The 144,179-nt window shown below is 37.2% G+C and overlaps 3 long non-coding RNA genes across 4 annotated transcripts; 2 read left to right on the plus strand and 1 right to left on the minus strand.

The window, feature by feature from the left end:
• The first annotated feature begins 10,685 nt into the window (after nt 1-10,685).
• On the plus strand, nt 10,686-13,844 carry LOC110365657 (uncharacterized). Its single transcript, XR_002425349.2, has 3 exons — nt 10,686-10,859; nt 11,306-11,505; nt 12,311-13,844. It is a non-coding gene; the product is annotated as an uncharacterized LOC110365657 (long non-coding RNA).
• A 6,594-nt stretch (nt 13,845-20,438) lies between these two features.
• Nucleotides 20,439-37,435, minus strand: LOC110365659 (uncharacterized). Its single transcript, XR_010468465.1, has 3 exons — nt 36,894-37,435; nt 27,864-27,997; nt 20,439-22,506 (listed from the first exon to the last, which is right to left on the minus strand). It is a non-coding gene; the product is annotated as an uncharacterized LOC110365659 (long non-coding RNA).
• LOC110365658 (uncharacterized) lies at nt 33,015-111,768 on the plus strand. 2 transcript variants are annotated; one of them, XR_002425350.2, is made up of 9 exons: nt 33,015-33,867; nt 34,793-34,922; nt 58,360-58,496; nt 86,015-86,218; nt 88,510-88,696; nt 104,346-104,443; nt 104,912-104,991; nt 107,783-107,942; nt 108,035-111,768. It is a non-coding gene; the product is annotated as an uncharacterized LOC110365658 (long non-coding RNA). The 2 variants fall into 2 exon arrangements; XR_010468464.1 differs by lacking the exons at nt 33,015-33,867; nt 34,793-34,922 and adding an exon at nt 39,367-39,795.
• Nucleotides 111,769-144,179: the final 32,411 nt, after the last annotated feature.

Here is a 144,179-nt window from a genome sequence, read left to right on the forward strand (position 1 = left end):
TCCCTTCCAACTCAGGACTTGCTATGATTCTATGACTTAGTAAAAAGGAGAGAAAGTGGGTAAAATATGTGGGTCACAAGAAGACGACTTATTCTTCAGAGACTCATGTCGAAAATGGCAATACTATAAGCTACACTGAGAAATTAAGAAGTCCTAGAAGTGTCTACTTGTCTCTTATCCAGAATTAGAAGGATCTTACTGCCCATTTCCTTCTGCCATAGTGAAGTCTGTGTGTGATTTGATATGTAATGTTGAAAAGCAAGGAAGTAGAGCCTCCTGCTACAAGAACCAGAAACAAATATGAACAAATATGAGGAAAACTGGTGGGACTGGTGTATTTAATTAGCTTTTAATGTGTCTAAAAGGGTAGTTCAGAGACAAGCTGGCCCATCTACTTCTGTGTGTGTTGGTAGCTGCACTGAGGGTCCATAATGCTCTTAGTGCAAGTACATTCATTGCCTGTAAATATATTTCACTCAGTCTACTCCTCACTCAGCACTGAGTTTCCTCTCCTTTTTGCTGAACGGGATATGTAGAAGGATTTTGCTTAGATGCTTCTGGAGTGGGGAGATGTTTGGTCTGAACTGCTCTCCTGGCCATCTCCATCCTCAGATGCTCCGTTTGCTGGTAGCATCAGCCCAGACTTCTCTATTTCTGTGCCCTCACACCATTTTGAATCCATCACAGCATTGCTGAGTTGTGTGAGAGAACAAAAAATATGCTGAGGGATAAGAGCTCTCTCTTGCACACCTGTGCAATCATGTTTTTGGAGTGCTGCTGTGGTTTAGGCAGCGGAAGGACTTCTGCGCCACTGCCATGGGCTCTGTGTAAAACTGACTGAAGCTAATGGAAAGATGTGTCTTCAAGCTGGGCCCAGAATACACAGAAGATTAAATAGCTGCTTTAGGAATGCTAAAAATAGCTAAGATATTTGTATTGTCTCTTTCCATGTCACCATAATAAGTTTTGTCTCTCTTCTTAAATGCTTTGAATTTCTACATGATGTTCAAAAGGAAAAATCCTGTTAGCCCAGATACTTGAATAGGACTTGGAAAAAATCTCCCTTGGCATTCTGATAATTCCGTTATGTAACCAGTGTCGGCCTGGGAGAGCAAGGATTATCTTGGGCAATTCAAGTGTGTTAAGACGAGCTGAATCTTATTATCAGAAAGAAAGAAAAAAAAAAGAAAAAAGAGAATAAAATACAAGGGGATCAGTAAACGGTGGTGATTTGAAAATCCAGTACAGTGTCAGTGGACTTGTTGTAAAAGCAAAAGCTTAGCTGAGAATTTCAGATGGATGAGAGGTGATAACTCTGTGAAGCAAACATTGCTGCTTAACAGAACTCGTGTATGAGTGTTGTGGTGCCAGGACCACCATTTGGTTTTGGGTACTGCCATTACTCTACAATTCTCAACCAAAATATTTGCCTTTCAATAAGTGTTATTTTAATTTTTAAAATTATATGCTTATATGTTAATAGCCAGTCAGGTGTATTGTGAAATATATTCTACTGCATATGTAAGTAAAACTTCATTAAAAAAATCATGTTTGTAAAGTCACTGATATGAAGATTTAATTCTGGAGGGACAAGCTTTAGAAACACCTATAAAATGCTAAAACCTTTGTTTTTAATCAGTCACTCTATTGAAATTATTTTACAGAATATCAAATTAGATGCTGTTTGTTTAACTACTTGAACTGTAGGCGTTACGTGCCAGATAAAGAAAAGTGTTTTGAATATAAAATAATTCAAAATTAAGTCATTTTAAAATGAGAATGAATACTGTGAGAGAAGCTCAGTCCCCTTCAGCTCTGATCAGTGACTGTGTGATACTTAAAGGGATAGACTTGAATATTAATATGGTGGATGTGTCCTATCTTAAATCTGTTATATAAAAATTAGAACTAGATGCACAACATAAATGACATCTGATTCTGTTATTTCATGGCATGTTCTGTTCTGGTGTTTTGTGGGTTTTTTTGTTTTGTTTTGGGTTTTGTTTGTTTTTGAGGGAGAGTCTGGTTTTTGTTTGCAACATTAACAGTGTTGTGATTTAAATTATGTTTCATATTCAGAATTAAATTAGAGGACCTTATCTGGATGTTGATTGCAGTTTTCCTGATTTTTGTTTAAAACCATGTAGTCCGCAGACACTATATCTTCTTTTTTTTTTCTTGTCAACAAGCAGAAGAAAAACCACTGAATTCTCACATGTGATAAAAGACTGGGAGGAAGAGAGCAGAAAGTAAAATGGCAGGTAGGGGAAGAGAGCAGTGAAATACAGCTGAATTTCTGTGCATTTATGCAGCACAAACTGGGACTTAGGCAGCAACGTGACAGAAATGTCAATTATGACCATATCACTGCTATGTAACTGAAAAGAAAGGCCTGATCAGCTCCCATGTTTCTTGATATATAGCAATATAATGTATGCACAGTGTCTTGGTTTAAGTTATTGAAACTCAATTTAGGTAATGTTATAATTGCAAATACATTGCAAAGAAAGAAAAAATAAAAAGTTTATATATGATTTCATCCATGTCCCACTTGACAGTTGAAAACAGCTAGAACATACCATGCTGTTTTTAGAGTTTTTTAAATGCTGAATTCTTAGGGGGGTTTTGGTGTATATTCATATCAGTAAATATTACAGTATACACAAAATGTATCTTAGCGATCTTATTTAAAAAGACTGGTTTAGATATGGTCTTCCCCCCCCCTCCCCTAATATTAATATTGATTACGGTGTCTGAGAATTTTTCTCTATACTGTTTTAATTTCTTCTGCACCCAGCCATTATATAAAATCAGTAAGAACCTCACTTTCTGACATCTTCATGTCTAAAAGCTTCATATAACAGGACATGATGACAAAATTCAGAGCATCATCTCCTTTATTGCTTTTTGTGTGATAAATCCTTGACAGAATTTAGAGGAAGACAGTATATTTGAAAAAGGAAAAAAGCATATTAGACTTCCTTTTTTTTTAGAAAATTGTTATAACGTTGACTTCTTGAAATACACTAAATAGGGGAAAACATGTTTAAGGTCTAAGAATTGCATGATGTCAATGTGATCCACATTAGATTGGAGTGGGGTGGTAACAATAGATTGTAGTTAATATTTCTCAGTTAGTTACTTGCACCGTATTAATGTATCATATTCAATTCCGATAAATTCAACTTTCCTTGTTTCCTAAATGGACTCCCACTTTGGAAATGAATAAAAATAAATTAGACAGTTACAGTTAAGATAAAATCTGACACTAGGCACATTCAGAAAAGTATATTCTTGAGAAAACAAATTATAGTCTTGCAAAAGCTTTATTTACATGAATAGGTTAAACATCATGTTGAACACATAGCTTCTCAGAGAGAACTTTCAAGTTAGAAATTTAGGGGAATGTTTTGTATTAGGTTTTCTAAACCAGTCTTTCTTTAAATTTTCCCTGCACATTTCTTTCTACAAATTGAATCATATCAAATTATAGTTGATCAAGATATCGCTGCGTTATTTGTAAATTTCTCTGAGGAGGCAAGACATGTTTTTTATAGGGGAAGGATAATTCACGTGCTAGAAGTTGCGTAAGAGGTCAGCCCAACTGAGATGATGTAATGTAGTGTTTTGTATTTTCATTTTGTTTTTATTATTAAAAGTTAAAATGTGAAGAAACAGAAATCAATCTTGAGCACACAGTGGCCTGTTAAAACATATTTAAAAAACAACCCTCAGCCCCCAAACCCTCATGGTATAATCTGATAAGTCATCAAAGAAAATCATGACTCTGCAAATTGGCTCATTTCTCCTTGGAAAGTCAAGGGCCTTCACTTGTAAGTAACATATTTCATAACCCATCAGGCCACTGTTTTGTCTTTAGTGTCCTGTTTTGGCTGTGCTATCTTATGAACAGGAAAATAAAAAAAATATTTTATTGGATTAAAATAATCTGTCTGTTGAGACAATTCTTCCTACCCAGTTAATGGATACCTATGTGTCTCCTCTCTGGAAGGATACTTTTCATGATCTGGGGAAAAAAAGAGATCCACCGAAGTTCATGGCTTCTATGATGTCTTGTGACATTCAGCTCTTGAAAGCTAAATTTGTACAATAAAAGCAAGTATTTATTTTCAACAGGCTAAAAAATGCATTACTATGTTAAAAAATTAAATTTTTTGTCTGGTGAGAAGAATTAGCCACTCATGTTTACTTTTCACTGTATCTTTTCCTTTTTTCCCTTTTCCTTTTTTCCCTTTTCCTTTTTTCCCTTTTCCTTTTTTCCCTTTTCCTTTTTTCCCTTTTCCTTTCTTTTTTTATGTATTTACCTCAGGAGACAGTAACTTAAGAGACTCCTGACCACCTGTGAAGTCTCAAGCAGAGAGAGGGAAAGCTGTCATGTCCTGTATTCTCCACCATTTGCTTTTTGCCATCAGTCAAGGCAGATCAGCTGTCTAATCACAGGGTGAAAAGTCGTGGATACTGCATAAGACATACAGAATGGGAATAAAGAAGAAATCAAAGGAGAATTAAAAAGAGGCTGAAATTATCTCATCTCAAAAAGATGATCTTGATAGTTCTTATTAGCCTTTTTTTCATAACAAAAGAATATTCAGTAGAACAGTAAGGTGATAAATTCTAAATGTTTGAAAGAGTTCTTCCAGAGGGCTGCTGTGTGAAAATAAATCAAATGAATAAAATGTGCTGTAGTGGGCAATAGTTAACACAGCTTTTCAGCTTTCGAATGGAGATACATACTTCTAATTTACTTTGAACTTTAGAATATTTTTTATCACATTCTTTATCAAATGATCTTAAGAGAAAATCTGAGAAAGTGTGCCTAGGTGACGTTCTATGTGAGGCCAGGCTGAACAGGCTGGAACTTTTAAGTATAGAAGGGGTACCTGTGTGGGAAGTGCTATCATAGAGGTGAATACAAAGATGATTGCTGCAGAGGGGATAAGTAGGGACTAGCTGTTCATCATCTTTCAAAAGAAACAGGGGATTCCAGTGTAATTATGAGCTGGTAGGGTTAGACTGGGAAAAAACAAAAACAAAACAAAACCAGCATGTTTTTCCCCCCAGGCTACAGAATTTAGACTGTGGAATCCATCTCACTACTATTTTTAGAAGGTCAAAAGTACAAAGTCATTTAAAGAGAGACTGGAAAATCAACAGAGAACTGGCTAATGGGTAGCTCTTAAAGACAATGGTGTGGATGCACCCTATGACTTGGGAGAAACTATGCTTATTTATTTAATGAACAGGTGTTCTCCTCAATGCTGGCACCTGTGGACAAGGACTACATACTAGATGGACTAATGTTCTGACCTGCAGTTGCATTTTCTAGATTCCTAATTTGTGTATGGCTATATGCCCAAAATCCCTGCTTTAATCTTTTTTCCAGAGCCTAAGGTCCAAAATCACTTGCTGTAGTGTATCTCTATAAGATACCTGTGTACAATCTAGGCTGCAGTGTGGTTAATTGATACCTGTTTTCTAGTCGTTAAAGGTGCATTGCAACATCAAGACCAAAGGTGATAGTGCTTTGCCTCTAAACTGGGTGTGTACAATAATATTAACAGTGGTTCTTGCTCTGAAAAATACTTTAGGATGTGATGAAGAGGAATATTGTGAAAAGCCAGCTTTCTGTATCTTAAGGGGCACTTAGATTAAAGTTTCTAGGGGCAATTACACTCCTGTTCCATTTTGCCTAGCTACTGTTGATTGCATTACTGAGTGATGATTGAACCTCTGGAAGTGTTATAATGTATATACTGTTGGTGCATGACATGTGGTAGAAAGCAATTTCCTTCTATATCCCAGTTCAGGATTGAGGAAATAAATGCACTGTGCAGTTTTGAGTAATTACTTGCACTCTGTTCATGAATCTGTGTCTCTGCAGTTCATTTATACATAAACAACTCTGGTTGCCTCTAACACTTTGGCTTTTCTCTTCAAAATTCTTTGGCAGAAGAATGCTTTCTCCTCTCTTGCAAGTGTTTCATTGCTCATCAACACATCTAACCTGTCATTTTCTGAGAGCCCCGTTGGGCAGCAGTCAGAACAGAAGCCTGTTGTTTGGGGACCTCCTGCACATTGGGCTACAAATGAAATAAAGATCCAGTTTATTTCCATTGTGTTGTATTTTTAACTAATGATTTTTGCCATATTTGAATAAAATGATTATTCAGTTATTTTAGGATTAATTTATTGAAAAGCAAAATGGGAAAATGTTAATCAGGCAATTTATATATACATTGAAGTACAACAGTCTTTGAAAAAGCATGTATTATAAAGCATAAGTATAATCTAGTGTAGAAACAGTAAATAAAATATAATTCCTAGCATATAGGTCTGACCCTTCAGAAAAATACACCCAATTGTGAAATGTTGGAGAATTTATACTTTTGAAGAATCTAAAAGCTTAAGGAGTCACCCGCTGGATATGCCTAATCAATTACGGTTTTCTGCTACATATGACTTCAGTTGAGCAGCAGGGCCAGAGATTATGGTTTTGTCTGCTTGCACCAGCAGAACGCTTAGGCTTATACTCAGTTTTCAGCACATTCTTATATTTCATTGGCTTTTGAAGTGAAAATGAAGCATATGCTTCAGTGACTTGCTGAATAGTGGTGGATCCGGGGACACTTGAATGCTTTTGTGCTTTTACGCCTAATAAAGAATTGTATCTGGAATGCAGGATGCTTCTAGCAAACATGTTACTAGTTTGACAGATCTCAAATTCCACTTGGTTTTAGCACAGCGGTCTGTTTGCACTGGAGCAATCTGCTTTGAGTCGTAGAGTTTTATGCTTGCATAAGGACCCTCTTGTATGCCTTTTCTTTTAAAAAGAAAAATTAAAAAAGAAAACAAAATGGAAAAAAGAAAACAATCAAAAAACCCTAAACAAATACAAAACCAAAACCAACAAAACCCCAACCCTAAAATCAAAAGGAGAAAGTCAGAAAGTCCTGCCTAACTGTTAAGGGAAGAGCTGTGCTTTGTTCCAAGGTTAAAAAAGAAAATTGAAACAAAAGGAGGACCAGTTAATAGAATGTAGGGCATTCAGGTAAAATGAAGTTGAATTTCATCTATGATGAAGATGATACCTACTGTCTAGCTAGCACAGTCTGAAGAAGACGTAATAACTAATAAATTATCTGTACCTGTGTTATTAGGATAAATCTGCAGATAAAGATATGTGCATAATGGAAGCTTCAAAAGCTGCAAATCTGATGTGATAAATGATTCAAAGTGCAACACATTAGCTTAGATTTTAATGTTTGTAAAATGAATGAAACAATATATCTATATGCCAAAGCCATATTATCATAAACGTATTTGCCAAAATATAAGACACAAATTGCACTTAAATTTAGTAATCTGTGGTGGTATGCTTGAATGTATCTTCGTGATTAAATGTGAACAATTGCTCCTTTAAGGTAAAGGTCTGTGTATGTGTGATTAATCAGATTGAAATGACAGGGCGGACAGCTCACGCCATGCCTAGTTATCAGAATGATTGATTTTAGTCGATGCTGCTGGATGAAAAAATATCTGTTAATAACTACAGCTGCAAAACTCCTGATGTCACAGATAGCACAAATCACTTCTCACATTCTGTATTATCTGGCTCATTTACAGATACGGAGCATACAAACTGATCCGCTGGAACGCAAAATTATAGCGTACAGATTTATGCAAGAGGGATGACTGCGAAGTGCATTGCATAAGTAGTGTAAGAAGCTGAAAACTGCTGCTGTTGTAGCTGTCACAGACACATTATTTTCTTTGGTGTGTGTGGAGTTTTTGCTGTTAGGCTTTTATCCTGCAGATTGTTTGTGCTGCACCTCTCTTCCTGCTTAAAATAGAAAATGAGGCTCTGAACTTGGATGTTATTAAGTGTTCTTAGAATAGTTCTTAACTAACTTAGTTGATTTGCACTTTCTGATGAAAGAACATTTGGTTGTTTATTGCAGGCTCTGAACAAACATGTTGTTCCAAAATCAACAGAGATTACAAATTGCATTGCATCAACAGAATTGTTTACCATAGGTATATTCCTTGCCATATTATATTTATCTGTTTAGTTGGTATGTTTTTATTTTGAAATATCAGGCACTTATCTTTGTAAAACATTGTGTCTTATCTGCATTTTATATGGACTAACAGGGAGTGTGGGTGTCTTATGGACCTCAGGGGAGGAGGGGGACAACAAATAGTCTTACGTGTTAGGTAGGATGCGCTGTTCTTGCATTCTCTGTTTATTACTGCATGTAAGAGTCTGCCCTGTCTATTTGTTCAAGGTACTTAGCACTTAAAGGTGGAATAAGCTTATTTTTTTTTTCCAGCCTCTCGTGTCCATAAACTGCAGAATGAACCCAGGTCTGAGAGAAGTGCAAACCCTTGTGCATCAGTGTTAACCGCTTCTCTCCCTCCCCAGTAATTCACCCCTTGTTCTTCTAAATCCAGCCCCTTCCTTACCCAGCCTTTCTTCACTAGCTTATCACCTACCGTTCCCAGTGGCCAAAACCAACACACTTCATATACCTCCAAACACAAAAATCTTTGCAGATTCTTATAGTCGCCTGTCCCCCAAGAATTCCTAAATGCATCTGTTTCAGGAAGCACATGTAATACTGGTTCCAAATGCTGGGGTTCTTGCTTTCTTAAAATGATAAAATTGTCCTTTGCTCATTCAAACATTTCCTTTCTGCTTCTTAAGTAAGTTCTTCAGCTTCAAAAATATTTATATAAAAACCCCCAGACTTGTTGAATGAGTATGCTATTTCAACACGCTGCTGTTTAATTATGGCTGGTATTCCACAGAAGACCAGAGTGTGGTCATAATGATACCAGTTAGCTTCAACATTTTATGGATGTAAATGATAGGGAAAAAATGTTAATGTACAAGAAAGCAGAGATGATTCTTGCTTAGGAGGATATTAGAGCATTACTGTCGTTATTATTTGGTCTTATTTCCCCAGAGGACTTCAGTCTTGATTATGATTCCGTTGCAGTAAGTGCCTCTATCAATCACAGGCAGATCAAGTCCTTGCCTGAAGATGTGCATATAAAGATACCCCATGCAGCAGCATGCCCTGAAGGAGCTTGATGGTAATTTCATAGGTGCCAAATATATTAATGTGAGTTCAGGTAGACTGGCATGTTTCTGAAGTCTGAGTTTTTCAAGATTGAAACTTTAATTTATTTTTTATTTTTAATTATTCCTGTGGTTCTCCCAGAAATAATGATCATGCAGAAACAAAAGACTTCCCTGTCTTTCAGATCCACAACGTGCTGAACTTTGAATAGAAGGATAAAATGGCATATATTAATATGACTTTATATAAAAATTTTCATAATTGAAGATTTTTTAATAAACATTACAACACAATCCTCAACAAAGTCTTTGTGGATATTGCCTTTTTATATGTTGAGAAGAGATGTGTGGGAATTCTGTGTTAGATACTTTCATCAAAAGAGTGGAAAACTGAGGATGAATCATTGCCACTACTGCAATTTACTTAGGAATTTATTGAGGAATCATCCCTTAACCTAAAAGTCATAACATTTTAAATAGAAAATTTTTAATATTTAGAATGGACCCAGTTACCCTCTAAGCTAATAATTTTGAAATGCTGTTAGGCATTGATACCCATAAATTACCTTCCGTCACTTTCCTTCACCACAAGTAATGAACGCTACACTAAACTACAAATATGCTTTCTGCTTTTGTTGAAGCAAAAGAGCAAGAGCTGACTTTAAGTGTGCTTATGTGTGTGTGGTGTTTCTGAGTTCACTGTCTGATTTGTTTGCAAATACAGCAGTGAGAACTGAGAAGATATGTTTAAAATACTGCAGCTTGTTTTTACATGCAAGAAGAATCCCAGACACAAAGAATTCTAAGCTAGGAGGAGGAGACAGGAGTTCTTCACTGCACTCTTCTACTAACAGCAGTAAGCCATTGCTTTGGCCATAAGATTGAGTGAAGACGCACCACCGAAGGAATTTTAGATAGAAGTCACAGTTTCGCACCTAGTACAGGGCACACATAAGCATCCGTTCCATTTCAGAGGACATCCACTCTGTCTCCAGGCAGAGCTGCAGGACTCTTCATGTATAAATAAATAACTTGGTGTAAGACAGATTATGTTCCTCGGATATCAATCACTGGTAAATATCGTTTTTCTACACACAATGTAAGAATACTAAATGGAAACTCACGAAGATTTCAGATTGTCATTATATTTACAGTCCCAGGGCTTACTGCTGAGAATTATTGGATGGCTTTGCCTCTGAATATGGGTTGAAAGCTGCAGTGGGATACTTATTCCTAGCTTGCCTCTCAGACTTTCAAATCAACGTTAATCTTATTTCCTACGACCCTACCTCTGAATCACTGTAAATAACGCAAAAAGCTACCAGATCTTTGCCAGTTGGGCTCAGTGAGGAAACAAAACCTCAAACCCAATATTTTCTGATTCCATATCTGGCAAATGGTTTGGACCAAAGTGTTCTGGATGGGGTGTAATTACAGGGACTGAATGCAGTGGTGGAGAAGGGGAGGAAATATGACCAAAGAAGCTTGAAGTGTTGGAGAGCGTTCTAGTAGCTACATGAGGAGGGGGCAAATTGTTTTATTCCCCCTCCTTCTAGCTGGCCACCAACATTTTTTCTGTCAGACATCACCCATTTCCACCTGCAAATAGCACATCTGTCTATGTGCCAGCCTCAAGAAGGGGGATGTTGTTCAGTCCCAGCATATTACAGCATCCTGTGGCAGTGACTCCAACTTCTCTGCAGTCTGATCATATGCTTCTCTCACCAGACTCTCTTCTCCACTGTCTGAAACTAAGGTGAGAGATTGTTTACAAAATTCAGGAATTCTGTGTTGGAGATTGTCAGTGTTTTGAAAGAAACCACAGTTGGGTGTTCTGAGCCTAGACTCTGATGTTTTTCAATATGAATGTAGCTGTTGTTTCACTCTTTACGAATTTTGGTTTGTTAAAAATAATTCCAGACATGTTTCAATATTTTTATCTTATTCTATTCCATGCTATTTATTCTCACAGGAGAAAATATAGTCAGGATATATAAATCTTTTTTTCCTCATTTAGTGTAACAGCAGATTAGCTTGTGATCATTTGTAATGAACTATCAGGATAAGAAGGAACTTAAAGCTTGCTAAACACTCTATTTTTAGTCATTGTTGGTAGTAGTGAATGCATAATGCTAGATGGAGATTTGTTATCCTTTCCCTTTTTCACACAATTGCTCTTATTTTGGTTTTGGATATTTTTAGTTCTGCAACATCCTTCTTTAATAAAGAAAGGACGATCACAAACAAAGGAGTAGCCTGGCTGTGGAACAGTGTCAGCAGAGCCAGAACTGTCTCAGCCAAATGGTGAAGCAGAGGGGTACACAGAACTTCATTAGCCTGGTTTTGTCCAGGTGCCTCGGAAGAAGGCCTAAGGAGGTTATCTAACCCAGTCAGCCAGCCTGGTAAGGGAATCATCACAACTTGCTGTAGCCAGCTTTATCCTTCATGAGCTTTAACATGGAACAATAGAATTATTTAGGCTGACCAAAATTCAGATGTGTTGTAGGATGGTTATTTTCAACTGGAGTATGAGGAGTTTGATTTTTTTTTTTTTTTTTTGTAAGTCCTCTTTTAATTCAATTTTGAACTACAGCCACCAAAATAGCTATTTCAGTGTGCCTCTTCATGACAAGAAGTTCTGTTTTCTGCAGTAATATTCTGCTTTATACAACATCACAGTTAGCACACCATGATCTTCATGACAGTGGGCCTCCTGAATTTTCTGAGAAGTGTGAGGGAAAGCTTACTATTTTGCTATACATTTGTATTGCAGAGTAAATAATTTCCAGATAAGAAATTATTTGGCTTACCACAAAAATGTGGTAAGCATTTTCAAATGTAGAAATTGGAAGCTTATTTTTACTACTTCTATGAAACAGTCACTGAGAAGAAAGCCATTTATGAATTGAGAAAGGGAGGTAGAGACTTTTTAGAGGTATATTCAGCCAATTTTGATCCTCTTAAATTATCTCAAGTATTTTCAAGCATTCTTTTTTCAGTGGATTCATATTTCAGAGAGTATTTCTGACAATCTATTTTATGCTTCATTGACCACAAGTCTTGAAATTCTAGTCCATATTGACACAGTAGTGCCAAATTTGTAGTGATAAATGGATAACTTTTTTTATTTTAAATAGGTCTCTGGTGTTTAATTTGAGACCTGTAATTTTTTTTTTGGTTCATTACTTCTGCTATTTTTCTGTCTAGGAAAAAGTGATCAAAAGAGACAGAGGGATCAAGGTGGAACATTGCTTTAGACTTGTCCATATAAAGAAAAAGAAGAAGAAATGAATTGTCCGAGGAAGGGTAAATGTACTCATACCATGTGTTCATTTTGCTTTAACAGGAAAAAAAAAAATCTGACTTTTTTTTGTGACAAATATAAGATTATATTTTCATGGTGATAGTTTCTCCTATACCAGCATTTCAGCTCCTGGGAATCTATTTAAAATGTGTAACTCATAATTCATAATTGGGTAGTATGCTTGCTAATGCTATTTTTGTAAGCAAAGATCTTTTATTTAGGTGTACCATGAATTAAGTTAAGAATTTCAACAGAGTAGTAGTGTTGCTAAATTATAAGTTTCTATACTAAAAGTGATAATACCTCCTATCGTTATCTAAGTGTATTGTATGCAATTATAAAGAGTAGGAAACTAAAGAGGAGATTAAGCACTGAACAAATGCTTTTATTTTAGTATGTTCTCTTTTATTCTTTATCTGTTTTACAACAAAACACATCTCCTCATAAATGGGCCCTGAAACCAGAGTTAGTCATGTTGTTTGCCTAATTCTACAGAAATTTACATTTTGTATTACTCATGTATGGTTTTCCTGATCTTAGTCTTAAAGTTGTGCACATTTTTTTTTTCATATTTTCCTCACTCTAAACCTCTCCTCATATCCTTATTTCAAAACTGAAATATTTGAATAAATTCTGACAAACAAACAAGAAACAAAGTCTTACACTTGCCTACATAAAATCTTTCAGGTAGCCATTGAATGATCTTGGCACACTGTGTAAAATTTTGCTGATCAGTAGGTACTTCTGGTGTATACTAAATCTTAGAGAATGAAATCTTTGTAATCTGTGCATACAAAGTGGTGTCGCTTCCTTGAATGGGAGTTTGTGAACTCTTCAGGTTCCTAGAGCTTTGAATCAATCAAAATTATGTGTGTTTATTTTCACAAGGAAAATCCATTTGACACGTGGTTTTGTTTTCAGTTTTTCCAGGAACCCATGTTAGTGCTCTATTTCATTGTTACATTTAAACTTCCTTTCACAGAAGTTTCAAAAATCTGATTGTTTCTAGAAATGCTAAACTGTTACATTTTAGTACAAACAAAAGATCTCTTGGTTAAAAAAAGATGCAATGTTTCAACTGGCACGTATTTATGTGCATATGTTTATGTATATATATGTATATATACATATTCACATGCATGCATGTTTTCAATATATGTATGCATTCAGTGTATCACAGGTGTATATATGCATATTCATATATATAAAATATAGTTTTATGTATATAACACTTATATAATGAATAAGTAATAAATATAACGCATCATGGACTGTGATAACAAAGATAGACTAAAACTTGAGCAGAATCCCAGAATGTCCAGGTGAATTTTTGTCTTTAAAGTTTTGTTGTTAAAGTCTTTAAAGTACCATTTTCTTTATTGTTACAATTTTAGTAAAGCTGGAATAAGAGGAAAATAAAAGCAATTCAACACAAAACCTTCTCTTTGGGATTTTTTAACAGGGTTTGCTGTTGGATTTCAGTAGGCTGTATGTTTGAGGAGACATTCACGAGGTGCGTTCATTGCTCTTACCACAGTGAGCTACTGAAATAACAAAATACTTCTAACACTATTTAGACTTGAGATCACTATCCTAGTCTCAGATTTCGTGGAACTTGGCCAACAAGTTGAAAAAATGACTATACCTGGAAAAAACCATAACCTTATTTCTTCAGAAATCAGGCCAAAGCAGTGATAAAAGAAGACAAAACAATACAGTGCTCATAATAAGGAAGTGTAGAAATATGTTCAGTATTTAGATCATTGTTTTCAAAGAGAGCTAAGGATTTTTCTTGGAGTGGGAGTGGGGATCGGGTACTGGCTGATCTCATCTATAATTTGTCAGTCTTCATTTATTTTGATACCTGTGGATTTGTAACATAAGCGATGACACTTTAAAACAAAATGCTTCTCCACCTCTTCTTTTTCTCACTGATTTTGTTTAACTTAAACTGTGTTGACAGAAAGGAGTTTGAAGGGAGTTCAGACAAATTTATCTCTGTCATAAGGAAAGTTGCGCTTGGGAAAAAGAAAAGGCAAGAAGAGCTTCTAATGTTTTGGCATGCATTAGAATATTAATAGACAATTATCACAATCAAATAAAAAATTCTGATTTCTAAGTAATGTGCCAGATTTCAAAAGCAAAATATTACTTGTTGTCTCTTACTTGAGAGAGATAAATCAAATTGTCTACTAAAACTGGGAAATGCTAAAACACATCTTTTATTTATCATGCCATGTCTATCTATTTGTCTCTTCTCTTATTGAAAATGTAGGTTAGTCTGAGATTTAAAATTGTTAATTTGCTACTCTCTCTCTTTACTTGAATGTCCTTTATTTTCATGTGCAGTCAAAGAAAAGTGAGTATAAGCTTCCATGCTGTGCGTATAAATAACTCCTCTAGCAGCTGGCAAGAATTAAAACATGGCATTAGCTGCGATAGCTGCATTAGCTGGAATGGTTTACCCAGCATACATTAACTAATAAACTTGTATCTATTTAAGAAAGATCTAATTAGGATACTTTTGTTACATAAACCAAACCACATTGTTTATTATAGTAAAACCTACATAAAATGCTGAATAGAACATCTTCTATTTTATAATTTCATTCAAATGAGATGACTTAAAGCATTTAGTTTCATGGCATCCCCTAGCAATTCACTGACTATAATGCCTCAAATGTTTGCCATTATTAGGAAACATTTAATGCAAGATTAGATCAGTCATAAATATTTTATAGGGAGAAAATCTATTCTTTCAGGTGCTTTTCAATGTCTTTATGTCTACAATTCTGTGCGTATGCATACAAATAAAAGGGATGCTCTATTAGCATGTTGCACTCCTACTGAATCCTTCTGTTTTGGGTGACTCAGTCTCAAAACACTCTGAAGGTGTTTCAGTTTTGCTTCCAAAGTCAGCTAGGTAAATTTTGGGAGAACTTGCCTTCTCTGTCCTTGCCGCTGTCATCTCAGCAGCCTTTGGTGTCGAGTTATGGCTGTTCCCAGGCATCTGAAGGGCTGTCCTCAACCACTTGTAACATGGTTTGTGCCCAGTAGTGGGAGGGATGGGATCTAAACCCTTCTTATTTTGTTGGGCAGCAACCTGGAGACTACTACGACATATATGCTGTGGGTTTTGTTTGTTTGTTTGTTTGTGTGTTTTTTGTAATGAAAAACTCACGTTATGGTGCCTAAGTGATGGTATGGCATTTTGAGAGCCTGTGGGTTGGAGGAGCTTTTGTTCGGTACTTTGAATCACCTTTTGAACTATATCACTGTTGATGGGTTTGGTTTTGATTCCCAGAGAAGGAAAGGTTTGCACTGTGGTAGTCCCATATGAATAAGGCAGATCAGCCTGCCTAAATTAAGCCAGTAGAGGGGAAAGTTGACAGAAGAAACTGAATTTCATTTTTTACAGACTCTTATGGCAGAATTGCTACAAACATGAATATTGTAAATTTTAGGCACCTGGTTTAAGGAAAAAAAAAAGGAAATGAGGAAATTAGCCAAATTCTACAGGTTTTTTTTTCCCCTTCATCTTCTGTGCCTTTTGTAGTCAAGAAATGGTGTACCACCTGCTGCTGGCACATTAAGCCCACATCCCTCCTGACTACTTCTCTCACTTTTATGACCAGAACAGCAGTTTCCAAAGTTTCCCTCTCCAGGGCTCATGACACGTATCTGGGTTGCATTTCACCCACGGCAGCCTGAATATCCCTTGGGCTGGTGACCCCATTTGTAAGTACAGCCCGTCTTATAACACGTGGACCCCAACTGAGGAACCGCTGATCTGAACCACGTGCAGGAGTTGGACGTGAGCAGCGGCAGCAGCCTGGTGTGAAGCTTCCTGGAAAACAGTCCCAGTTTTAAAAAGAAATAGCGCACCTCAGAAATGGTGCTTTGAGAGATTATTCTGCTCTGTGCTTTAGGGCTGTTCTTCACTTGAGAAGTTTAAAAAACTCGAAGGGAGCACAGCGTCTGCTCTGCAGCCTGCCTGCTGTACTTGTTGTCTTGCTACATGAAGACAAAACAGTGCTGTGTGTACATGGTGTTGTGGTCATACGTTAAGCAGCAAATTTCTTTCAACGACTTGAAATAATACTAGTCACTAAAGAGTGGAGAATAATATTTCACAGAACCATTTAAAACTGTTTAACAAAATGGAATTAACAAGATTTTTTTTAAGGTTGTTTTCTAGTTTAGGTTTATCCTCTGTTTTCTACAAAGTTTTGTTCATCTATATGAATATGTTCTGTCAAGTCTGTTTTTGTTGGCAGGCAATATTCTTCTTCATTTGGAAGTTTTATTTTCTTCCTGTGACACTTCCTGAAATATAGTAGAAGTGCAGTTAAAACTTAAGCTTGAAAAATCCCACTCTCAAAGTGCATGTAAGTGAAGATGCTATATACTCCACCCTCCCCCCGCAAGAGTGACAGTCTTCATATTATGTTGTAGGTTGGATCACTGAAATCTTCCTCGGAATTTGCCATTTTTCAATGTCCATAAAGCTTAGGTGTAGAGATGATAACTTTATTTAATGTTTTCTTACCTCTGTGATAACCTTAAAAGTCTGTCTGATCTGCATGCTACCACGGGTGGTGATGTAACAGCATTCCTTTTAATAATTAACACAATTGTTAAGAAAGATTGGGGACTAAAAAAAATAAAAATTAGATAATAAATATTAGAAATATTTCTCTTCTTATGTAGAACATGGGATTCTTATTCTTCTAAAGTAGTTCTAGCTGTATAATTCACAACTATATTTATTGTATTTTATTTTATTTTAGCTATGGCTTCCTCTTAGTTATCTATACTAATGCAAGCAACAGCCCTCATTCAATGCACAGAAGGTTATTTTTAAGTTGTATATGTATTAATGGTGCCTTTGCTTTTTTCATTCTGCTTTTTTTGTCAAACAGGAATTGGAAAGAAAGAGGAAATAGGCTGGCAATGTCCTTTCTTGCTGTTTAATGAATAACTGTTATAAAGTCAACAGTATGGCATAATTTTTTTTCCTTCAGCACATAACAAAGAAATACAAAATTGTTTACAATGCCACAATTTAAGTATTTACTTTCTTTTTTTTTACTACTTGGTAAACACAGTATTTCTTGTGTAAGAAGACAATTTCTGTTATTTGTGCATCCTACAGAAATAATCAAAGCAATTAGTTACTTGAGCACTGGTACTAATGAAATCTCTTCTACTGATTTGATCTTGTGGTTAGTTGTACTTTGGAGCCCTAGAAAGACACTAAGATTGAAACTTTTCGTAGTTTTTGTGCCTGAGCTCTTTCCTGTGGTGGCTTCTCTGATGTGTAGGTTCGTGTCACAGCCTGTCCCTCTTTAGGGGTATGTGTTGGAGTTCTCTCCCCTTCACCAGAAGTCTCTTTCGACAATACCTATGGGAACAGTGTATTTAACCCCCAAGTTAAACAGCAGCAAAGCTAACAGGTCAGAAAGTGATTAATGAGCGCGGTGATCAGGCTGACAGAGCAGATAGTATTGACTGCATAAACCTGTTTATCTACAAAACTGGGTTAAAAAAACCCAACACACACCAAAACAAATGAAACACACACACAAACACAAAACACACGCCCCTGCCCCCCCCCGAAAGAAATAACCTCTAATGCTTCCTTGTTGTGTGGTATAAGAAATGGGAATCACTCACAGTAAGTTATAGTTCCAAGGAAAATGTATGTCATCATGATAAGCATGATATAAATAGGTAGGTATGCTGGCTTTCACTGCTGCCTACCACTAAGTCATTGTACCATCCCAGATTGCCTGTACTGTAGTGTTTCATAGAGAATTTCTTGTAATGAATGAGCAAAACTCTGATGGAACATGGAGACTGATAGTATAACTTGTTTTTAAATCACTGATTTATTTTTTTTGAGATATATTAAAAGCTGAAACTAAGGCAAGAGCAGAAGTCTCCTCCCTTTTCCCTTCAAATTATTTTGGAAAGAACACATGACTCTCATTTTACAAAGGTATGGTGTGGCAGGTGTATTCTCACTGGTTGCAATTCCCATCCTAATTATTTAAAAAAACCTGGGGAAATATCTGGGTTTATACATTGTTTGAGCTAGAAGTTGAAGGTTTGTAGTCTCATCTGTGGTGATGCTTGTCTACATCATGGAAAAAAACAAATAAAATTGGAAGAACTCATAACTTTTGGATTAGCTTTTCTAATAAAAGTAAATTTTTTTGACACTCTGAATTCAGGAAATGAAAAAGTGGATGTTCTCATGGTAACACTAGCTCAGCTGCTTTACACAAATACATTTTAAAATTTTTTTTTGTAGATTTCTAATGCTTATTGTATTATGATTTGTTTTGTTCTGCATGAAAAAAATTGCCTTTCTTGCAAGATATACATTGCCTTCCAAATGCTGCCAACAGCTAAACGTTATTAATAGCAATGATTAAAGGATGGGGTGTACAGTTTGGCTCTATTCAGTTATTAGAAGCAGCTTTTAATTTCCTGAGTCTTGATTGTTTATTATATTGATGTAGCCTTAATTTTAACCGTGTATATGTTTTAAAATGTAAATATAAAACAGCACATCCGAAAATGTCATCAACTGTGAGTGAAATGTTCTAGACTGTGCATCCCTTCAATGCAAACCACAAAAAGCAAGGAAATTAGCAGCTAAGTCATCTGATTTCCTGTGCTTCACTCAGGTCTGCATCTCATCCTTGTCTTCCTTTACAGGCACCTCACCTCTCTTTACCCCCCTGTGCAACAGTCATTTTTTTTATCACCCACAATTATTATTTGCCAGTGTCCTTAACGGAAATGATAGAGCTGAAGTTTATAAATTAAAACTGTCACATAGTTCCACTATGCTCTGCCTATTTCTGCTCATGACTTGTGCTGGCTAGTGCAGCTAGACAGTGAGACCATGCAGCAGGGTTTTCAAAAGCGCTGCTCTGGATTTTTCTGCACTTTTGAGGATTGAGGAGGTATCCTCAGCATTGAGTGTGCTGCCCTCTGCTGCTGCCTCTCCTTCTCGTTGTAGCCTCAGTTCACGGTGAACGTCCCTTACCGGGCCAGGAACCTCATTGCCAGACGAGGGCTGGTGGAGGCGAGGTCAAGCCAGGACCAGAAGGTAAAGATCAGCAAAGGTGTAGGTGTACCTACAGCATCGCGCAAGAAGTGTCAGTACAACTCCTGAGCAGAGCTGGGCAGAGGCATATTTCCCACAGCTCTTTTCCCAACAGATGATGGAAGGTTACTCAGTGGCATCATTATTGGAGCCAGCCTTGAGCCCAGGGTGGGTGGGCTGCCTCTGTACTGCGCTCAGTGCTTGGACATAACCTATCTTTATGGAGAGTGTATCTATGTCAGTAGAGTTTAGCAGCTGTCTCTGCCTCCCCTGCTGTGAAATGGTGTGAGAATGGGACCAGGATACGTGGAATTGACACACATGGAAAATTCTCCCAAGCAGCATTTGACCCTATTGCCCACCTTTGAAACCCATAGAGTGACACTTCTTATCATCAGCAAAGTAAGTGTCGATCTGAGGATTGCAGGTCTGATGGCAATTCTGATTTTAGTGACTAATGTTGTCAGGGGAGAGAGAGGAGCATCATGATATCTTGTGCAGGATACTGGAAATTAGAGGTGAAGGAAAAACTGAGCTGGAGAAAAGTGAACTTCTGAGAATGCCTTAAGATTCTCAAGTCTTGTAATAGACTTACCATAAATCTAAAACTTCTTGTATTTCGGAAGAAAACCTCCCATCCAGTATTTGACACTTTTGTTGCTCCCTGAAATAGTAAATTTTCTCTTCATGTCTAAAGCTTCACGAACTGCAATAAACAGCCTAAATATTTCACCTTTCTTTTGTCATCTGTTTTCTGTAGGAGTTGCAAGCTGTGTTGTTTAAAATATAAAGACTGAATAATTGAGAGACCTTGCTTACTTCCCTCATAGATGTGAAGGCCAACAGTATCTAACTGAGGGGGAAATTTGCATTTGTTGATTTTTGCTAAACAATGCAAGGAAGAAAGGAGAGAGGGGTGTTTTTGTCCTTTATTGCCATTGGAAAAAGATTAGCAAATAGACTGTGATGTGACATTATTTATATTGCTCGTGGAAGAGGATATATTTCAACAAAGTAATTCCAGAGGATCAAAGAAGATTGGCTAATTGAAGGTTAAGCGGTTCAAAAATGTGCTGTCAGGACACTTTTTGTCTTTCAAGTTCATCAGGTGAGATGGTTACTTTTAGTGCTTCTCAATTAACGTAGTCCATTTTGTTTCCTAAAACTGAGTTAAAGATGGTGAATTTTCCTTTTTAGAGAGGGATACCTTTTTCAGCAAGAAAACAGACAAAACATCATAAAAGGACAGGTCTAGAACTGTTATTTGGGTATCTTCCGGTCTTTGAGGAGGACCCCTGTGGTGTTATATTCAGAGACATTTATTTGCTGTCTTTTTATTCTTTTCTCAAAGATTTAAATTTCAGTTGTCAAAACTTTCTCCTTTCACATCTAGCAACAGAAAACTTTAAGCCCAAGGGAAAAAACATTGGTTTGAATTTAAACGCATGCCTCCAGGGATTATAAACTCAAACCAGACTACATTCTAACCAATAGATTCTGCAGGTAATACAATATAGTTTAGAAACTCTTTTCACAGTCAGGCTTGCCTGATCTCCCACTACACACATGCAAAGTAAGGGAAAGAAGAAACCTCGGTACTCAAGACAGAAAGTTACATCTCCTTGTGATGACATTCTTTTGCACTGATCCTTCTTTGTCACCCTATGTCAGCTTGCATGTCTTTGGCAACTGGTGCTCATTTCCATCTTTCATGTACACTGAGTTATTCATAACCATCTTGATTTTGTGGTAAACACTTAAGGTACAGCTTTCCTTCCTTTGCTTTGACTGGTGTGCTTTAAAATTCTCGAAATACTTTTCCATTTGAGAAGAGGTGGTCTCAGTGAAAACACAGACAAGTCATCCCAAATTGATGCTGCATGACTATTTCATTGGCTGTGAATACTCTGAGGACCTGTAACACTAGGAGTGTACATGTGTATATATGTCTGTATGATATAGATACAGGTAGACAGCTCACACATGTTATCTTCTCTGTGGGGACCCTCTTAATTGATGAGGTGTAATGTTTCTGACACACAAGTGGTTACCAAAAACCGTAGCCACTCATAAAGATCATTAAACATTAAGGAATGCAGAGGTCAGTGTCCTCATAAACATTTATTATCTTTTTGGTTTCAACTATGTTGTGCATATGTTGTGTTCACCTCAGGAAAAGGACTTTTGTAGCATTGGCTGGTGTTAGATATCAGGCAGAAGGTGGCCTTCAGAGGTGATGTCTCCTGTTCCTCAGAAAGCTAATGTACTGGAAGACTTGCTCAGCCTTCCAGCTGCAGTGCTACAGCAGTCATTCAATACTTCCAAGCACTGGAATACTGTGCAGGGTACATGTTAAAATTCTTATGGGAATTACATGTAATTGTTCCTTCCTGAAAGCAATTAGTCAGTTCTTTCTACATATGCTGGAGAGGAGCAGGGTAAAACAGCAGTTCAGCCCATTGTGGACAACATAACCATGATGTACTATTTTAACAAACTACATAACTCATCCTATCCAAGTCTTCTCCTGCACCACAGTGTGCAGTATTTTTTTATCAAGCATGCACATTAAAAAGGAACAGAAAGCAAAAAAAAAAAAAGGCAAACCCCCAAGGTCAGTCAGTCCAAATAATGATAGGCAATACAAAAGCATTTTATGCATAAACAGAAAAGGAGTGGGCAAGCTCTTTCTCATTATGCCAAATAACAGTCTGGCTATGATTTAATGCATTTGAAATTAAGTCTGTCTCTTCAGCTGTACATTTTTACTAGTTCTGCAGAACAGACTGGCAGACAGTATGAGCAGATGCTCCTGGTTGGATCAGACATGGGAGATGAAGGAAATTTCTTTGTGCTGGTTTTTTGGTCTGATACCATCCTTTGAATCTTTGTGCAGGACAACAGCAGCAGTGAGCTTTATGTGTCTTCCAGATGAGGTGTTGGACCAAAGGAGCCTACTTGTGTGTCATCATAGGGAGCCTGTAAAGGCAGATTCTGTTTAAAGATCTCTGCTTACTGAATAGGTGAAGAACACTTATGACTCCATGTGACTTTAATATCTTTCTCCTTTGTTTCATCTCCTCGTGGCCCCTTAAAAAATGTTCAGAGAATTCTTGTCATTTCTTTTTCCCCAGTCAGTACAATACCTGGTCCTTTTTAGATTTACAGTATGTGAAATCAACTTCTTATTTCATGAGTAACCCAAGGACAATGAGATTGTGGGTTGGGGATTTTTTCTTTGGTAATAGAAGCAGCAGTAACCTACTTTAGCCTCCTGCTCTCTTATGTGTGTGGGTGTTCGTGGACAGTTCTAGCGGTAAGATGTTCACCAATAGTCAAACTCCTGAAGTCTCAGATCCCTATTCCTATCCCACAAGTAGGCCCTGACTAATCATCTTTTCCTGAAGAGTACAGAAGGCATTTCTTGCAGCCAGCTGTTGCAAACTGGCATCTATCTTACTTCAATATATGACAATGAAAAAGCACCTGTAGAATCATATGATATACAGTACAACGAAAAACATGTTTGGAATTACAGCTGAGTGTCGACTGAAAATATTGGAGTTGTGATGTATTATTGTTGATATGTATAGCTCAATAGCTTAATATTTGTTTTAAAACAGGAAACAATCTACAATCTCTGAAAAGTGATTATGCTTATTTAGAAATTAAAATCAATTGAATTTGATGGAAAGGAGCAAGGAGTTAAAGAAAAACAAAAGAAGAGTTTAAAAATGCCCTTCTTGATAGTTATCTGTATGCATGATTTTTCTTTGTTCCCCTTTCTTTTTTATTTTCTTTCTTTCTTTCTACTTAGAAGCTTTGTTATCTGGACCTTTAGTTCTTCCTGCTTCTTTCATATCCTAGTTGTTCTTTCTGCAAGAGTTTATGGCCTGAAAGCCAATTGCCTTTTTCTTCTTTAATTATGGAAGTTGAAGGCCACTTTGTCTGCCCTGAGTGCTTAATTGAAGGAGGACCATGAGTGCTTTTTTTGTTCCTGCCTAGTCTGCCAAGAGTATGGTGCACTGCACAGAAAGGACAACAGCTTCTTTGGTGATTTCTTTTTAACTGGTATCCTAGAACAAGGGGGGAGCCAATAAGGAGATTATAGTGCTCTTTCCTTTATTTAGGAAAGGTTGTGATGGCCTAGTCTAGATTAAGTATATGTGGAGAGTTCTTCAGTTTTCAATTTACATTGGCAAAATACATGAAGTACTAAAGGAGGGCATTTGACATCTCCTGCATTTCTTTTTCTGATCCTTACAAAAGGGGGAAAAGGTTTTTGTTCCCCTACTTTCTACCCTTTCATCACTAAGTAATATTTTGCTCATGAATTTATTTTGAAAGAAATACATGTATGGACACTGCAAACTGGTCGTTTGGCCTTTTATATGCCATCCCTATCAATCACCTAGAATGTGACTTTGAAGAATAATTATTTCTATTCAGGTTCTAGTCTTTATTTGCCCTTGTTTAATGTACTTGCCCAATTTGATATCCAAGTGAGACAGTGTTTTATAAAAGCCATGTCTTTAAATAAAATTATTAATGTGGTGATAAGACTTCTGGACAGAGAAACATATTTGAATTGCTTTTGCAGTATATATGCTAAAATGACAATCAGACACTCCAGTTCTACCCTGAGATACTTGCTAAAATGGTAGTGGGATTGAGCTTGGCTCTGACTTTTCAGAACATGCAGATCTTACGAATGAGTCATGAACTGTCATATATCAAAGCTTAATTACTGCATAAGTTTATCTTTCAACTATTCTCCTCTGATCTTCTCTTACCAAATGTCAGACATTTCCTGTTGTGCATTTTATTTTCCCAGAAACATATCCAATGATACCAAAGGAAGCTGTGGTTGCACTTTGGTGACAGAATACAAAAAGCAACTTGATAATTAAGTGATGTTATGAATATTGGTTATAAATTATGTTGTCTCATGTAAGCACTTGAGGCTTCTGTTGTCTTTTTCTTTCTACTGCATCATTTTTTCACAATATTGGAAGCGTGGCCGTGTGCAGAGATTTTCTTATCTAAGGATACCAGCTGTTTACTGGAGGTTGAAACTAGTTGTTCCTTTCTCAATCAACGTCTGTCACAAGGAGACAAAAATGAGTGTATGACTTACATGATTTGTTTTCATAATGACAAATGTAGTTTAGTTAGGAAATTGATTATAAAAATAGAAACCAGGCTTTGAAAAGCAATTTGAAGATATGGTGTAGGTCTGTTATGATCATTTTAAGGTTAATGAGTATATTTCACTTACATAGTTAATCTTTTCAATGTCTAGCAACAATGTTAATGTGGGAAGCCAATGTTGAGAGTAGGATGCACGCTTTGCTGATATGCACCCAAATTATATGCTAACTATTGAATGCATTATTTCCATGGAATGAGTACATAGAATGCAAATGTAATATAAAGCTGAGGCATTAATCTTCTTCAGAATACAAAAGTATCAGCATGGAAGTGCAGTAATCTCATTTAGGCTTTCTTCAAATAATCTTGAGAGAAGATTTTGAATCATTACTGGTTCAGAGGTGTGAGCAACCGTTTTAGAGTCAACTTCTCTCAAATTCAGGCTACCCTCAAACCACGTTTCACATCCCAGCCTTGAAATATCACTAAGTCTAGGCCACAAGAAATCTTCTTGTATCAAGGAACTATTGTCTTAGCATGACCCAGGCAGGGACTGGACTCTGTGTCATCCTATTCCTTCTCTCCTTCCACTGGTTGTTCTTGCTCCCTCTGTATTAACTCTGAGCAAAATAAAGGGCCATCCTCTGTGCAGCTGTGGAACAACCCTCTACCTCCTGATATCAACAAACTACTCAGTTTTTATTTTATAAACTCTATGAATGTTGCCTACACAGGGCAATCCAAATTCCCTCAAGACTTTATGTTTTCAGTACCCTGCTGTGTTCTTTGATAGTCCTTCCATCAAATGAGGAAACAGAGAAGGTGTCATTTTTTTTTAAAGTATATGAGAAAAATAAAATTATCTTGGTCCTATATTATGTTAATTTGCCTTTTACCATGCTAGAATTGTGAACTTTCAAGTTTTCTTGATTCAGTATGGCCTTTATACAAGCTTATCTGTGGTTATTTTGCCCTACTGACAAATGTAAGAGACAATCAAGCCTTAAGAACATGGCAAGTAAATTTTAGCATGATGCTTGCTTTCTGTGATTTGGTTTAATCAAAAAACTGGTATGGAAATGTCTGTGTTTCCACTTTGAGCTTTATTGCCCATGCAAAACTTTGCTATTTCATCTCTTTACTTTGCCTGACATATTTAATAAACGTGGCAGCAATTCAATGAAGAAGGCATAATACATCAGTCTTCCCATATCTTTAGCAGTAGAAAGTATAGATTATTAAAGTATAGATTATTAAGATTTCCCATTTTCTTTAGAAAAAAACAACAAAAAACCCCCAGAGTATGCCTTCTAGATTCTAAATCCTAAGTATGTATAAATAAATTTTTAAAAATATTGCTTTACTTCAGCTGTGAAGTCTCTTACATTTTAAGAAGACCCCAAGACTTACATCTCTGCACTTCTACAGGAATGCAATCTAAACTTTCAAGGCACTGATTTGAGATACTTGGATACACACTTTGCAACTTGGTCCTGTAAGGCCTGAGATACCTCATGTTTTTGTTTGTTTGTTTCTAATTCTAGTAGACCTGTTTTGCCAGGCTGATTACAAGACTGCCTTGGGTGATGGGAGATGGCTGAAGAGATGATTGTTCATGTTTTCTAAACACCAGTTCTTGTAAATCTTCTACATAATGATGCCATCAAAACATGTTGGAGAATTTAGTTAATCTTACTATGTTTAGCTTTGCATGCAAGTGAGGATCTGGTTATGTATAAAAGAACTTAAGCAGAGTTGTCATACTAACATTTAAATCTTTTCTTTCCAGCACAACAACACTGTGGGTGAGTTATATAAATTGCCACAATGGTGCTTATTTCAAATCTTTCAGCTCAGAGGCCATCTGTCATTGAAAGTGGCACATTCACCTGCTCATCACTTCTGCAGCAGCATGTGTGCTAGACAGGCTACAGCCAGATGAAGTTAACAACAGGAGCAGCTCTTCATACAGCTGAGTTTGGAAAGACTTAGTAATCAAGTCACTCTTTCAGATGGGATTAAATGCCACAAATAGATCACTCTTTCTATCCAAGAGAACACCAAGTGCTTTCTGTTTTGCTTCAGAAAAGAGCAAACCAGTTCCTCGAGGGATATTTTTCTACTCAGTAGAATCTGGCACCACCTCTTTGGGTGCTTCTTTACCATGCCTGACCCATAGGTAATCACAGAACTCTAAGAAGAAAATTATCCTCAAGTCCTTGAATTAGAATCTTAGGCAGGATTCAGCATTTTTATAATTATCTATACTTCTCTATTTCTCCCCGCTTCCCTTGCACGTTTGTATTGCTTTGAACTCTGAGAAAATGGAAGTAAGCCAGGGCATACTGTTGACCGCTTCTCCTAATATTGTATGTCTGGAGTGTTTTTTGCCTTGAGAATATGTTCACATTGTTGTATTAGTCTAGCTTTTCCTTGTTCCACATTTAATGGAAAACTCTGTAAGTTGTTGAAGGAGGAACTTGACAGTGTGGATGTGTGCTGACAATTTGCTCAAAGAATTCCAACTATGGGTCAGAGATTTTTCTTTCTAATCAGTGACAATTTACATAACCTTTCTGTCTACTCTAAATGTTCTTGTCTGTAAAATGAGGTTTTACTTGCCTGCCTCACAGGCATGTTGAAGCTTAATTAGTGAAGGTAATAAACGCTAAGTATTATTTTAAAAGATCTATTACATTCCAAAATAATCAAGTTTGGATCTTAATTCGCAGACTTCTGGGATAAGGTTCAGTATTGATTACCTTAGATTTTCACAGAGCCTCTCCTGAATTTAATAAGGGATTTAACAAAATAGCTATTGAAAACAGTTATGATTTGTCTTAATAAAAAACTAACTTGTACTTCCATAAAACGAGTACAGCTTTGCACATAATCAGAGTTTTCTTGAATGACATGGTCTTTGAAATGCAAATGTTGTACAGGTCTTCCCCTTCTGAAGAATATATGCTTGTTATTGTATTAACATATGTAAAATGATTTTCTTCAGATATTTTCTTAAGTTATTTTCTTCAGGCTCGAGTATAAAGGAATAACATCACTTAAAAATCACATTCCTTTGACATTCTTTTAACATTTCCTAAGTAAAAACAAATTACATGGTAAAAATGGATTCAATTTTTCTAGGATAGGAGGACAGGGAGTAAAATGTTAGGGGCTCAAGGTACCTGAATTTATGCCTCATCATGTTTAACCATATTGGTATCAATCACAAAAGCCTGTAGGTCCAAGATCCCTTTCTCAGTATTGCTTGAAAGATGAGCATTGCAGTTCTCTTTTTTCTCTTCTTGTTTCAGACATGCTGCAAAGAGATTATATTTTTTAAAAATCACAGGTATTACTGAAAAATTCCATCAACAGAATTAAAAGATGAAGCATAGGAACCAGGAACAATATGTATTGTGCAAAGTTTAGAGGACTCTTGCAGGAGCTTTCTTGACACCAGAAACTACAGATATTTTATCTACATCTATTGTAAAATTAGCCTTGTCTCCTTGTGTGTGTTGAATGTGATTTTCCTTTTTCTCTTAATACTGTTCTTCTTGTACTTATTGAGGCCACTGCTTGCTACTTTAGTCAGGGACTCTGAGCAAGTTCCTCTCATTATTTCTTCCAGTCCACCAAAATTAATATGTGTCCAAAAGTGTCATTCTTTTGCCACAATATAAGCTTCTTTGGTAGTGTTAAAAGTCAACTCTTTAAGACATAGAACATTCTCGGGGATCATGTCAAGACTCTGAGTTTTTTTCCAGGAGCCTAAGAATCATGATAAATCTCATTTTAATCTCTGCTTTCATCAGAAGGAACATTTTTGACCTTGCCTGTGTAAACACGCAGCAATACGTAGAAAACAATAAAGTACAAAAAAAAAAAAAAAGAAAAAAAAAAGAAAAAAAAAGAAAAGATATATCCCTTTTTCTTAATCCCTCATTCTTCTCAACTGTGAAAAAAGGTGGAGGAACAAATAACATGATAGGTATGAACCATATTGCTAGATGTCCTTTTGGAAAATGTGTCGGTGTTATTAAGACAAGGGTTTAATGTGTGTATACTTATTGATGTGCCAGAATTGGTGGTTGTTGTTTATAATGCATGCATTGTAGTAGCTACAGATAGTACCACTCACATCTGTGGTAGATGCATGTGCAGAAGGAGTCATACATAAGCAGACTCCCATGTAAAGTGCAAATAAATACGGCTAAAAAAGGATTTATCTCTTGGTGATTAGTTGTTGATTTCCAATGATGAGGGGGTGCCTTGGTGCCCTGATGCAGTTGTTAGGTACTCCAGTAATGGAATTTGGGTTAGTTGTCTTTTAGCAAAAATTTGCAATGTCTCAAAACAATCTTTTTACAATGAGTGGATAAAACATATTTGAGGATTTTCTGTATAGCGCAGTTATGTCTCTCCATCTATTTGAAGGGAAAAATCTGTGTGCAAATTTTGTACTGAACTGGCATAGACAGTAATGTCCTTGATTCAGAGCTGGCACTCTTCTAGGTGCATCTGATGCTTTCATTCATTAAGGAAGCTTTCCAGGAAACAGCTTTATATCTGCATATTTTAACAAGTTGAGATGTCACTGAAAACAAAGCATTGCAGAACTTCTGTGTTGTCTAACACTGGCCCAAATAAAGTTAGTGTTTGACTGTCCTTTGGTCTTAGAACTAGCTCCCAATGACTAGTCTGACACTTCAGGTTGCACCTCCTGTACTTTGATAATTTATTTTCTTGTTAGGAAGCAAGTGACTTGTGACTTCTTAGATTCCACTTACCATACAAGGGAAATATCTAACAGGCTGACTTTTCTTTTTTTTTCCCCAAATATGTATTTCAAGATTTCAGCTTCTGTTGTTCTATCTCAGGAGATGACTGATACCTTAGACAGGAGATTTCTGATGCTACGTCACTGACCTTGACACTGGCTGGTAGCACTGGCTACTGACTTCTAGAGCTGGTGAGTCAATAAATCAGGAGTTCATTTGGACACAGGGAAATGAAATGAAGATGTGTTAGGTAAGTTCAGATTGGACACTAAGAAAAGATCCTTCACTGAAGGGAGGGTTGGTCATTGGAACAGGCTCCCAGGGAGGTGGTCAGAGCCCCCAGCTTGGCAGAGTTCAAGGAGCACCTGAACGAAGCTCTTATGGTCATATGGTTTATTTTTAGGCAGTCATAGGAAGATCAGGGAGTTGGACTTCATGATCCTTATAGGTTCCTTCCAACTAGAGACATTCTGTGATTTAAGACTGCAGAGTTTTTGGCTGATTGAACTAGGACGGTAAATTTTAAAACCTTTTGTAGTTCGTGGTTCATGGTAGGTTGCAGATTTTCAGTCTGAATAAACACACTTGGTGTAGAGGAAGATCTTGGAAAATCTGAGAAAGTAGCAAACTGTTTTTTTTTTTTTTCCCCCCAGAAGGAAAAATTAAGAAAACACTAGGTGAGTGAAAGAAAGGACATATCTTTTCTCTTTTAAAGGAGAATATGGTCCCTCACTGTGTGGCCAGGAATGACAATGGAAAAGTGTTTTTCATTTGTTTTGTGGGGTAGTTTGCAGGGTGATATAGGGAAGCCAATAACTATATAATCTGTTGCTTTGGCTACCTAGTCTGTTCCCATCCGCCCTTTCCCTCCTATTCTGGAGAATGGGTAGAAGGGTCTCGTTGAAGAACAGCTGAGGAAGGAGAATTCTCTTTATATATATATGTGTGTATATATATATATATATATATTTTTTTTTTTTTTTTTTTACTATGTCTTTTAATGAATAACCATGAGATCAAAAAGTACAAGGCTCTTCTGCCTAAGTTAAAAGACAAACTATCTGCATGAAGTCTACCCCGAGTGTGGAGGGGGAAGGACTCTCACACTCTGAGCTTGACCTATTCTTCTTATTTGATGAAGAGAATGAGTGAATGTCCTGGATGCCTGTCAGCTGCATGACTGAAGAAACATTTTCACTAAAAGAGATTTAACTAAAGGTATATAGCAAAAAATATTTATTTCCTTTAGTTAGCAAATTTCTGCTGTATTTAAGAGTTTTCTCTAAGGAGAATATGCAGAGCTGTGTGTAAAGAAGCATGAAATTTTTTTTAACTTAGACTGTTAGTCAGCTCTTCATTTCAAGTGCCCTGTTCGGTCCCTAATGGTTAAAAAAACACTTAGTTTTTGTTTTCCTTCTATGAAAATAATTTCCTGAAGTTTTCCTGGCTTAGAGGATGACAGTGGATAAATTCAGCAGTTTTATACAATCCCCAGAAAGTCAGTTGCCGCGTGAATCTTGCAGGAACCATTTAAACATCTTATATATGTGAAGTTCAGAAAAAACTCCTGTGAGGACATGATTTAGTGTTTCTAGGTAGGACAAAATTGGCTTCAATGATTTTTCTATTGTAAAAGACAGCTTTCTCATCCTTACTCTTCTAGGACAAAACCTTTTCATATTTTTTTAATGATGAGCTATTTTTGAACAACAATGTTTTCTCCTTGTTGCATAGAAATTATCCCAGAGTGATTCTGGTTTGTCTTGAGATATGTGTGCATGCAAGTTTTTTAAATAACTATAATGTTTAATAAAAGGAGTGTGAAAAGTTGCAATCCTATCAGAAAGTCAGGGTTCTAATCACTAATGTTTAGCATTCTTTGTTTGTTTGTTTGTTCTTTACAAATACATATAAATATTTATCCTTATAAAGCATTCATTATTTGAATACAACTTCAACTGGCTCATTAAATGACCCTTGAGATGGTTGTGGCAGAAAGTAGGTACAAAGAGTAGGTCCAGATTCTGTCAGGTTTGCCACAAGTGAGTCTGATAGCTGCTGATCCAAGGGTAATGGGACCTTCAGGAGCTCATCTAGTCCACCCTCTTGTCACAGGGCAGCATCAGTTGTACTTGCATATTTCCAAAACTGCTGCATCTGTCTATACTAGTTTTGGCCAGGATGGCTTGTGGAGGATGTCAGTAATCAACATAATCTTAATAAATGTCTGCTTTTCTATTTTAAATTTCTATTGACAATCAATATACATTTAGTCCTTCACTTACACCATACTGCAAACTCTTTTTTCCAATAACCTTTATTGACTCTAAGTATTAGCATACTTTGTTCTCATAGTTACTGCCTGTTTAATGGATGTGAATGCCTAACAGTTGATTTTAGTATCTCAACAGCAGAAGCCAGTTATAATTGTCATCATAAATAGATGGCAATAACGTAGGGAGTTTGGTAGTTTTCTGTAGATAATCTGTTCAGAAATAAATAGTTAATTTTCATAAATACATCCAAAAGAAAGTTCCCTGATTTTTTTTTTAATTTTTTTTCTTAAATTAAAATATCTGTTTAGCTCTTCTGTATTCTGTAGGTTTTCAAAATATTTATCCCTGTGAATTTTGAATTAATTTGTAAATTTTGTATGAATGCAAGGTATCTCATTATTTTTATAGTCACCTGGAAAATTTCCAGCTCTGAGAGTTTTTGTAATTATCACTACATTATATGAATTTGAGATTTTTAATAAGTTAGGCTGTTCCTGACTTGCAAGAATAGAAACTCCCTTGAGACTGGAGCAACTGGCTAGGGTTAACCATGCACCCGCTTTCTATTAAGCTGGTTGAAAGAGGGGTAGGGAAATACTGTGCCTGCATTCTGCAATCTAAAGACTACATTTTTAAAGGCATGATAACTGAATGAAAAAGTGTTTACTTAACTGAGTTCTGTTTTGTTGAGGAGATGATGGTGTAATTTGTTTAGCAAGGGGTTAAACAAAAACTAATCCTTTAGGCTTACTTTGAAAGGTGGTTATCTTTACAGCAAGAGAGAGCATTGTTTGCTTTGCCAGAAACAGTGTAATTGTTCCTTAAATCATTATGTTTTACAAAAGAATAAACTTATTAGAAAGAGGAAAAATATCGTTGGCATAAGTATTATCTTTAAAAGATTTAAAAAGTTAATGAAAAACCTTTCATTTACATCTAATGAGCATAGGTGTTTGGCATGATGTAAGCTGTATTAAAGCTTTTTGTGAACAAATAATTTTTTTGTGTGATGAGTGCTCTAACAGAAGTATCATAGGTTAGGGGAAATGGAATAGTAGTATAGCTGGCACAAGTTAATTACATTTATTCAGATGAAATACTGTTCTGCTGTACTCTTCAGGACAAGCAGAGAAAATACCAAAACCTTTTTTAGCCAGCATTTATCTATTTCAATTATTTTTGACAGCGTTTGTTGCATGTGTGCTTTGGGTACAGTGCCTTTATATCGACAGTTGGTAGCACAAGCCTTTTAAAGCACAAAGGGTAGCAGTACTTCAGCCAATCTGTGATAAAAGGGAAAAAATGAAATCACTATGGAAACTGCAGGAAGAATCTAAAAGCTTTCTTTATAAAGTAAACGTCTGATGTTTGTGACTGCGGGGGCAAAAAATTCATAAATCTGTACGATGCTATCATTTCTGATTTGTTATCGCAGCAAATGCCAAGTCTAAGCAGTCTGACCTTAGCCTTATTAAGTGCTTTCTTTTCAGATACAGTTATTATTTGACAATAGAGATTGCAGTGCTGCAAGGGGGAAAACTAATATATTTAAAATGCGTGTGTGTGTGTGTCTGTGTGCGTCTACGTGTGTATATATATATAACTATCCATCTTTTTCCCCCGTGAAGCTTATGGAGTTGGGAATGCTGAATATGGGAACTCAGGGACTACTATTCTGAGCACAATTGAGAAAACTATGTTTCGTCCCGTTGCATGCGCCCGTCTTTGATCTCAGATTGAAAATCTCTGAGCCTCTTCCTCCAATCCAAAAGCAAATAAATACTGAGAGAAAGAAACCTCTCCCCTCTCAGCACATAGGGCCTCCACGACTGAAAAATGAATGTGGCTGTAAGAGCTCTGATGAACCTGTTTGGACAACAGACAGCAACAAATACCTGTCTCGGTGGAGGAGTTTAAGAGCACTGCAGAGATCCTCAGACAGTACAGAATGTCTTGGCTCACACAGGCCACTCTATCTCAAAACAATACCAGCCAAGCTCCTCTGTACCTACAACTGAAGAGATGCAGGAAAGGAGGACAGTGACTAACACAGCTTTTACATTTGAATCTCCTTGTCTTATTTTTTAAAAAAGAGAAAGACATGAATTCTAAACAAGACGAGGTATCTGGTGAGTATTTTTATTGTATTTGGTTGCTTTAGCTTGAAGATTTTTATTTAGTTACATGTATTTGCAATAAACAGGATTAGAGCTTGAATGAGTAGGTTTGTTGTTAAGATTTTTAGTTATGGACAAAAAATTGATACCTATTTTTGCATTTCCAACTTTGATAGCTTTCGGATTTCTTTGCTTTGTTGCTCTGCTGTAATTAGTGTACAAGCTTTGCAAGTCTGATGTTTCAAGATGCTCAAAAAAGCACTGCTGTTCCTAGGCTCTTTGAATATAAACATATCCAATAGTAATATGTATTATTGTACTTTATGTATGTATACACACTAACAGGCTTTAATATTTGTTTTAGTATCGCAGTCTTAAAATATACTAATAATGACCCAAGCCAGGCAAGTACTTTCCAACTAAGTGTTTCAAGCTCTCAAAACAGTGTGAATGTTTAAACTCTTATTTGAACAAGTTTGTATACGAAGATTTAATCTATGATAGATTACAGCATCAAATGATTTGGCTATAAATGTGAGAGGCCAGAAGAATTCTTGATTAGATTCAGATTTCATCATACATTGGTGAATGCTACTATAGTGTGTGCTTATGTTGTTAACAGTAAAGATTTCAGGTTAACAGCAGCAAAACAGAGACAATACAATTCTTGCAAAAGCAGATCAGTCTTTCAGTAATAAATATAAATCCTAAAAAAGATATACACTGACATATTGGCCTCATTGCAGCTTTTTATATATGTAATGAAAAGCAATTATCTGTGGAGAAAATTTGACTTTGTGGAATGGAATTAAATTGCTTTTTAAAGGCTTCCTTAAACAGCACTAGCTGGAGGGAAGTCCAATAACATTTTTAGCTCTGAATTGTAATGACTTGGCTACATTAATAAATCATGTTGTATTCTGACTTTTATCAAAAGATTCCAAGGAAGGAAACTAACCACGGCAGGTTGAAGCTACAGGGGCAGTCCTGACTGTTTTTCCTCCATCCAGCTACTTTACTTGTGGCTCTTCAAAACCAGCAGTTCCCATGGATCAGCGCTTAAAGTGGTAGGTCCAAATCCATCTAAGCTGATGAAAACAATTGATAAATATATATTCCTGCTAACAAATGAATTGTCAAACTCAATATCTGTAATGCAGTCTGTTTACTTAAAGCACTGTGATTTAAGAACCATGGTGAAAAATTCTTATCATGTTCATCACATTTTGGGGGGTGGTGTTTTGAGGATTTGGGGAGTTTTTTGTGCGGGCTTTTTGTGTTTTGTTTTAATAAGAAAGGATCTTGTTATATTTATTATATTTATCTCTTGTCTTGATATGGAACTGGGTCCAAAATTGATTTAAAATATAAACACTTTGAAAAGAGAGGGTATAAGTTACTCAACAATATGTGAATATGCCCTGTTGCTGTACTTCATGTACTGCCCATTAGCTGGGTGTTTGGGCTCTGTATTGAATAGAGGGAGTTTTTGTAAAGTATATATTTGGGATTCAGAATCTGAAACCTTAAAAAAGAAAAGCATTTATTTGAACAGTAGTTTGGTCTGCTGATGTTAGCTCTAAAGTAATCGGGGGAAGAAAAAAAAAAAAGATACTGTCAACTTTTCTGATTTTTCCCAACAGATCAAGTATCAAAAGTACAATCTGTAAGAGGAACATGAACTGGTGAAATGTACCTCTGATGCTGGTTTCCTATGTTATTATGTAGAATGTTTGTAATTATCTTGCTGAGTCATAATCCCTGACATTTGGTTTCACAAAGCATCTAGTGGAGAATGCAATACTCTAATTATGTTCCTGTGAAAGAGTTGAGGGGAAAAAAAAGTTGTGTTCTTTAGCACAACATTTTAAATAAAAGCTATTTCATTAATAATATCTATATCATATTTTAGGAAGGCTAAGGATACTTTATCAACCATAATTCTGGGTTGGTTTATATTACAGTGTACAAACATTGTTCAGCATATGTTAATTGTAAGTTCTTTTCTAAACTACATGCTGTACTTACCTACATCTTAAGCAAAACAGCCACTGGCTCCAGTCTAAATATTTTTATATCTTTATGTTTGCTATCTTATGTTTTACAGTATTTTCTGAGATAAATAAAGTCTAATTAACACATTTTAAAGAAATATATTTTGTTTTTTAAAAATAAATCAGTGCTTTCTCACATTATGTTTCCCAGTAGCTTTTATATTAAGGAAATGAAGATCAAGAATAACAGTCAGTTAAATTTGAATTGCAGCTCATAAAAATCTCCTCATGTTATGTTCTTTTATATAGGGAACTAGCTGCAACAAATGCGAAGTTGTAAAACTGATTTTTGATCAGGGTAGAGCTCACTTTTTATAGAAAGGTTTGTCCACAAACAGGCAAAAGGTTAATTGAGGTTGCAGGCTTGAATACATTATGTGCATTTCACCTCTATAACACAGTTAGTTACTGAAACACTGCGCTTCTGTGCTTTTTTTTAATATATCTGGTATGAATAATTCCTAAATACAAAAGTATTTGCTGAAGAATCACTAAAATGCAATGTCCAAAGAAAAATGGATATGTGATACCAGTACGTGGCTTTGTTCACCTGAGTGGGGCTGTGCAGGTTAGCTGAAAAAAATGACTCCAGCAGTCTGCTCTCAAGCAAGTTTCTCAGATGCAGTATTGTTACACAGGACATACCTGGCTTTCTTTATGCTCCCCTTTTGGGAAATCAATTCAAACTGTTCAAATATCCCATTCTACATGAGACTAGTTTTCCAATGTTGTGCCCATAATGCCTGCTTTTATTAGGCGAGCTGTACAATTAAAAAAGAAAAAGGAAATAAAGCCTTGCTTTTCTCCCCCTTAAGCAGCCTCCTTTTCCTCCCACCTCTGTGCTTGTGTAGCTTTTGTTGTTTTTTTTTTTTAAAAAAAAAAAAAAACACAAAAAACAAGTGCCAATCATTATAAACAAACATCACCTTTATCGCCCTTTACACAAATCCCATTATTTGTACTTTATAGCAAGGTATCTGTTACCAGTGACTTGGGCTAGACTTGGCTGAGGAAAGTGGCCATCTTCCTGCTCAAAGGTGACTTCTCCAGAGAGTGTAGGAAGACTTTGGGCAGAATACTTCACTCTTGTGTCATAACCTGAAGGAAGTTGTTTCCCTCATGGAAGTAGCCTGGGAGTTGCTCCAGTAATGGCAGGGGAGATGAGGAGGACGTCACACCTTCATAGCAAGCGCTGACTTCTCCATCTTCCCCTGAGATGTCCAGCTCTGCATGAGCTTGCTGCAGAAAGTTTTCCTTTTCATCCTCCCATAAACTCATATTTCGCCATGCTGTGTTGTTTTTTAATGTTGTGCGCGTTCCTGTAGATACCAAGCCAGCAGCCGATGAGGATACACCAGGAGAACTTGGTGCTGGAAGACGTGTGGGAGGCTCGATTCAGGGTGAAATATCCCAAGATATTACATTGAGCGAGGCCTAACCGGAGGTTGAAATCAAATATGACTGTGCTCAGGAGCTTGTCACGTGGTCCTCGGCAATGCTTCAGACCACGCTTCCCACAGCGCAGTATTGGTCGTTTCCATTTTGCAGTGGTATGTGTGTGCTGGGTAGGATAGACGTTTCCAAGCAGTAATGTGTGCTACACTGCCCTTTGGTGTTATAGTTTCATGGCCACGTTCTTACCTGCAAGGGGCTGGCACAGCTCCTCCACACTCTATGCTAGCAGCAGAGGATCTGCCTGGCATGTATTTCCCCAGCGATTTCAAATTCCATTTAGGGGCAACAGTTTGTGACAGTTTGCTCAAAACAGAAGGGAAACCAGTGCAGAATATTTCAGAATTTGTACTACATTAATCTTTCTATTTAAGAACACTATCAGTTTGTAAATATATTTATAATTGAAAGCTTTTTTTTTTCTATATAACACCAGGCATTTACACAAGCTGATGACAAAAAGTACAGTCAAAAGTATGTCTCTGTCCTTAAGGACTGATATTCCAATTGACATGAACGAGATACTCTGGAATAAGACACCAGCAGAGTCTGTGAATGCAGGGTCTGGCTTTTTTAAAATGCATCGGATAGTCTAGAGGTATCGGCCACACCGGGTGCGTTACACTGAATAACACTGATTTGCTTTCCTGTTTGTCTGCTTGTTTCCTTGCTGCACTGGACACCTGGTATTTTTGTAGGAGTGTACTAAAATTCTCAAACATGCAGAAATGACGCTTTGAAACACTATAAAGTGACCATTGGCAATTTTCAAAATAAATGCCATGCAGTTTTTTTAACATCTCATTTTGAAGTTGCTGGGAAAACAATTATTTATGTAATGAGTAGGGAGGCTTCTCTGAGTTGATATGTTAAAATACTGGGTTTGACATCTTGTTTGTAATTTGGACTTGCGTTAGCAGTCTGCATAATTTTTTAAAATACTGCATTTTATAAATCTGAATTTATAAAGCTTTCCTGTAATCTTCAACCTTTACACCTTAAAATTGCCTTAAACCAGTCCAACCCACTCATCCTAAAGCAAGTATACCCATGCACATATGCATCCTGCTGTAACCTGCTTGAAATGAAGTTAAGACAGGCTTACACAGAAGAAGGGAAAAAAGTATTTTAAAGCTGAAGTCTACACCTGGGCTGAACTTATACAATATTTATATGGAATGCAGAATCATTAGCTTTTAATATAAAAACATATTGCTTCCTAAAAGTCAAACACAGAGCGTAAATGTCAGGATATTTTCTCTAACAGCTTCATTGACTGTGTCTTTGTGAATAAATTCTTAATCTCCCTGTCATATAAAATAAAAAAAAAAAAAACACAACCTTTTTGTGCAAGTAAAATCTCCTTATCAAAATATAAAACTGCTGCAAGGCTGAAATGAGTATTCACTGTTTCTTACACCAACTAGTTGGCGAACTACTTGCTCTAGCACAGTTTTCTGTCAGAGACTTTATTTTCAGTCAACACTGAAAACTGATTTCTGGACGAAAAACTGCTGAAGCATTTGCACTAAATTGTTCTGTTTGTTAATAACTAGAAGATTTGAGCAATGATGCATGCTATCTATTCAAACTGTTTTATTTCCCCATGAATTATGAGAATTCAGAGGAAGGCAGAGTGGGAATTATTTATCTTACAGAATTGCAATCCTGTTTTACTCCTGAAGTGTGCTATTGCTGTGTTGTCCAACACCAGACTAGATGACATTTCAAAATTAAAAACAATACTTCTAAATTTGTGTAGCATTCCTGCTTATCTATGTGAAACCTGAAACATTTTTCTTAACAAAACCAGAACAATTTACCAATTTTATTTTTTTTTTCCTGCCTTCCCTGCCCTTCCCTCTCCAGAGCAAAAGGAAATCTTTGTAAAAAGTAAAGCTCTAGTAAATAAAGAGTTAAACTGAAGGCAGGCTCACTGGTTTGTTGAGATCTGTCAGAGTCTGAGTGGCTGGCTACATATCTGTCTCAGGAACAATAGCTACCTGTATTCTGTGTGGACTGCTGGGCAGGCACTAGCAATCTGGAGAAGGTCTGCCTCTCTTAGAGGCTTTTTAGTGGGAATCCCTAATGACAGCCCTACTTCTCATTGGGGGAGGAGGGGTGTGGGGGGAGAAACCTTGTCTACTCCGTTGTTGAGGGACAGAGCTTTGATCATTTTCATCCAGCCTTGACTTGGCCTGAGGTTTAGGTTCCCAGTCCTTTAGTCAGCAGGCTCTTTGCTCGCACACGCAGACACACACACACACTCACGCACACTCGCACACCCCTGTGCTGCTCTGTGCAGGCAGATTAGTGTCACGGCTGTAACTGAGGCACAGAGCAATAAACATAGCAGAACCAATCTCCATGGTGGCAAGAGGGGGCACTGGAGGTGACAACAATGGAGAAGGATCTTTCTTCTGACAAGTTTTAGGTAAGAGAGAATATTTATACCCTCAGCCAAGTATTTTATAGCCTGCTAAATAAGTTAGAAATTGTTTAGGTGTCAAACGTGCCTTGTTATAGAAATATTTTAGTTTATTGCTGTATCCAGGCTGTTACTAGCTCTTAAACCTGTAATTGGCGTGCTTTGTGTTACGAGAATGTTTGCAGAAAGCAGGCAGGGCTTTTCCGTGGAAGTGGTCGCTACTATAGTTACGTTCTTAAAAATATTAAACATTGAAAACATTTATAATATTTGCTTTTTTAAAAAATTACCAGGAAGCTTCATTTTGGCTACCTTAAAATTGTGCTTGGCTATAATAAATACCCATATCTGATAAGGTGTTGTGTAGCTGATAGCACATGCAATATTAAAACAGCGCTCCCTCAACCTTAATTTGTAATTATTTTTACACCTTAACTGCACTGGGGTCAGAGAGTTTTAAAAATTAATGAGGTTCCCTGCTGAGTTCAAATAGTATAATCTACATGAGTTGTTGCTGCAGAGGGCTGAAATTATTTCTGCATATTTTTAATGTAGGTGTAGAATTTTTGTTTCAATGTATTGCTTTGGGACACTTTCCTTTAAGTGTCAGTTTATACAACCTGCAGTAAGAGAAGAAAATGATGATCCATTTTAATAATGATAAATTGAGTGCAGGAAACACGGGGCGTACAGTGACAATACAACGCAAACATTTGCTGGATATGTTTTCTGATTTCATGTCTTAGATCTGTGTTAGATTCCTGTGAAGCTTCACAGCAATAGCTTCACCTGTTTACAAATAACTATTCTTCTAGGGAGAGGAAGAAAAGCAAAATCTAATGCTTTGTGTGAGAATGGAGTTAATAGGTTACCGATGTGTTTGGAATATTATAAAGAATTGCTTGAGCTCTCAAAAATAATAGAGAGTAACAGCAGTGTGAAAAGAGGCAGCAAAAATTAAATAGTGCCCCGTCCCTTTTCCTGGAAACGCTAGACAGATAGTATCATCAGTGCTCCTGGAAAGTAGAATTTGCTGAATATCCTCAAATGGAAGGACTGGAAAGGAAAGGGGGAGGGAGCTGTTTACTATGAAATTTCCATATTGAAATAAAGACAAAGTTTCAAACCTCAAGATTTAAAGCATTGTTTATTATTTATAATAATCTAAGTGCATTATGGTTAAATGGTAAGCATTTTAAAGCTGAATGTAGTGTAATAAGTGCTAAAGATGCGTTATACTCAGTCTTCCATTTGCAAGACCCACTCTGAGCTTCCTCTGATATATTGTTATGTAAATACGGTGCAGCAAGGGAAAGCAGCACTATGGAGATTCAATTTACTTTGAAAGTTGTTCATTATGGAAGGGATGAATGTTATTTATTTGATGTGAATCAAAGGCTAGAAATGACTTTTTCACTGTGAAGTCTATTGTGATGGGTGCAGCGTGATCTAATCTTTTTAATTTTGGCTTTCACACCAGTGGAGATGAAAAGAGATCTGAGCTCATTTATTGGTTGCTAAGTCTTACTGGAGGCCTAAGTACCATTCTTGGTTGCTATGGCCAATCTGACCTCAATCTATGCAGTTTTAGGGACTTAAGCAATCCCTTTTTTATTTAGGAGCATGTACCTTGATTTATGTCCAAAATTGTGCCTGAATGTCTTTGTCTGCAAGTGATAAATGGTGGTGTACAATTCATCAGTTCTTACAAGTAAACACTGCTGTCCCACTAAAAATATGTTTTGTTCGGAGTTAATGGTATGGAACAAGCCAGTCTCCACAAACAGCTATCTTTTATTGTAGAGAGCCACTGAAACTTGGAGCAAAGTGAAGGAAATTGGCATTCATCTTCTCTGCCATTAGCATTTCATTTGTGCTCACTGGTGATGAGACTGTATGTCAACTGACAATGAAAGGCTAGCATTGTGTTTCCCCACTTGAATATATAATTGATCAATTATGAATTTGTTTATTCTGTGCAGATATTAAAAAGTCAGGAATACAATTTCTTACACTGTTTGTCTGCAACTTCATTATTACTAACTGTAAAAGTATTTGCAGTCAAATAATCTGTGGCTTGGCTGTAGGAAATTCCCAGTTTCTTAGGCAAGTTCCTTGTATTCAAGTAATATCAGGTATTTGTTAGCACCAGACATGTACTACTCGTGTGGTTCTTAGTGGTGCTTAGTCTTTCATTTATATTAGAATTTCTTTCAGCAGGAGCCATTCTAAGAGGTAATCGAGAATATAGAGTGCTTTTTATAATATGAGCAGTAATAATTTTGTTGCATTGAAATTGCTTGCAGTCATTCAGGTTGTGCTTTTACCGAGCAAATATGGTACTGAATACACAATAGCAGAAGCAAAAATTTTGCTGTTTTGTTTGGTGGAGATTATTTTTTTTTAGAGAAATAATAAATACAACTATATGGAGCTGGATGTTAATATGGCTTCTGCTAAATTGGTGCCATAGATTTACTACTCTATAAAGGGAAAAGTCAGATCAATTGTTGATCTTAGTACTTGACAGTATTATAAATGTATTCCTTAAAAAGCCTCCAAACTTGCTGTTTAAAATGTAAGAAATAGCTTGCTGTAATAAGAGTTCAGTATAGCTAAGCACACGTGGAACAAAAATAATTCTTCAATTGTATGTATTTTTAAGCTAGTGTACTTGAAGTAAAGGTAACATTTCCTAAAGCCTGATTTTTTCATATCTTATTTTCAATAATAGGCTACAGTGAGACTTACTATTTTAATTCAGCCCATTGAGTCATTTTTTAGTCTTCCTGAGGTGAATTTTTAAAATTCGAATCTACAGTGGTGACAGATTTTCCCGGTGTACTCTGTAGATGATAATTGCTACTGGAATAAATTCTCAAAGAGATGGAATTGACAAAGGTTTCTGGAACTACTGAGCTGCTTTTCAGTGTCAGATTGATGGCAGATTTTGCAGAGGCAGTTCCTTGGGGTTAGTTCACAATAGTGCTACTGCTTCAGGGCTTTTAAGAGTAACAGTTATTAGTAGCTATTGCTAAAAATGGTCTGAGATGCTAGTTACAGAACTAACCTCGATGTTCTTCTTGTAAAGGTGCTTTGTAGTAGTCCAATGTTCATGCATTGGCTACTTTATACAATAAGAAACTGTTAAACCAGTACTGCACACTTGAAAGTAGACTTATATTATATATATATATATATATAAAATATATATTTAATTTAAGCATTATCAAGGAAAAATAAGTTTTTAAAAAATGTTTTTGAAAAAGAAGTGTCTAAGAAAAGCATTTAAAAATACAAATCAGAAGTAATTTATTTTGACTATGATGACAGTATTTCAGCATTCACTATTTCTACCCATGTAAGGAAAAAATAACTATCTCTTTAATCTTATGAAAAATTTTAATTTGATAGCACAACGATCAAAGAAGTTTTGTTGAAGGGAGGGTACATCTTTGGTCTTTTTCACACCTGTATTTAAATTAACTGGTTTCTGCATACACAGGCAGAAATTGCTTTTGGAGTAAGGGTTTGTAGGATCAGGACACACAGTCTGTCCTTATACTTGTTCTTCTTGCATTTTGGTCTTCTAAAATGCAAGTATAATAATTGAAATACTTGCTTCAGAGCTCTAGAATTCCACTTAAAGAATACAGACACTATGTATTTCAGTAGTGCATAATGTAAGAGCGTTGATTAACTGGAAAAAATGTCATCACCACTTCAGTGGAGTACAAATGTAAGAGATAAAAAACATCATTGCATTTCTTTAGAACTCACTTCTCCTTATTAAACAAGTTTCTTCTACTGATATTATAGTTTTGATTTCTGTAGCAGACTTTCTTTTTATGAAAATTAATATAAGATCCATCAAATTGTAAATTGTTGCAGGAAAGTGGGAAATATTTATAAGCTTTTTTTAATCAGTGGTTGTCTGTGAACAAAGTTAATTATTATTCTTTTTTTGTCAACAGCTGACTTATTGGCTATTTTATAGTCCAGGTTTTGAAATAAATGTATAACAGTGGTGAAACCTGTATTTTTGCTCTTTAAAATACCTTATTTTGCATGTAATCTATCATGCTGACAAAATGTACGTATTTCGGCCATATTCACTGTGGACTCCTCTAACAATATTAACTAATACTCTCTTTCAGAAGAGAAATAGAAGAATACATCATAATATAATGTATAAATCAGTGCATAATAATAAATCTTGGGGTTCATTCTTCTGTCCCTTGTGTTTTTCATGAGATGCATGCTTGTTGTCTCACATGTACCCAGAGTGAGCAAGCTGTGACATATAAAACCAATTCCCATGACTGAATTTTGGATAAAGCCAAAGTGCTTCTGAATAAATAGCTTTGACTAAGGTATTTTTACACCATACCAGGTTACAGTAGGTTATACACAGGTAAAACAGTGTGGAGCAATTAAAAAATAAAGACTTTTTGCCTTCGAATTTTCTGGCAGCTTTGGCACAGATAACATGTTGGGGACACCAAATAAGGTAGCTCCCAGATGAGGACTGGTTTACCCAGCCTGCTCTTGTTCCTGGCCGCAAGTGGCGAGTGAGGTATCAGTGGTTAATTGGAGAAAAAGCCTTTGGCTTCTGTTTCTTTCACCTGAGACAACCGAATCACCCACCTGAGCACAGGCTGGGGCACTCCTCTCTCACAAGCGAGCACCATGTATTTGTCTCTATCACTGCCACTGTTTGTTGTCAGACATGCATTGCTATTTACTTAATTGGTCCAAAGGATGCTAATTTATTCTTATTTTCCAGGCGTAATTTGCCATACCTCAGTGTCTCACTCTCCACAGAACTTTATGTTCTTGTCTCTCTCTTGAAATATCTTATTGACTAAATTCTCATGGAGGGTGGAAGCTGGGTCTAGGTGACTCAGATGGTATTTATTTTACCTGCAAAGGAAGACTTTTAAGTTGGATACTAAATGGCAATAGCACAAACCCTTTTAACATCTGATGGCTGACCTGGGTATCATCACTATATCATCCCTCTTCTCCACTGGACACATTTCCCATCTTTGCTATTTTCTACATGCAGCTTTGCAGGCTGAAGGATTCTGAGAACAGAGTCATTTGAATGAAATAATCCATTAATTAGTGACAGTTTCCTGTACACTTAGTGAGATAGGGGTTCTATCAAAAAAAGAAAAACATAGTTGTATAATTAAACACAGCATCCAATTCTGACTTCATTATCATCCTTATTTTTGGTACCCGTCCTATTGTTTGTTTGATAAATTTACACCCTTTATCATAATCTTTGAGATTCTTTTTGGTGTGTTTTTATATATACACCCGTAGTGTGTTTGTGTGTGGTCAGTTTACAGTTTGTGAGAACTACAGCTTTGAATAGCATCCATTTTGTTGAAATAAAGTGGCAACCAGAATAAACCCTCAAGGTTGTCCGAATATTATTCCCATATTGTTTTGTTTGCTGTAAATCAATAGATTCTGCCAGAACCCGGCTGAGCGAGAGCAGTTGCTTTGTCTTTATCAATTTCATCATCTCCAATCATCCCAATGATACTATTGACCAATTGTAGCAAATATTTGCAGGTCCCAAATGTTGAGTGATGTATCTTTCTCTATGCAGAATGCAAGGAAAAAGCAGTTACCATCCGTTCAGCTGGAGATCTTTTGGGGCAGCAGCTCGGTAATTCCAGACTTTGCTCGAATTGTGGGCTAAGCCACCCTCCATTAAACTAAATACCTCTCTGAACGGTGTGTGCACAGAGGGTTACGGGGAACCACATGGTGCAGGGTCTCTTGCCTAGTGACCTGGGGATTGCATGCATGATGGAGGAGCAAGAGCCTTTGAAGCTGCTCAGCTGACCTGGGCCAGCCATGTCACTGAAAGTGCTGGTCCTGCCTCCTCTTTGTTGTAGAAATGACTTTCTAAAGCTTGCTGATCAACTGAAAACTAATCTTTCTTTTGCTGGTAGGGTTAGTTTTCAGACAGACCAATCCCCTGATCCAGCTGGCTGCTTGGCTGCTCCTGCCCTGCTGGCAGCAGCAGAGGCAGCTGTGACGCAGGGCTGCAGAGGACAGGTCAGCCCTTTTGGCAGGGGCAGTCCTGGGGCTCCAGTGGGAGCTAAAACAGGGCTTGTGGAAAAGCAGCTCTGGCACACCACGCCGTCCCGCTTGGTCCCGTGCTTTCTTGAGCAAAAGCTGCCTGCCTTGGTGAATTCAAGTGCCAAATAGCATTGTGATTAGGATTCTTTTCTTCTCTGCACTTGCATCTTGAAAGGGACCTGATACCGTTTTTCTTGCTCCAGACTGGTAACATCGTTTCTTGCGAAAAAACATTTGGGTCAGTCTGCAGGTCAGTTTCTTAGACAAAGACTTTGTTGCCTTAAACCTGAATGAGAACAGAGACTCCCTTGAATTCCAGATTCAGTTCTCAGTGCTCTCAGTGTGCCATCCTGTGATTAAATCACAAACACACTACCAAAATTGATAGGTTACATTTTCCAGAGGTGTCTCTTACTTCTGCGGGTTTTTCTCTAACCCATCAATATATTTCCTTTACCTTCTTTTGCTTTTATTCAGTCTTCTGTTTTTGATGGCATAGGTTCCAACCCTCTCTTTTAAAGAAGTAGGTGCAGTTTGCACTTGTATTTCTTGTGAGTAATTCCTCAAACACTTCTGAAAAATCATTTTTTATCTTCAATAGCAGCTGTCATCTTCTTCTGGTCCTGTGACATCAGAAAATGGTGGCAGTATATTAATTGCTGATGACATTGACTTGAATCTGAATAAATCCATTTTTGTAGTGTTATTCTCAGCTTTTGGCATTATATTTTTAATTTTTGCTACATTGACTATACTATATATGCAGCAAGGTGATTTCTACAAATAACTTGTGTAGCATCCTTATTTTCATTACTGTTTAATATCTTCTTCTTAAAAATCTTAATTCCTGTTATTGTGACAGGGAGTTTGCATCTGGGAATGGAAAACTGAGGCCTCCAAGACTTTCATTCAGCTGTCAGCTGGAAACTGTAGATTTGAAAAATGAACTCATTGTTGGAAACCTAACAAACCTTCATTTTGTCTTTTAATCATACCGCTAACCTTGGTTTCCATCACTGATGAAATATGGCAAATTGAAAGAGTAATTTGAGCACTGTAAGTTTCTCCATCAAGGGAAATTATTAGACCAGTATGTCTTGGTAGCACTGTTGCATTGACCCGGACAGGAACTGTACTGTCTCACACCAGGAAGGCTGATTTAAGCATACTCTGCTCTTCTTTCTATGAAGAGAGCCCAAATTCACACTTAACATTCAGTGAAATGCAACCGATATTATAACAAACAAACAAACAAACACAAAACCTGTAAAACTGAGAATTATTGTCCCATAAAGTATGCCTTTTAAAAGTTTTATTGGAAAACAAATTATCTACTAGTAGGTTAAAGTGCACAATTTTAGAAAATTGCTTTCTGGAAGAAGGAACTAAGTGATTTGGACACAAAATTTTGCCAACATAAATAAATTTGTACTGATATTGTAGAAAATAACAGTCTTCCTGAGAAGTAACTTGTAATCACTGATATCTGCATTCATCATATTGGTTCAAAACTGTTATTGTCCAAAACTGACTTTTTCCTTTCAGTTCATCACCTTCCATGTCTATGAAATTCACTTAAAAACAAGTATTTGTCCTTATACATCCTTTATATTTAGAAATCCTTCGCAAGTCTAGATGTAATAAAAACCAATTATACAAATGCATTCCTGCACCATGGTACACATTTGGGTTGTCAGTTTGCTTTAGCATTGCATTAAAAACAATAGATAAGGAATATCTATAACTTATGCATTGTGGGTATATATTCCTATATATTCACATGTTAATCACGTTTATTGTGTAATCTCCAGAACTACCCACACCCACCAAAACTCCAAATGTGTTCTGTAATACATGGTTTGGTTTTTTGGTAAGTACATGCTTCATGTAAAGTTGAGGTTTTAAAAAAAATTCAATTCTGTTGCTTCTGGATTGTCAGATCTGGCACACTGTGGGAGCATCTCTTAAACAGAAACCGTCCACAGGGCCTAATAGATACAAAGAGGGGGAATAATATTCAGGTATTATTGCAGTAGTTATCAGACATGTAAGGATTGTCCCTCCTTTCTCTGATTTTCCACAGGACAGATTTTGTCACCTCTTAGTGCTGAGTATTTTTGTAGGCTCCCTTGTTTTTTAGCAAGTTGGGAGCAGTCTTTAATGTGTTTTTGTTTCCATAACACACTTCTCCCTATCAGGGTGTGCCTGACTTGCAGCAGGTTAAAAAGAAGTTGAATGTAGACCATGGTTCTTTTATAGCCGATTTAAATAAATAAAGAAAGAAGGAAAGAAAGAAAAATTGCCAGTACCTTCACTCCACACATCAAGTGTTTGGCACTAGGAGTGTTCTTCTTCCTCGATGAACAAATTAAAGTAGACAAATACCATGGACAAAAGGCTTTCTAAGTGGTTTTCCACAGTACAGGTGTTGTTACAATGCACTTCTGAATATTCAGACTGGTCATTTTCTTTCTAAATCCATTTCCTGACACTCTCCACTACACTTGTCTAGAAGTAAGGAAAAGGGAGCAAGAACTGGAGAAGTTCCCTGCTTAGCAGCCAGCTGACTTTTCCTCTGGTGACTATGTAGGTGAATATCCCTCCATTTAATTGACTTTCCAACCTTCGTGCATTTTAGTTTATGCGTACCATGGTGTCTCCTTCATCCCAGTCCACACATGTCCAGTGGTGATGGAGAAAAGGGAAGCAGCTGCGGTTTGGATCAGCCTTCTGCCCCAGTCTGTGCGAGATGGTAGAGGTGACTTCTCTGTTTTATGTATACGTGGTCTTCACGTGATGGAAGGCTGGCAACGTGAACCTCAGCACTGAAGTGGTGCTGCCATTATCCTCTGCTTGCTTGCCCAGCCAGGCTGGGAAACGACCGAATCTGAAGACTTCAGGATAGTGAGGCAGGCGATGCTGCTGCAAGGTTTCTATGGAAACAGAAGTGGGAGATGAGAGGCAACTAATAAGAGCTCAACTCAGCCAGCTCCTGGATGGTGATTTAAAAATACGGACTTTTAAGAATAACCCTTTACCTTATTTCCCCCCACCTAATCTTTGTTTCTGAAGAAAGGTATCAGAAAGGCAGTGGGTTGCTAGCAGCAATGAATGAGAGCTCTCACTCACCACTTTCATCTGTTGGCTGTCATGCAAGAGCTGTAAGTAGCAGTTTACTAAAACTCGCTGCAGGCTTATGAAGTGTGTAGTAATCGTAATTTTGGACTAGAAGAAAACATGAAATGCATTTTAAAGGTGTTCTTCCACTCCTGTTTTCATCCTTTTGAATGCAATCATTTCAAGGATGGCACAAAGGTGCTTTCTGAACTGTGAATTTAAGCTTGATATTAACTCTGGTGGAATATGTGTGTATTTTCTGCATGCATCATAGGGTTTGGTATTTTGTGCCCATATTGCAAACAGGATCTAGGTCTGTTATTCCTTTTAATCTGTTTTGTTTCTCTTCATCCTTCCCAGCATTGTCCCTGCACTGGCAACTTCTGATTTTGTAGACCCACAATTCTTCAAGAAAAAATTTATGAAGTTTTTTCCAAGGAGGATCTTTGGAGAAGATTATTATGTATCAGTGAAAAAAAAAGCAATTCTTTGTAAATCCTCTGTTTTATTTGAATTGCTTAGTTGTTTTGTTTTTTTTTCCTCAAAGAGTTCAGGAGGTGGGAAATTATTATTGCATCAATTTTTTATATAAAATTGAAAACTGATACAATAAGTCATAGTTGGTGTTAAGCCTGAATTTAGTGCACTCAATCTCATGCTGGATTAATTTTTGCTGTTATGTTAATGTGAGTCTTGGATGCTTGTACTAACCTTTAGAAATGGGAACTAGATCAGATTGTGACTCCACTTCTTAATCAAATTTTTAAAATCTGTTGAGAATTTAAAAAAAAAGAACAACAAACAAACAAAGAAATAGAGACACTCAGTAGAGGTGGAAGCTCCACAACTTCGTGTTACATGGCAGTTCCCATCCACACAGATACTAAATCAAAATGGGGAAACCAGCTAGCTGGTGTCCTTGTGCATCTGCGTGCTTCTCCTCAGACTTAGCAGTCGTGTCCTGCTGGCTAATGCCTAAGTTCATGGGAAGCCTGGAGGAGGGGTAGTGGGATTCTGCCTTCTCTGTCCTGTCACATGTTTGCAGGAATATTCCCATTCTCCATATTGTATCTGGAGTCTGATTTGCTTCCCAAGGCCACTCACGTATCCGATGGGCTTGTCTATGACCACATGGTTGTGTGATGCTGCTGAGAACACTCTCCAGAGAAACAAAGTGGTGGCAGGTGTCAGAAATCAACAGTTTGGGGAAACTGGAGGCTCTGTTGGGTGATCTAGGTAAAGTTCAGTTCTGTGGCAAGGAATAAACCCCTGCAGTTCAGGCGTCAGTTAAGAGGCACTTCTGAAACTAAAAAAAGAAAAAAAAATAAAAATCTGCTTGTGTGGATAAGTGGGGGCAGAGAAGAAAGTGGCTGGTTAGGTAGAGGGAGAAAAGTGACATTGCCTGTACAATGGGGACATTGAAACTATTTTCTCTGTGCATTTAGTAAACAGTTTTTCTAAAACATCATATGGAAAATTCAGTTGCCTTTAGAAAAACGTTTCCAGAACTGAAGCTCCACTATAGTGTAAACAAAAGGAATTTTAATTTACCTCAAAATACGAATCACTAGGGGGGTATGTAAGTTTCCATTGCACAGACATTTCAATATTTTTCAGTCTTTTTTGGGGTTCAGGGAGAGGAAAAGAAGTAGAGAGTAAGGAAAGGAGTGCCTGAAACTTATTTCAATTAATAGTGATTTAAGTATGAGCAATTTTCAGCATCTTAGTATTTTTTCCAGGAAAGAAGAAAGCGGTTACTATCTGCTATGAGTTTTATTTTTCCATTTGATGTACTCTGCATTCCTCCTGTTGATTACAATATACTTAACAGATGTGCTTGCAGACTTAGAGATGTAACACTTGCTGATTTGTCCTCCCAGAGGCATGGTAGATTTGACATGCAATTTTTGAAATACTGTGTTTGTCACTCTTGAAAAGCTTCTAAGGGTATAAACGTCATTAGTTCATAAACACAACAACAACAAAACCAAACAGCAATAAACAAAACAACAAAGCACTTCAATTGCTGTAGCTTTCTGTGTTGGTACATATACACAGGTATAAGTGTAGAATATTCATAAAAATACTGTGTTGCAATGGTGTGGATACTATAATACGTTAAGAGCAATTTTCAGTAGGTTTTTGCTGCTGTAAAAATAAAACTCTGTTCAGAATAGCTGTTTTCCTCAGCACTGTGCTGTCATAGACTTGTTATTTTGAGTATCTCTTAGAGATGCCGGAGTAGAAGTAGGCTTATACTGCTGGCAATATGGAACGCAGGTCTGTTTCCAGGGACAGTCAGTGAAATTTAGTCTTGTGCATGTGGAAGTTCTCCTTGGAATGTGATCAAGGCACTTAAGCACTTCTTAATTTTTACAGCAAAGAATAGATTTTCCTGGATTGCCTTTTGAATCGTCTACCAAGTTACAGCAGTGAAAATGATGCCAGAAGGACTGGTAGACATGCCTATCCATTTGTGGAAAACAAATAAGACTGTATCTAAGTCTTGGTGCTTTTAGGATAGCATCAGTCACCGCAACCTCTGAACATGATTTATTAAAATATTATTTTTTTTTTTCTTCTTGTTAACTAGCCTACTGACACGAGTTAAGCTTAGATAGAATATATTTAATGATGTTTAATAATATTTAGACTAGTCCAGCTGGCATGAGTCACACTAAGGAAAAAGAAGATAACAGTTTTTATATAATTTGCTTAGATACTAGTGCAATAGGTCCTGACACATGTCTGTAGAAATGGAACAGTGTTAACTTATGATAGTACTATTGCAGGGCACTTTCAGAGTCTGGGGAGCAAATATTAGCATTTTGTCTGAATGTTTATTTCAGAAGAAAGAATTAGGAAACCATTTTAAGTCTTGATTCTGCTTCTGTGTAGGATTGAGGGGTTTTGTTTATTTGTTTGTTTTAATCCATCCTTCGATGTTTTCCTCTATTGCGTTACCAATTTCATTGTTCTTCTGGAATGTCACCTTGGTGTGAGGTAGTGATTGTGGAGGGAGAGAAAGAGAGAGAAGGGGCTTTTAAATACCTTGAGCTAATCTCATTCATCCCTCAAATTTTCCCTCTTCATCAGGTGCTGTCTACCTGGTGAGTATATGATAGCAATCCATCAGGATTTGCGACTTTGTAGAGGTTGTTTCAGGCTGAGGTCAGACTGGTACAGCTTTTATTAAAGAAACACTGATACTACAGGTCAGTGGCAAGAAACTTGTTAGAAAGTCTGTTTCATTTTTATGTTTTTGTTTCCCTGTGTGAAATTATCTCTTTAATTGTATATTTTTTTTTATCTTTTAGCTTTAAGTGGTCTCCAAAATGTAACTTGCAGTAACAGAGAGGGCTGTTTCCTACCTTAATAAATCTCACTAACTGATGGTGTTTTCTACTACCCAGTCTTTTTTTCCCTTCTTAATGCCATCTCATTAAAACTATAATATCTTCCTTGTCACACTAGGAGTGATTTACTGAATCTGGTGAAATACAGACAAACGTGTTCCCTTGGCCACTCTTGGCCACTAGATCAGGCAAAGAAGCTTGGTTTGCATCAGCTCTTTCTAATTTAAAGTAATTTTTAAACTTTGTCGTCTTCCATCAGTTTCCTTTCCCCCATTTTATTATTTTTTGGTAGGGGTCAGAGTAAATGCACCTCACCCCTCAGGAGTTTCTTTACCACCTCCAAACAAGTCCCTGTGTGTCCAGCTTTCTTGGGACTGTATATAACATGGCAGTTTGGGGCAAGTTAAACATGTTAAAATAAAGGAACCAGCTAGCAGGTCAGAAGGCTTTCCTGAATGATTGTTTTAATGTTCACAAATATTATGGCTAATTTAGATACAGCCATAACTAGATAGAGCTGTTGGCTCAGGAAAGGAGGTACAGGACGGCTCACGGACCAAAATGACATATCAGAGGTGGCCGCTGGAGCAGTCGTGAGCCTTCTGGCAAGAGTGTGCTGGGAGAAGAGAGGGAATTTCTTTGAAGAGGAAATTCACTGCTGTGTTCACAACAGGCTGAACAGATCAAAATAAGAATTTGGGAGGGGCAAAAAGACAAGTCTCTCGCTTATGATACTATTAGTTCAGAGTTGTCTCCCCTTCCATCAGGATGTGTGAGGAGAAAGCCATCAGAGAATAGCTAGTTAATGGTTCTGTCTGCCCAGAAAAAGCAAGACTTACTGGAAGCATGGAGCTGGGTTGTGGAACTCAGTGCCAGAGGAAGTTAAGGAGGACAAAGGTATGAATGAGTTAAAAATGGAATTAGCGAGGTTCATGAAGGGTAGTTTCCATGGTGGCTATAAAGCATAACTGTCCAGGTGTAGCCTGCTCATACGAGTTCTCTTTAAACTTCTGATTTAACAGAGAGTAGGGGGAATATTTCCTAGTTTTATACTCTTCCTTAAATGCCTGCTCAGAGCCATGGTCAAGGATAGCATTCAGGGTCCTGGCACTACTATTCTTGCATGTTAGGGGCCTTGGATTTTTTTTCTGCAGAAACAGGAGATACCCATTTTAGTGGCAATGTATTTATTTATTTATTTACCAATTTATTTATCTATCTATCTATCTATTTATTTATTTAAAGCTTGAACTGAAGATTGATTCTCATATTTTTCAGGCTCGTCTCTGGCTTAGGTAAGGAAGTAATGCACAGGTGTTCGTGAGGAACCTATAGTGACTGGGGAGGTGGGATCTTTTACTAAAATCTTCTACTCTTTGTGCAGCTCTGCAAGTCTCGGGTAGGAATCGATTCACAAATTCATCATTGCACACTCAGCTTGCAGAATGGATCCAACTGATGTTTCAGTTGCATATTTCTAGAGACTGCATGATGCAGTGTTCTCTACTACTTTTTTGATAGTTTGTGTCCTTTAAATCTGTACCATAAGCAGCTTCATTTTATGTCAGAAAAAGATAGACTTTTATGTCACATGTAATTGTGCATCAGACAAGACAGATTTAAGTGCTTCTGACTCTCTTTCTCTCCCTGATAAGTATTATGGTTGGTTTTTTTGTTTGTTTGGTCGGTTGGTTGTTATTTTTTTCTTTGTAATTTCATACTAGTACAGATACAGGACTTTGATTGAATACAATCTGTTTAGATTTTGATTTCAGATAATTAGGGAAGAAACTAATACCAGAAATTACTTCTTACACAACTTCTTCTTTTTTTTTTTTTTTTCTGTAGCTTCTTGGTAGATGGCAATACAGGGCATTTTTGGATTCAGTTCACTAGAGGCTTACATTCCAGGTTTATGTTAGTATGCTGATTATTTCTGAAAAAACATGTGGCTGGCACATAGTGAATTACACTGTTGGGTTCTTTGGGACTGAAACAAATACTTACAAGTGCATCCCGGTCCGTGCTCCACTCTCCTTTGCCTTTTCTATTCTCCCTTCCTGGAAGAAGTAAGATAACCCTGCAGAGCTGGTGGAGATGAGCTGGGGTGACTGGGAGAGAGATTAACAGTATTGAAGGCAGATAAGTATTTGACTTTACTTTAGATGTTTAAAATTCCTACTTAGGTTTTAAAATCTAGTATATTTAGTAAAGAAAAAATGCTAATGTCATTAGCATTTTCATTTATTGATAATTCTGTTTTAAGTTGTCCTTTCACAGAAGTAGTTTTAATATTGGTGCTATCTATTCCAGGAGAAGAGAAAGAAAAGATTGCTTTTAGATTGGGGCTTGGGAATTTATTTATACATGAATCCCTGAACAGCAGAACCACTTGAGTTCTGTTTAGCTCTACCTTAATTGTGTTGAAATGTTTCGGGAGATAGTTATTATATGAAATATCATCTACCACTTAGAAATCTATGTGAAATAGTTTTAGAACATGAATTCTAAGACTTACTTGAGTTGCTAGTTCACAATTTTGAATTGTGCAAAAAAGTCCTTAAATTTTGAGATGAACATTAATTCTCTTGATAACTACTGAATTATATTGAAATATATCTATACATATATATATATATGTATATCTATATAGGAAACAACATTTGGTGGAATTACCCTGGGTGTATATCTCTTTAGTAGGATATATACTTTGATCCTGATCTCCTAGAAAATATTTTCTGATTATATTAAAGATTCTAGAGATATAGATTGTTAAAGGCCAGGAAAGCCTGTGTTTTATCTTTATTGAAAATCTTGTTGGCACGAGAGTGGAATATGATGGCATGTACATCCTTTGTCTTCTAGAGTTCTGAAAACCAATGAATACTATTATGAAATTGTGCTTTTATAATCTACATTTTGTACCTGTTTGCACAATAAAATTTAAATTACTGAAGTCTACAGATTCATAAGGTATAAGCTTATATTTCAGATTTAGTTCCTGAAAATATGTCCTTTTCCTGGAAGAAGATCTGAAAGGATGTCAGTTGGTCAGAAACAGGCACAAGTTCCCAGGCACCAAAGATCTTAGTAATTCATAGCTCTTCCCAGCTGGATTTCAACCTAATTTGGCATATATATCCTAGTTGACCTCAGACAGAATAATTCAGATGTTTGAACCTCTTAGATGTGTAGCCAAAAGCGAGTTGTCTTGTTACATGTATTTTTAAACATCTGCAAGCTGAGCTGGGAAGCTGAATGCAAATTCTGGTACTTGAAGATACCTGTGAGGTTAAGAAAATTCCTTTGGGACTGCGGGGAATCCTGGAGCCTGTGAACATATGTTTTTTCCAGGCACACTGTATTTAGAAGTTTAGTATTTGCTTTAATTTCTAGTAACACAACTACAAATGACAATAGAAGTAGCACATCAATAATTTAATAATAAATGTACAATCTGAGTTAATGTCTTTTGTTGAACCTTTTGACGCATATTCCATGAGGACTGGAGGAATTGTTTCCTGCAGTTCGTATTTCTGCTGTATTTGGATATAGGAATAATTTGTTGTTCACGTATGCCAAAAAGGTTAAATATTGTAGCTAGTTAAACTAGCAGAATTATTTCTTTCAATAGCTCTCTCTTACTTAGGTCAATACCAATACATAGACAAATGAGATTTCCAATAGACTGCAGAGGAATTCCCATGCCTCTTAGTTAGAAATAGGAAGGGGCTAACTTCTCATCTCATGATCATGTGGGATTTAGGTGGGGAGTTTGGAGTTAGCACTTTGAAACTATTGGCTAATATAAAAATGTGATTATTGTTTTAGCTTGATTAAATATTGCATATACATACAAATGCCCAATTTTTTTATACAGTAATTTTTGCTTGAGATATATCCCATTCGCTGACCATGTTTCTTTAAAAGCAATGTGGGAAAAACAGCACTTCAGCAGGATGTCCTGCAATCACCAGTTGACCTTTGAGGGAGAATTGTATCTAAGTATTGATTTTTTAGATACTTACATTGTCCGCAACCATGGATTGGATTCCAAGAAGGGATTGCTTTGTCCTTCACCATTATAAAGCCTATAGCATGACCTGTGTTGAGATTATTGCTGGGGAGGTTGTTCTCATAAACACCTATAATCCAGGATTCTCTCTGCTACAAAAGCACATCACTGGTCTTCGTGTAATAGTAAGCTCTTACTTCTGGCCAAACACCTGTTTACTCATAGGCCCATACCTTACACCCACTCTCTCCTACCAGCCACCCTAAAAAAAAGTTGCATATCAGTGGCTGGTGAAATGACTTGTCTGTGCAGTGATTTATAGGATGCTCTGGAATCTTTGAAAAGTTACAAGCATTGATTAAAACAGAAAAGGTCTCTTGGAGTAAGGAAATGGTCATGTGTCACCATATTTTAGATTATATTGCATTGCATGCTATGACTCCACAACACAAATTCAGTAGATTCAAAACTTCCCTTTGGCTTGCTTAGTTCCAGTCTGTAGGATCCGTTGTTGTACAAGCTGTTGTTTTATGAAAGCGAAGGCAACAAACTACATGGGCCCCCTCAAGTCTGTAAGTTCGTTTGACATCCCCATACAGGATCTGCTGCCAGTAAGCATCCACATGCTGACATCTCTCTGCAGTGATCCCTTCTCTTCTGAAAATCTTGATTTAAAAAAATAGACAAATAAATTTGTCTAGAAAAATGAGTTTTCTTGGCTTTGAGTTTTGGCAGGAGACTGGAGTGGATTGCTTGAGGAAGCAGTAGAAATTTCCACATATGTTTCATATAATATTAAGGTCATGTTTGTCTCCTCATCTTCAGTAAGGCATGCATGAGCTGCTTCTCTGAATAGTCTCCTCACTGATCTTATTTCACTACACAATATCTAATGTCCTGGCAGTGGTAACTGGCCATGGCATCTTGTGCAGTCAGTGAAAGTGAGGAGCTGTAGTTCTGATCTTTTTCCCATCTGTGCCATGGAAATCAGCTGTCTTTTTCTCCTGTGTGCCTCAGTAAAATGTTGGCCTTAAGCTTCAGAAGCTTGAGGTGGAGAAAAAGGAGAGAAGTAACTGAGCTCCATCCCATAAAGCAAAATATCCAGGAACAAGATCCAGATGGGAATTCAAATGTATTTCTGAGCACTACAATTGCTATATTTAGGAGTGATGATTTGGTACATCGGCAACCAGGACTAGGAAATAGCTGGTGTAGTTTCAATTGAAGATGATAGACTGTAGTAATTTTCTGACTATATACATTATAATAGGTTGGTATACAAATACCTGATCCAGAAGACATATGTTAGTACTGCACTCTTATATACTCAAATACCTTTTAATCTGTATAAGAGTCTTTTCAAATCTTGATTTGAAAGGTGCCAATGACTTACAGGGAGGCACATCATCTGGGAAAACGAAGCTCCACTGACAATGGCAGTTTTGTGATGCTGAGCTGAGAAACAGCTGCCTGAGCAGTGTTTCACAAGAATGGAAACAAGGAGGCAGATCTGCTACAGCTTGTTTGCAGAGAACAATAGTGTTCGTGGTTTTCTGGGTTTTTCTTCCTTCATAATTGTGACACTTGATTAACTCTGGAGTTTTTGGCGGTGTCTCATCATGAGATAAACTGAAGTGCAGAGCCCATTAAAGACCTGTTTCAGTTATAAAGTGAAGAAAAAAGAAATATAATGAGCTTGAAAGGAAACCATGTTCTTGGGAAAAAAAATAATTGAAGGTTACCAAGTCAAGCTTTTATGTGAGTTTAAGTGTATTTTGCAGGATGGCTGTTCTTTTGAGTTTATTTCTGTCACATTTTAACGCCAAGCTTGTCACAAAGCAACTGTGTCATTTCAAAGTAGGATGTCACTTACATTGTGGAAAACAACCTTTATACTTTCTGTTTCTCAGGATTTGCTGGCACAGCAGCAAAGTCACCAGAAATCATCTTTGTCTCACCTTGCACGTTTTCTCTCTGCAGATGCTGGGGCCTTGCTGAGCCATCGCTGACCCTTGGCAGCGAGGCCATGCCGAGCAGGGGGGCTGCGGTGAACCTCCTACCACGTCCCAGGGGAGCCCGGCGCCGAGTGCGGCAAAACCCGCCGGGGGGTAACACAGGTGCGTGAAAAATGTTGGGAACACAGCTCCTTATTGATTTTACATTAATGTTTGACAAGTAGAGTAGGGATAATATTCCTGTGGCAATTACCCTCAAGACATGAACCATTCTACAAAAGAAATGGCAGCGCTTGCCCTCCATAGCACATGCAGCCTTCTAACACACAGTTAATCTGAAGATTTTGAAATTTTAGGTGGTCTGATCCTCCCTCCTGGCAGAGTGCAATTGATCAGTATGTCCTGAAATGATTATTTAAAAAAAAATAACATCAGGGATTTTTCTGTTCTTTGTTGATGTTCTTGAGAGTCTTAAAACAAGAATAAACGTTCAGGCTCTCCAACAAGGATAAATGCTTAGGTCTGCCCCATCCTGCTTTTTCCTGCTCTCTGCTGAAACTTCATGTATCTCGCTCAGCCTTTCTAATGACTTTGTAGTAAAGGTTTAGTTTCAGATATTTAGTACTGGAGAGCACAGAGGGAAAACACTGATGTCAAGTGTAGATTGATTTCTGATAAATCATGAGTCAGTTATTGGTAAAAGTCAAGATCTGATAAAAAACAAGTCAAGTTCTCATAAAACATGAGTCAGACCCCATATTTGCAGATATATAGATTTTTTTTTTGACAGTTCCGATATTTCTCTTGAATTTTTGGATTCTAAACTACTACGATTACACTCAAGCTGAAGCTCTTGCAATTGTTTTGTAAGTGAAAGGTGCACGCTTCATATCTAGAGTCTGAAATCCACTACTTTTTCAGTCAAAAGTGCATAAAAAAAGTTAAAAAAAATACTTCTGTGCCCTAGTCTGTCAGAGCATAAAGGTTGATGGTGTGGTAACACTCAGATTTGCAGAGAAAAGTTGTGTTCATTATGTAAACATCACTGTGGAGAACGCTATCCATTGACATTTTGAGAGAAACATCTAATTAACATGTTTTAATTGATGACAAATAATTTGAATAATATGAAATAATTTGATTGTAGCCATTCTGAAGACAGGGCTGGAAAAGTCTAGGATGTGAGTTTTTCCATGGTGACAGAAATCACCCAGACTGGCGGGAGCTGTGCAACTTGTGCACATAGCTGGTGCCTTCTGGGATGAGAACTTGATTTTCACTGTAAATTTCCTGGAGCTGTCCATTCCTTTCAGTGATCTTTAATTCCTTATAGATGAAAAAAAAATATTAAAATATTAAAATGTGTAAATTATGATGTTGGTAGGTTTTAGGAAAGGAAACAGTATTTTAATAGAAGCAAAAATGATTTTAGAATAAATTCCTTTCTTTAGGTTGGAGAAAGGATTGTGTACTTCTCACTTTTGGTTTCCTCTGTGACTTAAGAGAACAAAAAAACTGCCGGGCTAAGATGGTGTATTGCCTGTTTTAACATTAAAGGTGTTAGTCCAGTCACTTTAAAGTAGTAAGAAACAGTAGTGATACAAAATTAGCTGCTTAAAATAAAGGTATTAATTTTAGAAAACACAGAAACACTGACTTGTTTGCTTAAACTTAAACTGGCATTACCTTGTGGTTTCTTTCCCAAGTTTTGGGCGAGTAATACATTCACGGCTTAAAGAACCAAGAAGGATAAGCTTGAAACATCCCTTCTCCTTACATTATTTTGAATTACTATACAGTAATTTATGTAAGTGGCTTCTGTTGATCCTTTAATGACTGCCTACTTTTCTTGCTATGTTTTCTTGTATAGGATCACAGGATGACTACACAGCTACTTCAGTGGTATCAGTAACGGACTAGATAATATTAGGTTTCTGTACTGAAATATCTCCACAGTATGTAAAAAAAAAAAAAAAAAGATAAAAAATTTGGCTTTTCATGCTTGAATAAATATAATGCTGATTAGAAATTAGGTTATTAAGATGAATAGTGGAGATGGTATTGCTTGAAACTACGTTAGTTTTTCATATCTTAATTTTAAAATGATACCACAATACATATCATAAAAAGTCTGAATAAAATATTACTTTTGACTGTGTACCATTTTCAGTGTTCTTTGATTCACAAATGTTTTCATTTCTTCCCTCATAATCTGCCAAGTCTAGAAAAATAAATTTTATTATTCAGAGTAAATTACTGTACATGTTTTTAACTGGATATTATGCTAAAAGTATTCTTTCTTTTCTTACTGGCAATATGCTTTTCAAGCAGAAGTGTAAATGGCATACCAAGTTAATTGAACAATATTTTTGTATGACATACCCTGTCGAGCCCGTAAGCTTTTTTCAACAAGATAGAAAATATATTTCAACTTTCAGACAGAAAGACTCTTAACCAGTTTTTATTTAATGACACTCTTTTATTCAAGTGTTTTCTTAGAAAAGAAAATGAGGGATATTTAATGTTTTTTCACCAAGGAAAACAATACTGAGAACAGCAGAAACTGTTTACCTGGAGTACAAAATATTTGTCTGCTCTTGGGAGATGCAACAACCATTTGTTCCATAGTATCAACAAAGTTCTCTTCTCATGGAGTGGATTATAGTTTGCTTATAGCTTCTACTACAGAAAATTATTCTGAGATGCAGTTTAAGCAGTAAGCCTGTAATAGTTTATTATGTTGTGAATTTCCATTGCTTGTTCATATTGTGCAGGTAATGACTTTGGGGGCGGAGAGTGAAATGAAATTCCCCATTGAGTAGATGAACACCCATTTATTACTGCTTCTCTGGATGCCAAATTATAGAGCAGTTGATAGTGAGAACCTCTATCAGGTTTTAGCCTTTGACTCTAGATGAGTGAGGTAAGCACATGACTCATATTGCCTCCAAAGAAAAGCTTCTCTTCAGAAACAGTGGTTGAAAGACTGTTGCTGCATTGTTAATAAAAAAAACAGAAGCAACACAGAATCCCTGGTGTCTCAGGATGATGAGGTGAGACTTTGAATTGTCCCATAGGAAACTGTTTTATTTTATTTATTTTCTTCCAACAAGTTTTGCATTTCCTTTGTTGCCACAGGCAGCTGTAATGCTTTCAAGTACAGAGTACAAAATGCAAATAGCAACTCTACAGTTGATAAGTGGTTGAAAATGTTCAGTGCCACAGAATGGCAAACCTCAGGATATGCTCTCTCATACATACGTTTCTATTTTGTAGTACATCTGCTCAGGCTTCCTCGGTAGCCTTGACTAGTAGGGAGAAATGTGCAAGGATGCTTATGCTCTGCTAATGTCACAGCACTGGTGATACAGTGTGGTAAAATACATAGGGCAAGCACCAAAAGAGAATAGAATTGCTTCAGTGAAAAGAAAAAAAAAAATCACTGTTGCTAATCACTAGTGATCAACTTTGAATTAGTGAAGGTTATGTAGTCAGGGCCTCATTGTTTCCTTAACAACAGATGACATCATTCAGTGATGTCTTTTAAAATCAACACTTAATAAGGAATCACTTTTTTTTTGATGATTTAGATTCATGCTCTAACAGCCCTGCCTTGGGGACACTGGCTAGCAAGTTTGGCTGGTAATGTTTAACAAGAACCAGGGGAGTAATGACACCTAACCCAGGTGACATATGAGGAGCAAGGGAATCCCTCTGATCTAGTACGTCCCTATTGCTTACGGCTCACTGTCAATGGCACCTCTTTCAAAAGGAACCAGTTATCTTCATAATATTTTGCACTTCCTTATATTTCTTGCTTAGTGCAAATAACTTTTTTTCAGGTATATGAACACTTGATATTTATTTTTGCACCCTCTGTTTTTGAATAGCAGCTCAGAATGAGTGTTCATGAAACGTCTGTCAGCTTCTTAAGTACTTAGCTGATGAAGCAATAGACTTTAGAAACAATATGCATTGGACAGATGGTGTAATGATGCAAGAGTAAATCACACCACAAAACAGTGCAAAATTTAAATTACTGAGGTTTGGGTTTGTTGGTTTGGGTTTTTTTGGTTGGTTGGTTGGTTGAGTTTTTTTTGTTCAAATGATTTTAAGTTAATAAGGGATTTGTTTTTTTATTGCCCTTTTTATTAGTAAAAAAATTCTGAGGGACCGTTTTAGTTTAAAAACAGCAGCACTTAGTGTTAAGTGCAGTAGGTAAGTGACATTTGTGTATGTTGGTAGTGAAGATGATAATGCTGTGGAAGTTAACAATAAGTTTATAGTTGCATATCGTGCTTTAGTTGGTCCATGACTTTCATGCAAGTTCAAAGAAAATCAACCAGGACAATCGTAATTCTAGAAAAATTTCACAAAACCAACAATTTAAAAGAATTAGTGTGTTGAAAAAGATTTAAGATTTAGATTCAAGTACGTGAAAGGTTGCGGCAAAGAGGAAAGTTATAAACTGTCCTCTTTGTCTATGGGGAACAAGAACAAGAATAATAATGCACTTAAATTGCAATGAGAGAGATTTAAACTAGACATTAGGGAAGTCTTTGTAAACATAAGGTTAGTGAAGGACAGCAGCTGATTTATCAGAGATACTGCAGCATCTTTATTGGAGATTTTGGGAATGAGTTAGGCAAACATCTGCCAGAGGCAGGTTAGTGATCCTTGTTGGGAGCAAAGGGGTGGTGAGGTGGCTCCTGATGTCCCAACCCAGCCTGCCTACCCAGCTCCACTTTTGTGCTGTGTTTCTGTGAGGTTAGAAACTCCAAATTGACACAGCTTCTTTACTCTAAACTATTTTATGATTTTATATGTTATTTTACTCTTGTTAGGGTATAAGCTTTGATATACTTTTCGCCATTAAGTTTCGGTAGCTTTCTTTTCCCAATAAGGGTGTTAAGAGCATAGCCAAGTCCAAACAAGATTTGTATTTGACCTGTGAAAATGCAGCATATCTGTTTAATACTACTTAAACCCTGTATTATTTAACAGTATTTTTTGTTCAGATGTTGTGAATGAAGTCTTTTTCGAATCATTTGATACAAAATTTGCATATTGTCATTGGGTTAAATTGAAACTAAGAAATCTATAGCCTAAGTTCTATTTTTATTTAAGGAACTTTTGTTGAAATTAATTAAAATGCAAAATGCCTTTTTTTTTTAATATATATGTAGGAGCATAAACAGATAAAGTCACTTTTATTCCGAGCCTACATGGCATTGCATCATTTCCCACATTAGCTTAAACTTTTGTTCTCTAGAGAAGGCGTTATTTGCAGTAAAATCCTATGGTATTCAAAGTAATATAATGTGCCTGGTTGCAGGTAATAAAAACATTGTTTTCTTGAACGGATGGTTAAATTCATTGAAGCATTAAAGAGTGTATTCTTGATTTCTCGTATGTAGATAACAGTCTAGACACTTGAATAATCAGTAGAGTCATTAGAATGTCTGCCTGTAAGAACACCAGTGCTGGTGGTGAGAAAATAGAAATATTTCTTGCTCATCATTGTCTTTCTTCCCTGCTTTTCTTAACATCTGACCTTACATGCTTAGATACTAATTTGCTGTACTTGCAGTTTGTCTTTGCATTTCCTCTTTTGTTTTGATTCAACAGTTGAAACGGGAACATAGTATTGGAACCCCATTGATGTATTTTCATTGAATGGAAACAGAATTTAACTGGTATTTTGCAGTCTTAATTAATTTTATTTACAGCATTGGAGGTTAGAAAAGCACTTTATAACATAAATGAAGCCATTGTTTTTCATAAATATTTGTTCTAACACGGTCTTAGATTTGGAAAAACATCAGTGCAAATTTCCATCAATATTTTTTAATTAGGAAAAGTTTTAATTGTAATCTCAGCTTTCAAACAGATCTGTGGTCTTTCTGAGTACTAAAATAGTGGAATGTGTGGCTCCTGTTTCTCTTAAATCTCTTATTTGAAAAGCACAATTAAAAGTATATTTTTGCTGCTGCTGTCACCACACATTAGTTCTACAGCAATTTTATAGTGGGAATTTGCTTTGAGTCCAACAGGATGGGGCTGAACTGCTACACATGAGAGAGAATATATTCTAGTGGGTTTTTAATAGATTTAGAAAAAAAAACACTGTTTGTCTTACAGAAACAAGTAAAGGGCCTCCTGTGACACATAAGATTTTGTAAGCACAGTGAACTGGCAATCAGCTAATCTCCAGTGTCAGAATGATATCAGTAATTGGATCCCCTATGAAAGAGCAGGAGGCAGTGGTGGGTGGATTGTTTCTTTGCAGTGCGGTGCAGGCAGCTGAGTTCTCCGTGCTCAGCTGTGAGGTTGTGGGAGCATGATTGCCACAGTACCAGGAGAATTGAGGCAGGTTTTTAATTACTGCTTTATTGAATTATTTGGTATTATTTCTTGCAAGTGTGCAATGAAGCACCATGCGAGAATACTAATTTCTACTCGGTTAATCATGGGTGATAGCACTTCTGCTGCATGCTTGTAGCCTGCTTGTGTCTTTTAGTTCTATATTAATCATGAGAGATAGCACTTTTACATTTCTATGTTTAACTTAGGTAGAATTTTGAGTCAGAAATAACATTATTAATGTCTTTGTGATATAGTGATTGAAAGTCATAGGAGACATTTCAGCCTTACAGGGTACCACGATGGGAACGTCGTCTTGTTTGAGAACAAAACCCAAAATGTAGATGGCAGAAGCAAGAAAGGATTTTATTTTCTGTTGTGTATAATACGTGGGCCTGTTTTGACTCAACTAATTATCAGAAGTCCCTGTTCTGCTGTGGGCATTTTCACCAAGAGCAATAACTCCTACAAGACAGATGTCCTGATATTTTGGAAGAGTGGTTTAAATATGTATGTGTATGGGTTTTTGCATCTATTTGATGTTTCAGTTAATTTTAGAGACAGCCATGGATGTAAGATGCTCTTTCTTTTTAACTGCCTCAGTCCAAACTTCTGTGAGATAGTACAGCATATTTTTCAAGCCATTTAGGGCCCTAAAAGGCTAACTTTTTAATCATTAAAGTGCCAAATAAGCCAAGGCTTTGAAAGTGTGTAAAAAATGGTTACTATCACATAATGTATTTCGCATGAATTGCACAACAGCTTCAAGCTTTTGAAGTTGATGTTTTTTTCCAGCTTTGACATAATTTCCCCTCCCCCATCACCTGCAACTGTTATTGATGCTTGAATGAGTCAAGATACTTGGAATTTGTTTTCATATCTTAGGCTAAATCTGGAAGACCTCAAAGTCAGTTCCTATTCAAATTATTTCCATTGAGCAGACTGGAAATGGAGAATGTTACTGTGGTGTACATATAGGTGGAGAATACGGAATATATAGGCAGAGGAATACATAAAGGGAGCATTTTAGGATGGATTTTATTTGTAAGTGGTGTTTGTACGTTCTACATTTATACTTTATTTAAACAACTTCTTCAGAAATGAGCTTAGTTTCAGTGTTTATCCTTCATCCACAGTGTCACTTGATTTGTTGCTTTGCAGAACAGAACCAGGCAAATAGGGGGAAAACAGTGTTCTCGGTCATGTGCCGTTGCTACGTGCACTGTTGCAACAGCAAAGTGTTCCATGCAGTTAAAGCAGGATTAAAACTGGCTTTGTAAAGAGATCAAGGAAGGATGGTTTAAGTCCAGAAAGTTTTGATAACTTTTTAGAGAAAGACACCTTTTAATCTGACTAGGAATAGAAAAGCAGGAAGTTTCTTCAAGATGTCATTGCAAAGAGGATTCACCACTTGTTCCAGGGGTTACTCAACCCCGTTATTTGCCCTTTAATTTCATAAAGTAAATTTTATCTCTTTAATTACTTCTCTTCCGATAGCTGTTTCACAGAAGTTAGTTCTTTAAATGAAAGTATTCACTACTGGTCAGCTGAAATAATTTCTGTCTTTTCTACCTTCCTTGTTTAAATTAAAAAAAAAAGAAGGCATACTTGCCTCATTTTATTTTTTGCCTACTAAATGCTACACACGCAAGTAAAGTCTTCTCTTGCAGAGTTCTTAAATATCTGAGTATGTCTTTACCCGAGCTTTACTGGGGTGCCAGCCCTGGAACATTGGTTCAGAGGTGGATTTGGGATTTTTCCTCTTCCTTTTCTAAACTGCTGTTCAGGTAGACACACACTGTTATGTATTTTTTCTTTTTTAATGTTATTTCCCAACCACCATCTCCTGCCATAATTTCGCCAGTCCTAAAATGTTCTTCTCCTCTACTTTAGGCAGGTTTCCTGTGAGAAGGCATTATGTGCAGGATTTTGCTGCAACCACTTTTCACATTTAGAGTACTGCTTTTCCAGCTTATTTTGGCAGATAGAGCCAAGTGATAAGATCGCTATGTAGGAAACTTGGATAAATACATCCGTGCTGTACTTGGCACTGATATTTTTCCAAATACCCCATTTTCTTAGTCATGTTTTTCATATACCACATAATCCCAGTCTCACAGTTTCAGGGTCTTAATCAGATCACAACTTTCTGGTTAGTGCTTCTCTTTTGTTATGTTTTTCTTTTTCACCAGCATTATACAAAAGGTAGTTTCCTTCCCTTTATTTTCTTTATGTGAGAAATGCCATTAGGTTTTACTTTGCCCAAATACACATTTTTTCACCTGCTGTTTCCATGGCCTGGTATGCAGTGAGACAGCTTCTTGGTTCCCAATGCTGGGTTGCTCTGACAGGCTGCGTTGACTAATTGGTCTCTGCCATTTTCTTGATCTTTATCTCCTGTCTCTTGCTTTCCCGGTTAGGGCAGAGCCTCACTGAGATGAACCCACAGGAAAGTGCTTGCCTTGAGCTTCTGACAACCACATCGTCTCTCGCCTGGTGCTATTATTAATGAAACAAAAGCAAAAGACCTCATGTGGGCTTCTTGCACGTAGTGAGGAGTCAAACTGTGAATTAAACATCTTTTGCCTACATTGCAGCTGAGAAAGAAACAGCTGAGTGATGTTTGAGGCACAGACTGATAGGCTTTTTAAGAACACCAAAGAGACTATTAAGTTTTTGAGACTATATTTAGGTTTCTTTTAAAAGAAAAAAAAAATTGAATACTATTATGGCACATTTAGTAGGGTAATAGTATTAAGAACTGACTCACAAGGTAGGCATAATATAAGTACAGTACTCCTTTCTCACACACACTTCTAGCATCCTTATGCTCTTCAAATTAAGTTCCTACAGAAATGGGCAGTATTACCAGTGTCCAAAAAAATGAAGGAAATTAATGCTGTGATTTAATCTTGTATTTACCTGCTTCACTAGAATGTTAATTGTTTGAAAATTATAGAGAAGCTTTTTATTCACAGTGTTTCATGACATTTTAAAAACATTTTCCTATGAATTGATACCATTGTAGAGCAAAACAATCAACTTTTTAATCTGGAATTCAGCAGATGCAGAGGCACAGAACACTTGGTGTGGTCAGATTTCAAGTTCTGCTTTAAAAAAGAGCAGAATTCAGGAATTCACAATTACAGCATCTGAAGTGTCTTGATTCTACCCAGTAAAAGTGCCCTGTAAGCATGATTGTGTTTAAAAAATGTCAGCATTCATCATGTTAAGAAATGAATAGCAAATTGACTCTATTTCTCCACATATTTTTTTTTCCTTAAGACAGACAAATAATCCAAAGTTAAAGCTTTTTTTGAGCATCTATGTATTTCCCTGTTTAACCTGTTCACAGCTCTTGGTTTGCCTTCTTTTTTTTTCCTGAACATTTTAGCTCAATGGTTCTAGACTAACTACCAGTCTATTTAAAACCTATGTATATATTTTTATTTCTGATAAAATCAGCGCTAATGTCTTTAGATGTTAAGGATTTCCCTTGTACATCACCTTTGGTGTCCACAGTAGGTGGTCAAACCAATGCAGCTGCATGTGTAAAACACAAACAGCTACTATAGCAGATGGCCACCAAAGCTGTTAACCTTCGCACTAAATATTTAATTACCTTTAAGTTTTGACTGTCTAGACTGTTTTCCCTTATCTTACAGACTCGTGAAGGTCAGTATAATTGTTTCAATGGAAATCATCAATAGACAAGTTTAATTTACTTCTTTTTGACCTGACTTCAGGTAGCTTGTATTTATACACATATACATTAAAAAAATTCTCAAAATATGTAGATTAAAGTTAATTGATAACTTGGTTTAACTGCAGATTTTTTTTTTCAAATCTAAATTTTCAGAAGGTTTAGGTTGAAAAATTGAAAGTTTAAACAATTGAATTTTAATTATGATCACTCGATTAAAAATACAAGTGCTAAATTCCTGAACTGTTTAAAATAATTTTAATTACTAATTATAGCTGTACAAAACTTTTCTTCAGTGAACACAAATCTGCAGTTCAAGTATATGGTGTATTTTTCATGTATTTCATTAGATTAAGTGGCTTATAACAGCTTGTATTGTCATATAGCACCAAAAAGATCTTCAACATTTTCTTGGTAATATGCAAACTAGAAGTTTTGTCAAATAAGTTTACTAAGTTGTGGCTTTATCTGTCACCCCAGTGTCTAAGGATTTGTTTAAGTTAAGATTTGAAATCACTTTCTTGGAAAAGTGAAAGAGATGACAAAGTACAAGATATTATCTTGTATGGCTGGTAGCCATCTACTTCATTCATCTCTGCTCTGGGAGGAGCTGAAGTCCTATTGATGGATCCCTCTGGGTGGATACAGGGAGGCAGCAAATGAACCCTCTGAAGATTGTCCCTTCTGCTCAGTGGTGGTGGTTGTCTCTTTCTGCTGGTGTTCATGATGCCAGTCCTTTCCTTGACTTACCTTTGAGCTGGGGGGGAGCAGAGCAGGACAGAGCACGGGCAAAAGGCAGGACTTGGCATCATCTTGTGAAGGCTTTAAGACAAGAAGTGAAGCTTAGGGAGAAGATGGGAGTGTTGCTAGCCCATTTTGTCTGCTGTCAAATGCCTTTCTGCATTGCTAACTAGGCAGTGCAGACATTTTCCTTAAAAATCAAAACGGGTAAAATTCTGATATCCGCGATCGTATACGCAGCAGACAGGCAACTTTCAGGACCCTTTGGCTTCAAATCTCTTAACAGAATAGATAGCACTTTGTAGGGGGAAGCAAAACAGAACTAGGACTATGTATTCTTTGCTAGCTTGTCACTGCTGCCTTTAATTGCTCATAGCTGTGGGTATTTGACCACCTTTTCTTTGTTTTTATACTTTAAGCAGCTTTAAGGTAATGCCCCTCACAAAAACCTGAGTAGAAATGGATCTTAAGTGAGGAAAGCCATTCAAAGACTTTTCTCAAACTAGATCATATTGTTTTTAAAGGGCATGTTATGCAAAGTACCTATCATAGTTGTTCTTGGAAATGAAGGTAAAATTTTTATAAGGAATTGTTTTTAGTGGTCATGGGTTTTTATTCAATACTGTGTGAACCCTTTTCTATAGATCAGTTTAGTTAATTTCCAGATATGAAAGGAGGGGAAGAAGAAGAAAAGCTATATGGTATAAAGCCTATTACATAATAGAAATCAACATCCAAACTCAACTAGCAGTGATTTAGTAGTTAACAGTTATTATTCGCTCAATAGCAAAATGAGAAAACAAGATTATACCTACTTGGTATTTTTTAAAACGTCTTTTCCATCTGAAACAAAATGTATTGGCTGAAGCTAATGAATATTGTAGTTGCACAGCGGATAAAGCTGGAGTAATTTTGTAAGTTGTCCTTTATTCAATGATCATGACTGGTACTTGTGGTAAATGAGGCCAGATGTTATATGGAAAGTCCTCTGTTTTGGCTGCATTCCTCTGCTCTTTATACTGATGTACACCTTTTATTAACTTCAGTGGATGTAGGATCATGCCCTTATATCATAATTTTGTGGAGTCTTACTGGAAAAAATGTTCACATAGACCCTGACAATGTTTCGTATTTCAGCAAAAATAGACTACATTAAGATCATGTTTAGAAAATGAGGAAGAAAACTTTAAAGTATATCATAATTCCTACAGATGGTATCTGCATTAATAACAAGTGCTAGAAATGTTTTTGCGGTTTAGTTCTCCCTTGGTGACTAGGGAGAACAGTAAAAAAGAAAAATATTTCTTTGCCAGTGCTGTTACTTGTTAGACTGTTCGATGAATACAGCAGAATTTCTGGCTGGTCATATGGAACTGAATGAAAAAATCCCTGTGAAATTAAGAAAAAAAATCTGAAAATTTACCATATTCAGTAAAAGCTCATCTAATTTTAAGATATGGGGTGGGTTCAAATTTATGTCCCTTTGTCAGTAAAATAATCTGAAAGAGTTTTATGGGGAAATATCTTTTACCCTTTTCTGCAGTGGGATTGTGCTTTCAAATCTGTTCAAATTCATCATCAGTCTTGTGCAAATTATCTTAGAAAGCCCAAGGAAAAATCAATGGGAATATTTCCCTTGGGGTCCACCATACTGATTACAAAAATATCCATCCTTAATACTGAGTTTATACTTATGTCTTCACAGCTGATAATGAAGCAGATTCAGCATATACAGCCATATGGAGCCAACGATGTTGCAAGTGCTTCCAGTGCTGGTGAATTTGTAAAGAATTGCATTTACACCAAACTGTGCTTTGCACTTCTGAGAAAAACACACATGTAACTTCCAGGTCATAACACATGTGTTCATTTTCTCACCACATGTGCAAATCTGAAGCATCAGACTTGACAGTGTATACCAGAACATCTTCCATTTTGAACTGTCTCTCCTGTCATCTTCTGTAATAAATCTTTAACTTTCCTAGGGTGAATTACAAATGTTTGCACTCTTGCAAAGCATAAATATAAATGTTGACAGTGTCATGTAAAAGTGACTTCTTGTCATTCCCACCAGCTGCGTGATTCTATAATGCACAATAGCAGCTGGAACTCAGTTGTGAAATAAAAAACAGATAGTTGCTTTTTGGGTTCCCCTGTGCTAGTGTTGCCAACTTCATCTGGAGTATGATTTCTACTTTTTATAAGAGTGCAAAACTTTTGCAAATAGTGTTGCTGTTTGCCTTCTACTAGGCTTGCAAAATCGTTGGTCATAATGTTTCAATAGAAGTTTATTTTCCTTTTATTGTTTAGCTTGAATTTTGTTGTGGTGGAAACCTGGCTGAATTTTGTCAGGCTGAAGGTCAAATTGTTTTACAAATGAGAACAAATTTATATTAAGTTTCCTATTTTTGGAGAAACTCAGTAATGTTAGCAATCCTCCATTTCCTGCAGTGAATTTCTGATGGATATAAAGTGGTTCAGTGTTGGCATCACTGCTGTCAGAAAGTGGAGTAGTGGCTGGGGAGACTTCTAATTTACACAGGTATTTTTAAACCCATGACAGAATGGTGAAGGCAGTAGGAGACACAGGTTTCCCACAATGTCCACCTTATTATAGGCTTCTGTTGCCTGGTCTTATTTCAGTTTTACATGTAAGGAGGTGTTAAATGTTTGTCCCTTCTGTTCTCCCATGTTTGAACATGGGTGTTTGACTATTCAGAAGCTGTGTAAAATTACTGATATCATTAGCATCCCTTCCTTTTGCCCAAGAATGCTATTCTACACATGGTGAATAAACGATTCCTTTTCCCCAAACAGCACGTATACACCAGGCTCGTTTGCTCAGTCTCTGGAATTAGAGCATGATCGTTTCACCACAAGCAATCAGCTGGTTGCCTTCTTAGCCTGTTAGAGTCATGTTTGCTGCCCTGTGACCTGGTGTGTACCTTAGATTTTAAAATTCACACTCTTAGATTTTGCTGGGAGCCACAGGCAGGTGCCTGAAGAAGGTGTCCCATTTATATCCAACTCAGAATTAGAAGGATTTCTTAGGAAGAATGGAGTTCGGAAAGTGGTAGAATTGCAACAAAAGGCCAAACTGGGCGCTCTGTGCCTCCTCCTGCTATGGCCAGTGTAAGGTCTCTGCAGTCAGCGGTGCTGACGCTTCCCTGGAGGGCTGGATAACTGCAGCTTGCTGGTTGAGGATGCTGCTTTTGTTGAGCCCTGCAACTTAAAAGCATTGTTTATGAAACCAACCAAACAAGGGAATTAAACAGATTATAGGCTTATCGTAGAGGAAGTGAGAGACAGAAAGCGTGTAATTGGAAGGAGGAGTGTTTTGACAGCTACTGCAGATGGCACTAGACAGGAAGGAGGATTGCATTCCTAAAGTGTAACTTCTTATTAATAAGGTTCCAATAATTCTAGCAGCTCTTTTGAGGGTATTGTATTTGTCATAAAAAGTATGACTGGATTTCTTTCTAGATTTTGGTTATGACAGTTTTACTTTTTTTTTTCTTTTTGTTTTTTCTCATGATTGAGAACATGTTCTGAGCAATGCCGTTTTGAAGATTATGTGCTAATTTTTGAAGCAACACTCTGACTAGTTTTTGTAATGCTGTGTTCTCCAGAAGGATCAGGAGTTCAGTGTTGCCTCAGAGACTGCACTACTGTATCACTCAGCAGTGTTTTCATATTCAGTATCATGTCTGAAGCAAAACCTTTAAATGGAAGATTGTTTCAGAATACTTATTTTCCAGAAACATATATAAACATAAAAATTATACAATGAAGAATTTATTTTTACATGCATTTGGCTTTTGCCTTTTAAAACCCAAAAGGATTTCCTTAGGGATTTGCTTGTCTAAATCTATTTTTTCTCCAGCATATGAAATGACAGGCTATACAAAATGCCCAAATATTAATTTTTGTGGCATGTCTGTATATTCATCTGTCAACCTTCAGTGAATTTTCTGGTTTTCTATTAGCTTGTCCCAAACTGCTGGCAAGCTAAATTTCTCTAACAGGCATCAATTCACTGCATTAAATGCCTGTTCTGCCCTGCAAGACATATTGATTATTTTTTTCTCAGCAAAGTGACAAATACCATTTTCATGACAATAATAGAGATTGATTACGATTTTATGGAACAGACAAGGAGCCGATATTGCTGAGAGAACCTTGGAGCTTATAAAAAATTGAAAAAAAATCGTTTGAATTAATAAAGAAATTAATGAATTCATCAGTTGCTGATGAAGCTGAAGCATTTTTGATATAATGAAAACTACAGTAAATGCATGATCATTCCTGAAGTGAGGCAAGCTTAAATGTATTTATAACATCTGGTGTCTGAAATTACTTGGAGGAATGTTAGTAATCCATTTTGAAGAGCTCAGACTCTGAACTCTTTAAGACTTTAAGATAAATTTTTCTATAGTTTTATGTATACATGGTCATGTATGAGTTAATATTGCAGTGCTGCCTTGATCAATGAAAACTGAAAATGAAAGATCAAGGAAATATTGTCAGGTTTTGTGTAGGGACATTTATTTCAAATGTAAGAGGAAGTAAATTTCTTTAGTTGTTTGGTGGGGTTTTTGTTGTTTGTTTGGGTTTTTTTTCTTTGTTTTGCTTTGATTTGGTTTGTGGTTTTTTGGTTGTTTGGTTTTTCCTTTGCATCTCATATTATTATCTCATTTTCTGGAGATACAAACTGCAGGTCAAACTCCTTTACCCTTGTTCTCACATCTTATCCACTGTTTAAATGAAGCTGGACAGATAGACAGTGAGATTTCAAGATGAGACAGAATATTTGAATTTGGAAAAGAGTTAGTTGATTCATGACATTGTATCAAAGCAAAGTATAACAGCGGAATTCATGCTGGGTATAATAGCATTTACAATTTGTATGTGGTTTTATATATTGTCTTAAAACTTGTTTATGGACACTTTCATATAGGCAGGGTTTTGTACATGTGTGATATGACCGTAAAACTCACCTCTTTCCTTCAGTAACATTATATCAATTTTAATACTTTTTTTTTACTTCAGAAAATATATTTTCCTGATCGATGCATAGTTGATAAACTAAGGTGGGTGTACAATGGATGTAAGACTTTCAAACAAAAAGGTAGGGCAGAGAAGAAAAAGGACTATACTGATAGCTATCATCCCTGAAATGGCACTGTATTTTGCATTTAGATATTCTCTGATCTTCTCTTCCAAGATATATGAAGAACAATATTTTTAGTCTGGGAAATGAAATCAAGGAAACTGAGTCTATAGAGACAAGCCAGAGTAGTATGCAAAACTAATTAGTTGTGTGTCTCCTGCACATGTGCTGTGTTAGCACAGCTTGAGAAAATTTAGTCCTGCTTCCCTGAAAAAAAATATAAGTAATCACAGTTCTTATTTAGTGTTGAGCAAAAACAAGTCTGGTTTGAGGCTAAACACAATAAATGTTTCAGAGTTGGATGTGAGGGCATTTTTGTTTTGTTTTGTTTAGCATACTTACAGGTATGTTCAGTTGATTTTTTCTTAAAATCCCAGGTGAACCATAAAGCTTAAAAGGAATTTTTGTTGTTGGATTTTTACATGAAAGAATGAGATAATGTATTGCTTTCCTTCTGATGAATCTATCCACATATATGTTGGAAAAAAAATGTAGAACAACACATTTTGAGAGCTGAGGATGTAGTATTCAGATAAAAAGCAAAACAAATAAGTACACACATCCCACTGTGGAACCTGCATAGAGCTTAGTTGTTAAAATAGAGCAAATTTCTGCATTTAACTTCTCATGAGCTTCTGAATTGTTTGAATACTACTCTGAAATGTTCTCCTGTATAGTTTCAGTGCAAAAGTTATTTCAAGTGTATCTAAAACTGTACAGCAGTATTTAAAGGAAGCAAAAGTAAAATAATGCCTTCATTATAAAAAAGAATGTCTATGACCTTTTAAAAGTCATCTGTAGTACAAAAAAACAGCTGAGTAAACAGGTTGAAATTTTTCAAAGTGGCAGTTCTCGAGAGAAATGTCTTTGAAACATCTCTATGAAAACGGTTGTGATTTGTTCTGAAGGTATTGTGATTTTCCCACGGGTGGTAAAATTTTAGTAGGAGTTTATCTACTACATTACTTAGAAGACCAGTTGGCTCGGTCTTTGCATACATATCTAATGTGATTTTTCCAGGCTGTGCACCTGGGATTTGCAGGAGTCCTCATGTCATTCACTGTTGGCTGTAAATTGTAAAATGTTGGGCTTCCTCTTGACTGATTTACAGTGTGTTAACAAGCATGTTTATGCCCCAGAAGGTCAGGCAATTGGCATTGTTAAAGATTTAGGAGCAATCTTAGCTTTCCGTAAGTTTTCTTCTTGAAAAGAGAACTTTGTCCAAGCAGGACGGAGAGGCTGCAGTTAGACTTGGGTGGAGCTGAAGGGGATCCTGTCTGTGAGCCCTCAGAGCAGCCACAGTGCTGCATGAGCCTGAGTGCTCTCCCGCTAGCATCTCCTTTGGTCCACGAGCAGGTGGAACTGCACTTGTGGGGCCTTTCAGCCCTTTAGGGCCCAAATTAGTTTGATGTAGAAGCAAGAAGTCTTGGCGCTGTGTTCCCCAAAGAAGCTGCAGTGGCAGATAAGGACCAGAGATGCCCCATGTCCTGCTCCAAACCTCATCCTTGCTTCTTAAACTGTGGTGAATGTAGGCTCTGTGGTGAATGTGACCATGGCTGACTCCCTGCCGTACTAACCATAGGCTTTAGCATCTGATTCAGACTGCGTCCATGGCAGTGCCGTCTGGAAGTGTATAATATCTTCAGTGATGTATTTTATTACAGTTTTCTGGTACAAAATGCCAACTTCAGAGGAGTTCCATCAGAAGTTGTTGTGTTTGTAATGGTATTTTGCTTCCACACCATTTTATGAAGCAGTAAAGTTCAGTGCCTGTAAAATGGCGTCAGAAAATAAAAGTTAAAATGCGCTCTGTGACTTTTTGCTGAAACAGAAAATTTGCCTGATTTGTTTATAGCAGAGTAATTCTGTTTGACTGCTCAAGGCTAGGAAATGTTTCAAAAAGGTATTTAAAATATTATCCACAGCTTGAACGTATGCAATCAGGAAGTAATGTATTACCAATGAAACAACACATAACATTCCTCATAGGAATACTTGCTGAATTTTGGTTTACTGTTCTCGTTTTGCCTTGGTGTGCTGAAAGAAACATTGTAAAAAATTCTGCTTAAAACTGCTATACAAATTCATATTGGCAGCTAATTTTGGAAATGCAATGAGAGATTTGAAAATGCTTATTTCTTATTGTAATTTCCACTTTGAAATATAAATCTATTTAAAATCATTAAAACTGAATATAATACTCACATGGAATTGATGATTTAAATTAGCATTGCATTTGCTAATTTTTTAATAACTTGTTTTCATAGTGGAATCTTTGAGTATTTAGCCAGACATGGGGCTGTGGGATGAAGCTTTACTTTCATGCAGTAGGTGAAGGACTCTTAAATCAGTTTCTGGAGTTATTTAATGGTTACCAATTACACCTGCATTGTAAACAATCAAAGTGCTTGTATCTGCGGGCAGTAGATAACCTGAAAATCAAATATATCACCTTTGCCCAGATCCTTGAAGAGATTGTTCTGTCAACTAAAACTAGAATAAAAGATGTGATTCTAAATAACATTCGTGGGACAAGCAGGTTAGTAACATTCATTTAAAAAATAAATAAAGAGCCACCTGTAGGAGGCAGTTGACATTAATTGAACACCTAGCAGAAAGCAAAGCCTTAAGAAACTTGCAAGTGTGTATAAGTTCACTTGGCTTTGTCACCCTATTGTTTTAAGTTATGGTTTTCCATCTTCTAATGTGAGGGTTTCCTTTATCTGTTCCTTGTAAGAAGGTGTAGCATATAACACTGATCCTTTCGGAGATTTTAGAAACCTCTGCAGTTCAGCTCCTTTGACTGATGGAGTGAGTGCTAGCATGATGGTTTTTTCCTTATGTAGGGATTGTGTTTATGGGCAATGGAGATTTTACTTTAAAATGATAATTAATTGAATTAATTAATTCAAAGGAATAGTGTTTCTTACCTGTTATGAACAGCTTTTCTATTTTCTTTTTCTCATTACCAGTGATAAGAAGAGAAAATAAACTAATAATTACCTATAATTTTTGATTGTTGAAATATCTCCATCTCTATCACAAGAAAAGTGAAGATTTATATATAACATTATTCAAAATGCCATAAGTATTATGAATAATATGAATTTTAGTGACTGTCAGACTCACTTAATCCCACAGCACTGAAATTAGAAGAGCTTTGGCCATTTAACATAGGTGTTGTAGTAAAAAAGAGATTCCAAAACAGTAAAATTGCGACAGATATTTTAATTGAGAATCCTAGGTTGACTCTGCTGTACATGGATGATTGTGTTAATAGTTTAAGTATGTGCTAAGCTTTTTTCTTTTATTTCAAGGAAATGAGGAATAGTTGTAACAATTTCTTTATATTCATTTTTGATGGAAGTATTTGGTAAATGAACTAAACGGAGGGGAAAGTGCAAATCTCTTGGTTGCCATTTTCTTGTATTGACTCTTCCCCCCCACCCTAAAGATAGCTATTTAGTCCATTAGTGGATTTCTTTCCCCTTCCTGGCTGGCTTCCTGTAGGTTTCACTGTGGAGTAGCAGGTGTACAATTCCAAAGTGTCTTTACAAGTGGCTCAGCAGGGCTTCCTGTGCCGTACATTCACTGGAGACAGCTCATCTGTTTAATCCTTATGTTTTAGTCAACCTTTTTTATTATGCGGACAGGGCTCCCATGCTCAGCTGGATTTTGACTCTCAGAATGAATTGATGGAGCTCTTTGATCTTTGCTGTGTATTGCATCTGTTTCATCTTTCATCTTAATGCATGATCTTCCTAAATCCTAGCTAGGGCTTGATTTTATTTATTTTAACTTTTTTGTTTGTTTATTTGTTTGAATCTATCAATTTTACTTTGTTCTTTTTGGCATGGCTTTTTGTTGCAATGAACTTGATTGCACAACTTTAACATAAAGATAATTAAGTTGGTATGGATCTTTAAAAACACAAGAAAAGACCCACAGAGCCACGTTGGTTTAGGGTTGGCACACTGCATTTTAGAATCTTGATCTTTGTTCTTTGCAGTTCTTTGCAAACTCAGAGATTACCGCATCTCGTATTTGCGATAAATAGGGGAAATACCAAATAATCATAGGATGTGACAGTATTACGTGCCTGTTACTGGGTATCAACGTCTGTTACAATACCCTATTTGAGGTATAGTACCTCGACAGCCTAAAACATGAGCATACATTTTAGTTTATCCAGTCTAAATTCCTGTTCAGAATTAAGCAGCTCCTTAGATACGGGTAAGCACTGATACATTTCCTTAACTGTGGGTTTATTCTACTCCAGGAGGTTTTGATTTAAAGACATACAAAGTCCCATGTTCTAGCTCAGTTAAATGGTGAGTAACAGTTAGGTTTTGAGGTTTTGTGGGGGTTTTGTGTGTGTGTGTGTGTGTGTGTGTGTGTGTGTGTGTGTGTGTGTGTGTGTTTGTTGTTGTTGCTTTTTTCCTTTTCCTAAATTCAAATATGACTACCAGCAAGGGATTACTTTTTCAAATGAAACCAGCAAAGGAACAATTTTGCTTATACTTTGTAGCTGAAACTAACACTATCAGCAGAGCATTTTATAATGGTATATTTGGTATATTTGATTCCTGCATTTATACAATGAAGTTTAAATTCCCTTCTCAAAAACATTTAAGTTGGTGTACAGTTTTAAGTGAGAGTAGCAATTTAGTTAAGAGTGGCAGGAACATTTTCAAGTGAGCAAAGGGCTTTCGGTCTGCAACAGCTAAAATCTTGAGGAGTCTTTCCTCATACAAGGTTTCATATGTTTTACTACAGTCCAGCATCTTACATACATGACACACTCAGCTATTTCCTATTTTGCTCCATATACTGGTCATGTTTTTGTCCTACAAAACCTTCAGGAATAGGCAACATTTGGGCATTGATTTTTTTTTTTTTTTTCTCTCTCTCTGAAGGGAGGGCTCCTTATGCAGAAATTCCACCTGCCTGTTTGTTGTGTTAAAGCCTGGGATGGCTGATTGTTACATGATGGGAAACCATGCATTAACAACTTCAGAGACATCCCGTAGTGGTGGTTCTGTGGCCAACTACATATAACCCATTCAGTCACATTAAAAGGGAATCTTTTAATATCTTCATGCAAATACCACCTTTATAATATTAAAAAAACCCAAACATAAACCACAATTTTTTTTGAAACAGCAACATTTTTGCTTCTGAACTTGTTACACTTTTTTAAAAGGAACACGACACCATATAGAAGACACTTGAACATCTGGAAGATTTGAGCATCCACGTCCTTAAGGCAGCTTTAAAAGCTTCAATGGCATATAACAGTCAGGTATTTCTTATTGCAAATCTTTGCCACATGTGCATTTTTGAAATTAGCCTCACAAAATGACTTCTGTTAGGTTTGATTTAGCTGTGGCATAGGCAGAAACTGCTCTCACTAACAATAATTTCTGTAATGAAAAAGTAAAAGGACCTTAGTCTGATATGATACAACTATGTCTGCTACTGGAAAAAAAAAAAAAAAAAAGAAGTTAATTTGATAATTTTTGCATGTCATAATAAATATCTTCCGCAACAAAATAAGCAAACAAACAAAAGTCCCAAACCAAAACTATGCTTCTCTTGCTGTTAGACCTTCTTTTAGATACTTCTTGACATAAGACTCTATATGACCCTGCTGTCCTCCTGTCCTGAAAATAATAGATAACAGCCATTGATGTAGGGTCCAGTTTTAGAGTAAGAAAGAAAGAAATTTAGAATTTGAAAAAAATAATTACTGGCTTGGCCTCAGTTTATTTATTTATTTATTTTTAAATTTGCCTTTGGAGTTATTGCCTTTTAACTGCTTTGAGGTTATTCAGATGTGAAGTATTATCTGTCTGGAAATTAACTAGTTGTCTTAAAGAAAGCTCATTAAGTCACTCAAAATAATTATTAAAATCCTGGATGCTCATGTTGGGCAGTTTCACAATTTGAGACCTACCTTCAGAGAATCCAGACCAAAAATGGAACTACATTAAGTCTTTTATTTAAAAATGAATTATAAACAGGCAATTCTAGTGCTTTGCGTTGTGGATTTTTTTTCTTTTTCTGTCAGTTGGGTGTTCTAGCTTATGTCACTTTTACTGGATCACTGCAGATACAAATTTTCTAATGGGTCATGTAACATAGTTTGTTTCTGCCACATTACTAGTGTTTTATATGCTCCAATTTTATTCAGACAAATTGTATTCTTTTAGGATGTTACTTCAACTGTAAGTGCATTTTTTATTTTTGAGAAATTATATTAAATGACACATTAAAAATAGGTACTATGTAATCTAAAGAGACTGTGTTGCTATAATATGGCAGTATGTTTTCTGCAGCATATTTTGTGTTCATTTTCTGCAGAATAAGCATTTGTTTAATTGATTTGTTGTTTCATTCTGTGTCTGTCTGTCATCCCAGTTCAAGTTTCCTGCAGGTGGGAACTTTTGCATAGGAGAAGCCTTCAGGCTTTAGAAAAGGCTTTTTAACCACAAAATTGGGAAAGAATTTCTGCAAATTAGTTTTTTCCGAAGTGGTGTAAACCCTGCCTTTAAGGGAGAGCTACTGCCAAGTCCTGAAGCCATGATGTTCAGATATCTCACTTGACCTAGTGAGGGGCTCTCTGAGAAGGTGCTTTATAAATGAAAAATGTCTTAAAGAAATTGCAAGTTTTTTATTGTCTCATCCTTACAGAATGTTACAAACAAAAGTCTCTAACCCAGAATTGTTAGTAGTCTGAATGTAAATGAATGACTTACCTTTTTTTAAAATAAATTTTTGGTAGACTTCAGCTCAGTCTCTTATTCATGCAACCCTTCCTGTTTTACAGATAAGTTGCCAGTTATTTAACTGTGTACTCTTGGTACTGATTTTTGTCATTCTGTGACACAGGAGAACTGAATTGAAATCTTATCTAATGTGTTGCATTAAGCCCTCCTGACATTTAATGTACTAAGCAAACTTTCATGCTGTGGGTGGGCAGAAGTTTGGAGCATATACCACGGAAAAATTGTTCCATGTTTGCTCTTATGCTTTTTTCCTGGACATCTGCTACTGGACATTATCAAAGGCATGATGCTGGTACCTGAGTTGGTGTATATATTTTTACTGATAAATTTAAAAGACGTATGCCTGATCACTAGTGTAAGTAGCAGAATAATAGAATATTGATGCAAGAAAAAGGGAGTGGCAAGGAAAAAAAACCCCACCATTTCCAGGCTCACCTGCAGCTGGTCACAGCAGGAAAGAAAAAAAGTCCTTTAGTTCATGTTTACCGTTAATATTATAGCAGGAGAAAACTGAACCTGATTATCATGGTGCAGGTGGAGAAATAGTCTGTTTCCCCTTTTTCTTTCTTGTTTAATTCCCAGAATGTAAGTAAGATTGCTTTTCTTGCATTAATATTTCACCTCCATTCTCTGCTAAGGACTGACGCAACATGTGGCCTCTTCACATCTGCCTTGCGGCGCTTCCCCCTCGAGAAGCTACATGTGACCTTTGCAGACGTTGTTCTGCACTGTGGTTTTATTATTTTCAGTAGAATATACTTGCAGTTTATGATGCAAGCTAACTCCTGATTTGCACTGCTAAAAATAAAATTAAATCAAAAAAATCCATGACTATTTTGGATGCATCTGATGTGCCAAAATGAGAAACTACACCATAAGCTCTCTGTCTGTAGCTACATATGCTCTTTTCTTGGAGTGAGGGGGCGAATCAGTGGGTGAGAAGTTAATTGTGTCACGGAGCCTTTGAAATTCCCCATTTCAGGAAGGGGTTCACTGCAGAGGGTCATTGCTCCTCAGACCTGGGCTCTGCCCTGTGTGTTCCCCTAAACCGACTGTCATCTCTCTGTGCGCCATCCTCCGTTGGCTTCGTGTCCTTGTGTTGCTCCTTTCCTTCTCCTAGTTTGTGTGTTGTAGTACAGTCAAACGTATAGACTCCTTGTTAATTGCCAACCGCTGGACATTAAAAGTTAATTTAAAAGCCCACTGAATTACAATGTGAAGAGTATTCCTTTCATTACATCACCCATTATTTTAAATGTATAATTTACATATATTATCACTTAATTTATTTTTTTGTAATGAGGTACTGAATGAAAAAGTTACAGGATTTTTGAGACTACAAATGAAAGGTTTATTAGACAGGAATTTTGAAGGTTAAGCTTATGAATAAGTGTGCATAAGTAAAACTAAATCGGTTTATGTCAATCTGTGGTTGTGAAATACTATTGTGACTATTAATGAAAGTGTTTTAGAATATTATTTTCTTTGCTTGCTTTAGGCCATGAGTCCTACTTTTTTCTATACTTCCTTCTAGTTTGTTTATTCGTTCGTTCTGACAGTGCAGCAAATACTGCAGAAATCCTTAAACAATCTTGTCTTTACCAGAATAAATCTCTCCTTTGAGCCTAGACCACCATGATTATGGTCATTGCTTGTGGTTTTATTTTTTTTTTTAATTGGATGTGCTTTAGGTTAACTGTGGCCTATCCTTTGCTATACCTCCTTCCCTGCTAAGGAAACTTTTCTTTTACCTGACCCTGAGTTTACTTTTCCTTTTCTGCTCACTTCCCTTTTTTCCTCCTTTATCAGGTATGTTATCTAGTTGCTTCCATGGAGGTCTTTGTTTACTTTCTTTGTGTATTTTCTTAGATATGTTTCCTTTTCTCTCAATTTCCTGTTGTGTAGGTGATTTGGTAATTATAAGCTTTTACATCTCAATGAGGGGGGAAAAAAGGGCAAAAAATGACTGCTTTTACAAAAGGTTTGAGGAGGATGAGGGCCAAACTACCCAGAGGAGCTGGAGCTGCCCTGCCTTCCTGAATTACACATGCAATTCGTGTCATCTGGATAATTTCATAACTTTTGCTATTTGTGTTGCTCTTGCCTTAGCCAATTCATAGATTAATAAAATAATTCAGGTTGGAAGAGACCTCAGGAGGTCAACTAGTCCAACCTCCTGCTCCAAACAGGGTTAAAACTGAATTCAGACCAGTTTTGTAGTCTCCTTGACAGCTAATAGATAGAGCAATACATTCCGTGGACAAGTTCTTGTACCAGTATCTCTGTATGGCAATGGGTATAATATTTCATGCTCAGCAGATCCCTGCCATGCTCTCCTTCATCCTAGTGGTGACAGAGGAGAGCACAGATGACTGGCCTAGTTGCTTGGTTTATAATACCTGGGGGTAGGTGAGATTAATTCCATATTTTTCCACAGTGAACTCTAAAGTAATGAAAAAATGTGAGTGAGAGAAAAGCCTGATTTATTTATTGAAAATGGACAAATACAAGTCCTGCTAGGGTACCAAGTTCGATCCTCCTTCCATGTTACTCTTAAATAACTTTCAATCTGGACCCATCAGAGACCATCCTCTTTGCTTTCCAATTTTGCTGGCTCAGGATTGTGCTGACAGCTTAGAAACGTGGTCATGTCTATGCTGGTGGCTGACTGGAAATACTGCTATGGACATCCTTGTGTATCTGATGCATTCACTTTCTAGAAAAACTAATCAGTTAGAGCATCCTCCTATTTTTGTGTCCTTCCCAAATCCCTCATTCATCTCCTATGCTCAGTTATTTCCTCTTGCCTTAAAGCTCTGTGCTAGAATCAAGACTACTTCTTAATATTTAAAGGCTGTCTAAAAAAAGCAAAATGTGATTTGAGTACAGCAATAGAAATGATAAGGAATAGTGCAGAAAGGCTTCCTTAATTTCTGAGTACAATTGTCTTGGTGGCAGATATTTTAAAACAGTGAATTAGTCATTTTAGTTGGGCTAGGGTGGAGCTTTCTAGCAGCGTGTTGCATTACATTGGTGGCAGTATGGCGTGGAGGTACTTGAGCTAGATCTCAACTTGTTAACAGTTTGGGTGTGGGTAGCAGCACCAAACTGATGTGGTCTTCAATATCTGCCTGAGAAGGTGAGTGAATGCTTCATCAGTCATCCAAACTGACTGGAGAGATGACACTACATTGGAGGATGCAATTTATTTTCCTGCCCTCATCCTTTCCAAAAAATATCAGAAAGCAATTAGTTGTGTTTTGACCAGTAATGAACATCATAATGATTCCTGTATTTGGCCTCATAAACTTTCCAAATGAGCAGTTAAGTAGAAGAAAAATTTGACTTCTGAGAGGCAAAGCAGGTTCTTGTAACACTGTGATTTCAAGAGAATGAGGTCTGGGTATAAATCTTACTCCTACAAGCTGCTGTTTTCTAACTTTTGCAATTTCTGTATGGATTGTGAAAATATTTGGATTGTTTGGATTTGGAAAGTGTGAAAATTTTATGTGAATTGTATGTAAAACCTTTGAAGAAAAATGCATTGTTTTCAATGGTTTTACTAAAAGCATGACTAATTTTATGCTGCCAAGGTCAGAGTGTATTCTTGTTTGAGACTGAGACAGTATTGGTGTATACTACATTTAATATTAAACTAGTTTTAAATTAAGGTGAAGTAAACATAGGATCGCATTGTCTGAAAGGATATGATTTTGGAAAAGCAGTCTTTGGTCCGTGTGCCAGGGCAGTCAGTGTATGGTGAATCTGAAAGTGGTCATAAAATTTTTTGCGTGTCCTTATAAATTCGTATTAATTGACTCATGTATTTCAGTCTAATTAGTTAAATGGAACTGTCAGCAGGCACTTTGGAATGTAGCAAGTTGGGGTTTTTTTTGGTACCAGACTGAGTTATTGAGATCACAATTCTTCTGTCATAACTTTTGTTTCTACTTTATACGAATTACCTTCCAGTACTTTGCAGCGTATTAGGTTTGTAAAAAAAGGTCTTGCAGCGGGAGCGCAAGGTTGTCTAATCTTGCTGTAAATGAAAGATTGTCCTATGCTGCTGTAAATGAAAGATTATCCAATGCTGCCGTAAATGAAAAGCTCAAACATATTGTTTTCTAGAGCAATGCCAAAATTAACTATCAGCTCAAATTTTGTTAGGATGCTTTTATATTTTGGGCTGATAATGTATTTGCATGTTTAACCTTCTCAAGGCATAGGCTTCACTAGTTGGAATTTATAGATGATCAGACTAGTTGAGAGGAAGATGTATACAGAGAAGCCTTTAATGGTAGCTAACTGCTTCTGTGGGCCCAATTAAGACTGTCCAACTGTGAAACACAGTCCCCTGAGTAATGGTGCAGTCAGCTTGCCTGGGTTTTTTGAGGTGGGGGGGGAAGGAGGCCTGGAATAAGGGAATATCCAGTGCAGCTGTGAAGAAAAACAAATACTTTAAGAGTTCTCTTAGACAAAACAAACAACCCCACAAAAAGCCCCAGCAACCCTCAAACTTTCGGTATGCAGTATTAATAAAGGTTGAGGTCAGCTTTACGTATGCACCATATTCTAGACTTGATGCCGTAGTAGCTGTGCCTGAGATCTGGATGCGTTGTTGGTCCAAAATCAATCTTGTCGCTCCTCAGAAGGCAATGAGAGATAATAAGTACTATTCACCTGATTGCCTTCCTGTTCTGAGACAGCTGGTGACGCTTGTCTTCCTGATAACCAGGAGTTTCAGATCTAAGGCAGGGATAAAGGAAAGCTGGGAGCTTGCTGAATCTAAATTTGACAGTCGATGGCTGTGTAGAGGGTCAGGAGGGATAGAATCTGTGACACGTATAAGAAAGGAACAAAATTTATCTGCTCTGGTTGCAATGATTAGATGTCTCTTTGTCTGGCTTTCTTACAGTGGATGATTGATTGTACCCGCCAGCTGGCTAATATCATAATTAACAAAGTTGCTACCATGTCTGAGAAGTTTAATCGAAAAAATTGCCGGCAGTATGATGCCATTGTCACAGAGATCACAAGCGCTGCAGTGTCAACTTTTGTACTGGTGGAGCCGCAGGACTATGTAGATGTGCCGAGAAGTCGTTCGCTGGGATGACTAAAGGTATGTTTCTTTCCCTGTACATTTCTCCTCTGTTTGTTCTTTTGAAAAATGAAGTAGATGATCCTTTGATGGTCTCTTTCATTCCAGGGTGTCACGTGAAGCTATTCTTTCGTATTTTAAAGCAGATATAATAGCAATCTAGAATATATTTTATCAATGCATCAAAAGGTGAATAATCAAAACTGTAGTTCAGTGCTACTCACCCTTTCTAAGTAGTCTTCGCTGTCTTGCCAGATGCTTTTTTACAAAAAATGTGGTTGTTGTTGTTTTCATAGCTGATTTCCTCAACTGGAGAAACTACAAATACTGTTGACAGTCTATATTCTATGAACTCAGAGTTCAATTAGCGTTTATGTTTTGTAATATTTCTTTTCATTCATTGCTTCTAGTTAGAACGTAATTTCAAAGGAAGGAAATAAAGCAAACAGGGAAAACCCCATATTCTTGCCTTCGTAATTCAGCGTTAAAATATCTTGCTAAAATATTTGCTTTTGTGTATGCATATTTGTGTGCGTATATTTGTGTGTGTGAAACGAGAGCAGCATCGGTGCTGTTAGCTGGAGAGCAAATTCGAAGCACCTTTGTAAAATATTGTCTGAGAATCTCACTTATTCCTTTTGTATGTTTACCTAGTTTTCCAAGTTAAAAATGATTCCACAGAGCTGTTGTTGTCTGAAATTGCATTTTTACATGTGTGTGTATGTGTGTGCACTGCATGGTAGTTCAGTTATGCTCTGGAGTATGTGTTGAAAATGCCAGCCTGACATATTGCTAATGAGTGTGCATATTGACAGTGACGGGGGCGTGTGTCTGTCTCTGTGCCATATATTAAAACAAAAAGAGGAGAGAGACGGAGACAGAGAGAGACAGAGAGACACAGAAGGAAATATTGGGATGGGAAAGAACAGTTTATTTACATTACGGTATGTCAAAATGTTATTATGGCTAAAAAAATCCATTTTAAATAGACACAAGATGGCATATGACGGTTCCTTCTCTTTCTCACAGGACCTAATATGGCCATGGTAGGAGATTAAGGGAGACTCATTTATTTTGGTGGTATTAGTATTTTTTTGCCCAATTTTGTTTTTTTGGTACCAGTCTCTACAATTTGGGAAATGAATTCTTTGCATTGTGTTTCAGTTCTTTTACGAGCTCTCCCTGAGTTTTCTGTTGCTCTTCTTCTCTGTATCTTTACAGGTAAAATAGTTCTGAGCATTCAGATGAGATTCTTAAAGTAGACTTCTGAAGGAATGTGTTGCTATATAGCTAACATAGCTGATGTTTATTTAAAAACAACGTATTTTGGGGATGCGCTCTTTTCTGTTTTAGAATTTTCTGTTTAAAGTCAAATAATTTTATAGTTTCGAGCTGATATTGCAATGATAATTTAAAACTAATCCTAATTTGAATTTTTCAGAGAGATTTTGCAGTTATCAGTTATTTTAATAGCAGATTAATTATTTTTAATTAGTGGACCAAATTGGAAGTACGGACTAAAATATTTTTTCTTTATTTCTGTATTTATTAATGGGGTATGGCTTAAAAAGATACTTTGTTTTATGAGGAAATACTTTTTTCCAGGCCAGAAAAATATTCCTATCATGATGATTATTCCTATTGTCAGTAATAGATTCTAGGTTTTAACTTATCCTTGTAAATCTACTGCTTTTCAAGAGCTGCTATGCAAAATTTAAAATCTATATTTTGTTTTGAATAGAAAATGCTGTGAACAGTGGCAAAATAGATTAGTATTGTGATTGCAGACAATAGGGAAGATTAAGTTACTAAAACAGTATATTGTTGTTCTAAACTAAACCCTGTAATATTTTGTGTAATTGAGACTGTGCATTGTTACAACTCGGTTGGAGTATCAAACGGTTATGAAGATTAGAGCAGACAACTAAAGCAATGTCACAGTACATGTGGCTCGTTTTTAACAGGATTATCTTCTGAGATGTGTAAAAATGAGCTCTTGTAATAGTTTTGGAGGAATTAATAATTTTAGTAAAATGTTAATGGCAAATGTGCTAATGTAAAGAGTTAGAAGATTAGTGATGCATTCTTTTGCATGGAAATAAGAATGTATTAAATGTCCTGCAGGTGACTGAAGCTACTGCAATTTTGTTGGAGATTAAAGTTTGATTGACCTTTGCTGAGGTGATTAACCCTTCTGAAATTAAAAGCTAGTGCTAAATTATTCTGTCCAATTTAAATGCAAACACAGAGGAGTATGCTGTGTCATTCAAGTGTAAGAGAAAAAAATGTTTTAATTTTCCTTTTGCACTCAGTGAGATGTGATTGCAGACGGCACATGACTGGGCTCTGGTAGATCTGGCCAGTGGCAACCTGCCTTTGCTCTTGTTGTCATCACCGGAGCAGCCGTGCCACAGGAACACTGAACTTGAGAGCAGCCACCTGCAACAAACCCTCACATGCAGGAATGCCGGCAGGAACGCGTGGAGTCACGTCAGTGAGGTAATCAATGAAAATCGCTATGGATATGCTTTATTTGCTAGTGTAGACCTTGAGCTGGCTGACATGTGCACGAGCAGACAGCATGACACAGGTGAGGATTGCTATCCAGACTTGCAAGACAGCTCGCCAGAGCTGGGTTGCTTACCTGTGTAAAGTAAAGCTGCAGGTGTGTTGCTCTTCACGTTGTTTTTTCTTTCTCCCTAACCCTTAAAAGTCAAGTTTACAAGCTTGCAGAACTGCACTTTTTTACTGAGAGAGCACTTCTCAAGAGCAGGCTAAGTGCAGGTGTGTGAATCACTGCACTGCTTAAACGCGGTGATTCCAGCCCTTCTGACTATATGTGCGCAAGTAGCTTCTTGGGTTGAAGCTTGTATGTTATGCTATACGGGTAGAATCACGGCACAATCTTAGCAGTTGACTGAAGCCCGTGGGATTGCGTATGAAAGTCATACAGATGGTGATCAGAGTCCCTGTGCCTATGTGACTGAACAGCCTTTGAAAACATAGGAAGTTAATTTCCAATAGATTTGATAGATCTGTTTCACATTACAGTTGGTATCTTTGTGTGCAAACTTTATTAATTAATATTAAATTGAAAAGACCTCAGCGATACGCTTGTTGCGTTTTTTATGAATCTTTCATTAAAAGTCAAACACTTAGAAATTCCTCCCAGAGTATCTGTTTTGCTCTTTATTTTTTTTTTTTTTTCAACAGACGAATGTCAGGGCAGTGGTTTGTTTTGTAATAAATTACACCTAATTTTCCTGAGTAAGAGATCAGTGTGTTGTTATAAACCAGCATACTGTCCAAAAGCAGTTCTGGAGGACTATAGCAACTCTCTGAGGGCTTAACTTTACACTGACTAGAACCTTTATAATTGGATTCATTTTAAATTCACATCTTTTTGTCGCTTTTGGTAAGAGATGATGTGTTTGTTAAAAGCCTTGAAACAAATGAGCAGTAGATTAGAAGCAGTTTAGTCACTTGAGGTTGGTTCAGTTTGCACAAACAAGCCCTTGAAGCATCACTGTTTCCTCCCTTTGCCTGCTGGTCTGGGGAGGGAGACAAGTGGATCAGGTCTGCACCCAGTGCTCTTCATGGTCCTTGGGACACACTGTGCTGGATCAATGTACCACCCCTGGGGTTTTTGTTTTTGTTATTTGTGTGTTTGGTTTGTTTGGTTGGTTTTGTTTTTTGTTTTGTTTTGTTTTGTTTTTCCTTTCTTCTCTGAGTCCCCCTCTCTCTGACCACTTGAGAAGAGATAAAATGGCTACTTGCAGATGTTTTCATACATGCCGACAGCAGTACTGGGCTGAAGGGCTGCTGCTGCCACTGTTTGGCCTTGACTTTCTGCCTAGTAAAACTTTCTATTTGTTCATGCAGCTGCAAAGCATTAAAATTATAATGAATGTGCTGACTGCATCCCATATTCAGTTTGCATCCTCACTTTTCATCAAGGAAGACTTCATATTGCATCTGTCAAGGTAGGGAAGTCCAAGGAATTGCAGTTCAGAAATTAAGGACCCTGAGGTAGCGGCTCACTTCTGTCTCGTCTTTTCATTTACACTTTAAACAGCCTTCAGAGAGATGGGCTGCTGCTTCTGGGACCCAGTGAAGAAAGTGAGGAATAGATAAAAGCTGAACTTGTGGTGGAGTGACCTAAATGGAACAGCTGGCAAAAGTATAGAGGGGATCCTCCAGGGTACAGAATTATACCTTCAGGCTTGGGTTAGTAAGATGTTTAACAAAGAGATCCATTTGCCAAAAGGATCTCTGCCTGATTTTTAATTATGGAAATAGCACTTCCTTCAACATTTGTAAATTATTGAGCTTTTTTTTTTTTTTTTCCCCTCTTGTAAGCTGTAGAGTACTAATTGTTGGCTTTGGGCTCTTGCTTCTGCTTTCCTAAAATTTTTGCATATTCTTGATTTAACCCGATGAATACAGGGGATATGAAACATTTCAACAGTTTTTATGTTACAAATAAGGAGATACATGCTATATAGACAAAACAGATATGAACTTTAAATATCTATTGCTTTGCTTATAATCCCAGAATGCTTTTGAGTCACTGGAGTAGGATGAAACTTTTCTTTAAATTGAGGAGAACAGGATTTTATAGGATCTTTTAAATCATATTTATCCATCCTATTTTAGTTAACAATAGTAGGTAGGTAGCACCCAAACTTTCTTTTTTTTTTTTTTTTTTTTTTTTAATTTTAGTAGCTAGATATCCCCATTCTTTTGCATATTTTACAGCAGAGCAATGCAAGAAAGGAAAATGAGTGGGCCTGCATGTGTGAGAAATTCCTATTGTACCAGGCAACTTTCATATGACATTTTCTTTTTTGGGATATTCATTGTGCACTCGTCTGTTATCAGCTAATACTACCATACATTTATTAAACCTCAAAATCAAATTTTAAAAAAAAAGCCAAATTGCAAGAAAAATGGTAGTCTGACACCATATAAAGTTTGCAAATGTGTGGCACATCAGGACAATTCATGATGAAGTAGTAACGTGTGCTATACATGTATTTAGTGAAGAAATGTTCCTAAATATGTCTGTTTATATTTACTGATGTAGCCAGGCAGAAGAGACAGAGCAGCATAGTGGAATATTTCTGTTGAAATACTTCCCGTATCTGACTACTTCAGGAAAAGAAAAAAAGTAGTAACAGGGTGGGTGGAAGGGGGAAAGGCTACGATATTGTCGCTGTACTCACTTCCTACAGAGTATAACATCTAAAATAAACCCTGTTAGTCATTACACCTTCTGTTTTGTTCTTTCAAGAAAACGTTTAGTGAGCAGGGCAAGTTCTTTCAGAGACAGGTCACATAAGACTGTTTTGATGCTATTCACGGTGTGTCAGTGTTAATAAGCCGTGTGAGAGATTGGACAGCTGCATAGCGTGTGGTATGACACATAGGTGAGTGTTTCTCTCTGCTACAGAAAAATGGAAAAAAAGTGAAGTTATAATGTTGTTTCCTATTGCCCCCAGCAAGGATGGCATAGGGAACTGCATATACTTTTAAGGTGGTCTGATAATTGTTTAGAAATGGTCTTGTTCCGCATTCTAACATTTAACTACTTTAGCAGTAGTCACTGTGTTTATTTGAATAGAAAATACTTCAAAATTGAATTTCTTCCATAAGCTTTATTTTTCTTCTGAACTCTCAGTATTCTCTCAATATTCTACTCTGCCAATAGCTAAAATAAAATTGAAGGTTTGATACCCTTTTGACTACACTACATGTTAAGCATTTTTCATTTTTTTCATAACAGAACAAATTACACTTTTCTATACAGAAAAAACTTTCTGAGTACTGATACGCGCAATGTACTGCAGTGCAATTTCAATACCTATATAGGGTTAAGCCTTAAATTTCGAAAGAATTTTTTCAGCAAAAGATACATATACCATGTTGCAAATGTACACATGAGGAACATGTATTGCATATCCCTCCCCAAGAGTTATCCTGAAATCAGGGCAGAAGATACATGCTGACTAGTCAAAGTAAAGGTATTATGCTGGTTTCAAAGTAAAATTATGTTGTCTTATTTATTCTTCTTGGGAACAATAAATGAGCCTTTTTTTTGTGAGTCTTACAATTTATGTAAGATTAGCTACACTACAAGTTGATAACTGTATTTTTTGTCTATCAGACTAGCGTAGTTTTCTGAAAATGTGCTTAACAGAGAACTGAATTTGAGTAACTTGAATAGCTATACATGACAACTCTTGGAGCAAAATGTTATAATGACCATTTATTTCCATTTCGATATAAATTAAAATTTCTGTTACAAATATAACTTTCTTACACTGCTTTAATGTTTCTGTAGGTTTTGGGGGGTTTCAAATTCTGGTTTGGGGATGATGGGAAGGAAGGGAAGGGAAGTGAAACTTACAGTTCTGGTAAGACTTTGTAGGTAAAGGCAGAATGTTTTTGGGTATTTACTACTTTACATTCTTGAAATTGGTGGTGGGAGAAATTTCTAGAATTTCTTTAAAGTAAACTAAAATATGCCTTCTTTTAAGAAATTAATTTGAAAATAAAGTGAGAGCGTTTTCATTAAAACTTACCTGACTGGAAATGGTAACAAGTTGGACCGTTATGTTCAACAGTTCAAAAACTGTTTGAGGAAACATTAACTTTTAAAGTCCTGTTCAAATAATCACTAAACATTTAGTCAGAAATGAATCCACTTTTCCATACAGAAACACTGAAGAAAACATTTATATGAAAAAAATATATCCAATTTCTGAAAATACAGACCAATTAGTGAGATTTAATTTAGATATTTGTCACTGAGTATGCATCATATGTATGTTAGAGCTGATTTACCATTATTTCCTTGTCTTATTTGCAAAAAGAGACTTCTGCTTATTGAAATATTACTGAAGAATCTAGCTTTGCCCACAAATTACACACTTTTTGCATAAATGTGCCTAATTACCTGAATTCAGTTTTGATTAGCAGTGTTAATTGATGCAGCTGTGGATGGGCTCTGTTTACCTAAATTACCATGTGCAAACAGCAATACGTCTGAAAGTGAATATGCTAAACTGAAAATACTAATTAGCTAAGACAGATTGTTATTCAAGTCACATCTCAGAGCTTTTTAATGAAAGCCTGAATGTGTCAGGGCATTATGATATTCAGACAGAAATGTCTATATTACATATGATTTCTAAATTTAATTCATGGGAACAGATGGGATGTCGGCTGGGGTTCTTCTCCATCGCTTCCAGTATTAATGTGAATATTTTACTGTACTGGAGACATTTTTGAGTGTGTGTATGTGAGAGAGAAAGAAGTGTGTGTGAGAGAGAGGAGGGAGGAACTCACTGTGTGCATTGACAATGTGCCAGCCAAGAACATCTAACTGGTCCATTTTTGACTGACATATTTGCAAATTATAGCCACCTACTTTCCCAGGATGAGGATAAACAAACTATTTTGCACATTTAATAAAGCTATATAGTAAGTGTAATAGAACTGAATAACTGAAAGGTTAAACAGATCTCAGTAAGAGAGAGATGTTTTACAAAAACAGATATTTTTTCCGTGTGCAACAATGACAAAAATACATCAATTTTTGGTATAGGAGAAGGATTGGGCTTCATACCTGAAATTGGTGTAGGAAGGCTTCCAATGACATTTAGCTGTGTTGTGAAATACAAATTGTTTTCTCAATTTTTATTTTTTAGAATAGTACAGATTTAGGTATTCAGATAATGCACTTAATCCCTCTGTGAATAAGTTTGAGAGTAGTGTAAAAGAATATCTAGAGCATATATGTTGACTTAAGTGTTCTTAATATAGATCAACAGCTGTACCGTATATGCCCAGTCCTCAATCCATTTATTCTTACTTTTGCTTCAGAGCTTCAACATTCAGAGGTCAGCTCCCATATAAAATTCAGAGAGTCCATCAGAAGCTTTTCCCACAATGTCTTGTCAAAATGCAAAGCAAGGATTATAAGTACTGTGCCTAACTATTTGTACCAAAATAATAGTTACAGTTGTAATGTTCTAACTTTCATATTTGGACAATTCTTGAATAAACCTTCTCAAGATATCTGTAATGGTCCTAATTCAATGTAGGCAGCTATGGTTATAGTTATATGGCTATAAGTTATATGGTTATAGTTACATGGTTATAAGTGTCAAATCTTTTGACATAAATTGGTCAGAATCTATTTACTTGTGTGTTTCTGTGTTGCAATGGAGGACCTCTTTTGACTCTTATTCCACATATATGGTGAATACGATTTGGCCTGGTTACTTAGTTTTGGGAACACAATATTCCTTTTTCAAAACGTTTAATAGTTCTGGATTTGTATAAGTTGACATGCAGAGCTGATCGTATTTTCTACAAGCAATTATCTAAGCTTCTAAGCTCTATACCTGAATCCTTTAGTCATGCCATCTTGTACTTCAACAGTGCAAGCTTTTCAGATGGAACATATTCCTAAATAAATCAGCCACAGATACCTTCATTGTTCAGCTGGCAATTAACTAAGGCTAAAGAGGAGAGCAGTATTGGTGCGGGTCAGGTTGGACCACTATGATAAAAGAATCACTTCATTCCTATTACAGGTGCAAAATATGAGTGGTGCTCTATAATGAACTGTCTCTTCAGTCCAGACATCTGACCTAGTAAAGAGATTTTATCCCAAACAAATCATATTTATCAGGAGTTCTGAGTCATAAAATGTTGTACCAAACCATTAAATGACAAGTATTCCACCACTGTCAATAGGGCTTGACTTCCTTATGTGTGAAAGAGTGAATGAAAGAGAAGCATCACCTTCTGGAGCACAGGAAGGCAAAAAGGCAGACACAGAAATTCAAACTAGTTTTAAGATGGAGCTTGAAAAACACTTGAAAAATTGCATCCAATGATTACTATCACCAGTAAAATACTGGAATAAGTGATTTGGAGACATACTCTTCTCTGCAGGTGATAATCTTCAAGTAGACAGGGAGATGAAAGGAAAAAACAAATGAATACATTGTTTAAAAGAGTCTACCAATGCCATTTTTCAAATAAAATATGGTGGTAACTTCCACACAAAGGTCTTAAAAAATCCAGCACTTGATACAAAAATTCTCTCCAAACTTTGACTTTTATTCAACCACCATTTGAGAGCAAAATCAGTGAGAAAGGAGTCTGTGGTATTTGATTTTAGCCTTCGGAATAGGAGTTCATGCCAGAATCTCAGAGGCAGCAATAGCAGATGAACAATTTGTGAAAACATATGGAACCTAAAATGACATTTCTACCTCTCTGTAACCTTTATTTCAGTTGGCTGTTCAACTGCTACTTAGGGCATCTAACATGATACAGCTGTGAAAGTTGGCTTAGCATTACAGTGGGTTCTTGTTTCCATCCAACATCCCAAGTATACAGGAGATTTGGTTCTGATGAAATGCACCTAGGACAAACTGCATATGTGAACCAAGGAGGAAGAAAAGGAGATTCTAGTTCCTCCTCACTCAGAACCACCTTTGCAGGGTTTACACCTCTACAGATCTGGCTAGGGGGAAGCCCACCTAAGAATGGAAATGGTTTCTAGCACTGTTTATATGTATCCTTGTTTCTAGATAATCTGTCTTGCTCCTTACTCAACCAATCATGTTGAAGTTTACTTTATATTTCTACTGCAGAAAGACCAGCCTGTTGCTAATGCAAAAACTCTCTCTTCATCTCCTCCTTAAATAGTTATGGTCTTTTGCCACATGCAGTCTGCGTTATTGTAATTCTTCTCATACAAAGTCGACTTGGAAGGAAAGATGAGACACTGTATTGTGTCGGTTATTGCTCTGTGAATGAGTTGGATGACTATACATATTCATCCGCTCTGTTCTGACATTTCCACTGGGCTGAAGGTTTCTGCTGTTGCGAACTCAGTGCAATGTTTCTGGTCTTCAAAGCAATTAATATGTCAGTACTGGCTCTGTTGGCTACCTCTTTGACTTGCCAAAGCACTTCTCAGAACAAGGAGCATGCTATTGGTGTATGTGGAAATCTCTTTATAGACCACCAGTTGAAAAGCATCTTCTGCTTTTATAAATAATATTCAACATTTTTCATATCTATCCTAATTTAATATATTGGATTTTCAAGATCTGGTCTGCTGGTATTCTGAAGTATTCTTTTTGTTATAAGTTCATATGAAGACCTTACATTCTACTTACATGAAAGCACTTATAGTTCAATTACTCACTTGAACTTTTAAAGTCAGTTTTAGTCTACATCCATTGCACAACTTCTTGATACTAAACTAAGAGATTATGTTTATTCTCCAATGAATCTATACAATTTAAATGAATTAAATGTTTTCTATTTTTTGAGTTAATTGTATAACATTATGCAATTAACACTCAAAAAATTAAGAGGAGCATATATAACATGTTATTTCTCTTTATATTCATGTTCCAGCTCCAAGTATCCATTGCTGTGGAGGGTTCCTGTTTAAAAGCTCATCATTCAGGACCCTGTCAGAAGTGAAGTCCTCTAGTCTCTTCCAGGTTCTATGCATCCCCCTTCTCCAGGCTCCTTTTCTCTTATAGTCCAGTTACTATTTTTTACTTTCACTCTGACGTCTGTTTCTGTATCATGACTGTATCTTACCTCATCATTTACCCTGATCCTCTTTCCTCTCTGTCCCTATCTCCTTACACTTGATACACAATTTGGGTAATTTTGATTTCTCCTGTTGATCATATTTTCCTTCTACTTTAAGATCTTTAGGCTGGCTGTGAGTTTTTGTCTGCTTTTGCTTTGTTACAGGTGCTTTATTAGAGTTTCTAATAGCATATGAGTGATTCTGTGCACCTGAAAAAAAGATCTTTTACCTTTGAGAGGCAAACTCAAAGTGTTTTAATCTAGTAGGCTACTATAGACATCAAGAAGTACTATCACCAATGGTGAATAAATTTTCTAAGAGTCTTGTATCAGAATGGATTTCAAAAAGACTTGCAAACTCCTACTCAATCAACTATTTATTTGTAATGTTTTCAATCACACTTGCTTTGTATGTGAACTTTTCCAAATGCTTTTCTCTGCTAGACACTGTCATCTCTCTTCTGCTCAGATTTAGCTTCAACCTTTTCATCTGTAAATTTACTTCATGTCTAAATTACAAGCCACCAATATATGTGTCAAAAAGGGAAGTGCAATAACTGTGTGTTATCTGCAAACTTCCATCAAATCAAGACTGATAATCAAAAATTTATTCTTTCTTTCATTGGTGGTCTTTGGTACATCTACTTTTAAATTAAATTTTCTAAAATTTTCTCTGTGCTTTGATACAGACTACATTGTTCCTATTCTATTTCTGTTCATGAATTACAATATGATTTGCTTTTAATCTAAAATTACTTTCAATTATATAAAGCTACATAAGATAGTAAGAGAAGTAAAAATAGAGTGAGTCAGTACTGCCTTCTCTATTTGAGATACTCAGCTTTTCATTTGGTTGTCTGTGTCTGTGCAGGAGGAACACTTAGAAAGGAAGACTCAAGCTATGTAAATAAGTTCCTTTCTCAGTTAACTCTACTAGCTCCTTTGTCAAACACATTAAATTGAAAGTTCTTGTCTTATTTTAGTCATTGCATATCTCCACTCTTACTAAATCTTGCACTATAGTTCCTCATTTATTAATGTATTTTCTCCATCTACACTAGCCAGTGATGATTAAATCAATGCTGCTTCAATCCTCTCTTCTAACAAATATTGTGTTTGTGTGTGCACATGTGAACCTATGATATACATACTTTGGGCCAATACCTATTTCAGATAAAATTATCACAAAATGAGTAAAACCTCAACATAGGGCAGTAAGTTTTCTTTTGTTAGAATGCCTATTAATGAACTATATCAGGTGTCAATTGTCAGCTGCGCAAGGTGAGAAACAGAATAAGCAGTATGCATATTCGTGTTTAGTTTCATCCATTCTGAAGTGTGTACATATGCAATGACTGGTGCCTGTGTGATAGTTATGAACAAATCTGTGTGTGGCATTTTTATGTTGCTATAAATGTAGGGCACTTCATTTGGGTGCATATCTACTATAATGTACATTATTTTTGAATAATCATTTTTCTAAGCCTACAAACTCTCAGAAGGAAAATTGCTTGACCAGATAAAAATATGCTTAAGTGCATCTAGACTAGTGAAAAGACCTGTCTGAAAAGTTGTGGTTGGCATTGTATAACAAGTGTGTTTCTATCTGTATATGTTATACTATGTGTATGCATGTATAAGCACATAGCCCATCAAAATGGCTACAAAGATCACACGGGAAATTTATTAAAACTCTCACCACCTCTCCCTTATTTTTCTTGCCAATTCCACTTTGAGTGGCCAATGTTTCAAAATTTGGAGCATTTTTCAACAATTACCAGTGTCTTTTTGCAAATATCCTGTAAAAAGTTCTTTTTCTCTTAGATGCATATTTTCTGTAAGCTTATTAGTCTCCAGAGTAGTATCAGACCATATTTAAATCAGAGCCTATTTTTATGTTAATTTTATCTCTAGATATGAGAATGGAAATTGTGCTTTTGGAAAGAAGGAAGAAAGCTCATCCAGATTCCCAATGGAACAAAATATTTCCTTCCAAGCGTGTGAGCTCTTGTGTGTGTAAAATAGAATCTTCAGGCTTTCATTACCTAGCCTTTTTTTTCAGTTAGATGGTATAACTTTAAAATATTTTTTGGTGATAATTGTCCTCTTCATTTTGGACCTACACAGCTTGAGTTTGCCTTCAACAATTCTGGTGTGTTGTAAAATGGCATGGACAATCTTCTTTCCCCATTTCTTCATTATAGTACAAACTGATTCCTTACTTATGCAATATATTTTTCTGTAAACTCTCTTTCATCCTTTCATTTTAAATGCATGTCCATTAATGCGTGGAAGAGGGATAAAAGGAAGAGTTTAGGCAAGTCACTTTGTTTCTCTTTCACTTCCAACTACTGTTTAGTCTGGATCGGCTGTAAGGCCTCTGAGAGAGTAAAGCAAAGAATGTGGTGGGTTCTAGACTGTACTGCAATGTGGTGCCCTCAGCCAGGGGCTCCAGGCACTACCCTGGTAGAAATAATGAAAAATAATAATCTATTCATACTGATAGCATGTCATGGAGGAGAGATATGAATATTAACACTACCGTTTAAACTATTGTGCTTGTTCGTTAATGATGAATATGCTGTAAGAGAACAAATATTGAAATGTCACAAGACTATCATGGGCAGCTGAAAAATAATCAAAACACAATAGTTTTAACTTAATGGAAGGCTCTTCAGAGCAACAAGTGTATCCACTCTTGCTTTTACAGTGCAAAGTACAGTAACTCCTTTACATTACTTGATGAGATGATGAACAGAACAGCATGAGAACCTTGGCTTCATCTCCATTTTACTTTTGTAGGGCAGCCTAACAATTTATTCAACCACATTTCTGGGTTCCAAAATCAGTTCTAACAACAAAAAACAAATGTACAAAATAGAGATTCTGTTTTGCTAAATAATTATTTAGAGTGTGTACAACTTCAAGATGATTCAACAATAAGCTGAAGAAAGATTCTTTCAGGCTCTTTATTTAAATATTACTCTTGAAAAACAGGTGAAAAGCTTAAAGATTGAAACATAAGACCCAAATCGTTAAGGACCGTGTTTCAGAGAATGCTTTTAAAATGACTGCTGATTGGAAAGATATACTCACTTTTTGTCTCAGAAAGAGAAAACTAATGTGTTAGCAGTTGTTGATCATACAAATATCCAAGTTTGCGTTCTCATTGTGATCGACCAACACTGAATTGGTGGTTAAAAAGCTGAGAGAAAAACATCAGTTATAAATTCTTCCTGTACCTATATATATTTTTAGAGATCGCATCATTAGTGACTTCAATAACAAGCAAAGATTTTTTCTTTCTCTCTTCCCATTAAACATGCATAAAATGTTATCTGTTTCTGCTGCAGCACGTACAGTGGTTTAATTGTATTTCATTGTTCCCAAACCTAATTTGTTGGCAGTTAATTTTAACGATATAAGAGCTGTGAGCTGAATCAGTGTTCACATGAGAGAATTTGGCAAGATGGACTTTTATGCACAATAAATCCATAAGTTCCTGGGTGATTTTTTTTTTCTTTTGTTTTTCTTTTTTCCCCTTATGTCTTTAAGAAGGTCTAATTTATTTTAAAAAGGAGTTGGTATTTAAGACATAAACATTACATCCAATAAGTGTACTACAGCCTTTTTTGAGAGTGCTTTAGTTTTTCTGCATAGCAAAAAATGACAGGTTCAAATTATGCATGTCACAGAGTAGCTTTTAAGACACAGCACATTGTTAGTAAATGTTTAACTGACATAGAATCGTTTAGGTTGGAAAAGACCCTTAACATCACCAGTATTCAGACATATTCTGAAGAATGCAAGACAGGCTTAGCTGTCCCAATATGATATAAGAAGCTGAAATATTTTCTGTGTTTTCTTTGAAAACCTGTCTACACTGAGCTTAAAAATAAAAAGTCACCAGCCTTTTACAGTAGCTGGGCCATTCAGAAAGGAGAAGACCTGTTGGAGTACTTGCTAGTTATAAAACTGGTAGCGACCAGCTAAGTCTGCTTGTTGGAGTTAATCTTAGTAGTGATACTCATAACCATCCCTCAAGCCTTTCTTCTCTATTTGTAAAGTAGTTACCTGATTATTTTGTGTGCACTATACAGGTGAGCAACATGACCTGCTGCAGGTTGAAGTGACATTGGAGCTCATTTAAAACTAAGATTGTGTCTGGCACATGCTCTGTAGCCAGCTTTTGTTTTGCTTTTCTTTAAGGAGAGTGGTACTGCTCAGGCAGCTCTGCTGATCAGAACAAAACTCAAGAATACTTGGGCAACCTCTAAACATGGTAAAAGCAGAAAGGAGAATCCAGCCCTCCCTCAAGTCCTGTGAGGAGGCTGGTGGTTGATCAGGGCAGAAAAATGGCATTTTACTTTGCTATCAGGTGTGTGTGGAGGAGGGGTTTTGTATCTAAAATGAGGGGAATGATGTTCTCAAGTCAGCTGATGAAAGACAAACAGGGAATACCTATCTTGTATCTTGCCAGGGTGTGTGTTTCCCGTAGAAACCAGAATTTATTGTGTGGATTCCCATTTTTTTATTCGCTACAGTTAACATCACATGCTGAACAGGTTTTAGTAATCTTATGTTCACGAAACAAGGGCAGCTACAATTTCTGTCATTGTTAGGACACAGGACTGTGAGGTCTTTATTTTCCAATATAATATTTATAAAAGTCATAGTCTGCAGGTCACACACGGAAAGACAAAACCAAAGAAACCATACCAGATCACCTCTGTGGTGCAATCCTGTTACTCCAGCTGGCATTCCACTCAGGTCACAACTCTATAGATGTAAAGGCTGAAAAGGAGAAAACTGTAGTTTCTGCATCTAACCAACCAACTTGTGGTTGAACTGAGAGAATATTGTTTTTTAAACAGACCTTGTTTAGAAGCAACTGAAAATTTCTTACCTTTCTGAGCAATCTGTTTCAGTGGTTAACTAACCTTACTGTTAGAGTGAGAGTTGGCAATAATTTTATTTTTGTGTAATTTTACCATCAGCATAATAAATAAAAGCCACAGATGGTAGGCAAATAGTCCTATAAAAAGGGAAAGGGTGTTGTTGCCAACATGTAAAGGTTAGATAGGATCACCTTGTCGTTCTCTGGATAGAGGATCATGAGCTGGTTGTCTTATGAAAAGTCTCAGTTTCTCTCACATGTTTGCTGGCTCATATAAAGTGAGAACGATGTCATATTGAAAATCTTAGAAGACACTCTCTCCATTCTTGGAATGGTTTTTGAATCCTGGCTGATTTGATAGAGGGGACAATATCCAAGATCATGCAGCATCACTTCCAAGAAGCTAGATAAAATGTCGCATGCCATTATTAAGAAATGATCAGCAAGGAGGTAACAAAAACACCAAAAAGATGAATCCCTTTTCCCACAGGATCTACAGCTGTTGAATCTAAACCCAAGACAGTGCATCCTTACTGGTGTTATTCAAGCCCTCCAAACAGAGGACTCAACAGAAATGCTGTCTTTCTTGCTGTCCTTCCCTTCTGCCTTGGGTACGATGCATCAGGATTAAAATGGCCTGTCTGTTAATATGTGCTGTTCTTGAGGAGATAGGAAAAAATGAAACAAGAGAAGTGGGGGTCTTCCAAAGATGGAATGAGGTGTCATCACATTACTGTGTTGTAAATGGCATCAAAATATGTTAGAGGAATATTCTTTTGAAAACTGAGTCTCTGAGAATAAATATTTGTGTCTTGAGCATCCCCTATTTTCATGATGAATAGGGGTGTTTTTTTTGGCAAAAAGTTTCATAAGTTTTATGAGTTCATCTTTGAGCTTAGATCAGGAAGATGACAGAATTTAGTTTCTCTGTGACTCCTTTTGTTGGAAAAAAGTTAGAGGAATAAAAATCACAGTGTTGTCATGTTGCCACAGAAACTGGAGGGTTCCTCTGTAGTTATATGTCTGTGATCTTAAAAAACTGAATTCCTATTTTGCTTCAGCACCACCCTGACAGTGGGAGTCTGAGGAAAGAAAAAAAAAATAGTAGAGTCTAAACCAATTGTTATAATCTATTATGTGTTTACCTCTCTCCAGGCCCATATATGCAGGTGCACACGTCTTTTGAAATCTTCCTTAATTGTTGAAGAACGTGTTGTGTTTAGATGGTCCGTGTATCTTTTCTACTGGGGAACTGTCCCTTTTCAACTGAAAGTATCAGTTTCCATTAGCAGAACAATTCCCAATGCTTTTTCTTCCTTGCTACAGCTAAGCCTTTCTGATTTCCTTTCAGAGCTATAAAGTTCTGGAGGAGTGAATATATTTGCAACTCTTCTGCTGTGATTTCTTGTTACTCTCTGAATGTACGGGGCTTGAGGGGAGGGAACATGACCATATGGAAACTGCTTTCTTACCCAAGTGAAAACAGTTTTAGTCAGCTTTCAGGCAGGCTCCATAAACATAATACAGTAGAGGAACTCACAGAACCATACTTTAATGGCCATTAAAATTGCCTCTGCAGTGCATTCAGAGCCAGGATACAGCGAATACTGGTTTGTGTTATGAATGGAAGAAAAATGTCTTCTAAGCAAATGAAAATCTAATGTTAATTAAACCTTTCCAGGGGTTGGGGTGGATAATTCTGCTTTCATGTTGTTAAATCTCCTTTGATTTTAATTGCATAAAAAAGAAATTGTCTGTAAGTGTAATGTTAGCAAATGTTCATATATGATTAGAAGCATTTGTATATGTTAAGTCAAAGAATTAAATGCTTTTAATTGGAGTGGGTTTTTTCCTTTGTTTGTTGGGGGCGTGGTTTTCTTTTTTTTTTTTTCAGGATAGCCACATTGGTAAAAGACCTTGTACTGTCAGTATGTTGAAGGTCATTTTTATAATCTGTTCAGTGAGAACTGCTCCCCTTTAGGTGAAAAGAAAAATCAACTGAGCATACCTAAAATTGTCTAGAAAATTCTATTACACTTACTGAATCTCAGTTATATATTTCAGATTCACATGGAATTCAATGAACACTCAGATCAAAAAAGAAAAATTGTAGCAAATTTCCAATGATATGCACAGGGTTTTTTCCCCCTTTTGTGGCTGACTTAGAGAAACAAGGCACATTCTTCTCAGAGATGGCAAAGGATAAATTGAAATGATTAACATTAAAACATACCTAATACTGTGATATATTTTAAAACTGGAAACAAAGGTAGGATATTTCTTATCCATCTGTCTTGCCTCCCTGTGCATCTGTCTGTCTCTCTAGAGCAAGTCAATAAAAATGATTAGAGCTGGCATCTCACAAATGTACACCCTTAAACCATGAAGCAATAATACTGTGAAGGAAATTTTTTTTCTGACCTTTTCAAATTACATCCAACTGTCTAGGGAATTTCTCAGTGACTAGAGGTAATAAGGTTCAATCCGTTTTGCTGGTTGGCTTCAAATTTAGCTCCTCAGAAGCCGTAACTTATCTATTCTTTTTATCTTGGCCTTGGCATCTATTCAGTACAGTAATCCATGCATCTAATCTTTTTTTTTTTCCTTCCCTCTCAGGTTTAGCTGGTGGATCACATTGTGAAAACTGCAGCCATGAAAGGCCCTCCATTTACTGCACCCTTCAAAACGAAATATTAGCATGGGAGGCTAAGCTGGTATGTTGCCTTTGAGAGACTCTTGTTGAATTTAATTAGCTTTTAGATTTCATCTCCGTCTCACATCTCAGCTTTCACTATTGTATGTGATTTAGGCTTCAGTGACTTTCATTATTTAAAACTTTTCCAACTTAGCCGTGCCACTTTAGAATACCGAGGGGGAAAATAAAGTTTAAAGTTCATTGTCTTAAATTGATTTCTGTTTAGTTTTTATGATGTGAGCTCAGAAACAATAGAGAGACAGCCTTCCATAAGTTACTGAGTCATTCAAGTGAGAAAGGCAAACAGGCATTTGTGCATGGCTTGTTTCTCATTGTACTCCATGAAGTAAAACTGGAAACAGGTAAAGAACATTTTCAGCAAAATATTTGTTAGGTTATTTTGATGTCAAATATTTTTGTATCTGGGAGAAAATGTTTTCTTTTCAACTCAGTTGGATATCTGGTTTCATTTTTCTGACTTGCACAGGGTATTATGGAGTGGTGACCTCAAGTTCTGGTTCACAAGTAACTCCAGGACAGCACAAGGAGAGCTGTCAATAAGAAATGGTAAGCTCTTGGCTGTTAAATTACTCCCCATATGGTTAGGACCTTGAGATTCCTTTCATTTCAGACAGGGTAAAGTCATAAAAATTGGCCTTTGCTGCTGTCGCTTCCCCAGAGTATTAAGTCTGTGTTTAGTTATATCTGATGTGCTATTGAGTGACCTGCAGAATATTGAAAGTGCATGCATATCGAAAAGCATTTGTAAAACACTTGCTTTTAGTCATACAATAAATATATTGGAAGGCACATACGGCTAACTTACACATAGTTTCAAGGCAAAGCGGTAGCTACAAAGAGGTTGATAAAGATATGTAGTGGGTTATTTTTTCAGTTTTTCCTGAATTCATCTTCATTTTGATACTGCCTTCTGAACTGCAGTGAAACATGGTATGATGGATAAAGCACAGAACTGGGAGTTTATAGATCTTGTCCCTGTATGTAAATGGGACTCTAGTAGGTCTGTACTATTTGTTGAGTCACTTAATAATTTTGCACCAGAACCTTGGTTTCTATGAAAAGCTGTTGCTTGGTTCTTGACAGAGAATGAGCACAGAGTGCAAGCTGACTATTTAATTGTCTTTAATTGAGTCAGCTGAAATAAAATAGGTTCATTTTTAATCAAAATATGATGTACACTGTTAGTACTAGCAATGTTAAAAGTCAGATACTCAATAATCTGAAGGCCAGTCATACGCCTGGAACTTGGCCACGAAATTGTTGAGAATATCTTTAATTCTGAAATTAATTCAGGGAAAATAGTATGACACATTGGCAAGCCTTTTTGCATTCACAGTTATTTATTTAGTGTCCTTAATGTCAGATTGTGAAAAGAAGTGTTGCTAAATGGACAGATCCAGATACCTTTTTAAGCAAGCAGGAATAAAGTTTTCAAAATTCCTTTATTATATTAATATAAAAGATAATATACCTAAATAGGCTAATGCTAGTGTCTTTGTTTCAGAGATCATGTGAAAGGACATATTTTGAGTGCACACAACACATAGCTTGGTATTAAAATAAAGTGTGGTCAGTTAGATGAATAGTTGTGTGGATGTATTCATTTACTCTCATATCTTGGAAGCTCCATTGGTACATGTAGAGTTATTTCTTAGGAGAACAGTTTTGCTGCTCTTAATTCTACATGAATTAGGCTTCTCGTGGCTCTCCAGCATCCAGATTGGCCTCCAGATATGGAGACGAACAACCTGAAAGGGTCCATAGTTTGCCAAGTGTATCAGAGGACTGAGAAATACCCCATGGAAGTGACATGTTGTAATATCTCAAAGCAATGACACCGTTGTTCCTGTATGTATTTATCTTCTTACAGTAGGTTCTTCAAAAATGTATAATAAATATGCTTCTCATATTATTTCAGACAGAAATACACAGGAATGGGATTATTTTGAGTGCAAGTAGGATGTTAAGATGGTGGCTGTGTGTTCTCTTTCACTGAGCAAGTTCTTCTTTCCAGGATTCTTTCTAATTTGTAATCCCTAATGCTGGACAGAAGCAGTTCTGTCAACAGGTCTTTCTACCGTACTGCTGGGTTTCAACTCATAAGTATTGGAAGTGAATTTGAACCAATAAGGAGAAAGGATTTTTCTTTTTTATGTATTTATTTATTTCAATTTGGTCAATCACAGTATATGTTGCATAAAAAGAACTATGTAGTGATATCTAAATATTTACATTTCATTTCTTGGAGTGTTTGTGTACCAGTAAATACAAACTATGGACAATAGATGAGATAAAGGTGGTGTTGTCCACTTGGAATGTAGCTGAGTATCTCATCCTTTCTCAAAGCCAAGCATTCTGGATCACTGATGGTCCTGAAACTTCAGAACTTTGTTTTGGTTTTACTGGGAAGTATCAAACTCTTCTTTGCAAACTAAACCATTCTTGAAAGTAGTTGATTATAAACAAACAAACAAACACACTTTTTCAAATCAAACATACTACCTTGTGTCTTATAGTGGGAAAAGTAACAACAGAAGTCCTGATGTTTGTCCATTTTAATGTCTTTATAGCTTTGCCTTCTGTTCTGTCATCCCCAGTTTTTATAAATTGAAAGTCCAACAACAGGAAAACAAAATAGGCCCCAGCGATAGGAATATAAAAAATGGTGTTTCAGCTTTGCTCTTTTTCCTCAGTTCTTAGAAAATGTCCAGTTTAACAAATCTTTATGAGAAGAAAATGTTGTACATTGAGTCAAAGTAACTCTCGTCCATGCATCAGTGGTGTTAAAATGCGAGATTGCAATGTGCATGTCAAAGGGATTGTGTGAATGTTATTGATACACCATTCTTTATTGTTCTATGTAATTTATATTTTCATCATTAGTCTATAAAGTCTTAATAATTAGCTCTGTAATAATTAGCTTTCCCAGATAAAGCATGCTAATTTCTTTAGCTGGCTGCAGGAAGGAAAAAAAAAAAAAAGCTGATCAATCTGGCATTGTAAGTTAATAGTATAGAACAAAGCATAGTCATAATTAGTTGAGAAAAGGACTTTCCTTGTTCATTCTAGTTTATAATAAAAAGTCCCTTGCCAAAGTGACTTAGAAAATAATGCATTCGGACTGAGCAGAATTACCGCCTAGCAGATTCTATTTATCTGTAGCTTAAAAAGCAGCTGTGTTTTTGTAAAAGCAATGAATGTGGCAGTCCTACTTAAAGGTAGAAGAAAAAGAACACCCCTTGTTTTGTAATAAGGGGATTTTCAATTTAAAAGAGAGAGAGAGCCTGTTGTGTGAAGTATGGTTATTACATTCACTGTATTCTATCTCACCCACCAGGAGGCTAATAACGAAGGAGTCGGTGAAGGAGACCAATGCCACGAGGGTTATCTCGCAGCCCCAGATGCTGGATAAGTTGAAGGAGACAGAATCGCTTTTGGATGACATTCAGGAAGGCCTTGAATGATTATTTGGTGAAGAAAAGACTATTCTTTCCAAGGTAAACAGTCCGTTTCATCTGTCAGCTGTTGGTGGTGTTGTAAAATATGTTTATATAAATATCTCTAAAGTCCATTTTATATCGTTTTTCAGGGTTTTTTTCTCTCCATGCAACAATGATCCCTCAGAAATCCTTTTTGAGACAAAGGATCCACTCCACATCCAACCACACCTAAGGAAATGCTTTGAAAGAATTGCCAAGCTCACTTTTAATCACAAGAAAGAAATTACCCACACAGAGTCAGCAGAAAATGAAAAAGTAGAGCTCATGCTGCGAATAATTCCAGCAAGTGCCAAGGGGCTAGTTGAGAAATGGCTTCATGAGGTGAATATCCTTAGCTCTTACTTAGGGTTTAGTTACTGTATAATCATTTTCTCTTTTAGGAGCAATGAATATCATAAGCATATTTCCTAACTAAGTGGCTCTCTGAATATTTGTCAAGATGTTGACAGATTTCAACCCTATTGTTGTTATTTATTGCAACTAATTTAGCATCTGCAAACATGCAGAAATTAATTCTAATAGAAAGCTCTTGAGTCAGACTGTCGGCAGAAATGGGTCTTTGTCTGAAACCATATATGTGAATATATGTTTGAGTCTATATGTATGTGTTTTTTTTTTTGCTTTCATTGTGTAATGTCTCTAGTTCAGAAGGATAACATATAAAAATAACCAGAGAAATGTAAGATTTTGAATGCTTCCCACCCTGTAGAGAGTGTGTTCCATTGTGTTGGAGGGGTTTAATTTCCAATCATTTTAACAAAAGGGAACAGAAATTATGTTACTGATAACACCCTAACCTTTCCCCTTTGGGCCGCTCATCCAAATTCATTGGTTTCCGTATTAAATTAGTTTGGTGACCTTTATTGTTCGATTTGTTTAACCTTTCTCTACCAGCAGAGGAAAGGGAATGGGCCATCCCCTTTGTTTTTTATTTCAGGGCCAAACCCCCATTTTCCTTCCCACATGCTTCTCTTCCTGCTGGGGCAGGATCAGCCCCAAGAATGCCCACTGTTGCAGGTGATGGTCTTGTCTGTGGTGGCTTGACCCTGGGTTCCCCCTGTGCCCAGCCAGTGAGGGAAAGTGGTGGGGACCAGCACCCGGCTCCAGCAGGAAGAAAAAAGGGGGAGCCAGGGAACCGCTATGTTTGTATCCAGCTAATTAAGTGGAGGCAGCTGAAAAATGGAGCAGGTGGTGGGTTGGAGGGGTTTGCCCCTGTTATGCATCACGTTTCTGTTGACTGGGTGAGCAAAGCTGAACCACTCAAGTCCTCTCATGAGTCCTCATTGCCCATGTAATGGAGCCGTGCAGCAACAACGTGCCACATTCAAACTGACCCCCTCTTAGAAGCAACTGCACGCAGTTTAAAATGGTCCATTTGCAGCATCATTCTGGGTAGGGAAGGAAAGAAAACAGGGCAGGATTTAGGCAAGCCCAAACACTACCCACCCTTTTTACCATGTAAAGTCACACAGAATCACAGAATGTGAGGAATTGGAAGGGACCTCGAAAGATCATCTAGTCCAATCCCCCTACTGGAGCAGGAACAAGTCAGTAGCTTGGTTTTTGAACTAGCTTTCAGCAAAAACAAGCAAACAAAAAAGGACCTGCAGTGGGTAAGTGGCAGCCCTGAGGTGTCCAGAAAAAGCCCAAATATGCAGTATCCAAGCCTGCAATTTACTTACATACTTTTTAGTTTTCACTTTCTCCTGCAAATGAACCAGGGTTGGAGAAGGTGAGCAGCTGTGTTTATTTTAATACATCTCATTTAATCCTCACCCAAAAACAAATTGGAAGGTTTGGGAGTGCATTAATCTGGACCCAATTAGTGTCTCTTTCTCCCTCAAAAGTGCAACCTGAGATTAATGAATATAAACTAGAGTTTCATATGCAGTCTTTAAATCATTTGCATGTTTTATGCATGATAATTGAATTTATTTATGCACTTCCTTTCATTTAATGATTTCTTGCTCTTTTCTATGCTACCAACATTATATTATACAAGAAACAGGATTTGGTAGGCAAGAAAGGATAGCAGTATACAAATCAAACCTGAGCTAATTTTTAGTTCTAGTGTCAACAGTACATGAGAATTAATATTGGTACCATGCCAGTGGGGTTACATGGCTGGGAAAATGCAAAATATTTTTGGTAAGGCAGAGGCTTTTAGCTTAAGAAGAATTTATCATACAGCTTCATTTGCTTGCAAGTGTACAAGCAAAATTATTTTCAAATGGCAGTTAAATTATTGTATTGACTTTTCAATGACCCTAGAGACTTGTGTTTCAACTTGGCCAATTAGTAGTAATAAGAAGATGAATAGTAATTACATTAATAAAGAACTGTTTTCAGACCAGGGCCTTGGTATCATAGTCTGGCTTACAAAATAAGGGTATATTATAGTTTGTCTCATTTGGTCTTTTATTGGGAGAAAGATGGACTTTGGAGCTATAGTAAATTTATCATAGCCAAGAAGGTAGAAGTCCTAGGGACGAGCGAGTCATATTAGGTAGCAGCTCTGTGGTAGTAGCTGTTTCAGTGCCATAAGTAGGGAATTTTGCTTTGTTTCTCCAATTAAGCTCAGATGTCTTAAAGATGTCTTAGTGATGGAGTTTGATCTTTTATAATGCATGCCAGGAAGCTGCTATGGAAAATAGTTTTTAAAAGATGCTGGTAGTGGTGCTTTCATAGCTTTATACCAGTTTCTTTTGTGTCTTTTGTCTTTCCTTATGTGTTGAAAGATGTATGTGGAAGTGACATTTTTCTGTGGTGTCCTGTCTTTTATCAGTGATTTAAATGGTTGTGTCTTGTGATTGTTTCTTGATTCTTGTAGGTAGGAATGTGTTTAAAGGCTAACGATCTGTTAATTTGTGATGTAACCATTTCAGTGTCTTTCTTGTCATTGAAATGTAGTTTAAAATGTTCAGTAATGTAGCATTAAATCATTGGTTAGTTTTGGAATGGTGATGAAATCATGTGAAGAAAGTAAGTATTGCATCTGATCAAGATAAATTCACTCTAGTGTTTTATGGCTTTTTATTCCTATGTGATAGTAATAAAGTCTCATGTAGGGATGGAAGCCATGAAATACATTGTGAAAAATCATCAACTCAGATGGGGCCATCAGGATAGCATGCTGTAGTTGTAGAGTTATTGAGAACAATTGGAAGATTTAGTATGTCACCACATCAACTACCATGTTTTTACATTTTGTTTCTTCATCCTTCACCCAAGTAGTTTGATGAGAGGAAATCAGTTTGTAACTAGCCGATCCATTTTTACATCAGTGTCAGTGTTTAAATTGTTCATACATCTTTCATTTTCTGCCAAAGATAACACTGTATATGAAACACTAAGCTAAGAATTTATTATTGCTAATAAACACGTGCCAAAGTGAATACGAAGAAAAGCCAATGAATTTCTAAATGCTTGAAAATTAAGAAGGAATCAAAGTAAGGTCTACCCTGTTAGCAAGTGGTCCAGCTTCTTTATTTCTGTGTTTGAGAGCAAATATGAGAGGTGATCTGAGGATTAAAGAAGAATTCCCCTCTTACATGTCTTTCTGAAAGTGTGTGACCTTGTCTCTCTCTGGAACAGAGACAAAGGCTGATGGTGTTGGGGGCCGAAAACAATTTCTGACAATTCCCTTACAGTGCTGCCATTCCACATATTGCCTTACTGCTCTGGTTGCTTCATTCTTGGGTGCCAGTTTTCTTTGGGAATATTTTGGGGAATGTTATTTATTTTTATACAACTATTCATGTTTCTTCTGTATTCTTCCTCTGAAGCATATATTAATAAACCATTATTGATTTTTTTTTTGGTACTTTGACTCCTTTGTTATTTCTCTCAGGTGTGAATTTTTTGTTTGCTTAAAAGTACTTTCACATTATTGTAACTAAGGATGATGTTCTGGTTAAAAGCCCCAACAATAATTAAGCAGGAGGTATATTTTTCATTTCGTTGTAAATTTAAATTTCTGGTTTAAATCAAATAGCACACAGAATTTAATCTTAATTAAACTGACAGATGTTTGGATTTACAAAGATGCTAGATAGCAGTTTGCACCAATGCTACCACATGAAGAAACAATTATAAAAACCTGTAAAACAAGTTGCCTTCAGACTACTACTAAAAGACAAATTTTCCTTATGTTTTAACAAAATTGCTCCCAAGAGTATCTGGGATCTACTGTTGAGAGAATAAACTGGGCTTATTTTTCAGCTTTGTATTTGGCTAAGATAAAAATTGGCTTCATCATTAGCCCCCAAATGTTTTCAGCATATGCTTTAGAAATTACACTTCAAAAACCTGGGACAAAGTTTTTTAATCATTTCACATCAGTCCCTCTATTGTTTAACTCCATTTCTCCCAGTCTAAATTATATTGGCGTCACTCCGAAATAACATGCAATTCATCTTTACTGCAAACTATAGTTTGAAAACTAGTCTACAGTCTCACCTATAGACTATATTTTCAGTACTGTATTTTGTCTCTGAATTACTTCCAGAGTCAAATATTCTCCAAGTTGAAGTACTTCTTTTAAATGTCAAGCCAAATGGTTGAACATAGGATCTTAAAGGAAAGCAGGGCTCTTTTCCTGCATTTCAGCCATAGTTTGGAAGGGCTCTACTGACCAAAAAATAACTTCTCAGTTTAAACAGTACCAACCCATTAATCTCTCTAGATTATTTCCTTTGTTTTGAATAAATTTACACAGGTGTGACTGGAACTTGTTGAATAACTTATTAATTGTTAACAGTTGAGGAGAATCCAGCTCATTCTGTAGTAATTCTGGTTCTGCAGTGGTCAAAGGAAGCTATCAAGTACTGTGCATTTTAGCGGAAAACTACTCTGAAAATGCAATGTACACATGTTTCATCTATGATGCTGTTTTTAAACCCTCAGGTAACCTGGTATAAATAGGCTGACCATAAACTTCCCTGTGCAAGTGATTGCCTCCACCTTGGTTAATAGTAAGAATTAAAGGTGGGAACTCAGAATTGAGTTTCAAACAGCACGTTTTGTCACTGTGGCCACTGCCATAGCTGCTTTTTTTTTGTGGGGGACATCTATTAGTACAAACTGGTGTGATATGTTCACTCAGGAACATATGTTCACTCAGGAACATGTATTCTATGATCTGAAGGAGATTTGGCCAGTAAAAAAAAATTAAAATCTGAACCCCACCCTCATTCCCCCACCCCCAAATAAGTTATACAGACTGCCTACCTGACATTTTGGTCACTGACGTGGGCTAACTGTTTCTAGGGTGAGGTACTGAAAAGATGAGATTTGGCTTTGTGTCATGCTAGTGCAGCTGCACTGCTTTGTGTCTGCTGAAAGCAAACCTTTTTCCTTGGAGCATGAGCAGGACCTGTTTGTGTTTGCTGTAACAAGGCCTTTCAGCACACCTGTAGGAGGTTTTATCTTGCCAACTTTATATACTCCATTTTCCTAATGAAATATAGAATAAGACTAAATACTTAAGCATGACTTTTGGAAACTGCCTAGGTAAAGTCAGTGTTCTGGTTTTCCAAAAAGAAGTCAAGTGGTATACTGAGATATATAGAGAGAGATGCCAGGAAAGTTGCAGTCCTCCAAAATTACATCAGAGGTAAATGTATCCCTGTATGCTAGACACAAGAATGGCCTAACAGTGATATTGAACTTGATACCTTTCTTCATGGCGTGTCTACTGATGTAACTCATAGAATCGTATCATAGAATCATAGAATACAGTTTGTAAGGGACCACAAGGATCATCTGGTCCAACCTTTCTTGGCAAAAGCACAGTCTAGACAAGACAGCCCAGCACCCTGTCCAGCTGAATCTTAGAAGTGTCCAATGTTGAGGAATCCACTACATCTTTCAGGAGAACTCCACTGAGTTCACTTTATAACCAGCTCCACGTGCCATGGATGTTCAACCTGAGAGTTAATGAGCAATAACACGTCCTGGGGTAGCCATATCTTAAACACATTTTTGAGTTTCTGATGTGTTTTCCTTTTGTTGGTGGAAGAGAGAGTGTCAGTTTGGGGGTTTTTTTATTTGTTTGTTTGTAGCAGTAGTTCGTTCACAGAGATTGTAGATACCTTCTTTAGCCTATTATTTCCTGAAAAAATTATTATTTCTACCCTAATTTTTTCCTTCCCCCCTGCCTCCAGGGTGGTGCTGATCTGTTTATTTCCTTGTTTGTTTGTTGTGGGGTTGGGGGGGGGGGGGTGTTGCATTTTTTTGTTGTTGTTGTTTTTGGTTGGTTGGTTGGTTGGTTTTTTGCGTTTGTGTTTTTTTTTCTTCCTAGCAAGGAATGTACTTTCTTATGAGTCTTGCAACACAACATCAGAAATACCTCTTTGAATTACGCGTTATAAGAACCTGACAATCAAAGTTTTAAGTGACACCTTGCTGTGATGGTGAAGAGAGCGTTTTTCTTGTCAGTGTCAATTTGAGCAAAAAGTGTGTGCGTTTATGTTTAAAATATAGTCACTTGTCAGAAAAAAAGCAAGGTCTTGTCACAGAAGTGAAATGTTAAAGTCACCACTGTGTTTAACATTTTGCAAATGTCCATATTGTGTGCACTCTGTACTTACTAGCAACCTGAGTCAAGATCAAGACAATATGCTACTTATGCCTTCACAATACTGTCTTAGTTAGTGTATGTGCCAGCTTTCAGGAGAAACAACCTCTCAGCAATCTCATATCCAAGGAGGATTTTGTAAGTCTTTCCAGGACAATGCAAACAGCTTGAGTGTCACCTGTGAAAGGGTGCAAATCTCTGAAAACAAGCGTAATGTGTTCTCCAAGGCCAGGAACATAAAATGAAGGGCAGTTGTTTTCTGCTGGAGCTAATGCTTTAAAGCAGTCTTCAAGGGTAGCATCATGGAGAATAAATCACAGCAATTTGACCTGGATATAAGAAAGTCTTTGTTAACTGTTGGGGAGGACCATGCCACTGGAGGAAGAGAGGTTTACAATAGCTGTATAAATATAAAATTGGAAAGGCTGTTTCTGGAGACTGGCACTTATCTGTTCTCCCAGCACTGTCATTGTCTTGCTGATGTGAGCAATAGTTGACTGTCCATCCACAACCCCATGTTGGGTTTTGGAAAAAAAGGTATGACATTATGAGACAAGAAGCTGAGGTGCTAGTTTGGTTAGTGGGGTTAGGGGTGGAAAGATCTGTACACAGAGAGAGATAGATAAGTTTTTCTGTTCATTTTTTTCAGTATTATTTGAATTCATATGTTTAGTTTGAGAAGTGCTTTGTCAACCTAGTGCTTAGCAATATTCAATATGTATTCAGATTGTTTTTCTTGATTTCTTAATAAATGTTGTACACAGTGTATTACTCTGCAGTCCTTTCCCTTACACTCTTTTTAATTCCAAGCTATCACCTGAAACTTGACTATCTAGGAAATGTTACATGAGTTTTGAGATTTCTCTCTACCTTGTCAAAACAGAGGGCATTTGTTTCTGCTTTTCTACTCTTCAAAAGTAATTGCTAAAATAAAACTAGCTTTCCTTTCCATGGAAAAAGGCACTTATGATCCAAATTGTACCCATTTTTCCAGCTCAAATGAGGACTTATTTAAAGATATTACATATCCAGAGAAGAGCAACACGACTGGTGAAGGGACTTGAACATAAGACCTATGAGGAGAGGCTGAGGGAGCTGGGGTTGTTTAGTCTAGAGAAGAGGAGGCTTAGAGGTGACCTCATCACTCTGTATAACTACCTGAAGGGAAGTTATAGCCAGGTGGGGATTGGTCTCTTCTCCCAAGCAGTTAGCAATAGGACAAGGGGGCATGGGCTTAAACTCTACCAGGGGAAATTTAGGCTGGATATTAGAAAGAAATTCTTTACAGAGAGAGTGGTCAGGCATTGGAATGGCCTGCCCAGGGAGGTAGTGGACTCACCGTCCCTGGAGGTTTTTAAACTGAGATTGGACATGGCACTTAGTGCCATGATCTAGTAAATGGACTAGAGTTGGACCAAGGGTTGGACTCGATGATCTCTGAGGTCTTTTCCAACCCAGTCGATTCTGTGATTCTGTGGTATCCTTACAAACTTGCCCCTCATTGTGTCATTACCCATATTTCCGGGTAGAAGTCAGGTTCCTTGTTTCTAATTATTTGCTTGGGCAGCTGAACATTTTGAGAGGATGGTTTCTTTTTCAACTGTGAAATCAAATGCTTTGGCTGGACCTGATTTTCCAATACATTGGGTCAACCTGAAATGGCATTTTGAAGGAGTTAATCTGGTTACTTTTGGAACCTCAACAAGTGGGGGAACTCCAAGAACCCTTAAATAAAAAATAGTTATCTCACTAACCTATTTGAAACAAATAGGATTTTTGTTGTTATTTCACTTATGTTTCTTGCTCTCTAGGTTAATTTTTCCCATCCCCATAAGAAAATACAATGCGGAGGGTTTGTCCTTGTGTCTTCAGGCCTGGAGGCACTTGTGTTTCTGAAGAACACTGGAAGGGGACATGTGAGGAGATCTCCTGGTTCGATAAAATCTGCAGACTAGCAGTACTCAGAGATGGTACAAATTTGGCACTTGCTCTTTGGTAGAAGTTCTTGAATTTTCTGAAGCAGCTGTGAGTGCAAGTCCTAGCCATGCCAAGGAGCTCTCAACTTATGCCCCATTTCAATACATTTCTCTAGGATACTTTTACTAACTTCATTGCAAGTCTTTGTCCATAGCAAATGAGACTAGTCCAGGAAACAAGACGTGGGGGGACAGAGAGAGGTAGGTAGGCTGTGGAGATGGGGAGCCAAAGAAAGGCTCAGTGGGTTAGTGAAAGCTGCATGACTCTGGATTCATTCCAGCCCTCCTCTGCACAGAGGCTTTTGTGAAGCTCACTGTGGCTTCTGAATGGAAGGTCCCTATTCATCCAGCCACTGAAGGAGACCATGCTAATAGGCTCCAGGATCACAAAGACAGTCACCACCTGCTGCCATGAACGCAGGTCAGGCTTTGTTTGCTGGGCTGAATGCTTTATTTTTTTTTCCTTCTTCTTTAAAAACTGAAGTGTAGGTGTATATTTGAGAGAGTTTATGATACTTTTGTATCAGCATTTCAGTTTTTGAAAGGAGGAAAACCAGATATTGTCCATATTGTTACAGGCAGATAGAGGATACACCTCTTGCCACTGACACAAGATAGAGTTCAGAAGAAATTCCTGGAAATCTGTATGCTAATGTGTAGATAATAGGATGAAATCTAAAATGGTCTGATTTAAAATTAAGGGTTATTAAATTTAAGCTGAACTTCGTCATTTTTATGCAACTGAAGTGAATTATTTCGACAGAAAATATAAGTATTCTCAAGTTTTCTGAACTAACATATTGCATCTAAATACTCTCTGAAATGTTTACTTTAATAAAATATTTGTGTTTAATTTTACATTAACAAAATAGATCTTTAATTTTATTAGGCTTGTGAGAAGCAAAAATCTACATTTTAACTAGCCTGTCAAATTTGTCCTTTGAGAGGGTTAGAAAATAAATAGTCTATAATGTAAAAATTGTTCAGTGTAGCCTGTTTTATACTTCCAGAATTTAATTCATGATAATCCAGGATTCTCAACAGTATTAAACTCTGTCCTGAAATAAATCACCATGTTTGAAATGTAAGCATCAGAAAGAATCTGTATTTGAAATGATAGGAGTTTTGGTATTGGTGTCAGAGGCATGTAACGAGTCGTGTATGTGAATCAACAGACAGTGTCTTCCTTTTCTTACATGATCTCATGAATGCTCATTTTAAAAAAATCAATTACTTAGTGTGTTGAGATAATAGGCACTTTTTGAAGGATATGGTGTGATAGAAATTAATTTAAAGCAGTGCTTGAAGTGACAAATGTAAACATCTCCTGAGGTATTGCATGCTGTATCCCAATAAGAGCACAGCTGCAAATAATTTGAAAACAAAATTGTATTTTTATATCAACACAGTTAGACAAAAATGACTTATTAAGTAATTGTTATTGTGACATAAGCTTTATGCAGTAGCTGAATTACTTGGCACCGCTAAAACCTCAAACTACCTTGGGAATTTAACACATTCTTTAATTTTCTGATTGATTAAATGGATTATTTGACATTTTGGCAGAGCTTTGAAATCACGGCATAACAAAGACTCCTTTCATTGCTCATTATTTGTTCTCTTCAGGCTTAGCACAGATTCTTTGAAATGAAAGGTTTAAGGTGCTTCTTTCCTGGGTAATTTTTGTTCCAGTTCACATTTTACTAGCAGTGTCACATTTCCAACTTAAATTCCCCTACTGTTTAAATACAGTTCCTTATAATAACAGTATAACCTATAGAGATATGTAGTCTTGAAAAACACTTTTAAATACCTCACAACAGTGTGACTGAAGAATTCAACATGACATATTTGCTATCAGAGAGGCTCTTAACCCTTACACCACTGGCATTTTCTGGAGTGTGGGAAGCTGAGCAAAGTGTTGGGTGTCTTTGTTCAGTTTGTGACAATGTTCAGTTTTCTCCTGCCCCAGGTGGAAGTAGAAAACTTCATGTAGGAATTTTGGGGGGGAGCTCAGAGGCAGACAGGTAGCTTGGAGGTCATTTGCCATCATTGTCTTGGTACCAGGCAGCAAATGCATTGCCTAGTTGCATTTAATGTCCTTAATGAGCAGTAGCAAGACAAAACAATCAAATATTTAATGTAGCTGCATAGTTTTCTCTATTGAGAAACAGCACATGAGAGTAACCAACAAGTTACAGGCTGTATTGCTCCAAGTTTGGTGGAACAAGGTAGCAAGTACATAGATGAAGTGGGACCTTCAGTGTCCTGTACTCATACATTTTAATGTCAGGAGTCCTTCACAGTGCTGGGTAGGGGATCTTGATTTCAAGCCCACGTCTTTTCTAATACTGTGAATACAATTGAGTCAAATTGCATTGGCAGTTGCCCTCAAAGGGGCCTGTGTGTCCTCCCTCACCACTGTGGCCAGCAGTCTGGGGATACACAAGTGTGAGGACATGCCTACAGCAATCCCATGGCCATGTCAAGTTCTCTACTGAAAAAAAATCCCCTTCCATGTGCCTGCATCAGTAATGGAGCACTGCTCTCCAGGCTGCTTCTGACATACAGTAAGATATTTATACAGGCTTCTGTGAGCTCCAGACAGTTTTCTGAGCCTTGGTGGGTTCGTGAACAGTTGGGACTATGGTAACGGCTTGCTATTCTTAAAATAAAACTGCCCTTGCAAACCACTACTTGCTATCCTCCATCTCCTGTTCATTTCAAGACAGAGAAATTACTTTGAACAGGGAAAACTGGGGAGTCTAAACCTTACAAAAGTGAATATGTGATTCTCTCATTTTCCCGTTCCAAGAGAAGAAGAAAGTTTAGGGTCCTGTTCAGCCTCCAGGAACTTACAGATGTGTCTCCAAGGTATGAAGTTCTGCTTGTGTGTCTAAGAATCCAAGTTTGTTCCCAGTCACTATGACTGGTTGAGAAGTGATGCTCTTACTTGTCACACTTTCCTTCCTGAGAGTGGGAGCAGGATTGAAGAAAATAACAAGCTTTTTCTGAAGCTATATCTTGAATTGGAAGTTGTATGAAAGCCACGTGTGTCCTGAATTTTACAATTTTTCTAGCTGAGGTAAACCAGTGTTTCTGACAGTTCTTTATTGCAAAGCAGTTTAAGAAAGAAATACACTGTGTAAGTCTATATATGATTTTCATTTTATTAATCTGTAGTAGTGATTCTTGAAGTCAAATTTGTGCAGTGCTTCATGTTACAATATGTTTCTTTCAATTGCCAATCCCTTGTTCAGGCAGCAATTTTCTGTCCCTGTCATCTTCTTCAGGCATATTTGAAATAAACAAAAAAAATCTGAATTAAAAAAAAAATAATTGCAGAACAGCAATCCATGTAAAAGGGAAAAAAAGTTTCAGCATTGCCATGTTAGTTTGAGCTGAGGATCTATGCACTTAATATAAGCTTTTCAACATTATTAATTAACCACATTTGGTTCACATGATGGAATTTGTGGTTTAAAAACTTAGGAAATAAGAAAGCAAATGTGCCCATTTCTGTGTTTAGGAATGCAAGAACCTACAAATCTCAAAAGAAGTGAGATGCAATCTTTTGCATCTATTTTGACAAAGTCTTCAGTTACACATCAGTTGTATGCCCCAGTCTGCATAACAAACCCAGTGTAAGCTGGCAAACAGATCCTAGCCTTCTCCGCAGCTAAAAGGGCAGGTAAAGTTTCACCTGAAGTAAAACAACTTCAGGTGGAAAGACTGAAGAATTCCCTCTCTGGATATCTCACCTCAAATATCTTATGTGAGTCCAAGACCTCATAGACAAAGTCTTGAGCATCCTAAGAACTCACCAGCTGGATAAGAAAACATGAACACCACCAGTACCTCTGGGATTTGGTGTTTTGAGAAGTCAGAAGGGTTTAGGATATCTAGAATGCATTTAGCAGCTGCGCAGCTGAGGCTAGACATCTCAGAGGGAAACAGCTCGTGCATGAAGTGTAGGAATTGTTGGGCTCCCAGGGCCAGAAAAACAAAGGTATTTCTGTGTCTAATTCCTGGTAAGCCATGTAAACAGAAGCAAGATTTGTGGGGAAAAAAAAAAGATGTGATTGTGCAACTTACAAATGGCAAGGGAGTCTGTGGATAAAACATTGCATATCTCTTCACATGCTCAAATGGTTGAGGTTTTAGATACGCGCTTGAATTATGGCTGAGTTAGTTGCAGAGGGGATGTTTATAGTGTTGTAGCTGTACATGTGCATGCTTTTAGTCTGCTGCAAATGGGAGGAAATATGACTTGGCACTTAGCAGATCCCACCTCAATCATTTCAGTTTGCATTTGCTGAGGGCTGGTAGCAGTTACTGCATCTCAGATGATGTGTGGCAGCTGGATTATGGGGCTGAACCTAGGACCACAGCAGAGTATCAAGTGCATACATGAATCCTGCATGTGCAGCAGGTTATAGCTGTGACAGAGTTCTTATTAACTTGATTTGAAATTAAAGAACCCAAAACCCCCAAGGGTTTTACGTGTCTTACCTATAATGAGATCATACAGCAATTGTATTTTGTGTAGGAGTATTTAAGTCATGGCTCTAGAACTAAAATCATCCTCTGTGGGATGGGTCACATATCTGCATCTGAGGTGCCTCAGCTCTAGAAAGAGCAAGACCCTCAGATTTCATTGCCCTGGTCTTAGCCCTTTGGTTCCTGCTTCATTCCCTCCCCTCTGTAGACAGAAAGCTGTCTACCACCATGCAAATGGCTTATAGTAGGCTCTAATGTTGCTGAAGAAAGGCTCTGATTTTAAACCAATGTAGCTATGTTGACATGAAATCTTGCTTGAATTTGCAATAGGTCAATTTTCTACAATTTCAGCCCTATATCTTAGGCCTAAGATTCACCTTGGCTGGTTACAGTTTGGTAAAAATTTCAGTTCCTTTCTTATGCATTATGTTGCAGTGTCTATCATCTCTAATTAGCTCAGTGTAGAAATTTACCCTGTGTGACAAAAATACAGCCTCAAAATTAACTGAGCTCAGCATATAATTCAGGTTTTATTTTAAAATGGCTGTAGCATTTGCATTGTATTTTTCATTGTGGATGTCTTTGAGTATGAAAGCTTGATAGGTTAGTTCTATCCAGAGTAAGTGGTAGTTAATGAAACCTTTTATTATTAAAGTTTAGATAATTACCTGGGTAATTGTACAGACAAATAATTCAGTAATTTGAAATTATTTATTATGTATTTAATGATACTTTAAGTGCAGCTTAACATGTTAATTACAGACACTCAAGGGACTTGCAAAAAGTTATTTTAGTGATAATATGTTATTAATTCTCCAGGGACACTGCTTTGTTTAGAACAACACCTGCAGAGAGATCCAAATGTCAAGCCACATGCAACATTGTGATTTAAAGATTAAAAACCAAAAACAAAGCCAGAAACAACCAACCAACAGCAACAAACAAACAAAACCACCAAAGAACAAACAAACAAAAACCATCAAAAAAACTACTTTCATGGTGGTTTTTTGGTTGTTGTTTTATTTTGTTTTTTTGCAGTGTTGAGACCACTTCAGTTCTCCTGACAATGAGACTCTACCTGAAATCAAGGTAGACACTAAGTGTCTTTCTAAAGCACTTGTCAGGACATAGTAATCCTGGTATGAGAGTACCTCATGTTATTTGATCGTATCTTCCCCTGTTCCTGTAAGTTGCTTTTCTTCAGGTAGTCCTGGCTATAGCTACATACTAAAGATAACAGATCTCTCAATTTTGCAGGTCAATAATGTTAATATATACCACTGCTTTAGCCTCTGATAACATCTTTTCCATTGATACCTCAGTGATACTTTTTGCAAATGCGTAATACAGTGGTCTCACAAGCACTTGTTCACTGAGAATAATATTACGCATCTGATTCTGGGCTAGGTGTGAGAATATTGTCCTCTGTGACATTGGAACTATTGCTATCTGACAAAACATTGATCTGTTGGACTGAAGAGGATTGGTGGGTTTTTTGGTTTTTTTTGGTTTCTTTTAGTGTTTTGTTTTGGGGGTTTTTTGGTGTTTTGATCGGTCGGTTGGTTGGTTCGTTGGTTGGTTGGTTGGTTGGCTGATTAATGAAAGGTAGAATTTCCTGAAAACCTGACTCATTCCTGATGGCTTGCTGGACATGGCACATTCAAAGGGTTTGTCATCTCTGGGGACCTTGGGTGTGCTGGAGCTGTTATTTGGATGTGCTGGTTGAGTACCAGCTTCATGCCAGGCAGCTGGGAGCTCCATGCCACCCCAGGATCTCAGGACTCCCAGATCTTTTCTGTGCAGCTGAGAGCAGGGCTGCCTGGGCACTTCTGTCATAGGCATCTTTGAGACCTCACTTGGAGCTTAGGCATCTTTGAGACCTCACTTGGAGCTTGCTAGTGAGTTGGTACCAAGCAGGGTGAGATAAGTCTTGAAGCATGTGTGAACTAATACTGTAATTTGTGGTTCTATTCAATGTAAATGTGAAACTGAATAATACTAAAACAACAACACTTTCTATTCATCATCTGTGCAATCTGTGTTTCAGAAAATTCTCCTGAGGAGCTATTTGTCAGCAGTGGTGTGTCCTGTCACATCGTATTCCACACACACGAACTCTAGGGAAGGTGCAATGATTTCTTAGTAACAGATACTGAAACCACAGTACACCAGAAGTTCAGCTGAAGAGGTTTCCACCTCAGTCCTGTCATATCTACAAAGCTCAATGCGGTCTTTTGGGACCAAGCTGTAGATAGCTCTTACTTGTTTTAATAGTTGAGATTACCCTACATTCCATGTAACTTTAAATTTGATAGTAAAATCAGTACGTTTGAATAGGTGTCTTATTTCTTTTACACACAAACTCTTCTTTGAATTCAGTATATTAGGCCTATCATGCAGCTGGCCAAATGTTGATGTCCAGGGGCATTCATCCTACTTGAGAAAATTTGCTTTTTCCTTTTCATAGTACCATAGAGTGGGATCGTTTGGTCTCAGGTTTCACTTTGGTGAAAATTCCAGCTCCTCTGGAACATGCACTTCTGAAAAGCAATGTATGTTTTATAACTTCTAACATGTCTAATATGTGTGTTTTGTTCTTTATACAATTATAAACAATATTTAGTATAGCATAGCAAAGATTAGGAGATGCCAGAAAGTGCAGAGGTAGTGACATTAAATTTTTCAACAGGTGCAGCAAGAAAAATGAAGTCTCATGAAACAGCAGCATGAAGAATATGACATGTAATGTATTCAGTAAATATGTAAATCACCATTCAGTGGCATTCAAAATGTGCTAAACTGAGAATGAATACTGTATTTACATTATTAGAAAAGCTTAGTACGTTTGTATGTAATGGTTCATTCAGGATTCTCCTAGGCATGTAGGTATTTATCATGATATTACTGCATCTAATACACTAAAGAGATGTATATCTGTTTAAGCTAGGACAAACTTTAGTAGCTGATACTTTATCTTTAGGGCAATAAATCAAGGGAGCCTCTCTAGCCAAGCATACAAGTGCAGACACCATAACTTGTGCAATAACAATATTGATCTCTCAAACTGATGCCAGGTGGGAATAGCTATGGAAAAGCAGGAAATACCCAAAGGGATGGAAATTGTGTCAGGTTTTCAAATTATTTCTTACAGGGATTTCCCAAATCCATTTGCTGCAGAAGGTAAAAGAGTGTAGAAATAGATCCTGTGGCATTAATTAGCAGAGCATGAATTCATGAATCAAATCCATCAGCTTTCAGTTGGTTTGAGAAAGAATCTGCCTAAAATTGAATGAAGAAAGAAGTAAAATACCATTTTTAATACATTTCTTTCAGTACAAGATCTTACTGATGGGAATATGCTAAGAGCTACCAACATGGGAGTGAACAGCAAATGCTGGCCAGCAGACAACCAGCTCCTGGACTCTTTTTCCCTCTCGGTTATTTGTTGGTTTTCCCCTGCTGCTGTTGAGAGCTGATGAGAATGCCCTCAGCAGGGGGAACTGGATATAGAGCATTGAAATAAGGAATAAACAAGGAATAAGGATCATCATGAACTTATGCCACAGCAGATTACAACATGAAAGGTGAAACTAATTTAGAAGCTGATGTACAGAACCAAAGAGAAAAAAAATCTTAAAAGTAGTTTGGAATGCAAAATAACTGACATATTTTAAGAGGATATCCATATTTGCAGCAACATAAGCTTATGCATCTGGGCACCTAACAATAGCATATTGCATTACTGAGCTGCACTATTTTCTCATGAATCTCTTAGGCAATAGCAATGCAAGTTGGATTTCAGAAAAAAAAAAGAAAAAAAAACACAACAAAACAAAACACAAACATATTTCATCTATTTTTCTTCTCAAGGCCTCACTTTGTCATGTTTTTTACTGTCTCTTCTTCCCTTGCAGTTACTTTCGAATCAGGGACAACTTGGAAGAGATTGCTGAAAGCATGAGAAGTATGCAGTCAAATAAAAACTCTAAAGAGAGTGTTGTTTTGGAATATGTTGTTCTCATTGAAAGCCTCTCAGGAAGCAAAATTAGATTTCTTTTAAAAGCATTTTTGCACAAAAAAAATTACATTTTTCTCTTGTGTTTGGGGCAAATTACCTTCAGGCAGTCTGCTAAACAGAAGAAGATTTTTTTCTGAAAAGTCAGGAAAATAGTTTCCTTTTGGCCAGTTTACCCATAAAGCTATTAGTTCTTCTGACCTTGGAGAAGAAAACTGGAAATAGACGTATGACATCTGAGGACCATTTCAGCTTTCAGTACATGGAAATTTAATTTGATTCGTGTTGTGAAAACTTATATCCAACCACAACTTTCAGCCAAGTGTCTTACTGAGTCTGATGTGTCATGAAAATATTTTGAAAAGAGATCAAAGTGATAGGAAGTTGTTCTTCTGATAGGCAGCTGCAAAGTCATTCCTTGTCTGCTTTGCATGAAGCACAGTAATGCTCTTAGGGCTCAAAGGGCTATAAAACAAGCTCGTACAGAGCACTTCCTTTGCATTGTCCTGATAAGAATTTCTGCTACAACAAACTATTTTTTCTGGTCACATTTACAGCGGAATATTTGTGCACTGAATATTATTTTTCCCACTGGTCTTATATTTTTACAGTTGGAGTAGAGAAAAAAGCCACTGGCTCAGCTGGTTAACACCTTCTGTAAATGTTGTTACTGAACTTCTCTATAATTTTTGCTCTTCTACTATCCATATGGGAACTTCAGTTGCTGTTTCTTTTTGTGAGACCCTTTTCTATCCATGGGATAGTGTGTCTGTTTTGGTGAATGTTGCAATCAAGTCCTAGGAAAAGGTTAATGAAAGCAAAGTAGGTTTGCCGTAGCTACACAGTCTTGTCCAGCCTTGTCTTTAAACCAGTCTTTCTCACACAAGCAGTCTGTGGACAAAGATTTGCAAATGAAGACAGTTGTGTGGACACCCTAGTAAACTCCACCTAGGCTGAACTTGATCCTGCCTGGTTGTTCCCCACACGCTCCCCTGTCATCAATACTGCAGAAGAGAAAAGCATACAAAAGGCACATGTGGGGATGCAGCTTCTCATCTCTTTGTTCCTCTTTTGCCTACAAGTTGCTGAGAAATCCCAGGTCTTTGTTAGCGTTGTTCCACAGTCCAATGTGGCTTCTTTGCATCTCATCAACATTATGATATGGCTCTGCTTTTTGCTATCAGATTAAATTAATCCAGACATTATTCAGCACTATTCTGATAGAACTAGAGATAGAACCTAGATTCTAGCATGGCAGGTTTGAAGTAAATTAAAATTAAAGCACCAAATGTCCATGCTTATTTCTTTTGTCTTGTACTCGCTGAACAATAGTCTTCTCTGCAAACTTCCCTACTTCCCAGCTGATCAGCAAGTTGCCCTGTAGGCACTACTTTAGAGACCATGTCCTGAGACAGTGGCCTGTGCAGAAGAATGGGTTTCCCCTGAGCTTCGCTACCTGTGCTTGCAGACAATGTGGGCTCCCCCTGTTTGGATCAGGGCAGCATTAAGCAGCAGCAATCCAGAGAGAAAGTCACAGTTCAGGATGCTTAGAAGGCAAGAGATCCTTGCTTCTTCTATAAGCATTCTATGCTAGTAAAAACTAAACACCTGAGGTTTATATTCCAGGGGTTTCTTGGCAAAGATTCACCCATTGCAGTGCAGCAAAACTGCCATCTGAGGAGGGATCCCTTTCAAGACCTTGGCCAGGAGGAGTAAGCCTGGAGGAGAGACTGTGCTGGACAGAGGAGCAAGCTGGGGTGAAGCTTCAGCACCTGTCACACCTTGAGCCTTTTTGGCTGTTTAGGTTGCTTCAGGCTCCAAAACCAGTCCTGGCTTAAAATGATATCCAGGTGGCTTAATCTGTACCAGCATCCATCTCATGTCTGGCATGGCATAGCACAGCATCTTGCCCCAAGACTAGTGGTCACTGCTAAGTGATGCATTACAAACCTGTCTGGTATCAGCACACTGATCACAAAGAAGAAAGGCTAATGTGTTTTTGAACACAGTGCCAAATGGGAATCAGAGGAAAGGTGGCCTCTTGCTTTCACTCCTGCCCTTAGTGCTGTGCTACAGGAATGGTCCACATGTTGTGTGGCAGAGCTTGGGTAGGAGAAGATAACGCTCTTCCCACATATATGTGAATCATCCTCTTCCCCAGCTCACTGGTGACAATATTGTTTCATTTTGGCACCTTCCCTCATGAAGGTATTGAGTAATTAATGAACAGAATAACTCCAGCAGCCAGCTCTCGTGTTCCTGACCAGCCAACCTTCCTCACCTTCACCAAAAACAGCATACCTCTCTGAGTCCATTGGGAAAGAGACAGAGAGAGATACTAGCATGTCTAGGGATTTTGTAGTTTCAGGCGGGGAAAAAAATGTAGCAGCTGGTGAGGATGGGAAGTTACCAGCCATGATGCAAGGACTGACCCAAGAGAGAAAAGAATGGAGTGTGATAAAAGCACTGTATTGGCTTTCTGAAAAAATAATCCTGAATGACAGAACTTACTTACTCTAGAAAATATCCGAAAAATGAAGTTTTTCTTCCACAGGAAGTTAGCCATATGGCATTGTTCTTGTGAAAACACCTTAAAAGTATTTTAATGTACAGGAATTTTACTTGAAGAAGACTACAGACTTGAATATAGAATTGGCTTGCCCCTCCGCTACAGAAATGTAGATGAAATCTAAAAGCCACAATAATTTATGAGCTGTACTTAGAAGCCATAAAGACATATCTCAGATTCCAAATTGTTTCATTCCTGATGTGATTTAGAAGATTAAACTGTCATATTTTAGTACAGATAGATGGCCAACGTTGCTATAATTAATCATGTACAATAAATTCTATTATTTAGAAGCTACTTCATATAAAAGCTGAAAATATTTTTCTATATAATGCAAAATGAAGTAGATTAGTGAAGCCTTATAATTACATTTTGTAGATATACGTTGATTTGTTTCATATGCAGAGGCTATTTGCTTTACAAACTAATCCAATATACTGAATGCATACTGCAAAACAATACAGTAATGGAGTGTTTGCTAATGACTTCATTTTAAGGACAGCCTGGCTAATAGCTGAGATAAGATGTTACTAAAACAGTGTGCTAATGATTTGAAAATTACTACCAAAATTGTGTTTAGTCTACGATGGGTTGCAGACATAATTGTGCTAATAAATATCCAAGTCAGCCCTAGTTTTCAAGCTTATATCATGATTACTATGAGTTTTAGAAATTAGACAGGGCTAAATCCTGCCATTGTGCCCACGTGAATAGGCTCTTTGGTGACCCTGCTCAATTGAGTAAAGAGCGAGAACATCCTTACTAGACAGGAATGCATTAAACGTTCATAACTGACTGGTCAAAATTGCTTAACTGTGCGTGTTCCTTTAAATTCTCTCTCTTGGAATGTACTCTATACACTATTGTGAATATAAGTTTGTATGTAGATACACAGAATTTTAAATATGGCTAAGATGAGATTCTCTTCCTGTCTATAAATAGCTGTTAAACATTGTGCAAGTACCAGTGTCATTATCACTTTTTTATATCTTATTGAAGTGTTCAAGGTGCTCATCTAGGATAAGAGAGAGACGTGCGTTCAGTTTCTTCTCTGCCTGCATAGCACTGAAGTTGAATTTTCCAGCTTCTAAGAAAAATGCTCTAAAAAATGAAAGTTATTCCAGAGGGTCAATCGTAGCTCTTCAAGGAAGGGATCATGTGTCAATTTGTCCCATAGCTCAGAACATCTGCTTGGTTTCTGGTCTCTAATATGTACTACTTCTGTAGTTTTTCTTAAATGGGAAGACAATAAAATGCATTAAATAGATCTGGGGCTGGAAACTGAACCCTAATTCATTGCTTTCAGTGAGCCAGCTTCAGCATGGTACCACACCAGAGAAGCCTTCAGTTTGGCAATTAGCCTGTGAGAAGAAGGCTGCATCTTTGTGCCCTCTGGTGAGGTGTGAGCATGAGATGGGGTTAGAGCTGGACTGTCTTAGCAATACTGAGTTATTTCTGGGAGCTGCCTGGGGCAAAATTGTTCAATCCCAAGGCAAATGTTTGAGTAGCTATAGTACAATTTCACAGGTAGATCAACAGTTTATCAAACAGAATTTGGAGTTTATATGTGAAAAACTCTGTGATTTGTGACCCAAAACTTTTGTACAACATCCTGTTTCAGTGGTGACGAAATTTCAGCCTGTGTTCTTAAAAAAAAAAAGATAAGCTGGGGTTCTGGCACAGTGAATTTATTTTTTTTCATTCAGAAACAGAATGAAAATCTGTGCAAAGCTACTTGTAAGGTGCAGCACTTAAAAGTGTGAGTTTAAAACTGAAGATGTGAAAAACAGTTGGTCTTCCAGTTTTCCTACAAGGCAGGGATTGCTTGTTCCTTCTGCTCTCCACTGAAAGGCAAGGCAGCGAACCAGCTAACCTATGGCTGCGTCATCTCCCTTGCTGAAAAGTGGTGGCTGGGGCTGCCTCCCAAGGTTCTTGATTAGGATAAGCATTTTATGAGCATGCATTCAGTGGTGTGTGTTGGCATGGCCTTGGAGGTGAGCTGGGAGGATGCCAGGGAAAGCAGATGTGGTTTTAGAGGAGCAGGTTAAAGGTGCAGCACCATGCTGTACCTGCCTTGGTGGTACAAATTCCCTACTACTGACCAGAGGAGAGTTAAGAGGCTCCTGGCAGGCTCAGAGCCGTGCAGCTGGAAGCTGTGGTAAAAGGCTATATTCATCTGTAGGTCAGGGAGAGAAAAGTGAGGCTAAGCAAGGAACATGGGAGGCTTATTTCATTTGGCTGCTTCCCTTCCCATTGCAGCTGTTCTACTTCAGGTTATTTACCAGGCCTGAATTCTTTCTTTATTCATCATTGTTGACTGTAGTTAGCTTGTTTGGGATTGAAAGGAGCTAAGAGTCAATTATGTGTCTGGGAGCTTCTGAATGTCTTAAGTGTGGTAGATGGCTGCAACCCCTACTGCTCACATCTAATGAGGTAAGGCAAACAACTGCCAGCCTCCAGTCCGTCATGGGCCCACAGAAATGCTCCAAACAGCTGAACAAAAGGAATTGGGAGGGAGGGAACCATGTCTGCGGGGTTTTGCAGGGTGTCTGCAGCTACAGCACTGTTCGCTCTGCCTCTCTGCTCGCTCCTGAATTGTCCCAGTGCTCTCAGGGCAGGGGTGTTGCTGTATGTCACATGTTCTGTAGTACCTAATGCAGGTGGGCTGTCTTCAGGTGCTTCAACGTATTGGAAAGGTAAGTGTAAGGACCAGTGAGTGAAATGCTGGGCTGAAGTGATAGTACCATCTCAGAGATCCAGCTAGTGCTCATGGTGTCTGGCATTGCTTGCTACCTGCTTGTTTTCTAGGTTATATCTTGCCTTTGCTCATGAGTGCTTGTGCTAATGCAACAGTGGTTTACTGACATATACTTTACAGCATCATTTACCTCACCTCTGCTTCTAGTCCCCAATCTGTTGGATTTAGCCTAGAGAGTTCACTTTGCTGTTCACCTCTGCTGACTCTTCTGCCTTATATCTTAGTTAATTATCTGTAGACAAAGCCACACTTGATGCCTTATCAACTAAAAAGACTGAATTAATCAGCTTTGTTAGGCAAAGGTTATAGCAAGGGGGTGACCATCCTATCCATCTGTTCACTCATCTCCTGAAGAGTAACCATAACAGAACTCTTAAAAATCCTATTAATGGATTATAGGTCAATAGCCTAGACACTCTGATAGCACTGCAAGGAACTATGGACAAAATGTCTGGGATTAATGGATTTTCTGAAGACTTTTATAAGGTCTTTTATAGATGCTTCCCTCTCAAATGCTAATATGTTCTGCAAGTAGAAAGAAAATGGCTTTTTGCCACTGTATTCCCTTGATGTGGCTAGGCAAAGCAGGGAGGTACCTTAAACTATGTAAAATGCATTGACTTGATCAATTCATATGTAAAGTTCAAGGAGAAATCTTTGGCCTTTTGCCTTCAGAAGTAATCATCCAAGTCACAGAATTATCTCATCTTGACGCATGAGAAGTCTCATACATTGAAATTCAAAAGTTCACCCAATTCACTACTGGTGATCAAATTGGCAAAATGTACTGGGGAGGCATCAGTCGATTCACTGTGCAGCATACCTTGCTGAGGTGAATCCAATCTCCCTCAGATTCTGCCTTTTAGAAAAGTGTTATACAACTAGGCTAAGAAGATCTGTCAACTTCTTTATCCTTTAATTAAGGAAACTTTCATTCATTAGGAAGTGTATTGTAACCTATTCAAATGTTAGGGCTCTAAATACTGTGTTTGTGCTTAGTTTGCAGTAAGCACTGCTGTGCAACAGGGTGACCATTTATCTCTGTTCTTTTTTGCCTTGACAGCTAGACTTGACATCTCAAATTGCTGCAGCGCACACTCACATCCATAACAGTGCACAAAGGGTGCAGAACTGTTTATTGAATCTTTTGTCTCTTATGTCAAATAATGTGCAATGTTGAAGAAAACTAAATTATTAAATATGGGAAATTGAAGATTTATGTCATTGTGAAGAATTTGTCGCTATTATTTCCAGTGCTAAAATACCATTTAAGTTTTGCACCTTTCCCTGTTACTATTCCACAAGAAGGAAGGGATCTGCAAAGTCTGAGGATAATTGGGACTTGGTGCTAGATAAATATACAGTCCACATATTTTCTGGAAGAATCAGTAATTACAGACGTTTTAATTATTAAATTTATGTATCAGAAATAATAACATGGGGTTTTTCTGTCTAGATTTTTTTTCTCTTGAGGGTTATCAAGACTTTTGATTATAAGCAGAGAAAATGTGGCTCTTCACTAAGTCTGATAGTTTCCTGAGCCCTCTTTCCACTTCTTCCAGGCTCACAGAAAAGGATCCACTATCATGTCACACTCTTCAGTCTCTTAGAGGGAAAATCTGAGCTCTTACAGAGAAATTTTCTTGCTGAGGAATATCCCAGAGAAAGGTGATGCTAAGATCCTCTCTTCTCACTGGGCCTGGGCTCTACAACAAGCTAGTCTGCCCAGATGGCTGATGTTCCTTACTCAACCTGCAGGAAAACAAAAAATAAAATAAAAATAAGAGTCCACAGAACAACCCTCTCCCTCTCTCCCCATCCCTCAAAAGTAGAGAGTTCAAGAGGAACCTGGGATGCTGGCCAGGGAAGCCAGCTCCTCTTCCTCACCCTTCCTAAACCACAGCTGGACTAATGAAGATCCCTGAAGGGAGAACACCAGAGAGCTGATATTTTGTGTGTTTTCAGGAGTAACCCTGAAAGAAATCAGCAAGCAAAACTGGAATCAGGCTGAGAAAGTGCGGATGCCTGTCTGAAGTGGCAGAGGTCCTTCTTGACAGTAGCAGTGGTTCCAACAAAACCATGGCAGTGACCATCTCTCAGCACCACGCTCCCGGGGTGTTTCTGCAGGTGCCTGATGCAGGAACTGACCGAGACTACTGAGATTTAGCTTCAAGGTGTGAAAAGCTCTCAGCATGGGCTTGTCAGGCTGGGTTCATGTAAGGAGCTGTACAGTGCTGGCAGGTTCTGCTTACCTATTGCCCTAGCTGAAATAACTGCCCAGCCAGATAAGCACTTAAATCTCTTTGTCACACATTACTTAAAAAACAAAACAAACAAAACAAACTAAAACAAAAAAAAAAAACCACCAACTTGTGAACATTTGGACATCTTTATGAAGGTCAAGATTTGCACATGAATTGTCTCTGAATATCACGAATTCTTTCCTGCCTTCTCATTTCTGGGAAAGCAAATGTAAATCCTAAGGGATGAACAATACAGGTATTATCTGAACAGTTTTGTGTAAATCTTCCTTGACCAATTCCCTAAAAAATGTGTCAGCAAGATGTTTTGTCAAGATTTGGGGATTTTTTGGTTGTAATCTGAACCCACTGGTCTGAACTTATGTTTATTCTTCTGCGGCTTTCACATCTTTGGTGTCATCTGTCCCACATTTCATTTGGAAGCGTATGAGTAAGAGTTTGGCTAGAGTGTAGGACAAAAAGAGAAACTTGCTTGTAAAGAAGGATAATTGACACAGTAAGAGTTCAGGTCAAATCCATTCCACAAACAACTCTGCTGTAGTCAGTGTGACTAGTTGAGTGAATAAGGCAAACAGGATTTAGCTCTTGCTCCAGTCCCAGCCACCTTTTATCATTGGAGAGAGAGAAAAACACCATAAAATTAAATAGGTATCATCCTCCCCGCATTCCTAGTGTAACTATTTTAACTGGAATGCCTCGTAAACAGATAAAGGCACTCCTGAGCTTTGGGATGATAATTTTTTAAATGACCGTTTAGGACTGGATTATGGTTTTACATTTTCACCTTGGAGCTTTTAAGGGCGGTTTGGGACATTAAGCACTAACCTATCAAAGCCTAAGCTGAAAGGCAATGTTGCTTGCGGTTGTACAGCCCAGCGAAATAATATAGTTTTGCTGCTGTTAATAAGTAAATACTTTCATTTGTGGAAGGAAGATGGTGATTCAAAAATGTTTGATGCCCCTAAAAGTCTCACAGCAGCTGGATATTTTACATTGGTTTCTATAATATTCTTATGATAACATTCTTATCCCGCAGGGGTCTGCTTGAATATCAGAGCACTCATCTATTTTAAGTTTTGCATAATGTGAGATATTAAAATTAAGGCTGGTGTTTACTGTTCAGTTCCTACACACATATTCCACATTCACAGCTAGATATTATTTCCCTTGGAAATGCTTTCTGTCCCTGCCAGTTACTGAATGCAATCAGATAGCTTTGCATGGGCCAGCATACCAATTAAGTACCATGCCTGGGATGCGCGCTGTTTCCTCCATCAGAAACTCAATGGTTCATCGGCAAGTGAGACGTGTATATTGATAAGGAGAAAGTCTGACTCCACAATGGAGGCAGAATCTATTTCTTGAAAATGCTTTCAGCAGACAGTTTGAGGAGGGAAGGGGAAAGGGGGCAGACAACATATAAAATGGCTAGAAAAATGAAATGGGAGGAAAGATTAATGGAAGCACGATCAGAAAAATATTCAATTAGAACTTGCAGGACTGGTCACATTACTCTGAGTTACTGTACATCTTGTCATTATCCAAAACTGTTGCTAAACTGTTGGCATTTGTCTTCATTATGCAGTAAAATGGTATAATGAATAGGTTACAAATATGATGGAGGAAATGCCCTGGAATTATCACAATGCCTGATAATGAAAAATGCCTTAATTTAAATTATTGGTATGCGGCATCTGCCAAGTGCACAGATAGATGTGAGAGTGGAACGTGATTTTGTTCTGATGCTGCCTTCAAAGTTTCTGTTCCAGTTCAAAGGGGTTTTCAGGCTGAATCCTTCCCTGAAAGCCGATGTCAGAGATGTGATACAACAGAGAGCAGCATTTGACATATTTCTTAGCTGCAAAGAATTGCACAGCCTGATATCTTAGGTCTGGGTTTGGAGCCTTCTGCAAGCAGCATTCCCTCACATTCCAGGTGAAGAGCTGGCTAATGTATAGATTACAACTTTTAACAATGAAATGAAATATGAGGTGGGAAAAAAGCTACTATCTCAGCTTAGTTAATTAGATATAATTTAGTCTTCAAAAATTGCAGTGATCCATCCAGATGTGTTACCTTTAAAGCTCAATTTTGCATTTGACTGATTATTGTCTTCTACAAAGAAATTTTCAGGGTATTTAAACCTAACATTTGGCCTACTTTAAAACTGTCAGAGTCTGAAAATCAGTACCACTACATAATAAAGAATTTTATATTAGGATCAGGATATGAATGAATATTTTACTAAAAGTTCAAATAAAATCTTAAATAATATTAAAGTACTATTTCAGTAGCCCAATCTGGAGGGTAGCCCTCCCTTCCCTAGATGTGTATTAACTTTAATAGACCTTCCTAAGGACTGCAAGGACTGCCCACCCAGTCCAAAGTCCAAGCTTCCAAACTCATTAAGAAGTATGTGTCCTAAAAATAATGTGTACTTTGCAAGAGGAGAGTGAGAAGTCACAAGGTCATTCAGCAAGGCTGAAAACCTAGAGCTAGAGGAATTTTGTCAGGTTAGTCCTTTATTAAAGATTCTTTGTGTGATCTTCAGCAGGTCTTGGTAGATGCCTGGTCTCCATTTCTCCATCTGAAAAATGGGCACAAGGAGGGATGAAAGAAGGAGGTGATAAGAATGCTCTAGCAGGAAATGCTGTGGAAGGTGAAGTTGGTAGGAAGCAACCTATTAGAGTCCTTCTTTCAGTTTTTGGTGACTGTCACCCACTGCTGCAGTTCATGGCACTGCACAGAGGTGTTTTCTACCTCATGCCTGAAAACCAAGGCATACCAATGGAGGTTTGTACAGATGTCATTACTAACTTCTTTATTGTGTATTGATATCTTGATTTACATGTCTTAATTTAACATCAGATCAAATACTCGGATGAGATTTCACTTCTATATGAGCATCATTTTATCTTGCATTAGATTTAATGACATACAGCTATCTTTGCTTCATTGTGAATGGTACCTATAATTTAAATGCATAACATGCTGAAGCTGATAGGATTGTATCTATCAGAGGACAATACTAGTCTTAAACTTCATAAATGCTGTTAGCTTCTTCATGGTAATATTTTACTTCTAAATTGCACATTTAGAACCAGATGGCTCAGAAAACTGATAAGATGATACCAAATCTCTCACCTCAGTCATTGCTGGGATGAATCCAGCCCTGGTTCAGAGTAACCAAAAGTTGCTACCATCTGACAGCTGTTTTGTGGCTTAGATGTTTCCAAGTGCACAGGTGTCCACAACACAAACATACACACAAAATCACCTGCAGAAATAGAGGGCTGCAGCAGAGGACTGTTTATGGGCACTGAAAATAGATTAACTGATCATTGGACATGTACGCTGCAAAACGGAGTCTACACCTCTTTCTGCAGATGCCTAAAATGTCTAAATTCTGCTGTACTGCTTTGGTGCATCAATATTTGTCAGTAAGCTCATGTAGCTGCTTTTGTGAGTTATAAATTCACATAAATGCACATAAGATGAAACGCTATAATGTTTTCCCTCCCTTTGAAATAAAGCTCTGATCTTTACAGCTTACAAGCTAGCTCCCTGATGAACAAAGAATTCATTACAGATCCTGTATAATAGCAACAGTGTAGAAAAAATATTTATAATGATAGGTGGATGCCAGAACTAAAGCAGCAAGATGATCTCCATGTTTTTTTAATCATTATTTCTTAGCATAGCGTGACTGGTACAAAAGGGAAAGAACAGTTCCCATTCTGCAGGTAGAGCCAGAGGGGACAATCTATCATTGATAGAAACTAGATGTATATTTACAAGAAGGATGCATGGTATGGAGATCTATAACAGTGATTCTGACTACTTATCATTAATGCCAGGGGGAAACTTGATGCAGTGATTCATGTGGTAGCCTGAAACATGAGAGGCCCATGTCCTTTTGCTGCTTTTGCCCAGAGACCCATTTTGTGTGTCTTTGAACTAGTCCCTGTGCTTTAGTTTCCTGAATGTAGAATAGGGAGAATATTGCTCCTGTTCCTAAACGCATCAGCCAGAGATATGTTTATTCAGATCTGTGCTTGTGTGCCTTGCAGTGAGGGCCCGGTAGCAGGTCTGGCTCAACAGACAGAGCTCCCATTAGACCTCTTAGGAAATAAAAGCTTAGCAAGCCTGGCTGCATCTGCTTTGCATTAGTATTTCTATTTCTTTCCTTTCTCACACATCCACATTGATTCTGCACAGCGTGGCGATGGTATTCCCAATCTGTAGGCACAACCACCTGTGAATGCCGTGCGCTGCACTGTCCAGTTTGGTCTGAAATGCCCCAGCCTGAGCCGGGGCCATGAGTCTCCTCTAGGGAAGCAGACAGGAACAGGGAAGTGTCCCCGGGTGCCTGATGTTGCCCCTTTGCCATCTGGAGCCAGAGGCATGCAGCTTCCTGGGGCAGCCAGCAGACAAGGTGCTGCTGCTGAGATGAGAATGGGTGTGGGCAACAGCAGATGGATCTGAAAGTTCAGCACAGTGTCCCCTCTTAGAGGGAAAGCATGACTTTTGTACTGGGCACTACCTGTGGAGCGAGTATTAAAGTGGTGAGTGTGGCACAAAGGAAGAAGTTGCACTCTTCCCCAACAGTTGAGAATAATTATATATCAATTAATTGAGGAAAATGGCATCTGACGCTGTCAGTGTTCTGAAGTGTCACATATTAGACCCCAAAAAGTAAATGAGACACATATTCATTTTAATTAAAATGTTATCAAGATGTGCTGTTGACCAAGAAGCCCATTAACAATAATCTGCTTTAGTAACAAGTGAGCAAATCAATTTATTGAGCTGAACTAAAAAGCAAACCCAGTAACAACTGCCCGCTGAGCAAGTATTTGATCTTTCAGCTTTCTCTGATTAGCAGAGGGAGGCATTCCCTGAATATTACGGACTTTTGTCTTCTTCCTGACTACGCTGTGGTAAGTTGTAGAAACTGTCTCCATGGTGCAATCAGCATTTGCTCATCAAACTTAAAAGGGAGCTTTGCTAGCAGATCCAACTTGAAAGAAAACATTTATAGAGAGATCAGTTGCCAGGTACCATTATTTTCTTTTGTGCCTCAGCTGTTAAAGTCTTTGTACAGGATAGACCGTTTTCCTTGGAGATCTGGCTATTCTAAACACAGAAGCTAGTGCACAAGATTTGGAGGTTTACAGTAGAGGCTACTTGCAATGAAAAATGACATGGTTGTGCAAATTTACCTTTTGAAGTTAAATTCATTAAATTCACTCTTTTGGATTGTTTACTGTGTGCTAAGGAGCATTAAACTGGCCAGAGATTTCTTGAGAAGCATTCTGCCTCTATAGGAGGTCTCAATATGGGCATAAAGCTGGCAATGATGACCTAGTTACTGCTTGTACCAGGAGCACTGGGAGGTTTGATACACTATGCTTTGCTCTGCTGGCAACACCAGAAAGAAAAACAGCCCTGCTGCAGCCCTAACCCCTTTTCTGAGCCATTCTGGGGAACCACACCTGGCTGCTCCCTGTGCCCTCTCTTTGCTGTGCCTGTACAACTGTGCACAAGAAAATTTGCAAAATCCCTTATCACCTTCCTTTTGATGTTGGCTGATGAAGAAGGCCAAACCCTTCGCTGTGAGGGCACTAGGCATGGAAATACCCTGCCATTACAGAAACAGACATTATTTCAGAATAAATTTAAATAGTACCACACAAATAAAGTGGACTTACTCCTGTATATCCAAATGACAGCACCAAGGACAGAGGTTTAGTTTTCTTCTCAGAGGAAGGAGTTCGAAGCTTTGGCTTCTTCCTGAATCTATCAGCAAGCAAGATGAATTGGTTTTCTTGGATGTGGGATAGCATACCAGGTCCAGAAGCTCTCCAGATGTCTTTCTAAAAGCTTTGTTTTAACAGTTGTGATCCAAGAAGAAGGAAATTTTATAGCAATTCTGCCAGCTTCCATCTGACAGAACATTTATGTAGGAAAATGAATCCTGTCAAAAAGGCACTGATGCCTTTGAAGTCCTATTGTGGACAATAGACACATCTGTCACTTACTGTTCAGGGGGCATGCCATGTTGAGCAAAACTGAAAGTCAATGAGATTTAGTGTACTTCAGTCATTTTGAAGACAATATCCAGCAACTGCTGGTCCAGAAGTTCACCCATGAGTATATTTAATGTAGAAAGAAGAGCAGCTGCTACTGAAAGGGAAAAGATTGATGCTACAACTCATTTTAAGCTTTCTTAAGTTTGCCAACATTCTGTTTTAAAAATCTAGACATTGATGAAGATAGACTTCATTGTATGTCTATCATCTACTCTGCAAATGGAATCTGAAGGATTCTTCTTTCACTTCATTGTGAAACATTTTGGAAGATTTGGCCGAAAATAAAGAAGTTAAAAACTAAGGGAGTCACCACATAGAACTTTAAAATATCTTTTAACAAATGAAGTTCACCACAAAATTTTCTTATCTTTTGACAATTAAAAAGTAATTGTATTGGTACTAGAACATTTGCAATTATTTCTGGCAAAGGTATTGCAGTAAATAGACAGTGGATCTCTTGAAAGAACTGATATAATGTAATCCCATGATATCTGATCTGCAGTCCATCAACAGGGAAGAATCTTGGCTCTGCAAGACTATTTTCCTAGCTAGATGCAAACATAACTTCAAACGTTACATGCTATGATAAAATTGCATCTAGAAATCTATGTTGCTTTCTCCACCCACTAATTTTGTAAGATACTAGTGAGTTTTCACTTGTATGCATTGAAAGTGGTGTTACGGTTTAGTGATTTGTAAGCTGATATGTTCCATTATATTTTGAAATTTGTGTTTCTTGGTGTTGCTTTCCATGGATTTCCTCATCCAAATCCAGTGGCCGGTTCATTTCCCACATACATGCATTTTATTTTTAGGACCAATGGGTAGGTTTCTTGCAGAGGGTGCAGGAAGGACAGCAGCCAGTGGGATATTGGCTCTCCTTCAGCTCATGGGGATGGGAATCCAGCCCAGAGCTAAACCCCTTTAGGTTCACCAGAATAAACAATAGACACAAGCACTCAGCAGTCCTGTCACAAGCTGATCTGTGGCGCAGCAATGGCTCCTGACTCAGCCTACCTGGTGATAAGTGGAAGAGTGAGATAATTTGACTAACAGTCTGTGGCCCCAGTGGGATTCCTGGCGCAGGACAGGAGTTGGTTTGAATATGTTCAAGATGGTGTTTTCTTCCTACTCTCAAGAAAAGATTGCCTGCTTAAGTCTGCATGGCTATCATTTGGAAATGACAAGCAGAAGTAGAGTCTACTGAGGATTTGGACCATTTATTTAATTTTTCTGAAATTTTGTGTGATGGATCACCCAGCATTTAGCAAAAACTCATAGAAATTAATTAGGCCTGTTGCTCATAATCAGTGACTGGCAAAAAGGTATGTAAAGTCTGGAAAATATACTGGGCATGGGTGAAGTTACAGCTTATGATAGATTTAGCACCTGAGGGCTAGATTTTTAAATCTTTGTCATTATTCAGTATTACAAGACTAGAGGACTTAGGTGGCTCAGCCAGTCATTCAGGGTGTAAGTGGTCAAACATAGAAACAGACTTCAAGGGCCAGGTAGGGGTTCTGCTTTTAGTGGCTCTTCTGTTCCTTTCTATTTGTAGCATAATATAATTTTAATGATGTGACTCAGTGCATTTGGACTTTATAAAAAACATAAAATTATGGTAAGCCATCCTAATTAAATAGCAGAGCTAAAATCAAATGTTGTTTTCTGCCAAGAATCTTTTTTAAGATTCACCACTGAATTATTTTTATTTATTAATTTGTTTATTACTGGATTATAAACAACCTTCAGAGGATAAATGGCCTTCAGAATTGTCTTATCTCCATGAAGCCCGTAAGTGTGTGTGGAGGAAGAGATGAGACCACGAGAATGAGGACTAACAATAATCAGACACTGGTATACCAGAAGAACTTTGAAGATAATATTTCTTGTCCCTGTCTCCAGGTACAACATCTCTGTGCTAATTATGCAGTTGTCCATCTCAGTCCTGAGCACAGATTACAGTAATGTGATTGTGGTCATGCACCTGTTTGCACTGAAGCAACATGTAGCCTGGTCATATGAAATGTTTCTTGTGTACCTCATATACCTCATACAGGTGACCAGGCATGGAAAAATATAAAAACTTTTTTTTTTTTTTTTTTTTCAAAATGCATGGTAAACTTAGGGCCTCATCAAAGAGAGGTAATCTGTATGTCTGTATGTGTTCATTTGAGCCAGGTATGGCTTTCCAGATCCTCTCTGGGGAACCAGATATCCACTAAACTTTACTGAATAGAAACATCCAATACAGGTTGACTGTTTTTATTAGAGTAAGTTCCTGTATTACCAAGAAAACAACACCCAAAATGATACTAAGTGTAAAATTGTCAACATTCTCCATCATTCATACAGACTGTGGCAAGAAAATACGGTTTGTAACCATGATAAACTGAAAACAAAATTACCAAAATAGCTGGAATTTACTCATTACCTGCAAGAGTGCAGCTATTACAGTTTACTACAATGAGTGTAGCTCAAGGTGTAGACATGTTTTGAATGCATAAAATAGCTTCAAGATGGGGGATCTTGCAAACATACTTCTGAAAACTGCTTCTTTTTGTCTTAGTTTCTTAGTTTTATTTAGAGTCAAGCCAAATGTTATTCCCTCTTTACTGCTTGCTGTTTTCCAAATGTCTCATTTTCTCCATACATGTGAGGGGATTTTTGTGGATTCCTCACACTCCTTGTCTTGGGGCTAGTGAAAGATGACACACCACTTGGTCATAACACCACCGTTTTTTTAATGTGCATTCACAGCCTGGGCTGCTGACTACCAAAACTGCAAGTGGTCCAGTAGACATTTTTTGTGTCTGACCGTCTGTTTCTTCAAATCAAGGCTTATTTACAATCATGGGCAAGTATCTTTGTTGACCACCTGCAATCCTTCTGTAGGCATCTGGTGTGAATAAATAATCTCAGCCCAGTACCAGCCTTCATTTGCACCTGTTGGCTCTACTTTCAAAGACAGAAGTGGGAAGAGCTCCACGGCCCTTCTCCTGATGCACTGAAGCAACTTCTCTCATATTGCTTCAAACTGTTGGGGAAGAGACGCCTGAGTTTCTGCTCATAAATGTGCCATACTTTAACTTCCCATATTTCATGTGCTCTGGGTGACTGAAGGGTTCTATTTCTGGAAGATGTACTGGTTTACCCTGTCCTTTTCAGAAGAATGAATTTATTTTGGAAAAAGTACATTTTAGGAAAAAGAAAATAGATTCTTAACTGGACACAATACCAGATGGGTAAATGCTGGTTTCTATCTACCTTTGAGAACAATCACATGGAAAGTGAACATTAAGATGTTTCATTTTGACACAGAGCACAGGAGTCAAACCATGATCTAAAGGTATGATAAAAATCAAAGAAAACTTATCTGTTCAGCAGAAACATCTTCTAATGGTTCTGAAACATTATGAATGAGAAAAAAAAAAAAAAAGGAAAAAAAAAAGGGTGTACGACTTTTCCCCTTTTAACAAAATGAATTATATTTATTTGACAGAGAAATTAGCACGATTTAACTAATTTGCTCTTTTAAGAGTAAAAATTACTTTGACTATGCTCTTTAATAAATAGTTTTTGGTTGAATTTGACGTCATCTGTCACCAAGGTTATATAAGGGAAACACTGCCTACTGGTAATACAATGGAAAGCTTTAGTCTAAAATCAATATTGTTTTAAAGACAATTTGCTCTAATTAGATTGAGAGGGTAACATGACTGATCCCTCAAGAAGTAAATTAGCCCTCTCTATATATGCAGAAGTTTAGTAAATGTCTCATTAAAAATGAGAACTCACCTCAGATCAGGCAATTCAAGTTGAAAGGCCTCAGTTTGCTCCTGGTTGACCTAGTGATATCTCTAGCAGAGTTTCTCATTTACAAATAATCAGATTCTTCCCTGGTCTTTTGTTTATTTATTTAGTTAGTTATTTATGTGAGTGATTTAGATTTAAATGTAATCCGGTACCAAGGAAATTAACATGTCAGTGCAGTGAAGTTACTGTCAATGTGTGTTGTGCACATAATGCCTGTATGGGCTAAAGAGGAATGGTTTTTTTTGTTTTGTAGTGATTCATTGTAATGTGATATAGAGTAATATCAGTATAATATTGCCTGTACCTTTTAGCAGTCCCTCTGAAGGTAGTTATCAGAAGACACTGGTTAAGTGAAGAGTTTTATGGCAGAAGCTTCTTTCTTAGGATATCCACTTTGAATAAAACCTTTCTGCCAGTGGCAGTGGTGGAAATACAGTGGCAGGTGAAGACATGATTTTTATGGATAAGTGATGAAGATGAAATAAAATATATGCATTTCATAGATGTTTTTTGGTGCAGTAACACAGAGATTCCTTTACCTATGAGTTGCTGTGGATAGGCAAGCAGCTTCAATACAAGGACAGAAAGCTCACCAGAATTTGTGCTTTTCTGTGGTATGCAGAAAATCAACTCATTTTCTACAAGCTGTTACCTCCTTCGAAAGCAGAGAAAACTGTTGAAAGCCCTGCCCAAAGCCAGGGATGTGATTAGAAAATGTGCTTCAAAAGAAGGGCATGGTTTTATTGTTATTCATAATATACTCGGATAGTTCCACAAATATACTAAAAATCACTACCATGTTTACTTATGTAACTTGTTGGAGTAGATGATAGATCATCTGGGAGATTGATCAAAACAAAACAATGGAGAAAGTGTGCAGAGATTTTCTTGATTTTTTAGTGAACATTACGTCTGAACCTAAGTATCTCTTCAATCTCCATAGGGTCAGAGAAACAGAATCAATGGAGAATGTGACTCCAAATCTTCTGAGAAATGAGGTGAAAAGGGAAGCAATGAAACTAATTTCAAAATCAAATTGCAATAGCGGTTAGAGATACTGATAACCTGCTAATACTTCAACAGTAAAAAAACAGATAAGCAGTGCCACCCCTTCCCGTCTTTTCTTTGTCCTCACATAAATAAAGAAGTATTGTTATCTCACCGGATATTTAAAATGCTTAGATATTCAGGGACAAACCCAGAAATGATGTAGTTGACACTCATGGTGGCAAACAGTCAATAGAGACAAGGCTTTGGCAGGCAAAATGATTTTGCAGGATACCCAGCTGTTTTTATTCCTTAATGCTCCCCAAAGATATTTAGGTTAATAAACATTAACATCACTCCATGTTAACATTGCTGTGACATTCATCTACTTTCACACTGTCTCAGTAGCATTTAATAACAGGGTCAGTCCAAAACATCACATTAAATGATGCCACCAAAGATGTCTGTTAAATTTTTTAGCATTCACTGTAGAGCTGTAACTGAGGACGGACCATCTCCTAAACTACAGATGGATCGGACCCTGCTCCACTGGTTGATTTGGTTGACCTCAGAGATAACTAATCCTCAGGTGAGAGTTAGATCTGTAATACACCTTTATTTGCTGTGCTGTCTTAGAGCTGTCTGTTTTAGGAACATTAAAATAACAGCAGTTGCCAGCATAA

This window comes from Columba livia, chromosome 1 (genome assembly GCF_036013475.1).
Source record: "Columba livia isolate bColLiv1 breed racing homer chromosome 1, bColLiv1.pat.W.v2, whole genome shotgun sequence".
In the NCBI taxonomy this organism is placed as follows: domain Eukaryota; kingdom Metazoa; phylum Chordata; class Aves; order Columbiformes; family Columbidae; genus Columba; species Columba livia.